Consider the following 121,896-nt stretch of genomic DNA (forward strand, 5'->3'; position numbering starts at 1 on the left):
GTGGTGCTCTGGAGAAACTGGGAGTTTGGCTCATTGCAGCTGGGAGCAGGGCAGGAGCTGGCGATGCAGCTTGTTTATACAAACTTTGCTCCTGGGATTGTCCCACGTTGCATCACAATGTTGATGAGAGCCCGATGACCCACATGAACTGCTACATCAAATCTCAAATACTGAGGTTTTCAAAGACCTTGAGTTTTTTGCAGATCAGCACAAGCCATTTTAAGGTATTTTTTGGTGCTCAACAGTTAGGCTTCATAGGGAGCATAGTCATTGTATTAGGAGGTGCAAACCCCACTCTACGTTGCACAGCCTGACCCAGCAGCAGGTCCACAGAGACACCTAAGACTAGCCAAAGCACAGAATAATTCTTGTTCTATGCTGCAAAGGATGGAGGTCTGCTGAGGGTCACTAGACCACTCGAGTTTGCTCTGTGGACTCTCATTAAAGCAAAAAGAAGTCTCTTCTTATTGCCTATTTCTAGTGCTAAAGACCATGAATTAAATCTTTGCCATTATTGTCACTGTGGCTGTTACCAATGTGCACTAGGAGCATCCCTTCTCAGGAGAAATGAGAAATGGAGTGAGAACCCATGCAGCAGGTCACCCATCCTTGTACTCATTACTTGACTATGATGAGGCCTTTTATGTTCCACAGGCAACGAACCATCCCATTATCACGAGCCACAAAGCACCTTGATCCAGCAACACGAACGCTGACCTGACGGTGTTTCTGGCATTGGATGCATTGAGGAGGGCAGATCATGCAAAGAAATGAATTAATGGTTAATGTTCAGAGGGGTGTTTTGTGTAAACAGCAATGTCAACAACTCTTTATTCTTGCAAAACATACCTACGGGTGTATCATGGCCAAATCTCTTCCACAGTGCCCTAAACCTGGCAGCAATACTTTGCTGAGATGTGCAGATGTGCATATGGAAGAAAACACACAGAGAAAATCACAGAACCATAACGCAACCAGAGACAGCCACATGTCCTGTGCCTTCCCATATCTCCAGGACTTTTCTTTGTTGTTCTACACAACACACTGTGCTTCACTCCACGAAGCTCAGCAGAAGGACAGCCTTGCTATCACCAGTGATGTGTTACAAAAGTTCAAAAAGTGGCAAGGCTCTTTGGGATCTGTCTAGAGGAACTCAAGAGACGGGCCAGAAGTGGGAGGTTGTTTACATGAGGAACAAATTCTGCTGAGAGATACTAGCCTTCATTCTCTGCTGTAGCAGATGTCTGCTCAGACACCAGCCAGACAAAATCCTCTTTTGTCTTCCCTGTTACAAAACAGCAGTCAGATCCACCTCAAGGTCTTGTGATGTCTGTGAAATACTGTGGGGTTTTGGCAAAAGACACAGTGAGATGCCTGGGATTTGCTTACTTGGTCCACACATCTGGTAGCTGAACTGCATTTTTCAAGTTAAAAGGAGAGGCTGGAGGGGAGGGTTTCAAGTGCACAAGGCCTGAAATGCCCAGTTCCCTTCATCATTTCTCTTTCTTTACCACTTTGGAAAAATCCTCCTCTGTGCTGATTCTTATTTCCACCTGAAAATCTTGGCTCTTGGATCCAGGTGTTGTGCTGTGCATCGGGTGCTGTCAAGGACTAAAAATCTGTTCCATTAAAAAAATGACAATGGGTCCCTTGCTTTTAAAACAAGACTCATTGCTATTGATACATTTGACAATAACGATATTACTGCCTGCTGGTCCCATCTCCCTTTAATCTGTCCCCTTTCCCACTGTCCTTCTGGACTCATAGACACTTCCAGATTGTAACGCTGCTTTCCCATCTCCTGACTAACCCTCCCGCAAACAGTTAGCTACCCACATACATCATCGCAAGGTATGTTTTCTGCCTGTGTCTCCAGGCCCTTCAGAAGTCCTCTGAAACATCTCTGCCTGGCCGAGCGCTCCCATCGCACCCTGGGACGTGAGGGGCTGCGCTGATACGCTGGTTCCCTAACAGATACAAAGGACATGTTGCTGAGCACCAGACCTTTTTCCTCAGCCTGTTTAGAAGAAAGGATGTCAGTGTCAGGCAGTCCTCACGCAGCTGGCCAGGCTACTCAGCACAGGGAAGATGCTGGTTTTGTGCCATTAGTCGTGTCGCTGCGTGTTTTTCCCCTGCAAAACCAATATGATCAGTTTTAATAATACCTGTAGGGTTTAAACCCCTGGTGCTACATCTCATGGAAACTTGGGGCCAGACTCTAAGCTGGTGTAAATGGGTATACCACCACCAAAGTTCTTTCTGTAAATCAGGAAGGATCTGGATCCTTTGCCTCTTGTGCATCCCTGCATGTGTTGTGACTTAATAATAGCTAAGAATAACATTCAGTCTCCCAGCCTGAGCGTTGAGCAGAGTGTCAAAGTATTTCACCAGGAGTGCAATAACATGACTTTCTCTGTCCTTTGCAATCATAAAAACGTCCTCACATCCACATCCAGGGAAACAGTGAAGTCACTTATCCCCTAAATAATACTGAAGTCAACAGAAGAGGCAGAGTCCTTGTTTTACCTGGTTTTCCACTTGAAAAGGAGCAACTCGAGAGCCTCCGTCATGGCAACTGCTCGCCCCTAGCAGACGAGCTGTCTCCAGGCCTCTCCGATTACATCTGTGCCGTTATAATTCACATCCTGCACTTATTAGCGATAAGGTCAATGGGAGCAAATACAATGGGAGCTGCTGAAAACTTTGTTGTTGCACATGCTCCTGATGACACTCACTGTGCTACAGAAACCAAAAATAACTTCCTGGTCTCCCAGAGCGGCATGGAAAATATTTCCCTGTATTTTCTGGGTTATGGATAACTTCCTTTCTTTAGGTTTATGGTGGCTAATTCTCCAGGAGAGCTGAACACAAATATCCCTCGGGGGCATGTGCCATTTTCCTCTGTGCTCTGCAGAAGTTCTCTCACCCTGAGATCTCCGTGCCCTCCTTACCAGGGCAGAAAATCACTCTCCCTCACTTTCTCTGACTCCTATTTATGCATACACAGCTTTAAATTAATATTTCTCTCTTTCTTTCTTTTTTCCAACATCCTCAGCCTTACCTTCTTACTACAGGGTTCCTACTACTTGTACAAGAGTGTGAGCTCTCAGTGTGTGATCATAGCAGAGAGCAGCAACTTTGCTTGTGTCCTCCGTTGTTCCTCTAAATCAAATACGCACAACTCCTGAAAGTCCCAGAGGCTTTTTCCTACTTGTTTTTAGGGCAAGAGAGAAGAAAGTGCTCCAGGAGCTCCATTTCTTCCCTGAGAACAAGCACATCTGCAGCTGCTAAACAGCATGACAGCAATGGACCAGGAAAAATACTTCTGCTCAAGCGATCTAGATTTTTTTGCTTCTTCCTACCACTTTTGGCATTTCTTTCCATGCTGTCTGTCACTGCCTTCGCCTGGCTCTGGCTCTGAGTGGTGAATGCAGCGACTGCCTCTCTGCACTGGCGAGGTCTGTTCTGCTTGAAAGCTCATGAATTATCTTTGATGGTCTGCAAACACTGTTTATTTGTGACATACAGTTGTAACCTCCAGAACCGCAATGAGTGTCAGAGGAGATAGGAATGGGATACGAGAATCCGGACGGGTTGAGAGTGAGCGAGAAGTGTACCCAGGGACCTTTGCGAAGGTCAAGTCCTGCAGATAAGCCACCATATCATAAAAACCATTAGCACAAATTGATTTTCTAGTGAGAATCCCAGTCCTTTTCCCTCCATGTATTTGAAAATATGACTCACACACACAAGGGGTGAACCTAGAACAGCTATTGTGTGACACCTGGAGACCTCAGCAGCCAGCAAGGTCCCACTGTGCTCTCACAGGAGACACATGGTAAGTTCCTGACCTCGGGTAGGATAAACAGGCAGGGCAGAGAGGGCAGAGCAGGGACAGGCAAAGTGTTCTCCTGTTGGGCAGGGTAAGAAGGGATTCAAAGCCCCTTCACTACAAATTTATTATTGCACTGGACACAGAGAGGGCTTCCTTTGCTGGGACTGATCGGTCTGGCTTCACGCAGTCTCCCAAAAAAGCACATGAACTTCGGTGGTTTTAAGTATGCTAAAGGCTTTGACTTTCCCCGATCCAGCTGCAAAAACCTCCAGCTTTCTTGACAGCTACAACTGTGGTAATGACTCATTGTCAGAGCAAACATCTGTGTCTCATCTAACATATGGTGCAGCACAAAAGGGGACCAAATTATTCTGTAAAGAAACCAACAATGACCTGCCGATCAGGCCAAGAAGAGGAAGGCTTCAAGCTGGTTTGCACTGCTCCGCAGTCTCTAGAGTACTATTAAAATGCACAAGGATATACAAGACCTGGAACGGGGATCACATGCCCTTCTCTGACCTCATATGCTGCACCCAAGTTAGAGATACTGAGCACCACAACTTGTGAGCAGCCAGCTGCTTGGTAAGCAAGCCTGGATTCAATAGGAAGCATTGAATCCTGCAGGGCAGGAGTAGGATCTCACCTGAGAGGTAAAAATCCCAACGATCACTGTACCAAGCCTTCAAGGAGTCCAGGAAGCTCTGCACACCTAATTCTGCCAACAAGAACATCTTCTACTTTTAACCTACCGGTAGAAATAGTAGTGACACTTTGGATGTGTGCAGAATGGTGTGCTTGCTCTCTCAGATGGAGAAAGCAGGATGAGCACGCAGACTTACCCTGGACTGCTGAGATCCTGTTCCATGTCCTTAGAGCTAAGTGACCGCATGGGTCACAGTAGGAAGAGCTGTCCTGACAAAGCCGCTGGTGGTAGTGAGGATTCCATCTGCTCTGGGACATGGTTTAACCAATTGCACTGTAGGGTGCAATTCAGAAGGACCCTGTACACAATCCAGCTGTCCTGTGTTGGCCATGAACCTCAAGCCTCCAGCATGGCTCCAGTCATACCAGCTTTTGGGGTGAGCCTGGAAACTGGGCTCAAGTTATGGCCCAGATAACTGCAAAATGCCACGCTGGGGGACAGCTGAGCCACTTTGGAGTCTGGGAGCCTGGATATCATGCTAAACATGGTTATTTAGCCTTTGGGTACCTCTGGTCAAGGCCCTGCCTTTGCAGCAGGCAAGGAGGGCAGCTGGCTTCAGGTCACCAATGTCACCAGGGTCAATGACTGCAATCATCAGGGAGAACTGAGCCCAGAAGCATCCTGCTGTATTGTCACCGTCATGGTACCTCTCAGGTCATGTCTGGCCCAACCTCCTGTTTAAGGCAAGTTATGCTATGGGACTCAGAGTAGGTTGCTCAGGACTTTACTCAGCCTGGTCTTACAAACCTCAAAGGACGGAGACTGCACAACCTTGCCCTGTCCAGTCCACCCAGGCAAAGAGCTGATCCGGGGGTCCCACTGAACAAACCCCCACCTCCTTCCCCCCATCAGCCCAGGTAATGAAGCCATGGGTAGCCCCACTCTGTTGAACATGGGAGCCATGTCGACTGCATCTGAGCCTGTAACACCTCCAGGACCATGCAAGGCTGACACATCCCTGGGCACGTAGGGAAAAGCTCTAGAGGCATCAAACCATGCACCATGCTAAAAGCTGAGTGTTCTACTTGCTGCCTCTGCTCATTTCCAGCCTGTCCGCTGCCTTTCCAAGAGCTCTAATACCCTGCTTGGCTCCCTGTTTTTACTAGCAGAGGATCTACCTGCTCTTTGAGTCAGCCAGAGCCACAACACTGCAGATGACATGAGAACTGTGATCCCAAATGATGTCATCTCTTGGTGTCTTGGCCTCACAGTCCAGGCCTTGAGGGAAGGATAATGCAGGAGCAGAAACTCCTGCTTCCAAAGGTGCCTCCACACTGGCAGCAGAAGAATCTTGGTGGAAGTGAATAGCCTCAGATTTTGAAGTGACCTGGGAAGCTGCCTCAGCTACTGTCCCTGGCAAAATGCAGCCTGGACTAAAGGGGAAACCACTGTCTGGTTGCAGTGTTGGAGTCTGTGTGTGGCTGGACACTTCTGCTTTCACACATGGGTGTCATATGGTGGCTTGTGTCCTTCACTTGCAGGTCAACATGGATTCGCACAGGAAAAACCAAAGGTCTCCCTCAGGCAGCTGGAAGGACACTGAGGGGGAAAGGAACACCATTCCAGTGAACTGCTTCACCAGCCCTAGCAAGGCCCCATTTATGTGGGTTGCTCCGAGTGAGACGTGCAGAAAGCTCCCCAGAGTGCTAGAGGTTGGGTTGGGTTTGGTATTGAGACTTGTGGCCCCAGGGAACCTAAGGGCTTCCAAAAACCCAGCAGAGCATTTCAGCCTCAACTCCCAGCTGCTGCTGCTGAAAATGCTGCTTTGGAAGCTTCAGCCTGGGATGTCCAACCACCTGTCCAGGTGTACTGAAAGTGTATTCTTAAAGTGGGAAAATGACCCAAGCATCTCAGATATCACTGCAAAATCCCTCATTCAGTTTCAGATCTATTGAGGAGGGAAAGAGTTCAGAAGAGTTAGTCTTTCATCTAAATCAAATTTGGATGTTCGAATGCTCCCCTGACATCAACACTAAGGTAAAAGAGCTTTAACAAAAATCAGGGACATTAAGAAGTCTCCTTCCCTCCCTCTCAGCCAGCCACACAACTCCTGCCCGAAGTCTCAGGCAGTCTTCTTGGACCTTGCACCACTGTCTCTCCCAACACGCACCCTCTCACCTGCATCACTAGAGACTTACACCCTTTGCCTCTTTAAGTCCAACCCGCTCTGCTGTCTAGACCAGACCCATAACAGGGCACACTGTCTATGGCCGCTTCTCACCCCCATGTGTTGCCCACCAATACTGAGATACAGCTAGCTTCACACCAAACTCCTCCTGTGGTCTTGTCCTCCATCTCAAGTCAGATCATCAAGCCTATGGCCTCCTACCTTCTTTTCCTTCCTACTCACCTCAAAGCAAGACTCCAACCCTCAGCTTCTGCTCTCCACCTCCTTGACCCTGTTGTCCCTGATTCCCTGTCTTCTTCAAGAGGAACCTTCCCTACATCCACCCCATAAACCTCACCTCCTCCTTTTTCTCTTCCATGCCTTCTACATCCTCCATGGCCCAAACCATGGATGTTTTTGAGACAGCCCATCCCAGTGTAGAGAACTAACCGGTTTATTCCTGCTCTCTTATGGGATCAGATGTGACAGCAATGAACACAACAGAAAAGCTCTCACTAGAGGCAATATACGGAGACTGGGCTTTAGATCTAATGACTGGGAACCATTTCAAGTGTTAATCATTCTTCTTTGTTGTTCTTTATCCAAGTTGAAGCTAAATCTTAATCTCCTTAATCCTACTATTTCCATGTGAAAGGTCTGCGGGCAAAGTGGGAGATAAACTCATTTATTTCTCTTAGAAGTTATGTCAAGGAGCACAACGGGAAGATCCGCCTAGGCAGAAATTTTTAGCTACAGTCCCCCAGGGTCCAAGACCCGTGTTCTTTTTTCAAACCTGATTAATTCTGCATCAGTCAGGCACATTATAGACACAATTTTCCTGAAGTCCACAGTGTACTCCCTGGGCCACAGCTGCTGCTTCTGCCACTGCTCGCTGTTTGTGGAGTGATTGCATCTGACAAACAGCAATGGGAGAGATTTCAGAAATGACTCAGAGGCAAAGGCATTTTCACATCCAATTTTACATCCAAGGACAGCTTTTCACTGGTACAGAAATATGAACGAATGAGGCTTATTCCCACTGCAGCACCCTCTTGGGATCTTGTTGAATGTCACATCTTACGCCACGGACAGTCCAGCTTTTCTCTGCTCTAGGCAAAATGGACATTTACCAACAAGCCCTCAGCGCATTTCTTGGGTTTCTGCCAGGTTGGTGACAGTGTGCTGGGTTTGGATGTACCCTTTTTACCCCCTGGAGGAACTGCTAGTGATGGGTCTCTCCATCCTGTCCCACCTTTGTAGGATTTACTCACTGGCTTTTGTCTCTCAGCCTGGGTGTCGTGAGACAGTGCAGGTAGATGTGCTGGGATCTTGCTAATTTGCTCACCTAGAGACCACTTACATCTGCCATTTGTGCAGCGCATCTGCTGTTGGTTCCTTCTGGTGTTTCTACACCAATCTTCATCCAATCTCCATTCTTACCAGTCTCAACATTTCCGTTATAACTCCCCAACACATGCAAAATCCCTTCTCCCACTGACAGCATAACATCATCTTCACCAACGGGAAAAGATGTTGCCACACGTGAATCTGCACATACAGACCACAGCTGAATCAACTTGGTCTGAACCTTGTTCCTTGTCTTCTCAGGCCCACAAAGAGCCAGTCTGGGACCAACACACACCCTTGTGCCTCCATCAACCAACTAAAATTTGGGAAAACACAGGAGAATGGCATTGCCTGGGAGTAGTGCTGTTCAGCTATTCGGGCAGGTGAAGATTTGCTGACTGCTTGATGGTAGCTTGGAAAGGCATGTCCGTATATGCCCAGCAGCAAAGTATTCTGAGACATTTCAAACCAAACACAGTCCCAAGCTCCTGTGGGAAATATCGCAGGATCAGCAGTTTCAGGCTACTGCTCTTCAAATCCCTTTGCTAGAAAAAGCTATAAAGTTTTTTTTGCTAGAAAAAGCTATAAAGTTTTAGCCACTGTGGTGATATCAGCCAAGCAGCTCATCCTGAGCCAGAGTTGTATGTTCACACCGAGCTGGCCCTAGGGGATCATTTCTCTTTGCTGGCAGTGCATTGGTGTGGGTTTATCTCAGAGAGGGCTAAGACAACAGCAACCCTCTCTTCCTCCCCTCCAGCACCATTCAGCAGAGCACAAGCTCTCTCTGCCCCATCCTGAGGAGGTCTGTAACATGCTCTCTCCTCCTGTCAGCCCTGCAGCCACATGCAGCCCTGGCGTCTTACTCCCTCTTCTGCTCCTCAAAAGCCCAACTAGCTTGGGTTCCCTTTGGAAACAAGTTTCTGTGTTTCATCATCAGAGATAGATTTTGGCCTCCTGTGTGCCACCTCGGAGGAGACAGCACTTCCACCAGTTTCACAGCTTGTGGCATTGCTGGTGCAACCTGCCAAGGTCAGGATGTGCAGAAGGGGCACGCTAAGAGCATCCTCAGGCTGGAGTGATAGCAACCAGCCAACCTGACAATAACAAGTGCTCAAGCACCATCAGGGGATTTGGAATTGAGACTGTTCCCCTCCACATCTAGTCCTTCTCGCAGTACTAGCCAAAGCCCATTCAGGAAATAAAGCAGCAAGCGGCAGATGTCAGCAGAGCAGCTTGCAAGCTGTAATGTTGAGTTTCTGATACTGTCCCAGAGCTGGCATAATCCCCACACAGTTAAAAACGGATCTTGAGTGCTCAGTTTCCAAAGCACCCAGGATATTAACTGCTGGTGACAGAACATCAAGCATGGTGGTATACAGCCACCGTAGTGACTTCCCTGCACTTGCAGGACCCACCTGCTAATGGAGACCTAGAGAGCCCTTGTCCTCCACTATGAGTAAAGTTGCTCCTGTTAGCACGTCCCTGCCAGCTCTCCACCTCTGTCTCTGCTTCTGCAAAGCAAGCAACATCATCCATACTGCATACCATGGGAACACAGAGACCTGGGCCAGACTGTGTCTGCCGTCTCAGAAAACCAAGTGGACAGGAGCTGCTGTTGCTCCCAAGTTTCAGTTTTCAGAATCTGGCTTTGTTCCACGTCACAACAATATTCCAAAAGATTTTGGATTTGGGTTTTCTTCAACAGAAGAAAATCACATGGAGGTAACTTAAAGGACAGAAAGACAATTGCTTTTTTCCTAACTGGGGTTTAGTTTTGATGTGCTAATTTTGTGTTAAAACTCCATTATTTCACAAGTTGGAAACAGTCTTCTCATAACACAGATTCCAAAAATATCATTCAGGAATACTAAAATTCAGCTGTTCTCTAATATTAGAAATTGGGCAAAATCCCCTCAGCTCCAGGAACCCCCCCCCCCCACTTTGCAGTGGAGGTACATTGACCTCTCCAGGGAACATCCTCCTACCCATACATCTATCACTGCAGAATCAGGATGATCTGTGGCTACAGGCAGCAATGCACACAAAGCTGTCGTCCACATACAGGGTTGGAAATTCAGGTGGAAATCCGTCAGGGTGAACATGACAAGTGTCGCCCTTGCAGTTCTGAGCAGCATCCCTCTGATGCACTGTCAGAAGCCAACCCTTGACCACCACCAGCTCCTCTGCAGTATAAATATTCCTTATGTTCCTGCTATAATTCCCGACCCTGGAAATTACAGATTTGTGCATCTCTTCCACTTCTAGAATCGGCCCATTCTGTGGGGTTTGTTGTCCTCTCGGGAACAGCCTTGAGCACCTTCACAGACACCTGTGCAGCAGGTCACTGTTACCTCTTTTTCTATGGTCTGACCCAGGCTGAGACTTTTCTCTGTGGCCTTTTGAAAGTAACGTCGCACAGTGCCAGATCCCTGCCCTTCAATTTCGGGAGGACTAATAGCAGAGATAATAATTAATATGATGGAGGAGTAACAGTAATTACCAGTAGATATTAATGCCTATTTTTATTGCCATCATTATTAATATTAATAATAGTAATTGTTGTGATTCCTCTGGCAGTTAGAAGAGTAATAGTGTTATTGCTGTTATTATATGCTGTTGTCATTGACCTGTAACCCTGAAGCACCTCAGAGTGCTGGTCATGGTGAGGACACCCCTGTTCTAGGCTTCCCATAAGCCAAGCCAGCCATGGTAGCCCGAGCCTCAAAGCACAAGCCAAGACGCAGCTTGGGGAGACGCTGAAATGGAGATGAAGGAAGTGGGGACACGAGATGTCGGTGTCAGCACCCTGCAACATCAAATGGGTTCTAGCATGCAGGTGGGGGAGTCAGGAGATCCAGAGGCGTTCCCCATCTCCAGCACAAGCTTCCCACATGACCTCCAAGCAGGCATTTGGAAAGCCACCAGGGACAGGAGGCAGCTGCAGGTTACAATGCTTAATTGTAGGTGTCTCCATGGGCGTTAAGTTCCTGATCTCACATTACAGCCACCAAGGAGCTAATCAGCACTGTCAGTGGAGACTAATAAGCAATTTAACTGACTGAATGTACAGCTAACCCCCTTGCCTAAACATAAGCACCACACATTACTTGAGATGCTTGGATGTACCTCTGACTGAAACGCACTCAGTCTCTTCATGCCGCAGTTCCCCCATCAGTTATATGGAGATATTATGGGTCATTCCTCTACAATGGCGTGTTTCAACATGTCATCCTCCATGATGAGAGGAGTCCAGCGCTCTTTGCTTGACTGACAGACATCAGTTATATCATTAACAACATAAGAGTTTTATTTTGTGGTTAAGCCACGATGCTGAGTGCCTCATTTAACTCACAGTGCTGGGCTCCTGTGTGAATCTCATGTCTGGGTGTAAGATCTCAAGATAAGCCAAACACCACATATATATATTTTGCATATATCTGCACACTTTGACCCATCCCAGAAGCCTATGACATCTATGGATAAGAAGACAGTCCAGCTCCATGTGCTGGCCACATCTCTAACAGTACCTCACCACCTATCAGTCATGAACTTTGCAGAAACCAGTGTTGGTCCTGCTGACCACCCTCTGCTCTCCAGGAGTGACACACAAGAAAAGGGAATCTCCTTGTCCCCCACCAGGTATGCAGCAGGTCGTACTGGAGACCTCCCAGAGTCCCCTTCAACCTGAATTATTCTGCAATCATAAGCTCCTGCAGCAAAGCATGGATGCCCCCATGTGAACATTGCACCCACCAGTGTGGCTTCATGTCAGGAAGGGCACTTTAAGGGGCTGGGTTTTGTTGATTCCAGAATAACAGCATTTGTGCCACTTGCCCTTCACTCACATCTCCTCTGTGCCAGAAGGCCTGGAGGGCTGTGCCCTGACAACAAAGTCCAGGTTGGCCTGGGCAGACCTGGCCACGGAAAGTTTCTCAAGACAGGGTGGCTGGAGCACACCACCACTTCTGTCCAACTCTGGGCAACAGCACAGCAGGGCGAGAGCATTGTCTTTGGCCCCTCTCCAGCAGGTGACTGACCTTCCTGCTTCTGAACAGGGCTTTTGCCAACAAAACACATGATCAGTATTTATTTGGGAGCCAGGCAGGTAACAGCAGCTAACACGCTGCTATTACAGTCGCCTTTCTTTATGTGCTTCGTGAGGATGCTGACTTTGAGCCCTGGACTATGGCTACACAACCAGTCCAGCTCCCCATCCCAGGATGCTTTGACTTTTTCAGCATCCAGGTCCTCCATTCACCATATCTCATGTGGCAACCTCCCTCTGCCCAGCCGGTCTGCCCGCACCACAGACAGACACGTCTTTCTACAGGACCATGACTGGTGCGTGAGAGGTATAAAAAACAAAGCTCCTCCCTGTTGATGTTGGTGATGCTTGTTAGATGGAGTTTGCGATGTCCTCTTGACCCAGGGCCACAGGAAAGACTGTTTGGCACTCTGTTTAATCATTTACACCAGGGCAAAGTCAAGGTGGGACAGACACCATGTTCCCAGGAGCTCAGTGCCTGGGGAGGTGTCACGCTGCCAGGACTCCCAGCCTGCACATCCTGCTTCTGCAACTCTACACCAGGCTAACTGGGGGACTCACCCTGCAGCAGAGTCCTCCTGGAAGGCTGGGTTAGTTGGAGGAGGTTTCAAACCGCTGTTGAGGGCAACATCCAGTCACAGATCTCCTGGGTAATGGCATTCCTGTGCTTCACACTACTTGCCTACTTGACCCACACCCAGTTCCTTGCCCTCCCCACCCAAGGAGAAATTAACTCCTTCCCATGCATGGTGAGACTCCCAGTCACACCCAGGGAGCCCCAATCATTACCTGTGGACCTGCTAACAAACACAATCTCCGTGCCACAACACTAACACTCCCTCAGAGCCCCAAAAGTTGCCAGAGAGCATCCTGGTCCCTCCCCTGGGGTCAGGAGCACATCTGCACTCCTCATCCCCAGTGAAGGCCTGGCGAGTATTCACATTTCTGGTGGGGGAGACCCTGGCCTTGTGCTCTTAGGAGAGCTTTGCAGGAGGAGAGATAGCACCTGGTATAACGACTTAGCACGGTGTGCAGAGGAAACACCTGATGTGAGAGCTGATACAACATTAACCCATCAAGAAGCATGAACCAGCAGTGGAGCTTGATCTGGGGATCTCTTTGCGACACTTACCATTGACACAGTTCAAGGAGTTCTGTGCATGTCGTTCACTGACTCATCGGCTCGCAGTCCCAGAGCCCCAGGCACTGTAAACACTGTGGGAACAAGAGCATCAGTAAGACATAAACAGGAAGACTAAGAGAAATTTGTGTGTCACCAATGGGAGGGCCTTGTTTCTAAAGTGACTGGGTGGATCTTCAAACCACTGAAAGCAGGATTGGAAAGGACATGAGGAGCTGACCTCGTCCTTCCCTATGCCCCAAGGCAAGATCAAGCGTGCCTGAACGAGTCCTGAGAGCTCTCAGTTTAACCTGTCCTTGGAACATCCAGGTCCACAACATCTGCTGCCCCACCTCTGCCAAGTCTCTGCCTCAGTTTCCCTACCTGTAAAAGAAGGAACGACCAGAACAAGTGGGTTCATTGCTGGGTTATTGAAGAGGAAGGAAGTGGGGAGGGGAACCATTGGCTGATGGTTGATGATTTGCAAACATTCAGTGAAAAACAAGAAATAAGCATGGAGTATTGTGTACATACAGGTGTTTACACCTGCTGATGTGAGTTTGACACAGCTACAAAGTGCTGTCGGTGTCTTATGCAAGAAGGTCCAAGTGTGCACACACGTGTATGTTTGGTTCTTCTTGGGCTCCTCCAAGCATAAGATTGGCCTTTGCCTTGCAGAGGAGTTCTCAGGGCAGGGACTGTGACCAGATGTCCAAGGGATACCAGGTATCTCCTTTTAACTGTAGTTTGTAGCAAGCTTTGCTTTTTTATTCTACTGGGCATGGAAAAGTGTGGGAATCACGGGGATAGACTTCCTAAAAAAGGTCAATGTTTGGCAGATTGGGCCAGAATCTTACTCCAGTAAGGAGAGTGGCAAGATCATTATTTGTGTCCAATATTGCATATATCTGATGCTCGTGTGAGCACATGATTGCAAGTACACTTAAAAGGGTGTTTTAAAAAGGGCAGCATTTTTGTGGCACTAATTCTTATACCCTCAAGCTTTGAACTCTACTGCTTTGAAAGACATCCTGAGCCTCCAAAGCTGGTTAATGTGGGTACAGGCCTCTGGCCAAGACCAAATCAACACTTCACCTAAATCAATAATTCTCACTCTTGCGCAAAATCATGCCACCAGTTTGGGCTTGAATATTCATATTGCATCAAGGCAGGCCTCAGGCTCTATGTGCAGCAGACATCTCAGAGAGCCTCATGGATGTCTACCAGCCCCTCCTGACCAATGCAGAGAGACATTGCAGGATCTGCCCGGGATCTACAGGTTCTCAGTGTGATTCTCCAGTGCCCTGTATTAAACATTAGGGCTTATCCCTGTGCAAGCAAGCACTTATCTTGCTTACTACAGGTGGCATTTCCTACCCAACCATGTGAGAGACAGGGAAGTGGACACCATCCCTCCAGTAGGACCTGTCAGCTTGGGCCAGTTCCTCAATGACTACGTTAGATGTAACTAAAAGCAAGACGAGAGCCTGTTTGGAGACAGAAGATGATGAAGGCTACAACACAGACTGCGGTTCATGGAGCCCTTTGGGTGCTGGGGCTCATTCAGAGGCACAACCCGATTTCAGCTGCCTGAAATCACTATCAGATGGGCTGCACCTCCACTGGAAAATGTGGGGACCCACAAAAAAAGCAAGGCCGAAAACCAAGCTTTTAAACCCAGGTGCTCTCCCACACTGTAAGCATCATTCAAACATACATCCCAGAAACCTCCAGTGACTCCAAGTTGCCAAAGGAGCAGGGAAAAAAAGCAAAGACAAGTAGGATTTTTTTCCCAAATTTGGACAACAGTTTTGGCACCTGCCAGAAGACCAGAGCAAACTTAGCTGAAGTTGGTTCAGTGTCCTATACCTTATTATGTTCCTAATTTAAGTCTGAAGTCACTGCTCCAGTCGCTGCTTAGAACACTAAAGCTGTGTCATTAAATCATCTCACAGCCCTCCTGGGAATGGTGAAGACTCAGGACAGCCTCTTGGCATTACTGTGCAATTTAGCTCTGTTTAATTCCTGTTGGCTGAGAAATATGATTAAAATGCATCTAGGAGACCAGTGATCAGCCCTACCGCTTCTATTCTTGACAGATGCACAAGCCCAACTTTCCATTGACAGTAATTGCTGAAAACTAGGACCTCATGATTTATCTAAGGCTTTTAAGAGCTTGATATCTGCTGTGCTTCCGGCACAGAAATGCAAAGTTTAAATATAAAACCTGCCTTGAAAAATTCTGTGCAATCCAATCAGCCAGTAAATTTCTTACAGATGATAGCACACTGATCGTGGCATAATCCAATGTTTCATAAATGTCTTAAAAGATTAAGGCATCATTTTCTGCCCAAATGACATTGGAGATTCACATCTCTGCAGAGTAAACACTGGCAACAGTCTTGCATAAGAGCCAGCAATATTGCTAAAATTCTCCTCTGTGCTTCCTTACAAGGGCAAATTACATAATCAGAAGCCTTCATCTATCAAAAGCAATCCTCTTCGTTAGACAAGACGCTCTGGCGTAAGTGCACAAGTGCACCTCGAATGGGAAGGCAGGGAAGGTAGCTGGATAGCGTCGCCTGGAAAGGGGATTTTAACCATTTAATGACTCATTCCTGCTTGCTATTTTCTTTTTTAAATTTTTTCCTCCAAGAGTATGTTTGAAGGAGTGCACCAAGACCCTTTGACTCATGAGTCATGGTCCCCAACATGCGAGGTACTGTGCTTACAGAGTCGCACATGCCTCATCCTTCTTTATAAAAGACAAGGGTTGTACCTGCAAAGGAGAAGGGGTCAGAGCAAGACTGGCTGAAAGACCTGCAGGTGCAGAAATGCCAGAGAAACTTCACCTGGTACTCGCCAAAACTTTGAAGAACTAAGACACTGTCCTGCTCAGCCAAGCTCCCTTAGGGACCGGTAGTTCTGCTGCTCCCTCTGCCAGAGGGTCCCTTACGTCCTAGTTTATCCTAAGCCACAATGAGATCTGCAAATTAGGGCAATTACTGATTGAATCTTCAGGTCAGAGCAGACCGGAGCGGGTATCTTCACAGAAGCTTGTCATCTAGAATCTGTAGCATCCATGGGGAGATGTCGCCTAGGAGCAGATGTCCTAGTCATGGCTGTTTCTCTCAACTGACTATAAAGGGTGAATCTGCTACAACCCGCAATACCCCAGCTACCTCTCTGGATCATTTCTGGGAAGTGACACTGGCACCATCTCCCGATCAGTAGAGAGCTACAGACTGCAACTGTCTCCGGAAAAATGACACCAATCACACAATATATGTGTCCTGAAGGACCACGTCGGGTTATAAAGCCATCAAATATGCTAACTAACTTGTTACAAAAGATCTCTGCTCTGTTTCTAGAAGAGCCCCTGGGAAAGCCTGGGTTCTGACACAGTTTGCTACCCTACAGGAAAGCCATGGGATCTCTTGCCCTCGCTGGGGCTTCCCCTTGAGTTGGTGGCTCAGATTAGGACACATATATTGTCCTCAAGGGAGATAAGGCCAAATCATATAGTGGCCTTGAGGATATCCATCTGTGTTCGGGATGGGTCTCACATCTCTGTTCTTCTTATCGCCTCTCATGGTACCTCTGCAAGGGGAAAATAAGGGACAGAAAGGACCGGATTTAACACACGCGATCTCCTCTAAGGCAGCTGAGTGAGGGATGTAACTCACTGAAGTGCCTTTCCTCAGCAGGAGAGACCTTCCTGACTGCTGCTAATGAAATAGCAGGAAACAGCATTTTTCCTGCTTAGACTTGGCAAGAAAACAGCACAAAGAGGGGATTTTTGGCAGAGTTCCTCTGAGAGAGAAGGAGGTAACATGATAATTGGATGAAGGCAAATAGGAAGCAAAGAGCAGGAGGCCACGACAGCAAGGTCGCTAGGGAAGAGGTCAGAGTCTGTGAGACAGCTCAGGACAGAGTCGTGAGCTGGGAAGGGAAGGGAAGCAAGCACAAGGAGAAAGAGATGGAGCAAGGAAGAAATGGGATAGGAATGGAGGGGCAGGAGGTTGGTCTCCCCAGAGAGTTCCCAAGAGGGGCAGAACTGGAAGAGTCCTGGGCCTCAAAAAAGGACCATCTCCCCTACAGAGCAAAATGTGAAACCAGATGGATTTTGTTCATATCTTTATTTCTGAAAAGATCCCACCTTATATTCAGGCTGATTCACTTGTGACCTAAAAGTGCCATCTTATCTTTCATTGCCATTTCTCTGGCTTCAATTCAGGTCCCTTAGGTTTCAAGACTAAAACAATGCAATGTCCCCTCGCCATGACCCACCCAACTTCAATACTTTCCTCCAGCAAATAAATTCCTGACCCTAAAGCTGCAGCTGCTTCTCATGGTGGCAAAAGGAGTTGACATAACGAGCAGAGAGACACATACCAAGACTGGAAGACACTGCTGTGGTCCTCCCTCCTGTCACCAGTGTGATCCAGGTCACAAAGCCATTCTCTTGCAATGGCACCATTTTGGTGCTATATCAGCTCATCCAAACCAGGACTTACAGAGTGGGGAACTACAAGCCCAAGAAGATACAGGAAAGAAGCTAGCAAATTTGAGGACCTAGCAAACAACTGCAAATCATTCAGTGCAATGGACAAGCTGTCCTTGGAGAAGCAGAACAATGAAACCTGTTTTTTTAGAGATCAGAGGGGTTTTTAGAGAGAGATTTTGAAGATTTTTTAGAGACTTCTGCTCTGGGGTGATATGTAGTGTACTCAAAGCATTGTATTTCCATTGGTGGAGGCACTGAAAGAGACCTTTCCTCTATCCAATAACCAATATTTGCAAAAGTAGTAGGAATTTTGATATCTATGATCGTGGATGTTTCACCTGACTTGGCTGAAATGGTAAAGGATTCAAAGGTATGGAAGAGTGAAGGGGAAAAAGCTCCTCAAGATAAAGCAAGGCAGTGTTAGCTTTTTATCTCTAGTATCTCAGAAATCAACATTCTTAGCAATCGACCGTGATATTCATTAGCTATTGCAGGATCTGGCCTTGAAAAGCTCTGAAAAAATGGCTCCGTTACTTCGGAGGCTCGTGATTTTGCCACTTCCAGTTAGTATTTTCAGGAAAAGCTGGGCACCCACTGAGAGGAGGAGAGTAAACACAGAGCGATTGTCTGACTTCTTTTCGACATACGTTCGCATTGTGCAGTGCCTGGGCCCATTGAAAGTGTGTTTCAAAGCCAGGCATCAGACTGGGTGCCGAAAACAAAGTTTTTTGTTGGAAAGCATTAGCACTGGAACTAAATACCTGTTGTGCTCTGCCCATGGGAAGGCTGCAGCTTATCTCTCCAGCAGCAAGAAAGCAACCCAACCCCACCAGCAAAACAGAAAACAGCAGCAGGATTAATCAATAGAGCTCAGAGAAGAGAAAGTGCGGGAACAAGCTGTTAGTGCTGTACTCAGAGGACAGACCTGCTCTAGGAAGCCACTTTTAAATAAGATGAAAAAAGGCTTCTACAATCAATTAGTGTTTGCAAACAATCCCCTGTGATCGAGTTTCCATGGGTCCGGGGAAGGTAACACTCAGGTTGTGGTGGGAACCAGGGGGACCTCTCCATCCTCTGAGTCTCAGCGGGGTAAACATGATGCTGGGAGAGCAGAAATGTCAGAGCCCGCACCATGCAGAAGAAAAAATACAAGCAAAACCGCTGATGTTGCAACCAAGGGGATTGAAAAGCTGAACTAACTTAGAGCAGGTCACTTCCACAGAGCTTGCAAACTGCCTTCAAATTATCCGGTCAAATGAGCGTTAGATAAGCAGAGAGTCTTTTTGGGCCTTCAGGGGAATTCAGACAAGAGGGTTATTCAGCAGCTGGGTGATGACTAAAACTTTCTGAGGCAGGTGGAGGATAAAAATCACTGCTGCAAACCAAAGACTCAGCTGGGGCTGCAGGGCAGGCTGGGAGGGCATCTGAGGAAATTTGGGTGGCTGAGCTGGGGCAGGGGCATGGTCCGTCCTGCCCAGCTACCACAGTCCTGAGCTCTTTGAGGAAGCTGATTTCAAGGTTGGGTTTGTTTTTCAGCCAGGTTCCCTAAGCGGCTAGGAAATCCCCTTACACAATCACTGTGCGTATCTGTAACTCTCCCCCTGCCCAGCAATTTTTACCACACCAAGCCAGAGCTTTCACAAGTCCAAAGAAAGGTTTTTCCTACACATGCTGTGAAAACGGGTGGGTAAGGAGAGCAAGACATTTGGGATCAAAGGGTTTGAGCAACATCATGGGGTTACAGTCCCTCTGTCCCCTCCATAACACCAGGGGAGAGGACCAGTCTCTGTAGAAAAGCTGGAGCATGCCCACCCTCCAAACCACATCAGACTGTGAAGATAGACAGGAGATGGAGAGCATTCCCACCTGGTGGGGACCATCTCTGCCCACCTGCAGCCAAGGCTGGACCTGTTCTGAGACCCTGGTGAACACACTGAGGCTGTGCGCAGAGGCGGGACCTGGAGAGCACCACATCTGTGGTCTGGCACAGGACTATCAGAGGAGATAGCATGGCTGGAGACAAAGAGGACTGGGAGACAGGAGTCTGGCTTCTGCCAGTGCGTCACTGCAGAGCTGGGCAAGCTGCCCGTTCTCTTGTGCCTCCAGTTCTGGCAAAAACTAGAATACAGATCTGTCTCCACATTGGGCTCTGCAATCCTCTGCAGAAGGCAGGGTGTGTGCATTAGCCATCACAAGCCTTTCCTTGTGACCCTGGAAAAGGAAAAACGCACGGTTTCTCCTGCAGCCAGCGGCCAGCAGTGCCACGTAAATCAGCTGCTGATGATTCAAAGCGTATCAGTAAGGTTAATGAAGGACACTGAAGTCATTGCATCCCCCTTCTCTTTCCTTTCCTCTCCTTGTTAAAACAAGGATCTTTTTCTCCTTCTTGTGCTATCTGAGAGCAGCAGAATAATTTAGGTCAGAAAGGGCCTCCGGGCATCTCCAATCTTCAAGTCTTCAAAGTTTGATCAGGACCTTACCCAGGTGACTTCTGAGTATCTCCAGGGGTGGAGACAGCACAGCCTCCCTGCACAGCTGTCCTAGCACTTACCCACTCTCGTAGTGAAAAAAGTTTCCTTTGCTGTGCAGGGCACAGAAATGTTCAGGCTGGTGTGAATGGGGATGTTTTGCTTGGACACACCAGAAGGAACAAACGGCAGGGGAAGGGCTACACAAATGGTGCATGCTGGTGGCACCTAGCAGAACAAGTCAGCAAGGTGCCAGCACATCTCCGTGCACCATCACAGGACATCCAGGCTGGGAGACAAAAGGCCAGTGAGTAAATCCTGGTGACTCACAGACATGGGACAGGATGGAGACATTCAACAGATGGCATCCCTTGTCCTCTGTGGCATTGCAGGGAATCCTGGACAGACAACTTGGACACAAGTGATTTGATGCCGAACTGGTCAGTACATGCTTCTTAGTGCTTATGGGTATGAAGGTCTGAGTGCAATGAGTGACAACATTTTTTCTTTCAGTTTTTTTTTTAGAATTAAATCGCCTTCTCCCCCTACAAGGTCTCACATCATGCATTACTACATTGTCACAACATCATATCCTGTCGCTGCAACTTGTGTTTATTGCCTCATCCTTTCACAGTAACCTCAGGGACGAGACTGACTGTCTTCTCTGTAGCCTCCCCTTAAGCAGTAGAAGACAGCAGTTGCATTCCCCTGAACATCTTCTTTGCCAGGCTGGTCAAACTCAAGTGCCGTAGCCTTTGCTCATATGTCTTGTGCTCTCCACTGGACCTGGTCCAGTTTGTCGGTCTTTCCCTTGTACTGGGGGACCCAAACTTGAACAGAGTGCTCCAAAAAGAGGGGAATCATCACTTTCCTCAACCTGCTGGCTATGCAAGGACTCTGCAAGGCACATACAGGAGGACACCAACTCCCACTAAATTCAGTGATGGGTGAATCAAAGTCATCTCAGAAGAGCCTGATAGTCCTGCTCTCCCTCCCTGCACCATGTCTTCAGAATTCTCATCTGAGAATGAGCCAACAGATACCTCTTGTTACTTGCCAAATATCTGGCTGCGTGAGCAGCAAGTACACACTCTTGCACCTTTGGCAGCAAATCTTTAAGTATTTGCTGATCTGAACTAACATTCCTCACTCCACTTCATGTGTCTACTCTGCTCTGCCTGATAAATTGGCTCCCACATCTTCACATCTGCTGAGCAAAGAGTGACTAGGAGTAAACCTAAGAGAAATGAACAATAGAAGGTTCCTGCTGGTTTGGGTATGAAAGGGTACTTTTAAATCATTATGAAAAGATTATTTTTTTTTTCTTGTTCCAAAGCAGGACCCCAGATTAGGTTTTAATTATTTCCTCACCCCTACAGCGTCCATTGGCAAGTTATTACCCTGGCTGATTGAGCTCGTCGTGGTCCAGAAGCAAGAATAGGAGGCTGCAAGACAGGATGTCTGGGTTCCCTTCTGAAGTCTGCCCCTGACCTGCTGTGGAAAACATATCTCAGTCCCACTCCTGATGGGCCCTGTTTGCAGATGTCAAGGCCAAGTCTGCCTGAGCGGTGGTTTTATGCAGCATGCGTCACTGCACCTGTGGTTTCCACTGCACTTACCATTAGGGCACTGTAATGCTTCCTCGTCTTCTGGAAGTGTCAGGAAGATTAGTTGATGTTTGCTCAGGGCTGGACAGATGTGAGGAGAGGGGAAAGGTCCCCTGCCAGCTCTTCCTTCTCACTGAGCAAATGTAATTCGCTCCATGATGTTTTCAAGCCCTTCCAGGATCCCTGTGCTTGCCTTTGCCTCATGCCCTCTGGTGGCCCTTGCACACCAAGGTCCCAGAGCACAGCCTCTTCACTCAGCAGAGCAGGAACCTTCTCGTGGGAAAAATCAGGGCTCTAAAAAAGCCCTTCTTTCTCACACCTTGCTTTTGTGTCCCTGAGCTCCACTCTGGACAAGCTGAGAAATAACCTTGTGACCAAAATTGACTTGGCCGTCAGCCCTGGGGCATGAAACATTAACATGAGCCAGCAGAGTGCCCGGGTGGCCAAGAAGGCCAACGGCATCCTGGCTTGTATCAGGAATAGTGTGGCCAGTGGGAGTAGGGAGGTGATCATGCCCATGTATTCAGCACTGGTGAGGCCGCACCTTGAGTATGGTGTTCAGTTTTGGGCCCCTCACTACAAGAAGGACATTGAGGTGCTGGAGTGTGTCCAAAGGGCAACGAAGCTGGTGAGAGGTCTGGAGAACAAGTCTTATGAGGAGCAGCTGAGGGAACTGGGATTGTTTAGTCTGGAGGAGACTGAGGGGAGACCATATTGCTCTCTACAACTACCTGAAAGGAGGTTGTAGTGAGGCGGGTGTTGGTCTCTTCTCCTAAGTAACAAGTGATAGGACAAGAGGAAATGGCCTCAAGTTGTGTCAGAGGAGGTTTAGATTGGATATTAGAAAAAATTTCTTTACTGAAATAGTTGTGAAGCATAGGAACAGGCTGTCCAGGGAGGTGGTGGAGTCACCATCCCTGGAGGTGTTCAAAACATGTGTAGATATGGCACTTCAGGACATGGTTTAGCAGGCATGGTGGTGTTGGGTTGCTGGTTGGATTTGATGATCTTAGAGGTCTTTTCCAAACTTAATGATTCACCTGCTCTAGGTGACCCTGCTTCGACAGGAGGGTTGGACTAGATGACCCACAGAAGTCACTTCCAATCCCTACCATTCTGTGATTCTGTGATTCTGTGATGATTCTATGAAAAGTGCCTCCTCCCTCCCAGATCTCACTGCCTCCTGCAGACTGCACTTGGGCTAAAACAAGCAGCACAATGCCCCTTTGTCTGAGACAGTGAGGGGTGAATTGAAAGTGGCATACCACCACAGAGGTGACACACACCACAGTGCCACCGCAACAGGGTGCAGTTCAGCCTGGCTGCCACTCGCTCTGTGCACTCTGCAATGCAGCTGCCTTTCTTCTGTGGGTGGCCAGCCAAGAGCCAGCCTAGTTCAAAAGCAGGAAGCCAAGCCAGGACCTGCCTCTGGCAGGGACATCCCATTCGTTTCAGCTCTGATCCCACTGGGTTTTTCGTTCTCCATGATGACGATTGCCTGCATTCATTGAGCATCTCCTGACGCCTCAAAGTCCAGTCCGAGCTGCTAGATGGTCCCACAGGTCCCTTCTTCTGACTGGGCACAGATCATGGTACAACACATGCACAGCTTGCAGGAAGCACCAGAGAGACCAGGTGTGGCCAAGCTGGTCACTCCTGCAGCCCCATGAGACTGGGTATGTCAGCAGGTCTGGTTTTGTGGCCATGTCCTGTGCTAGGTGGACCTTCACTTCTTCCCACCATGTCCTAATCTTCTCCCCAGCTGACACCGCTTCATGTTTCTCTCTGCTCTAACCATTTCTCCAGCCACAGCCTAAAGAGAGCACATGCTGCTCTACTCCACAATGCCTCTCAAGAGAGCTGTGGCCATTTTCCAAGCCAACACCACCACGGTGGCAAACACTGCAGTTTTAATGAGTCCCATGGGCAACAGCCACCTTGAATGCAGAAAAGCATCAGTCAAGCTGCATCACGGGTCTGCACAGCTGAACTACTCTTTGAGGAATGAAGAAAGGAATCCCATTTTATGTGACCCTGCATTTGCCCAGCTCCACTCCCTCTTCACTGCCTGGAGCACAGGCGTTGTGATGGGTTCGTACCCAGGAACAAGAGGCAGGTTAGTGCTGAACTAGCTCTACTCTCTCATACAGCTCAGTGCCTGCAAAAATCCACATTGCTACCAGCTGAAGCAGCTGATGCTGAGTGCTAAGCCTGTCTCTGAGGCTCTTCTGGGGGTGCCCCAAGTGCAGAGGGGCAGCAGCGATATGAAACCAGCAGCATCACTTCAGGAGAGCAACACACATCTGGCTACACTGGTGAAAAGGAGACAAATATACGCACTCACTTCCAGCTAAAGGCTGACTTCAGTGAACAGCATTTGCCTTGATGCCAACACCAGAACCAGCAGATGTTGAAGTAAAAGAAGCAACCCAACAACAAAAGCTCGACATGAAGCATTCCTATATGGGGGAAGTTTCATGAGGCCTTGTCCCACAGGAATTTTTTAAAACTTTTCCTTTAACATAACTAAGAAGAGGGCAGCCAGGAGACAGGAATCTCAGTGGCTGAGAGGACCTTCATCCTGCCAAGCTTTCAAGCAGTCCTGAAACTTCTCCCACGAGGCACCTGCTAGGCTGACCGAGCGGTGAACGGCCTCTCTCCATCCCGGAGCCTCTGCTGAGGCAAGGCTCCTGCTGTCGCCAAGCTTCCCAGCTTCGACAGAGGACGGCCGTATGAGGCATCAAGAATTTATGCAGTATGCGTCCACCTCTCACGAGCAGAAAGCTGCCTCTCAGCATCACGGCCCAAGCCCATCCACCAGGCACAGCAGCACAGCCTGGTCACACTACTGAGTCAAGCAGTAAATCGGGCTCCTGCTTTTAAGAGAAAAAGAGTTTCTGCCTGGCCACAGCTTGCTAGTTAGCACGGGAGCGGTTGCCATGGCACTGCAAAATAGGAAAAATTCTGGGCTGATTAGGATTAAGCATCGGCTTCTCGAAGACCGGGCTGCCCTTACCAAGCACCTCTCTGGCGTTTCTGCTGGGCCCTGCTCTGCTTTGCGTGTGCATGTCCAAGTGCAAAGGGAGCAGCTCGGGACGGGGTCCAGGAAACATGGGGGTGGCCTGAGCTCAGGGCCTCTGCAAGCTTTTCCTGCAGAGAAACAGGTGGGCTGCAGAGAGACACATTGCACGGCTACAGGTCTCCTTCCTTTCACGCATCTCTTTTGCTCAGTGGTTTGTGGCCAGATCAAAGTCAAGGCATAAGGATGGCCCCCTCATCTCAGTATCAAATTGTCCCCACATTTATTTGCATGGGAAGCAGAGATTTTTGTAAGCAATGCTGCAAAGCACCTCGCTCCCCATGTCATGGATCCACAAAGCTTCTCAAATTACTCTGGCTAAGAGGGACTGGTGACCAGCTGCTGTTTCACAGAGTCACGGGGTTTAAGGCACATGGGGTCTACAGTGCTATGCAACCTGCCCTCTTGCAAAATCGAGCACTGACTGCGTCTGCCAAGCACACAATTTCTCTCTGAGCATTAATTTTGCTGCGTTGATTTGGAGATTTCCAGCAATGGAGAACCTACTGTCCAGCAGCTACTGCAGGTGGACGGTCACAGCGGTTCACAGCCTCCACCAGCTAAAAACAGGAGGGCATCTGACTGAGTCTGAATGTATCTGGCCTCTGCTCCAGATCACTGGACATGGTTTGGTTTTCTCCGTGTGGCTGGAATGTTGTTCACACCTTGGCACCTCTTCATATCGACTTCACCCAGGTCAGCTCCTTCGCTTCTGCACTTCACCGCTGCTTAAGGCACAGCTGGGTCCGGTCATCCCCAGTCGCTAAGAAGAGCTGTGCTCTGTTCCCTGCTCCGATTCCCTTGATTTCCCTCAAGGCCATACGTTACACGAGATCATCTCAAATGCTCAAACAACAGAAGAGCCACCCCAGAGTTGGGAAAGGCCAGATCAGGATTCTGCCTCTGCCAGGCACGTTTCTTTAGAAGTCAAAGTGGGGGTGCAGGATGGACACACAGGTCCTGTGGATGCTAATATCCGGGTGTATTTTTGTTAGAACTCAACATCATGAGCTGTCAGAGTCTCCACTGACCCCCAGCACACACATTTTCGGTGATCCGTGTCCTGGGCTGCATCAGGAGAAGCGTGGCCAGCAGGTCGAGAGAGGTGATTCTGCCCCTCTACTCTGCTCTGGGGAGACCTCACCTGGAGTACTGCGTTCAGCTCTGGAGCCCTCAGCACAAGAAGGACATGGAACTGTTGGAGCGGGTCCAAAGGAGGGCTACAAAAATGATCCAAGGACTGGAGCACCTCTCTTATGAGGACAGGCTGGGAGAGTTGGGCTTGTTCAGCCTGGAGAAGAGAAGGCTGTGGGGAGACCTGATTGCAGCCTTTCAGTACTTAAAGGGAGCCTACAGGAAAGATGGGGACAATCTTTTTAGTAGAGACAGCAGTGACAGGATGAGGGGTAATGGTTTTAAACTAAAACAGGGTAGGTTTAGGCTGGATATAAGGAAGAAATTCTTTACAATGAGGGTTGTGAAACACTGGAACGGGTTGCCCAGAGAGGTAGTGGAGGCCCCATCCCTGGAAACGTTCAAGACCAGGTTGGACAGGGCTCTGAGCAACCTGATCTAGTTAGTGGTGTCCCTGCTCGCTGCAGGGGAGTTGGACTAGATGATCTCTAGGGGTCCCTTCCGACCCAAAACTTTCTATGATTCTATGATTCTATGATTCTATCCTGGTAGTGCCAGCAGCCTGGGACCTCAGTTCCAGCCGCCCTGCCTTCTTGCTGCCCCATGGGTAGGTAATCTGTCCCCAGAGCATCTCATCCTTCCAGCGAGAGACTGCTTTCAGCATGGAGACAGACATTTTCATTGCATTCAAGTCCAGTGTGCAGCTTGTTCTCCCCAGGAACATCAAAACCCTGGGGACACTCTGGGCATCTGCAGCTCCACATGCTGGAGATGCATGGGGTGGGGGAAGCCTGAGTCTACTTTGTCCAAACCCCAGGCAAGCAGGTTGTTGAGTCCCTGTGATAACTCCCCACAAGTGCCAATCAACCCAAACCCCATTAAGAGCCTTTCACATGACCTCAGTGACCTGTCAGGTGGAGACCTCACCCCCAGTTTCCATCCCACACCACTTCACCTCTGCTTTGGTTATCTCACCAATGCTGTTCTCTGATTTAAGTCAAACTTCCTACCCAGTGTTCAGTGCCATCAGAGAAGCGACTTTGCCTTTCAGCCACCAGTTTTTTGAACATCTTTGATATGCCAGCTCCTGCCAGGTGGGACACCGCAGGGTCCCTGAGCAATGGAAGAGCTTCAGGGATGATCCACGTAATGCCCGAGCTGCAGGCGGATCTTGAGAGGAGCAGCAAAGGGAAAGCTAGCGCGTGAGATCTGACAGGCTCATAACAAACCCAGCTGGCTGGCACTCACACCAAGCCCAAAACACCCCAGGCCACCCCCCTCCCACCCTCCTGATACCATCACACCCCTCTGCATTTAATTAAAAAAGGATTAAAGCAGGCTGTAAGGACGTGGGCGACGGCTGAGGTCAGGGGGTGCCTTACAAACCTACGCCAAGCCCCGCAGCTGGTGCTGGGATGCTGGGCTGTCTGCTGGTGATGCCAGCTTCTCCAAGACTAAGGCAGGTTTAATCTGCAACCCAGGCAACTTATCCAGGCTGCTTGTCTCTCGTAGTGCTGCTCTGTAAGGAGAGCTGCAGCAAAAAGTTGCTGGAGTGTGTCCAGAGAAGGGCAACGAGGCTGGTGAAGGGTCTAGAGAACAAGTGTTACGAGGAGCAGCTGAGGGAGCTGGGGCTGTTTAGTCTGGAGAAGAGGAAGCTGAGGGGGACATAATTGCTCTCTACAACTACCTGAAAGGAGGCTGTAGTGAGGTGGGTGTTGGTCACTTCTCCCAACTAACTAGCGATAGGATGAGAGGAAATGGCCTCAAGTTGTGTCAGGAGAGGTTTAGATTGGCTATTAGGAAAAATTCCATTACTGAAAGAGTGGTCAGGCATTGGAATAGGCTGCCCAGGGAGGTGGTGGAGTCCCCATCCCTAGAGATGTTAAAAAAACGTGTAGATGTGGCACTTTGTGATATGGTTTAGCAAGCATGGTGGTGTTGGGTTGACGGTTAGACTTGATGATCTTAGAGGTCTTTTCCAATCTATGATTCTACGATTCTATGAAAAGGATGGAATCAGGGATATAGGAGTCTGCACGGACACGTTCATGCTGCTGATAAGAAAACAAGCAATGGTTATGGCATTCTTCCAAGGCCTCCGCACTGTCCCACTGGCCCTTCCCAAGGTCTGCGTTTGGCTGTGCCTCTTTCCAGAGCTCACACCTTTATCGCATGCGGGCCACCTGCAACCATTCCAGCCCTGGCAGTGAGGTTCAGCTCCAGCAAGCAGCTCTGTCACAACAGTGCAGGCCATTCCAGCCCACTCCTCATTTCCCAAAATATGAATGTTTCACCAGAGCAGAGCTCAGAGGCTTTTTCCAGCCAGATAGGTGACAGGCAGGTAGGTCCTTCCCAGATTCAGTCTCATGGAAAGCCCTGGGAACGTGTCTGTGGATGAGGCACAGTGCCAAGGAGTCCTCTATCTTACCTGGCTGAAGGAGCCATAGTAATAAATGGCCACAAGTCACCTCCACTCAGGAGTTAACCCTGGGATTAAAGCCTCAGTATCAGTGAGTTTCACCTTCAAGGGGGACGCTTATACACAAGAAGGCGGAGAAAACCCTAGCTGACTCGGAGGCCATTCCTCCCCAGTGCAGAGGTCTCCAGGCGCAGAGTCAATGGCGTACATGGGTAGCTCCCACGTGGAGGGAAGCAGAGGACAAAGCTCAGCAGGAAGGGTATGGGCAAATGAGAGGCTGTGAAAGCTGGAATTTGCCAGCACAGAAACGAGGACGTGGGTCCGGGTCTGAAACCCACCCCTGAGTGATGGGATAGGCTGTGTGGTGGCAGGAGAAGAGATGTCTCAGGCTGGTGGATGGACCGTACTGCACCAATGCTCCTGTCGGGAGCCGATGGCCTCTTGGCCTGTATCGCTGCACAGAGAACTGACCTGCAGGATGCAGGTTCATCCCTCAGCAGCAGCTTGATGGCCCACCCAAGCCTATAATGTGGGGCCAGTCACTGCAGGGAGGCCACATGAGTCCCTGGCACGTACGTGCTCCCCATTTTACCCAAATCAGTCTCACATCCCCTAAAGCATTTCATTTCAGCCTGAAACCCACCTCTTTCAGAATGACTTGGCCATAACAAGCCTGAAGAGCTCAAAGAAGTTCCTCATGGCCTTTTTAGCGCTTTCTGCCAGGAATTCATTGCCTTCCCCTTCTCCTTTTACCTCCATAAGCCCAAGCGGTCCTTGCTCCCCTCAAGGGAGGATCTGGCACAGGATCTGACCTCTCTTTTTGGTGTTTCTAAATGCTCCGAGTCCCAGAGGCCTCAGTAATTGCTGCTGTTCCCTAACCAACCCATCGCCCTATCACCCAGCCTTGGAAATTTTTCTCACTCCTTACCTTGCACTTGCCAGAGACCAGCTGATTCATCCACTGTCTGCCTCAGGCAACCCACGCAGCCACTGATGATTGAGTCACTTAACAATTAGGCAGAGCCTTATATCTTTGCAGCACTTAACATGTATTGACTAATTAATCCAAGCGCCCATGTGAGGTAGGTTAGTTCAGTCTTGCGCGTAGCTTCCAAACATGCCCATGGCTGCCTCACGGGTCGAAGGCAGAGGCAGTTCTGCAGAGGCGACAGGAGGTCCACCATCCCCATTGCCCACACCTCCAAGGGACCCATGCAGCACTGCTCCTCTGCGTTGTAGGACCCACTGTGACTTCAGAGGTCACTGGGCCCAGGGAACCATGTCCCTAGCTCAGTGCTCTTGCAAACCTTGCTCTTGAATGGGCTTCTCTCCTGCCTCTTCTCTGGCTCTGCATGTTTGCTTCTTTCCCCGGCTCTTCCCCTCTCCCACCACCAGCGGGACACCCTGCACATCACAGAATCACAGAATCACAGAATAGTAGGGGTTGGAAGGGACCTCTGTGGGTCATCTAGTCCAACTTCCCTGCCGAAGCAGGGTCACCTACAACAGGCACCACAGGACCTCGTCCAGGCGGATCTTGAATATCTCTAGAGGAGACTCCACAACCTCCCTGGGCAGCCTGTTCCAGTGCTCTGTCACCCTCAGAGTGAAGAAGTTCTTCCTCATGTTCAGACGGATCTTCCTCTGCTTCAGGTTGTGCCCATTGCCCCTTGTCCTGTCACTGGGCACCACTGAAAAGAGTCTGGCCCCATCCTCCTGACACCCACCCTTAAGATATTTATAAGCATTTATAAGGTCCCCTCTCAGCCTTCTCTTCTTCAGGCTGAAGAAGCCCAGCTCCCTCAGCCTTTCCTCACAGGACAGATGCTCCAGTCCCCTCATCATCCTCGTAGCCCTCCGCTGGACTCTCTCCAGTAGTTCCTCATTTTCTTGAACTGGGGAGCCCAGAACTGGACAGAGTACTCCAGATGAGGCCTCACTAGGGCAGTGTAGAGGGGAAGGAGAACCTCCCTCGACCTGCTGGCCACTCTCTTCCTAATGCACCCCAGGATACCATTGGCCTTCTTGGCACCCAGGGCACACTGCTGGCTCATGGTCAACCTGTCGTCCACCAGCACTCCAGGTCCCTCTCCGCAGAGCTGCTCTCCAGCAGGTCTACCCCAAGCCTGTACTGGTGCATGGGGTTGTTCCTCCCCAGGTGCAGGACCCTGCACTTGCCCTTGTTGAACCTCATCAGGTTACTCTCTGCCCAACTTTCCAGCCTGTCCAGGTCACGCTGAATGGCAGCACAGCCTTCTGGTGTACCCACCACCCCTCCCAGTTTTGTGTCATCAGACCAAGGCAGACATTAAAACTCCTGGCCATGCCATGGTCCTCTTGCACTAAAGAGTACAGGATTCCCCCAGCACAAGGACTGAGACCCCAGAGGTTTGACCACCGAAAGGTTTCAGCCCATCTGAGTCCTCCGAGGACCTCGTCCTTTTCCCTGCCTCCCTGTCACCCCACGGCTTCAGCACAGTGACACCTCTCCTCCCCGACAGGCAGGTGATAAGGCTTGAGAAATGCTTGATGCGAAGGACCTGGCAGCAGAAAGGTGCTTTGTTGACCTGCAGAGTCGTGAAGCAGCCAGCTGGAAGAAAGCTTAATCTGAACATCCTTGCTCCGAAAAGCCAGGACCAGCAGGGTCAGGATCTGCTCAAACCATGTGGACTCTCTAACAGCAAGGTCCTGGCTTGAGTCAAAGAGCATCAACATGCACGTTACAAAGGCATCGCTGCTGCTCGTAATGGTACCCTTCCTGTGCCCTCCATCTCATGCTGCTGAGGACGGGGTTCCTGCCTACCCAGTGGATATACCATTTGCTTGCTTTTTAACACGAGTCTAACAACACCAAAGGCAGAAGAGAAACTTCCTCTCCCTGTGAAATTCCCTAGAAAATCCTGAGTTGTAAAGCAGAGGAACTTGTAGACCAACACTTTACCTCTGGGTCATAAACCATCACATATCCCAAGAGGGAACTTCTATTTTTTTTTTTCCTTGCCTGAATATGTGCTGATCTCATTCATCTTGGGAAGAGCACGGGGTGTTCTCATCCAGGCTATACCTGGCAAGCTGCATACACTGTGACAGAGAGAGCGAACTTCTGAGCAAGCTCTGCAGTGGCTGCTGCCGGGCTTCTTGTGGTTTATTTCTCGAGCGAGAGGCCGGCTTCTTCACCTGGCATTCTTGAGAGAGATGAAGGGTAAGTCAGCAAATCAGCTTCATGCACTGCAAACATCCTCTGCTTTCAGCCATGGCAGAATTAGCTCAGGTCGGGATTTGTTGGTAGCCTGGCGCGAAATGTCTGCAGGGCTTTCTCCCCCCAAACCTTCCCCGGAGGGAGAAAGCAAGCAAATCTTTTTAACGTGATGCGCGGAGGCAGGATGCAGGAGCTGTGGTACCCGGCATGGCTCAGCAAGCTCTGCCGGGGAAATCAACAGGGAACGTTCCTGATGCTATTTTAAACATCGGCAGAAAACGCCAGCTAGCAACACGGAATTCGACGGGGCTGCACAAAGCCAAGAGCAGCGGCAGGAACACGAGCCGCGTGCCCGTATAGCAGGGGTCCCGCACACCGCGGAGCGAGCTGCTCGCACCGCTGTGTGGGCTGCTCGCTCGCTCGCTCGGCTCGTTGCTATATTCGCTAACGCCGCCGTTGCTTCGACATCTCAGCTGGCAAGCCGGCGTCTGGATGCCTCGGTGTCACGCAGGCACCTCCGTTTCAGCCCTGGGGAGAGCAGCTTAGATCTGCTGGCCGGGGTTAAAAATGAATCGCAGCTAAGCTGTTCAGAGGGATCCACGCTGCCGCCGATGTGAGTTCTCCGCGCCCGTCGGTGCCGGTGGAAGTTGCATGCCTGTCTCCGAGGGGGGATGCAGCTCTTGCCGGGTGACTGCCGAAAACCCCCCCCTGCTCTGCCGGCTCCTGGAGCCTCTTGCCTTGCTTGCCTGGGAGAGGATGGAAAGAGGGCATGTCGCAGGATTGCTGCAGCCGGTCGGTGCTGCTAAAGGCAGTACGTGAGATTAAAGGCAGTATCTGAGAATAAAGATACCGCAGCAACCCTTCGCTTCAGAATAATGAATATTGCAGGTCTGGCTACTGCAGGAAAAGTCCCCTTTGTAAATCGTGTGTTTGGAGAGAGAAGAGCAATTATGCGGATTCTGCTGCAGCTCATTTTGGTCGGGTTAATTTGGGAAGAGGATGTTTGCTGGCAGCTAAAGGAGACAGCCTGGGAGACTGGGTAAAATGTTGAATTACCAGACCCGGCTGGTGTTTGGAAATGGTAAAATAATCTCAAGGCAGGGGAACACAGTTTGGTATGATTTACCTTCTGAGATAGTCAGGAGGGGAGAGACCTCAGCTTAGAGGGCTCCTCTTGTCTTATAAAAAAAAAAAAAAAAAAAGATTTTCGAAGACAGCGCTTGTTTTGCAAAGCCCAGACAGCACGGTGATGGGCATTGCTGAAACCAGCTGACTTGCCTGCGGTCTGAATGTCGGGCCTTTCCAGAAACGCTGTCTGTGCCAGCAGAATGGCTCTCAGAGAAAGCTCTCGGTCGCAGCGGAGCTTTTCGACACCCCGGGTTTGTGTGTGGGTGCGTGTGTGTGTGCGTTTGGGGGGAGATGGTGTGAACTGCTCGTTGTACCCCGAGTCGGACTCTGTAGCCGTGGTGTCACTGGAGCTGTGGCAATGGGTATCGCACAGGGCTGTGCTGTTAAAAGGAGAGCCCCAGCGGGGTTCAACGTGACAGTCACGCTCGGTGCTTTCGGTGCTCGCAGTCTCGGGCATCTCATAGCTAAACCTGGTGCCGCTTTCTCAAAAGCTGCTGTCGAATGCCCAGAGCTACCAGGGGACCTCCTGCGTGGATGCGGCAAGGACGCGAGGTCTGAGCTGAGGTGGTATAGTGGAAATGCCAAGGAGGGCGAGTTGGCCGTGTTGGTTTGGACAGACTGGAGATCGGAAAGGAGGGCAAATAGCAGCAAACCCTCCCGGAGAGGAGGCGACCGGGGATCGAAAGGGAGAGACGGCGTTTGCGTGTGCTGGGACGGTTCCTGGGGTGTGGAGGGGGCAAGGAGTACGTAAGCACACACACACGGGCCTGTGACAGCAGGGACTGCTCCCCACGCTAACTCATCGGCGTCCACGCTCACTGGTGAGCACACAAGGCCACAAATGAGAGATTTCCCGTGCTTGCAAGAAAAGGGACTTTTGCTCATTCCCTACTTCTCTATCAAAATTCACATTGCAAACTCTGCTTTAGCTTTTAGGGAAAAGAACAGTCACTGTGAAGGCTGATTTTTTAGAAGCGGTAGTACAACGAACCTAAAGGACAACCTTCCCCCTGCATAACTTTATTTTGTTCTAAATTCCCAGTGGATGCTTCAGGACTGATCGCAACCAAACAATTTAGCAATGTAAAGGCACTTCTTCTGCAGAAGTAGCAGTCTGCCATGGATTGCCACTCCATATTCTCTCGCTACAGTTTTCGCACTGAATTTATAGTCTGTATTATTTTGTTTAATGCTGTTGAGGACAAAGGGGCCTCTGTACAGAGCAACCATATTAAAACACGCCTATTAAACCTCACCCTGCGAAACCACGTGGGCTGACTGCTGCAGGCTTTGGTGGCGGTCGTGCTGAGGTTTCTAGTCTTGAAGATTACAGGAACCGAGCGTAGAACAACGTCGCTATTGTCAAAAAGGCTGGAGGTCTGGTGGTTGGAGACCAAGAACAGTGCCTGAGGGAAGGCCTGCAGGAGACCTTCCAGCTGTCTTTTACCTTCAGCCTTCACCTAAGGTAGAAAAGGAGATAGAGTGAGGGCTGTCCCTTCATGGCTTGTTGATAGTTTGTCAAGCAGGGGTTGGGAGGAGGCTTCAGTGGACAACTGGGTATTCCAGTCGTTTCTTTCCTCCAGCACCTGACACAGATTCATGATCTGGATCTCCAGGAGTCTCTTCATCCCCCTCTGAAGCACAGCCACTGCTTTGCTCGGTAGGGATCAGAAACCTAGTTACAGTCTGCTGTTGAAGCAGGTGTAGCATTTTAGCCCTCCCACCACGAAGGGACCAAGCACCACTAGCAAACTGAGCTTGGCTGAGCTGCTCTCCTGGACTGACACCCACAGGGTGCCTCTCTCTGCCATGAAGTCGCCTGTCAGCGCAAGCTGCTCTGAGAAGATGGATCCAGACCCAAAACTAGGTGAGGGCAAAGATCTCCATCATCCCAGAGCAAGGAGGATTAGACGACACGCAAAGCAAACACCTTGCTAGAGGCTGCACGCATACGCTGAAGCAACCACAGAGCCCGCAGCTCCAATACAAAAACACTGACCTGAATGGCAGCCAGATCGTTTTTTATGAGAATGCACCGTTCTTGAGCAATTTTTCCAGCACACCCCACACAAACAGGTATTCCTTGAACACGGCAGCATCTACCATCTCATGCCAGCTTTTTTTTTTTTTAACTGTAAGGGGTGGGAGGGCTCTCATGTATCACTTAGTGTCTCTATGCTAGTGAGTGCAAAGTCTGAGGAGCAAAATCCAGTAGGAAACCAGTGCAGATTTCACTGACCCCATTTCATGTCACCAGTTCTGCCAAAGTCAGACAAGATCCCACATTTCTGCAGAAGTGTGAGGCCTTCAGCTTGGCATCACAGAATCACAGAATCACAGAATAGTAGGGGTTGGAAGGGACCTCTGTGGGTCATCTAGTCCAACCCTCCTGCTGAAGCAGGGTCACCTACAGCAGGCTGCACAGGACCTTGTCCAGGCGGGTCTTGAATATCTCCAGAGAAGGAGACTCCACAACCTCCCTGGGAAGCCTGTTCCAGTGCTCCATCACCGTCAGAGGGAAGAAGTTCTTCCTCATGTTCAGCTGGAACTTCCTCTGCTTCTGTTTGTGCCCATTGCCCCTTGTCCTGTCACTGGGCACCACTGAAAAGAGCTTGGCCCCATCCTCCTGACACCCACCCTTCAGATATTTATAAGCATTTATTAGGTCCCCTCGCAACCTTCTCTTCTTCAGGCTGAACAAGCCCAGCTCCTCATAGGGGACATGTTCTAGTCCCCTCACCATCCTTGTAGCCCTCCGCTGGACTCTCTCCAGTAGCTCTTCATCTTTCTTGAACTGGGGAGCCCAGAACTGGACAGCGTACTCCAGATGAGGCCTCACTAGGGCAGTGTAGAGGGGAAGGAGAACCTCCCTCGTCCTGCTGGCCACACTCTTCTTGATGCACCTGGCATGTATACGCCAGACTAATAACATGTCCTTCTTCTTCTCGTCACAGCAACAGGCTTCCCAGGAAAGGCAGGCTGACTCTTCCCAGTGGATTTCACTGCAGAAGTGGCGTTGATCCTTCAACAGTGGTGCTAGCTAAATTAGCTAAATCCTTGGTGGTAAAAAATGGTCATGGAGGGAAAATGGGCAGTGTCTGTAAAGTTGCAGGCGTAGCAGACATCCCACTCACCTCCCAACTGGCCCAACGTACCCTGTGCCCACTCTGACCTGGAGTTTGTGCTACTGTGAAAACAGGGAGTTTTTAAGACTTTATTTGGCCCAATTTACAAACTTCCACAGCACGGTAGTACCTCGGGGGCAGCCAGGATGTATCACCAGATAAATTAATTGCACTCCTTGGGTAGCGGTGAGATAGACACAGGGTATAAGTTCCTAATTAAGGTAATAAAATGGCTGGAGTCTCCCTTGCCACGGGGGAGAGCTGGAGGCATGTTCCTAGGCGAGCAGCTCTGCTCCTCGGCAGAAACCCCTCTGATTCGAGCTTGCAGCCTCGTCGGGTCCCTTGTTTCTGCCTGCGGGAGGGAGGGGGAAGCGAAAGCAGAGCTGCTTCTTCTGCTAGTCTGCCTCTTGGGACACTGTACATTGGCCTGATTTGAAGAGCAGCGGAAAAATTGTATTTATTCCAGACAATCTAACAAAAGTTTCCCATGTTGTCTCATTCAGTAGAAAACTGATATTCTAGTTCTTCCTTGACTGGATTTGATCACCCTGAAAAGACCATTAATTTTAACCTGCCAAAAAAGAACTGAGTGATATAGAACTTGAGCCCCCCTCCAAATTGAGTAGAAATTGAGTATTTTCCTTTGTTTGCAATGTGATGCACTAAATAATGCACAGAAGTTGCCTAGGGAAAACTGTTTCATCACACAGGGAGAGAAGCAAATGCTGTAGTCATACAAAGGTGGATTGAGCCCTGTCCCTGTGCAATGCTGGAGGCAGATGGAGTAACCTTCTAGGTCTCCTGTACCTGTCCTGTCAGATCTATTTCCAGGTACTTTGCATAATTCTTAGCTAATTGTCAGGCACAGGAGCAGCTTCTGGCTGGGATCACCACTGTGTCATTAGCTGGGGACTCCTGTGTTCAATGCCTGCATTCACGAACGTCAAGCAAATACCTGTTAGGAAAGGGAGAGGATGAGCCAGGTTCTTCTCAGTTTGTGGTCCATGAGCCAGTCACCACTGCCAGAGGATTCACTGTGCTTTGGAAGGGAGGAGAGGGAGTTTCAAATAACAATTCTCACATGCACAAGCCAACAGAAAAAACAATGATAAACACACAAAGAAAAACACAGCTTAAATTTGCTTTAGCGACCTGCGAAAACCACAGCAGCGGTGCGGCGCAAGGGGGCTTGGCATGCTTACAACCAAAAATTAAGTGGCCCCAAAAGTGAAAAAACATTGACAACTCCTAACACACTACGCAGTTCTTGTTTGAACATCCTAAGCATCCGAATTTCCTCCTCAGCGAGCTGCATTAGGCTGCAGAGCAGCCTGCTGCCGGGAAGCTTTGGCAGTAACGGCAGAGAGGTTGGATGCTGTTGGCACCCATTTTGACAAGTCCATTGTGCGGATGGGTTCGCAGAGCTGCGCTGCGAGCCGAGGAGAACAGTGGCTTCTTCTGCGACTGGGCAAGAGCTGTGGCTCTCCACACGTTGTACAGTATCCACTTCGGCCTCCTGCACAAAGCCCTGTGAGCAACAGAGCCAGGACCACGTTGCCTCTTTGTATGAAGTCTGGGCAGACACTTCCAGGTCACTCGCTCCAGACAGCATTCATGACCTACGTTTTCGACGACTTCCAGTTCCCGGAGGGGAGCTCGGTGCCTTGGCAGCAGCCCTGCCGCTGTCCCCACGGTCCCTGGGCTGCACTGCCTGCTGGAGCATGGCCGGAGTGTGTGGCAGCTCAGGCACTTGGGAAGAGGCCACCACGTCCTGCTTGGATGTGATGTGCCTCACGCCACGGTGCCTTTTGGGTTCATTTAGGCACACAGCTCATTCTTCACTGGCTGAAGGGAGATCCAAGAACAGGATTTAGCTGTAGCTCACCCTCCCCTTTCTTCTCCTCCTTGATCCTCCAGCAGGAATAAATGCAAAAGAGAATGAAGGTCATCCACGGCCAAGGCAAGTCCACACTAACCTCTCGCTGGAGCCTTGGCAAAGTCCAGCATTCAAGCCCTGGGAATTATTGTGAAATGGATAATTGAGCAGGAAAGGCCAGATTTTGGTAGCTGTGAAACGGAGAGGGACACTTTACCCATGCCCAGGAGAGCAAGGTGAGGGTTCCACAGGGTTGGCACACTGGAAGACTGTGCCATGCTTCTTGTCTGGCTAACAGGAAAGAACTGCGCTGGAGGAAACACCAACGGCTTAAGGATGACTGCATGCACGGGAGAGTCCACTCATGTGTGTACCCCTCCCGTGGCATTTTTAGTAGACGTCCTTGTACACATTTGGGAGGGAAAGAAAATCTGTGACAGTCTGTTCTTCTAGCAGATCTTCCCCTTTGTTTCCAAGGCCAGATGTCAATCTCAAAAAAAAAGACTTTTCTCTGCCATCCTGGAGAAAACACCAAAAGTGCAGGATCAGCTGAAAAAGATGAACTTGCTGCAAGCAAACCCGACACCTTCTGCAACATCCAACAGACCGGAAACTTCGTTTGTTTTCTTTCCACACAACTGATCAATTGAAACCAATCAATGAAACATTGCGGGTTAGCACGTTCCTGCCTCCACCCCACAGGCTCCTGGTGCCACCTGATCTGAACAGCAGATCAGAGCTAACACACATGCTAACCCACATGCAAGCGCGCTGTCCTCCAGTGAGATCCCACGTCCTCCTGCGGGCTTGTTCTGGCTCTCAGTAAGGAAAGGCCAGTTCACACCAATCATCCCAGGTGATGGGACGTCCCATGGATGTCTAGTTATTATCTACAGCTCAGCCTGGATAAAACAGTTTTTGACATCCCTTCCCTCCTAAGCTTTCTCCCTAAATGTTCTAACAACACAGTGGGCAACACGATGTGTTATCTACCATGCAGACACGGCTCCTGAATGCCACCTCACACCTCTCTTTCGAGGTCCATGGATGTAGGCTGCAGCTAAATTTTGTGGCTTTTTTCAAGCCCAGCTTCTCCAGCCCTTCAGGTAAATCTCTTGCCTACCTCTTCCTTCCTCTGTTACTGAGGTACCTTCCACGGGCCCTGATCATGCTTCACTCTTACCCATTCAGGGTACTACAATGGAGATTTTTCTCCTAACCTCTCCCTTTTGTCTTGCTTCCCAGTCTGTATCCCTCCACTGGGTCCTTCCTTTCCATAACATCAAACTCAGGTCTTCACTCTCAAAGCCCTGTGACTCCTCTGACTGTGGCCATTCCCACCAACAACCAGACCACGATGGCAACCTCTGTGGCCAACCTCCTCATACATTTTATGATGTCTTTGGAAGGTCTCCTCAGAAACATCCAAAAATCAACCCCATGACAGTCCTCCCAGTCCCTGGTAGAAACCCATCTTTGCCCCCAGTAGGTGCACAAGGGTTAGGTCACCACCGGCAAGCATCACTTTCCTTCCCCATGTTCCCCTGTTTGTCTGAGCCCACCCATTTTCCTATGTCTCAATCTCAGAATAACAAACATAAGGGTTTGTTGTGTAGCACAGTTTAGCCCAGCTGCAGCTTCTTATCCTATGGCAACAGAAACCAGGAATAATAATAGCAAGGTGGTGACTCATTAAAACCAATAACCTCAATAATTAGGCTTACTTAACTTTTCCAATTGTATAAACAACTGAAAAAAAAAAAAAAATACCTAAAGCTTTTCCAGTATTTTTTACTTTTCCAGTTTCTCACACAGAAATTGTCAGTACTGGGCACTTCTTGCAGTCAAATTTCCTCTCCACACAACAGTAAATGCATAGAGTGAGACGAAACGTTTGCTTTGACCATATGCCCAGCGACAGGACAAGGGGCAACGGGCACAAACTTAAGCATACGAAGTTCCAGCTGAACATGAGGAAGAACTTCTTCCCTCTGAGGGTGATGGAGCACTGGAACAGGCTGCCCAGGGAGGTGGTGGAGTCTCCTTCTCTGGAGATATTCAAGACCCACCTGGACGCGGTCCTGTGCAGCCTGCTGTAGGTGACCCTGCTTCGGCAGGGGGGTTGGACTAGATGACCCACAGAGGTCCCTTCCAACCCCGAACATTCTGTGATTCTGTGATTCTGTGATTCTGTTCATGCTAAAGACTCTCCTGCACCTCTTTGCTTCTGACCAAGAAGGAGCCCAGCTGCAGCTCTGCCTTGGTGCTGACACTGTTCCAGCTGCAGCTGCCATAGGGGAAAAAAAAACAACAAAAAAAAAACCACCAAAGGCAAAACTGTCCAAGTTTCAAGTTCCTGAAAAAACCATTTAAATCAGCAGAGGTGGAGTCTGGGTGCAAATTTTCCTCTAGATCTGATGCTTGGTGGGTTCATCTCTGCCATCCACCACTGCCTGCAGCTGCTGCTGGTTGAAGTTGTACCCTGGGTACAGCCTCTTCTCTGCTGCCCCTGCCAATTGCCCCTCTCTAAATAACCCTTAGTGCCCCAGTGACTCTTGTCAGAGGCAGAGGAGGTGGCACGGACCAAGACAAAAGCTGCCCATGGGATTAGGAGAGGGTGTCTGTGGGACAAGGAGCCATCAGAAGTAGGAAAGCACCTGGGAGAAGGCACCTGAAGGACAGATGGACAGGTAGCAGTGGGGCAAAGAGGCTGGGACAAGGTGGCTGGTGAGCTAAGAAGCAATCCTGATGGCAGAGGGTGGAACAGAGAAGATAAGGAGCCAGGGAAGAAGATATGAGAGGACCGGGCTGAAAAGGGGATGAAAGGACCAAACTGGGAAGGGAGGTGGGCGTCAGATCCCTGAGCAGAGCCTCACACTCCACTCTTCTTTCTCAGTCCTTCTCCCTGCATTTCATGCACACCAGGACTTCATGTTCAACTTTGTCTTTTTTTAACTGCAAAAGATCTCAGCACCCTACAGCTCGCCGGCAGCCCAGCAGCAGGAGCGGCTACTGAACCAGTGCTGCCCTGGAAATGGCTGCTTAGACCCCAGCAGGGCAACTGCCCTGACGCCAGCACTGGGGAAGCCTTAGTGTAGATAAGACCTCAAGAACTTGACCTCCAGGCTGTCAGACCTGCCCCACAGCTCTCACCTCCCCCAAAAAAACCCCAATGAGTACAATAATGTGATGTTAAAAATGGAAAGTGCTCATGGAAAGAGATCAGCTGGCTTTGCTACGCAGTTTTATGTCCTGGAGTTCCTTTTGATGTAAATGTGTGAAATTACACATTTATTGGAAGATTCAAATGTAGCCATGGCAACATGATTATCAAACGGTTGCATATGGAAGTGTAAATCCATATAGGTTTCTGGCTGGCGAGATTAAACTGTCCAGGGACAGAACTCAATGTATGCCAAGCCCAGGCCCTCCATGTCCAAAAGGAATCAGCTCTGGCTTCTGTGCCTGGGAAAAATTCATTTCTTTGCATCCAAATTGTCTCCATTCAGCTGGGTTCACCATCAAGCAGATGCAGAAGGGCAGCTAAAGAAGCTGGTACCCTCAGCAGAGATGCAGTATCACGTCCCTCCCCGCACAGTGCTGCACAGGATAATGCTGCCTTCAAGGCTGGTTTAAACAAAGTCCTTTGAATCATAGAATTGTGGAGTGGTTCGGGTTGGAAGGGACATCATAGATCATCTCGTTCCAACCCCCCTGCCACAGGCAGGAACACCTTCCACCAGACCAGGGTGCCCAAAGCCCCGTCCAACCTGGCCTTGAACACTGCCAGGGAGCGGGCATCCACAGCTTCTGTGGGCAACCTGTGCCAGTGCCTCACCTCCCTCAAAGTAAATAATTTCTTCCTAATATCTAATCTAAATCTACACTCTTTCAGTTTAAAGCCCTTACTCCTTGTCCTATCACTACACACCCTTGTAAAAATTCCCTCTCCAGCTTTCTTGTAGTCTGCCTTTAAGTACTGAAAGGCTGTAAGAAGGTGTCCCCGCAGCCTTCTCTTCTCCAGGCTGAACAACCCCAACTCTCTCAGCCTTTCCTCACAGCAGAGGTGCTCCAGCCCTCGGACCATCTTTGTGGCCTCCTCTGGACCCGCTCCAACAGCTCCATGTCTTTCCTGTGCTGAGGGCTCCAGAGCCAGACGCAAGACTCCAGGTGGGAAGGGACAAGGAGAGTTCAGCCAGGAGCTGCGTCTCTGAAAAAAGAGCCCTGCGTAGGTTTAAGTTACCCCTCAAGCAATCATCAGGCTGTATTCATAGAGTCACCGTGCAAAGAAAACAGGCTGGGCAGCCAACGGCACCACGCTCAGAGCAGCCAGGGCATTTCCCCACCCACGGTGCGCTCATGTGACAGCGATCTGGTGACACCCGAAGAGGGGACAAGAAAAGCTGGCATGCGTACTGGCCGCACGTAGGAAAAGGCTGCGTCCTTACAGCCTCAAAACCGTGACCTTGCCGGTTATTCCTTGGAAACAGGGCCCATCAATTAATTTTCCACAGCTGCCAGCTGCAGGCTGAGCCACAGTGCCGCAGCCAAGGAAAATCTGTCGGAATCTTCTCCCTTCTCCCCTGGACACGAGGCTGGCTCCAAAGCCTCACATAAACTCTGCTCAGCTCAGTCCTGTTGTGTTCGGAGTGATGAGTAGATCATCAGGTGGGCTGTGAAAGAACCACAAAGCTGTTATTAACAGGGAAAAAAAAAAAAAGGAACGTGCATGCCAGCACGGAAACAGGCCCATGGAGAGGAAATAAAAGTTTTACACAGACATGCAAAGATTGGCTGAATTAGGCTGTAAATGAAAACAGAGTAGTGGAAGCGCATAAATTCATCCTTGGCTTACTTTTTTCCCAGAGATTTGAGGTGGCTCTTTCACTGAGAAACCCAAAAATAGGGCACCTGCGAGGTGTTCACAGCACTGAGGTTCGGGTACCTGAGGCAGGAGCCCTGGAAACCCTCTGTAATCAGCAGAAGAGCAGGTTATCTCCACGCGGAGTCTCCTTCTCTGGAGATATTCAAGACCCGCCTGGACAAGGTCCTGTGCAGCCTGCTGTAGGTGACCCTGCTTCAGCAGGGGCGTTGGACTGGATGACCCACAGAGGTCCCTTCCAACCCTGAACATTCTGTGATTCTGTGTGACAACATGGCGAGCAGCTTAGTGGGACACCTATAACACCTGATGGCAATGTCCCCGAGCTGTCACATAGCATTCACGGGATGGCTTCCTCGGTAGGATGTTCCTATGGTTAATTAACCTCTGATCCTTATTTCCAGCAGGAACATCTCTCGTTTCTGTCTCCAGCAAATAGCTCTTGTAGCACTCCACCTAATAGATGAGACAGCCTGCTCAAACCTGGCATCTTCTGCGGCTGCAGGTATTTCTTGGGACCGATCAAACCCCTTTTAACCTGCGCTCCTGCAAGGCAAACGTACCAGAGCTCCATCTCACTCTGGTTTCCAAACTTCCCCAGTATGTGAAGTCCCAGATCAGCCATCCTCCTCAGTTTCTTTCTCTGCATCATGAGGTTTTATAGCAGAATATCTTTACTTTTTCTCAGAGACAGTTTTAAATAGTAATGTTTCACAGGAAATTTTCGCCTTGGAAAAAAATATAGGCTCTCATCACTAAAGACAGCCCTTCCTCTGTAAACATGAGGCTTTTGATTTTAAAAGTGACAGATATTGTTTCTTAATTAAAAAAAAAGTTAAATTCCCCAAGCCATTTTAGAAAATTAATAAAAACTATTGCTGTGCTAATTGCTATGACCCAAACAATTTTCACAACAGCCCCTCTGTGGCCATGCAGATAAGGGTCATTCTTCATACGGACTTGCCATTCCATGCTGCAGCAGATTAAATATCTGATTTTTGGTAAGCTGTGAATTATCGTTAAAATAAAGCCATCACAGCCCTGCCGTTAACGCTGCCTGATGCAGTGCCTGGACTCCCATGATGTGGGATGCCGATGTGCTGGCGAACCCTCCAAGCCACACTGCCGTGCCATCCGGTCCCCAAACTCGGTCTCTGATGCTTGTGAATATGGACTGAACCCCTCCAAGAGGGGAGGCGAAGCTGTCGCCTGCATCTCCTCCTTCCCCTCGCCCCACCGCCCTTCGTGGTCCTTTGATCTCCGTACCCGGAGAATACGAATGGGAGCTCCAGAGTCTGAAGTGGCTTAAAGCCATTTGCTTTATTGCTGGATTAATGCTGGGAGGGTATGAAATCTGCCGGCGCTCGGCTCAGAGCACGTCAAGAGCTTTCCACTTCTCGCAGACGTGAGTGTGCTAAGCGTACCGGCCCGCCTCGCTGCAGCGCAGCTAACTGCTTTTATGAATGGAGTTAAAAACAACAGATGCTGTGAAGCTGTTGCTAAGAAGGTTTGTTTTTTTTTTTTTCCCCCTGGTGTCCTGACTGCTCCGGCCAACATAAGCCACAGCGCTCCCGAGCACCGCACAGCCCTGAAATCAAGGAAGCGGGCAGGAAAAGCAGAGCACGGGTTCCCTATCTGTTCTCAGCCTTTATTCAGCTGAGCAATTATGCAATTCCAGATCTGCGATTATTCCTGGCAAGGTTTATTCATCTCATGGGAGACTTTTGGAATAACACGGTGCTTTTGTAGGGAGTGTCAACCACCAGGCGAACGTGCCTTCCAGATCTGATTTTTTTTTTTTTTTTAAATATGTAAGTAATTGTTTCTTTACAGTTTGGTCTTTGCCTTTTGATGACTCACATTTCTACCTTGTCAGCTTTCAACACAGGCCCTGCCCTCCCTCCCAGTACTACAATCCTCCCAGATCTCACCCACTGTGCCGGGTCACCCAGGGTGAAATCGTGAATGATGAGAACCCATTTTATCAGCGTCCTCTCCAGATGTCCTGCTTTCGGGGGTGCTGCTTTCAGAGGGCTGCAAAAACTACGGGCACGGCAGTCAGAAGGCATAAAAAGCGAGGCACAATCCTGCCTCTAATACATTCAAACAGAGGTTTGCCTGTGGTTTATTATTTGGACAAACCCAGATGCATTTTCACGGAGACGGCGACAGACTCTGATCCCCAGCACTGCTGCTGTGCCAGGCGTCTCAGTCCTGTTCCAGCCTCCCGCAGTGCGAAAATGTTCTTCAAAATAAAGAGGCAGAAAGCTTAAACATTCATAAAACTAATTCTTCAGTCTTAATCTCAGTGAAGTATGACTGCACCCTTTTTAGAGGTTTTTTTGTGCATAACTTTTCCCCCTTCATTCCTCTCCGAAAAATGTATTCAACTTGAGGCAGGGAGCAATTATGGAAAATTTCAGGCTGAATGGTTAAAGCGTGGCCAACTTGTAAAGTAATTGGAAACATAGAAAGGAAAGTGTTTGGCAACATGGCATAAAAGGTGCTGTGTAAGTGGAGGATTCTTTTTTATTGCGAGCTCTCCTCTCTCTGATATGCTAATTGTGTTTTGCCCGATCTCTTGACAGTTCATTAATTTTTTGTCCAATTGCAGGCTGTTGAGTGCAGATAAATTTCAGGCTATTACAGGAACACCCTAGAAGTTTGTACAGAAAGGAAACTCTCTGTTTCCTGTATCATCCTTCTGGGGATCTTGAAAGAGTTCACAAAAGCCACTTAAGCAAACTTTCTTTGCTGGATAACGGAAGGAAAGGAAACTGTGAACAAGCAAACAACACTCAATTCCATGAGACAAGAGATACTCACAGGTCATTGGAGAGAAAGTAAAGTCAATGAATGCTACACACACACACACACACAGACACACAGAAACTTGTGCTCTGAAAATAATGGGAATTTCTGCACCTACGCACTATTTCTGGTCTATGAAAAGGTAAATCATGCAAACCGCCAGCGAGGCGGGTGGTGGAATATCCGTCCCTGCAACGCGTGAAATCTTTTTGAAGTTTTTTTGTGGTTCAAATAATATATCACCGGCGGAGTTGGAAATGGTCACGGATCAGCTGAACAGCTTCACTGTCTTCCTGTCATTAGCAGCACGGTTGCCAGAGGTCTGCTACAACCAGCTCTGTATTTTTCATCACATACAGATCGAAAGCAAAGGTCTGAACAGCTGTAAGTTTTCCAGGGGCTGGCCTCAAGGGCAGAATTCAGACAGAGCTCAGAGGTCTGGGGCAAAACACAGAGTCAGGTGCGCAGATGCAGCCTCTGCCTCCGAGCCCTGAAAATATTGGGGACTCCAATTTGTAGGCTTGTCCCTGTCTCTGTATTTTACGCCAGTTTTCTCAGGACATGAGGTTGGTCCAAGGGTATGGCCCCTTTCCTGACAACTTTTAAACCTCTTGGCTTCAGGTGCATTTCAGAGGGAGATCAAAACAACAGAGTGGATGAAATTCTGTGAGTTTGTTAAAATAAGTGCTTAGAGAAGGAGATCTGCAAGAGGCTCATCCGGAATATGGATTTTGTGGTATTTGATATGAGTAAATCCACGTGGTGGGGAGACCTTGTATCTGCTTAAACTAGAGGAAAAGAGGTTGAAGTTTGCAGTCAACAGCAAGGCACAGACCTGTAAGAAGAAATGGTTTTGGGGGATACTGGGTTAGCAGTGAGCAGAGCAGGGCAGGGGGAAGGCAGTAAAAGGGGAACAGTACAGCAGTACCTCTCGTTTCTGGGAAGTGAAGGTCAAAACAAGCCAGAAAGAATGATACAAAGCAGATATCCTCTACAAAACACACTCACCCCTCCCAATAGAGGAAGAGTTTCTGCAGCAGGGTGACTGAAGATCAACACGAAAGGACCAGGCCATCTGACAGATGATTTCCAGGACTATCTATTAGGAGAAAACTGAATAAATTTCAGCTCACTTTGGTGCCCCATGGTCCCTGAATACTCCTCTGAACTTCTCCAGCCACTCTTCAACCACAGCCTCACCAGACCACACTGGGAGGTTGTGGAGAACATGAGGGGTAGAAAAGTAAACCTCTAAAGACAACATCATGGGCTTGTTGGGCATCTCAGCAGGGAGGAGAAAGACCAAGCAAACTGTGGAGTCAGCACCAGCGGGTCTCCATTCCGGGTCTGATAGATGATAAGAAAAAACGGGAGGTGGTTGGTGTCTGCTCTGTACCTGTTGTATCCTTGAAGAGAGGATTTCTGTCTCCAAGGGCACTGACTGGCAATTTTTGAAAAGCATTTAAGATAATACCAATTGTGAAAACATTTTCTCTGGCAGATTCTGCAACATATGCCTCTGGTCTGACCAAAACCACTAGAAGGGAAAAAAAAAGAGTGAGGAAAATACATGAAACTTTTGCCAGCTGGAAAAAAATTACTTCGTTCAAACTTGGAGCAATCCATTCAGGCCAGTTCTTGTTTAATTAGGACTGGGGAAAGCTTTTTTTTTTTTTCAAAAATGCAACTGATTACTTGACAGGAAAAATCCAAACTCCTCAAAAACCTTTCTCCTGGTCTCTTCTCAAAGTTCTCCACAGCCACAGTGCTTCCCTGGGGAGCTTGTTAAACCTTCCAAGTAACCTCATTGCTAGGAACTCTCTCTGCTCTCAGTTTTATTAACTTCTTTATCTTAAGCTGTAACCTCTCAAGTCTGCTCTCGAGGTTGGAAATAATCTCCAGTCAAATGGTCGCCTTCTGAGCTTCTTTCTGTGCTCTGGCCCAGGTGAGCGCTAAGACGAGCTTACAGAGAGCATCTGTCTGCACCCAGCATAAATGCATTGCCAGTCCATAAAAACCGGCCAAAACCCATTTAAAGAGAAAGGATCTTTATTCCTATTCCGACATATTCAGAAAATATTCCCTGCTGCGTTTTATTCACTAATAACAGGAGAAAAAAAAAATCAGCTTTTTGGTCCTATCAAAGCAGCCCGGGGTCTTTGAGGTACTTCAGCTAGGAGCTTAGTCGCCAGGCTCTCCTTACAAATGAAGAAAGAAGCTGCTGAACTGATAGGTGCTACGAGGGCTACGAGGATGATGAGGGGACTGGAGCATCTCTCCTACGAGGAGAGGCTGAGGGAGCTGGGCTTGTTCAGCCTGAAGAAGAGAAGGCTGAGAGGGGACCTAATATATACTTACAAATATCTGAAGGGTGGGTGTCAGGAGGATGGGGCCAAACTCTTTTCAGTGGTGCCCAGTGACAGGACAAGGGGCAATGGGCACAAACTGAAGCAGAGGAAGTTCCAGGTGAACATCAGGAAGAACTTCTTCCCTCTGAGGGTGACGGAGCCCTGGAACAGGCTGCCCAGGGAGGTTGTGGAGTCTCCTTCTCTGGAGATATTCAAGACCTGCCTGGCCAAGGTCCTGTGCAGCCTGCTGTAGGTGACCCTGCTTCGGCAGGGGGGTTGGACTAGATGACCCACAGAGGTCCCTTCCAACCCCGAACATTCTGTGATTCTGTGTGATTCTGTGATAGGATTGCCCGAGGAAGAAGAGCAGCGGGAAAGTACGTCTCTGTTACCTTCCTGGTTTCTTTGCTGTTCACACAGTGTTCGCACAGGCACATCTACAAAAGAGCAGTGCCACCTCCGGGTCCCCCTCCAGCGGGCTGTGTGGTAGCTCTGGGAAGATCTGGGAAGTGTTTGAGGAAGACGATGAAATTGCTTGAGAAGACACTGGAAAGTGCAGCTGGTTTTATAGGAGTCAGAAATGAGAACTGGAGGGTGACTTATCCTGGGAGACACAATATCATGGGAAAGGGCCTGACCACTATCTGCGAGCCTCCGCAAGCTGAAACATGGTTTGGGACTGTCGCGTGAGTCAATGCACGTGGTTTATCCAGCAGAAAATTATTCCTTTTTTTAGGGTTTCCCACCACCAAATCAGCTACATGAACCGTCTCATCTTAAGCGTATACAATCAGCACAGGAAAAGGAAAAGCTTTTAAATCATTTTAGCTGAGAAGTGAAACTAGACCCCAAGAACAGCAGAGTGCATTACCCACTCTATGCTTCAGGTAGAGAGACTTCATCAACGACCTGGATGAAGAGTTAGAATGTACCCTCAGCAAGTTTGCTGACGACACCAAACTGGGAGGTGTGGTAGATACACCAGAAGGCTGTGCTGCCATTCAGCGTGACCTGGAGAGGCTGGAAAGTTGGGCAGAGAGGAACCTGATGAGGTTCAACAAGGGCAAGTGCAGGGTCCTGCACCTGGGGAGGAACAACCTCATGCATCAGTACAGGCTTGGGGTGGACCTGCTGGAGAGCAGCTCTGCGGAGAGGGACCTGGGTGTCCTAGTGGACGACAGGTTAACCATGAGCCAGCAGTGTGCCCTGGCTGCCAAGAAAGCCAATGGGATCCTGGGGTGCATCAAGAAGAGTGTGGCCAGTAGGACGAGGGAGGTTCTCCTTCCCCTCTACACTGCCCTGGTGAGGCCTCATCTGGAGTACTGTGTCCAGTTCTGGGCTCCCCAGTTCAAGAAAGCTGAAGAGCTACTGGAGAGAGTCCAGCGGAGGGCTACAAGGATGGTGAGGGGACTGGAGCATCTCCCCTACGAGGAGAGGTTGAGGGAACTGGGCTTGTTAAGCCTGAAGAAGAGAAGGCTGCGAGGGGACCTTATAAATGCCTACAAATATCTGAAGGGTGGGTGTCAGGAGGATGGGGCCAAGCTCTTTTCAGTGGTGCCCAGTGACAGGACAAGGGGCAATGGGCACAAACTGAGGCACAGGAAGTTCCGTCTGAACATGAGGAAGAACTTCTTCCCTCTGAGGGTGACAGAGCACTGGAACAGGCTGCCCAGGGAGGTTGTGGATTCTCCTTCTCTGGAGATATTCAAGACCCGCCTGGACAAGGTCCTGTGCAGCCTGCTGTAGGTGACCCTGCTTCGGCAGGGGGGTTGGACTAGATGACCCACAGAGGTCCCTTCCAACCCCTACTATTCTGTGATTCTGTGATTCTGTGATTCTGTGACTTCCCCAAATCAAACACTCCTTGAAAATTGATGACTGGGGTGATATCAAGTTCTAGGAAAAGAGAAAAAAATGTCGAACACAACTGTTTCAATTCCAAATACTGTGAATTTGTTAGTTTTCACTGAAGTTTTAGGCAGGGGAAGTGATTAAAACAACCTTAAAAAACTCTCAGTATTTTGCTGGGGATTTTAATTTCCGCTCCAAACAACTTCGGACTTTGCAAATGCATTTTATTTTTCCCTCAAAGTTTAAAATTACTTTCATATGAAACACTTCAGGGTCTGCAGTTGTTTGGTTGTGTTTGGAAATCCAAGCAATTAGAATAAAAAGTATTCACCCAATTCATTTCAGTTTCGCGGTCACAACTACAACAAGAGTCTGCTCGGGGTTATTCTTGAAACTTGGGTTGCTTAAGTCATTTAAATAAATTTCTATTTCAGAAACAAAACGAGAGCCAACAATTTCACAATTAAAGGCTCGAGGGCTACAAAACTTGGCTTCGCCTAAGACTCTTAACATTGTTTTTATTATCTCAATCACTAGGCTCTTTACATACTAATTTTCCATCCCATTGCCAACCAATGCCACTCCAACCTGCTCTTCCATCACCCAGGTGAGCGTTACTCATGTTTTCAGGGGAACGTAAAAAACTCTGAACACACTCAGCACAACAGCGTCCATTTTTGCGACTGCTCGTGGACCTCTGCTAACACTGAGTCATAGCTGCAGAAGTCAGTAGCTTAGGTGTAGCTCCTTCTCGCTTGTTTCCTAGGATTCTCCAAAAATACAGACAACGCGGCTGGTGTTTTGCAGACGCAGTTTTCATGACGCAGAGCTAAACAATTTGCAATCCTGTCTATGCTGGGACCCGGGATATTGCAAACACCAGTGAGGTGTGTGACCGATTAGGCAAGGGGAGAGATGAGATAAATCGCAACACGTGGTTGTAACAGGCCTTAGCAGAGCAAAGAGTAAAGCGAGTCCTCCAGCAAGGCTACAGAGGCTTCAGGTCCCTCCTGGGAAATCAAAACAGACGTGCTCAGTAACACCTGCATGGTTTGAATCCAGCTGTAGCTAAAAGGCTGCAAAACAAGAAGGCAGGGTGAATGGGGATAAATGCTCAGTTAACTAGAGGTCATGTTTTAATGTCTACAGCTATAGACAAAGCATTTGTGTTGTGACCGGATAAAATACAGTATTTTATTCTGCGCTGGACTAGCCCAACTGGCTATCATCCATAAATTAATCCATGGAAGGTTGTGTTAGGAGAAAGCATTAAGGAACCAAGATCCCTCAGGTGAAACTTCAGTAAAGTTGGCTTTCCGGCAGGCTGCAGGAGCCTGTGCAGCCAGAAAAGTAACTGGTCTTTTCTCTGTGTTCACCAGTGTAAACTGGCAATAATTCTGGCCAGCTGTCACGAGGGTAAGGCTAATGTGAATGAAGTCACTTGAAAATCCTCTCCGACTTCAACAGCCTCCTGTACTTCAGGCTTTGCTGCAGGGGTTTGGTTCTCTGCAAATCCAATAGGATGAAAATATATCTGTTTTTCAATTTGGCTTTGAGTAAAAATAGGGAGACCAAAGTACAAATATTCCTGTGCAGCAGTGGAAACCTCATAAACATCATAGTCATGGTTTAATATGAGGCAGCTCAGGAGGAAAACTGACGGATCTCAGCTCATTGCCCAAGTGGAGAGAAACAGAAAGAGTAAATAGCATTAAAAAAAGAGGTTCTGGTCTCCATTGCAAAGGAAGAAGTGACTGGGCTGAACAAGCCCTGCAGTTCTCAAAGGCCGTCTAGCAGCATTTTAACTGCTCTTGGTGCTGAAGTGGGAACTGAAAGCCACTGCTCTTGAAGGCCTGTCAAGTCATCCCTTGTCAACCATAAACAGCACTGGAGCTTAATTCCTCGCAGTTTTATTGTGAAGATAATTACAGACCGCGTAAATTCAAGAGGCGGGTTAATTTTTGCAGCCGTTAACAACACTTTTTAGCTGTGCAAACCAGGAAAATAAAGATAGGGAACTCCCATTCTTCTTGAACTCATGATGAGACCTCACAAGTGGCAGCAGCAGCAAACACACCTTATGAATCTGTATTAGCACCTTGCCAACATACCTGCTATCAGTTCCAGTCTCCACCACGAGCCGTTTATTTTCCATACCATCCATTATTTCCATACCACCCGTAGCCAAATTGAATTCTGAAAGCCAAATGACACGAGCCAACTGGCTCCAGATGGGTAAACTCTGGGCACGAGACAGGGCAAAGGGCTGGGTCACGCTCTACACCTGCAGGTCCCGTCTGCAGGCGTTTGGCTTTCAGAACTCAAAGCCAGTTTTGGCTACCAGAGGCAACCTAAACCGACCAGAAAATCTGCCTGTCTGGGTCCCAGTCACAGACTTCCACCAGTATCCTGCTGTCCACGAGACCTTCTCAAGACTTGTCTGCGTCCGGATGAAATGTCTTTGGTTGGCTTGCTGCAGGTCTGCAGCCCTCGTCTGATAGGCAGGAACCAGAAGCATCCCAATGGCTTTTTGGCAGGGGGGAAGCGTCAGGGGACACAGACCGTTTTACACAGCCATTAAAGTTGCAGCTTCATGACAGCATATGTTGGGGGAGGGTGGGAAGAGGGATAAACAGCAGCTTCAAGCCCAAAGCACTGGTTTCCCATCAGATATCTCACCCTTTGTGAGAGATACCCTGGGGATAAGTCACAAGCCAAACATGTAAAAGTTGAGATTGATTTTTCATGTCCTGTTTACAAGTGTCTTGGTTGGGAGACCTCACCTGGGCTTCTGGGTGCTCAGATGTGCTTCAAGCCTAGCCTCAGGCTTCCCAAACCCATGGCCACTCCCCATTAGGAGACATCTCTAAGAGTTGGCTGCGTCAAACGTCATTAAGTCTGCAAGCAAGTCAAAACAATCCCGCGGGCTTTTGTCCATCCAGATGAAGAATTACCGTTTTTTTCAAGTCACAACTTTCAAAGGATTTAGGAGCAGCAGCAGTTTCATGAGGTTTGGATAATCGAGGAATCCCCGCGTTTCATATAAAGCAATTCACACTAGATCTGAACACTGGCAAACAGTCAGCTAAATCCATTATCACATGATAATGCTCAAATATTTCATTAATTCCTAAGCAGCTGTCCTCTGCTCCCTTACCCCTTTCATCCTACACACATTTCTTTAACTGTCTGAAGGAGGGGAGAGGGAGGATCAGACGCAGGCTCGTAAAATTCCTTCACCCGCTTTGCCCGCGGCAAGTTATTTCTCTTGGCATGTGAAATCATATTGGGGGTGTTGTTTGTTTGGCTTGGCTGGATGGTAAATTTTCATAACAATTTTATAAGCCAAGTACCTGTGAAACAGAGTAGAGAGAACTCACGGCAGCTTGTTGATGATCCTGCCGTCTGGTTAATTGATGTAGCTCATTAAATAGGGAAGACCCCTTGCTCCAATTTCCAACGCCAAGAGAGAGGGCAAGGCTTTTAAAGCAGGATATTGCTCTCCAGTGTTCAGAGGTCCCGTAGACATTTTTTTCAAAAGCCCTTGTCCAGACAAACCAGTGGAAGCAAGGACAAGTGAGGGATCAGCACCTTGGGGGTTTCTCCAGCTACATGACTCACAAAACGGAGACATGCATAACAAGCATCATAGGGAGATTTTAAGGCGACTTCTGGAGGCTTTCTTCAGGGAAAGCTCTCGCTGAAGTGCCTCAACTCGCTACACATTGCCAAGGGATGCACGAGGAACACGACTTGCAAACACCACCGTGCTGAGCAGGCACCCGCTAAAGGTAGACCCTTACAAACGCCTGGAAGGAGAGCACGTCTCCAACCACGGTTTAGGGGATTTTCTCCCAGTTCCACAAACAGCAGCTCCTCTCCCGGGCAAACACAGCACACGTCTGGACAGCCCATCAGTCTCCTGACTGACACTCATTTCTCCCCTGCCAAGAGTTGAGGATGCGTTTATTTATTATAGATTAAATATTTGGAGTTGAGTAAGAACCTCAGAGGGAAAAGGTTGGTCTTCTTCCTTGGGGTTTTTTTTTTTTCCCACTCCCTCACTCTCGTTATAAAAAATTGGACTTTTCTAAACTAAAATGTTTGTTTTATGGAAAATTACCCTTTCTGACTCTTGGTTCAGCTAAGGGCTGACAGTTAACAACTCTCAAGTGAAAATAACACGAGGAAATACAATGGAGAAATACCTGGACACGTCTGGACATGTCTGGACGTTGCTGGAACAGGTCTGAAATGTTGGGGCAAGATGAGAACCACGCTTCGCCACAACAGCAGGCAAGAAAAGGACAAAAAATAAAGGGGGGTTTTCAGCTATTTTAAAGCCAGGTGTCAAACTACCAGGCAGCCCAGGCTGCCGCAAATTTGTGGGTAACAAGAAGGACATTTTAGAAGTTGTAACTACGCCCACATCTTGAAATCCCTTCTCGGTATTTTCAGTTGTGTTATGGTCTCATGCAATTTCCACTAAGGTCACTTAAGTCTTTTCTCTTACCATGAGTCATTAGACTTTTCTACTACTATAAATATATTTTGTTTCTTTTATGGAATAAACTTCAACGTTTTCTTAAGCTATACTACACACATTCAGCTGTGATACAATGGACGTTGTTTTACTGTCAAGAGTAGGTGTTACACTGGGCTGTCATCAGTATGGTTGCTTTATCTTCACCATTTGACTAATCAAGAGAATTATTTTACATTTTTTTTCCAAAAAGCTAGCAATGTTGGTACGGTATTTATAAACAGCAGTAGTATGTCAAAAAAATGATCCTTCTTTGAATAGACTTCCAGCATCCTCACCAGACAACGGTTATTTAGTGAGTTGTGCACGACTGTGGTCATGCCCACTTTTCAGTTTTTGCTCTGAATTAGCCTAAAAATAAATACATATTGATAACAGCATTCTAGAATAAAAGATTAATGTCAGTTCTTCTGTTTCTTTAGAGCTTGCAGTGGCAGCATTTTTGTTCCACTCAAGATTCATATTGCTTTTTAATAGTGCGTAGACATGTATAGTTCTTCCATTTTGCCTTCTGTGGTTTTCCTTTTTCTTAAGTCTGGTATGCTTCGTGGTTTATTTATTCATGAGCTGCAGAGAAAGAAGTTTACAATAAAAAAATTGTTTTGGAATGTACACTTAATGGCGTGTCAAGAAACACAAAACAATTATGCAAAGTAACGTGCGTTTTTACATGCCACTCGCACACTACTTTATGGATCCTCAGTTTATGTAAGTACTGAAAATTAAGTATTACGCTACCCTGCTCAATGCAGTCAGCACAATTAAGGCTAAGAGATTTTGGTAATTTGGAATAAAAAACCACATGCCTGTGCTAAAAAAAAGTAGTCTTTCATGGCAAGTTCGCAGGGGGTGCAATGCAGCAAGACGATGGCTGCAATCAGGACTGAAGAGTTTTCATTTCCTGGGGGTCGCTGTGCGTTGTATATTGAGCGCTGTATATCGTAGACATGATGAGGAATGCAGACGTGATGATGAATGCGAATTCACAGAATCACAGAATCACAGAATGGTAGGGTTGGAAGGGACCTCTATGCGTCATCTAGTCCAATCCCCCTGCCAAAGCAGGGTCACCTACAGCAGGCTGCACAGGACCGCGTCCAGGTGGGTCTTGAATATCTCCAGAGAAGGAGAATCCACAACCTCCCTGGGCAGCCTGTTCCAGTGCTCCGTCACCCTCAGAGTGAAGAAGTTCTTCCTTATGTTCAGCTGGAACTTCCTCTGCTTCAGGTTGTGCCCATTGCGCCTTGTCCTGTCACTGGGCACCACTGAAAAGAGTCTGGCCCCATCCTCCTGACACCCACCCTTCAGATATTTATAAGCATTTATAAGGTCCCCTCTCAGCCTTCTCTTCTTCAGTCCAAACAAGCCCAGCTCCCTCAGCCTTTTCTCATAGCAGAGATGCTCCAGTCCCCTCATCATCCTCATAGCCCTCCGCTGGACTCTCTCCAGTAGTTCCTCATCTTTCTTGAAGTGGGGAGCCCAGAACTGGACACAGTACTGCAGATGGGGCCTCACTAGGGCAGAGCAGAGGGGGAGGAGAACCTCCCTTGACCCACTGGCCACACTCCTCCTAATGCACCCCAGGATCCCGTTAGCTGGACTCGTGGAGAGGAGGCTCGCAGCCTTCAGCGGGCTTAGAGCAGCAGAGACAAGGTGGGGAGGCAAGATGGCACCTCACGTCTGGCCACAGCTGAGGAAAAAAACGTTGGTTTTCCTCACGATGAAGAAAAATTTCGACAATTTGGGGCTGAAGTGGTAGCAGTATCTCAGGTAGCGAAGGGCGTCCGCTCCTGCGCTTTCCAAGTTGCTCGTTTGGAGCTGCACTTGCCACAACTTTTTTCCGGCCAGGGGAGAGCGGCTCTGCGCCATGTCGCCACCGAGCTCCCGTGCAAAACGCTCGCTGTGTCGGAGGGGAGGATCAGGTGACAGCCTCCAACCGCCTCCAGGTTGCTTCTCGGCGACTCAGCGGGCTCCCTTCCCGGCCAGGAACCCCCCGCCCCGGGCAGCGGGACCGGCCGCTGCACCTGACCCGCCAGCGGCTCCCCTCAGGTGCCGGCGCCGCCCGCGCCCCCCGCCCCTGGCGCGATGCCCCGTCGCCCCCGTAGCCCGCCCGCCCGTCGCCCTAGCAACGCCCCCCCTGCGTCCCCCCCTCTGGCCACGCCCCCTCGCTGCATATTCATGACCCCCGGCGCGGGGAGGGGGCGGAAGCGGAAGCGGGAGACGGTTTCCGAGGAGCCCGGTATAAAGCGGCCGCCGGTGCCCGGTGTCCTCCGCCGCGCTCGTGCCGCCGTGAGTGACCTGTCCCCTCCCTCCTCCTTCCCCTCCCCCCACCCTCCCCGGCACCGCCGCCTCCCCCGCCGCACGGAGCAGGTCCCGGGTGCAGGGGGAGACCCGGGGGCAGGTAAGGGGGTCGGCGGGCGGGGGGTCTCCCGGGGTGGCTGGGTCTCTGGGGGGGGGGGGGGCGGCTGAGCTGTGAGGGGTGCATGGAGGGGGCGGGGGTCGGAGGTAAGGAGCGGTTGGGGGGCTGTGGGCTGAGGGGCTGGGAGAGGCGAGGAGGGGCCGGTGCAGGTGGGGAAGGGTCTAGGGGCGAGGGAGAGGTGCAGGTGGGACTGAAGGTGAGGAAGGGGCTGAGGAGCTTTGGGAGGGAAAGAGATGGGGGACCGGAGAAGAGAAAATGGGAAGGGGCTGAGGAGCTTTGGGGGGGAAGGAGATGGGGGGGCAGAGAGGAGAAAATGGGAAGGGGCTGAGGAGCTTTGGGGGGGAAGGAGATGGGGGGCCAGAGAGGAGAAAATGGGAAAGGGCTGAGAAGCTTTGGGGGGGAGGAGATGGGGGGCCGGAGAGGAGAAAATGGGAAAGGGCTGAGGAGCTTTGGGGGGGAAGGAGATGGGGGACCGGAGAGGAGGGGAAAGTGCTGAGGAATGAATGGTGAGCTGAGTAAGGTGGGCTTGGAGAGGCTAGGTTGGGGTGTCTGGGGTAGTGAGTCCTAATGAGGTGAAGGTGGTGTGAGAAGTAGGTGGCTGAGTGCCCCTTTGGGTTTCTGTTGGGTGGTGAGTTTGCTGGAAGACCACTGGACAAAGGGACCAAAGATGGAAATTGGTGTAGTTTTTCAGACTAGTAAACTTCAGTAGCCTGCCATTTGAATAATTCCACACTTAATCTGTAACCTGATCTTAATGTTTTACCATAAAACAGTTGAGTCTCACCATGCCTGCCCTGATATGGTGGGGGAGTACTGGGGGAAGACATTACTTGGCACTTAACTCTTAAATCTCACATGAAAGCTGCAGTTTTCCTTGAGGTCATGTTATGAGTGATTTGCCACTCTAAGATGCCCTAATTTAGCGCCTTTAGCAGGTTCTGAAACTGTTTGACCTTGAAAAATACTCTCCCTGGGGGGGCAATTTTATATTGTAGTGATTGGCCTCCAGTGTTCTCTATGTATAGAGGAAAGGAGGGGAGGAAAAGATCTAGCCAAGGCTCTGACTTGGCACTGGGTGAATCAGTGTTGCTACAGCTTGGCTAGTGCAACGAATTACAAATGGAAAAGGATAGGGAAGATATTGCAGCATGTTGAATGTTGGACAGAGGAGGTGATTTCTCCTTCAGGAAAGGAGAGATGTTACGAGAAGTGAGCCTACAGCGTTGTAAGCGCAGAGCACAGACAGGTAACTGCAGCATTATGAGCATTCATCAGAAGAAATTGCACTGTTCCATTATGTATCTTTACTGCTCTGTAAAAACGGCTCCAGTATGACCTGCGTCATCTTCCACTGCCTTGATCACAGTGCTACTAAAATATTTAATGAAATATGGCTTGACCAGGCACTTGAGCTCAAAGAAAGAGCTGGTGAATGCTTTTTGTTTCCTCCTAGAAGTCAGGCTTTTTTGTAAATATCTGGCAGAAGTGGTTGCTGATGCGATTGCACTGACATAGTTTGTGTGTGCCTTCTTCCCCTACACCAGTACTGCAAAAGATAATGTCTTCCTCGCTTGGTTTGTTTAATGATTATACTGGATTGATGAAATATTCAACAGGCCTAATTTTTTCCCTTCATATATAAGGAAAGGGGCTTCAGATAAGAGATTTCAAGGTGTTGAGCTGACACTCAGGCTATAAATGCTTCCAGAAGTGTTTTTACTGTAAGTTTGAAAGCTTACACTACCTTAAGCTTCTAAAACTGCATCCAGTAGTCTCTGAGGCATCAAAAAACATCTAGGAGTTCCCATGTCTGTCAAAGGTAGTGGCAGCTGCTCTCTTGGAAGTGAGAGCTTCATTCCTGTATTAATGAGATTAAATTGGGTATTTAAGGGAGTTTTCATGACAAACTAACAATTTCAGTGATGTAATGGATGGGATCAGTGGAACAACTTCTATTTTAGTCAGCTGTTTGTAATATCAGAGGCCAGTTTACATGTGTTGGCTTGTGTCATGCTGAGTAAATGATAGCAGTTCTTGCACTGACTTATGTATGACCAAGGCATCTTCAGTAAAACTGAAAACGTATGGTTCTGTAGATAACTCTTGTGTAATGTGTGATAGCTCCTGTGGGAACCTGTTGCTTTCTGGGAGTTTGCGAAAGGAATGAGCAGTATGTGCTGACATGATCTTGTTTGGATGCTTAAGGGACTTCTTGCAATCAAAAGCAGTCCTCTCCCTCAAAGCTGAAGTGTGTCTTAGCAATTCAGTCTGGTTTAAATACACATGTATTGCCCTAAGCTGACAAGGGAGAGGGTGTCTTCTGCTGGAGGTGTCCTTGGTTAGTGGTGAGAAGGTGGTTGGAAGACTGACCTAGCTGGTGAACTTGCTGCTCGTTCTGTGTCATGTTACAACAAAATTCGTGAAGTGTGACTTTGTTCATGTGCCTTTTTGGTGGGGCAGCACCAGTGGAATGTTTACATGGCTTCCAGTGAAGCATGGTGTAATTGTGGCTGAAATAATACATGTACTGATAGGTCTAAGTGTGTGATCTACACTTAAAACTGAAGCGAATGTGTAGCCAATTTGAGGAGCTTTCTGAAGCAACTGCCTTTATTCTGCCATGTGGAAATACAGGCTCTGAGGAGCTTAGAGCAGGCTGAATTTGGACCCATCTCACAAGGCTGTGACCTCAGAGGTTAATTACCCTTAAACTCAGTGCAGTCCTGGATTCACTGACAGCTAGAAAGTTAGATCATGGTAATTGAATATTGCTCTGCTTGTGTGCTAAGGCTGGAATGTGTGGACTCTGCCTCTGTCCCTGTATAAACTTGTTTTAAGTGGATTATTTCTAAAAGCTATGAGAACACCAACATTGGATGGTACCTGCAGAGTATTTCACCAGTGAAACCGCATCTATTGTTCAAAAACCTTCTTGAAGTCAAATTGTGTTGCCAACTGAGTAGCTTGGAAAAGATGCTTAAGCTTTGAGAGGCATCTTAGAAATGTCTAGGTGGGAAGCTGATGGCTGACATGACCTACTAGCTGCTAGGTGATGCCTGCAGTTGTAAATACAGTTGCATGTAAGAGTTCTGCACTTTCAACAGACACCAGTTTGAGAGATAAACAGTTTCTTTACACAGTAACACTTGATCCTGCCCAGCTTAATCGGCAAACTCTGCCTGTGATGTGCTTCTGTTGTTCTTAGTTGAACACCTCATGACCTCAAGCTTCAATTCCCTGTCGCAGCTGAACCCAGGACACCAGTTTTGCCCACAGTATGTGGGCACCTCTACATGTGTTAGACAAAAGCAGTGAAATCTTTTCACATAGCTCACAGCAAGAAGCTACAGCTGGCTATTCTTTTTGAGCTTAAGGAGCAGTCTGTCCCTCTACTGTTACTCCTAACAGTAGAAGCCACCCTGAGATTGTTGCATCAAGTGGTCAAGCAGTGTGTGTTGAGCAACAGCGCACATGCAGTGGTGTCATACTTGAGATAAAACCAGGCTTTGCTTGCACTTCAAACTGACTGGGAGGTGATGGTGAGGGTAAAACCGTGCTGAGCAGAGGCAAAGCTACTTGAGTTCAAATGGGGCTTTCCAGCTGATCTGCCAGGAGAGCTGCTGTGGAAGTGATGGGGCTGTCATGTGGTGGAGGGGGAAGCTTTAGCAGCTTGCAGAGTAACTGGTAATGTGAAGAACTGTTTGTGCTGTATTAGTTTTGCAAGGGTCACTCCATTGCCGTTACCTGTAGTAGCTGCAGAATCCCGTGCTGTGACCTATTCCAGCTGTAGGCATCAGATTCATCAAAACTGTGCTGACAATGGCATAGCCTTGTGCAGTTGTTCCCATTAGAGAAGGTTTAACTTGTCTGGGAAGTATTCTGTTAGAGCTGCTGGTCCTTCAGCTTGCAGCACCTTGTCAGCCTTTCTAAACAGCTTCCATTCAACAGTGTGGTTTACTTGGAATAGACTGCAATGATTGTCACTTGGCTCAATACACCAGTGCTAAACTGATATGAGTGTTTGAAACAATGCTTTTCCTAAGCAGAGCATTACTCCTGCCTAGTGACTGCTTTAACGAGTCCAATAAATGTTCTAGCAGACCTGTGTATTTAAGTTGCCATACAGAAGCAGAAAATGCAAATGATTCTGGCAAATTCTGTTGCCAGAGAGTTGAAGCAGAATGCCCGCTGTCAGGATGAGTGATGCCATGAGTGCAGCTTGACAGATAGCTTGTGTTTCAGTTGGAGAGTCACCTTCCAGATGGGAGATCCTGGACAGCCCAGAAACCAAGCCTGTAAGCAGACACTGTCAAGCTGCACATCTATGGGCTGTGAACTAAAGGCTTCACGTGTTGTTGGTAAGCTGCTGCTGGTCAGGTGACTGTTTTAGTCAGCAGCTTATCAGTTACCCACATGTCTTGCCTTTGGGTCACAGCCCTACTCAGAGTAACCGCCCAAAACTTCCACTGGTAAAGGATATTATGTCCTCCAGTTGGGACTGAGGATCCCTTCAACCCTAGCACCAAATAGTTACAGCTGTCTGGAATAAACTGGTTATTCTGTATCATAGTTCACTCCTCTGAGTGGAATAAGATAGTCAGTGTGAGAAAGAGCTGAGTTCATACTATTAAATCTACATGTCTGGTATTGTTGCTGGAGACCGAATTTGCCTCAAGTTAAAAGCTGAACTTTAGGCACCTCAGCAGTGGATTCACAGCACTGCAGTGTCCGAGTCAGTGGTTTGTGTGCTGTGAAGTGCCATCTTAGGGAAACTGGCGCACAGTAGCTTCACTAAAGCCCCTTAGCGCTGGCATTTCCCAGGAGTGCTGTAAAGTCCCTTGGGCTGCAGCTGGCATACTGCTTTAGAACAACTCGGGAGAATCAGCCAGGTTTTCTCATCAAACTTGCTCTGGGCGAGTGACTCTGGCAAGCATCAGGATGCAAAGCTTCCACTGGGTAATGATTTGGTTTGTCTTAGGAGCTGCTTCTGACCTTGGTTTGGTGCTTACTGGTGCATAGTCTGTTCAAATGTGAATCTCAATATATAGGTGGTGGGAAGTTGGTCTCCACAACATAGGCAACTAAAAACTCTTCCCCAGCTCTAACCAGGTTTTAAGACTTGCTTTCCAGGACTCATCTATGAAGGATGTAGGCTATTAAACTAGTCTTTTTAGCTTTAGGACACCTGACTGGCTTGACGCCTCAGACTTGACTAGCAGTCTCTTTTGCAGTGTTATATGGAGATGGACTAGTCTGGGGGTCTGAGGTGCTCTGGGAGTGGGCTGAGACTTACTTTCCTTGCAAGACTAAAATTGTCAGTCATTAGCTGCTACTCATGTAATAAGGCATAAAAAGGTAGGAGGTAAACAAAACTTAGCCCTCAGGAATACACTGAAGATGCTTAGCAGTGTTTAAACAGTGGCAGGAAAGCGTTATCCCTGAATTGTTTTGTTAAACTATATCTGGGGTGGATTTTATCAGTGTTCTGGGGAGAGCAAGACTGGTGCTCTTAGCAGAGCAGAGAGAGAACCTAGTTTCCTCATCTTGTTTTAAATGAGAGCTCTAATGTTTTTTTAACTGAAATTAAAACCGGTGTTATGCTGACCCTGCATATTTTCTGTCCTCTGCTGGCTGGCCTAGACTACTCTGTATGCAGGATAGTTAATTTATTTTGGAGACTTGAAAGCAAGCCATTATCACCCTTCAGTGTCAGATAAATAAATGATCTAACTGGAGGCTGAACCCAAAGCACTCTTTTACAAAAGCACAACGGCATGTCATGCTAATATTCAAGGACAGAATGAAGAAGCTATGATCAGTCTTCCTGGACCACATCCAGAAACCAGTGGCTTAACCCAACAAGCAATGGCTACAGAACAGTCACATTTCTATGCCACTTAATTTCCTATCATCACTTAGATGTGGCAAACGGTCTTCCAGATCTCACTTAATCTGAGCGCTGTTTAACCTGCAACTTGCTGATCAATCATATGGCAGTACAAATAGGAGGAACAGGAACTGCTGTTACGGTAGTGTCAGTGCTGGATCTTTGCTTCCAGGCAACAAGAGCTTCAGGGTTTGTTTTTGTGGGGAGGGAGAAGGCACATATGCAGGGTGAAAATACTCCTCCCATTTTTACAAAGTGAATATCTGAGCAAGTACGCTGGCCTGTGCAGTCTGGCGCTGGGTACTCCCAGAGGAGTGATTTCACAGTCTGAACTATTGCTCCTTAGAGTAGTGTGGCTGGCCAGCTAACTCCCAAGAGTTCAAAAAATAACACAAGACAAATGCACAGCTTGCTTTAACGCTAACACATCTAGTGCATGTGTCCTGTTTGCTGTCTCAAATGTGTCTGGGGGAATCAGCTTGTGATGTAGGTTTGTTCTTGGCTCTTGTTCTGCTTCTGACTTCGGTGTAGAGAGGGAAAAGGCTTACACTTCCCAGAGCAGCAGTTATCCTGATTGTTTCCAACATTATAGCACTTCTGTGGCTCCAACTGCTGTTCACATTGGTTGTCACAGCCTAAAAGTCAAAACATTTAGCTCCTTCAATGGGCTGGACAGAGGAGGGACTTGCCAGTTATCTATACCCTTCGTGTTCCTACAGTTATTGCTGGCCTTGCAGTTGGAGCTTTTTCTGATGCTTTGCTTTCGAATCACCTTTCCAATTTGTCATCTTCCAGGTGTGGTCTGTTCAAAACTCTCAATATGCAGCTGTACAATAGTAGATCTTTCTAGTGCAGAAATGGCGTTGAACCAGATGAGATGTGTCCTCTTCCAGATGGTTGCTCTGGGATAGTTTGCATGGCAATTCAGGATGATGTCTGAACATAAGTCATTTGACCCTATAGTACTAGTGGAATCTCTAATATTCTATGTATGCATATGAGCTGGACTGGAATGCTAGATAAAAGTATATCTGCCATGGCCTTTCAGTTGTGTAGTAGCCCCCAGTTAAGCTGTGTATAAAAGGGTTTGGGTTCCCATCCAGTGAATCTTGTGCTAGCATTTTCCATAGATGCCTCTTCACCTAGTAGGCTTGATATAAAACTGTTAATAATTCTTTTACTAGTTAGGAACAGTAGGATATACTTGTGGGCAAGTGTTTGATGTGACTTAAGATAAAACCTTACTACATTGTCTCAGAGTGTTCTTGGCTTGTTTGTGGCTAGATCTAATTAGTATCACTTTGTCTTATGTAAAACCTAATGTCTCAGGGATGTTCAGTATAAACTTGACTCTGTACTCCTTGAACAGATTTCCTTTTATCTTCCTACTTCTGCACGAGTCACTTCATGGAAAACTATGCTTACACAAAAAAAACCCAGTGCTCAGTAACTGCATACTACTAAACATGTATGTTCATCAGACTGCAAACTTCCAGCTCGTCCCAGCAGCCCAACGCTGCATGTTCTTTCCCTGAGCTGCACTTAGCAGCTTTCTCTTCCTCATTAACTATGCTCCCAAATTAACACTCTTTCCAAGAGATTGGCTCCAGTTCTGTGTTAAGGCTAGTTACTGAATAACTGGTTGTAATGAATGCCTAAATTTATCATTGGTGTAATAATAGCTACACTGTTCCCTTAACTTCAGCCTCTTTCAGCAGCTTTTGGTCAACAGACTCACTGTCTCAGTGGCTCTGTAAGGACTCTGTGTAGGTATCTCTAAAGATCTCATTTGCAGGATGCTTCAATGAGCTTGACAGCCAGTTGCCTTAATTGTGGATCACAACCTCATTCTGCATACTGAACATTTAGTAGTTGATGTATCCCTGATGTCCTTCGCTGGTATTTGAAGCTTTAGGGCCTTTCTCACTGACAAAGCCATGAGCTGGTAAGTGACCCATGGTCAAACATCCACACTAGAGAAAGCTTAAGTCCCTACACAGCAATTGCTGTATTAAGATGGAATGTACACCATAGCTTACAAAAGACAAATTCTTTAAGTAGAGAATAAGACTTCAGCATTACCTGCAGAACTTGCTGCAGTCCAAATGATTTGGGGATCTTGCCTCTAGGAAATGGGATAAGAAAGCTGCTGCAGTTCTGTGCTTCAGGCATTCTCAGTAAAATTGTTTCGCACTTGAAAAAAATGAATGTAAACAGGTGTTGGTAACAGCTCCCCAAGCTTTAATACTAAGGGTATATTGTCTAATAAGGGCAGAGTCTAATGCTAACTTCTCAGAGAGAAGTTCTTCCTCATGTTCAGCTGGAACTTCCTATGCTTCAGGTTTTGCCCATTGCCCCTTGTCCTGTCACTGGGCACCACTGAAAAGAGTCTGGCCCCATCCTCCTGATGCCCACATTTCTTAGATTCCCCTCTCAACCTTCTTCAGGCTGAACAAGCCCAGCTCCCTCAGCCTTTCCTTGTAGGAGAGATGCTCCAGTCCCCTCATCATCCTTGTAGCCCTCCGCTGGACTCTCTCCAGTAGTTCCTCATCTTTCTTGAACTGGGGAGCCCAGAACTGGACAGAGTACTCCAGATGGGGCCTCACTAGGGCAGTGTAGAGGGGAAGGAGAACCTCCATCGACAACCTGCTGGCCACACTCTTCTGAATAAACCCAAGATACCATTGGCCTTCTTGGCCACCAGGGCACACTGGCTCATCCACCAGCACACCCAGGTCCCTCTCCGCAGAGCTGCTCTCCAGCAGGTCTGCCCTGAGCCTGTGCTGGTGCATGGGGTTGTTCCTCCCCAGATGCAGGACCCTGCCCTTGCCCTTGTTGAACTTCATCAGGTTCCTCTCTGCCCAACTTTCCAGCCTGTCCAGGTCTCGCTGAATGGCAGCACAGCCTGCCAGTGTATCCACCACTCCTCCCAGTTTGTGTTGTCAGCAAACTTGCTAAGGGTACGCTCTAACTCTTCATCCAGGTCACTGATGAAGGCACTGAATAAGACTGGGCCAAGTACTGACCCCTGGGGGACACCACTAGTTACCGGCCTCCAACTAGACTCAGTGCTGCTGATGACAACCCTCTGAGCTCTGTCATTCAGCCATTTCTCAATCCACCTCACCTATGACTCATCCAGCCCACACTTCCTGAGCTTCCCTAGGAGGATGTTATGGGAGACAGTGTTGAAAGCCTCGCTGAAGTTAAGTTAGATGACATCCATGGCTCTCCCCTCATCTCCCCAGCCAGTCATGCCATCATAGAAAGCTATCATATTGGTCAAACATGGTTTCCCCTTGGTGAATCCATGCTGACCACTCCTGATAACCTTCTTTTTCTCCACTTGCTTGATGATGACCTCTAGAATGAGTTGCTCCATCTTTCCTGGGATGGAGGTGAGGCTGACCGGCCTGTAGTTCCCTGGATCCTCCTTCTTGCCCTTTTGGAAGATAAGTTAACTACTTATGTTTACAGCATCTCCACCATGCAATATACTGGTTTTTTACATCTAAATTAGTGTGGTCAGGGTGGAAGTACTGCACAAATGAAAGCAACACTTGTTTATCTCCAGTAGGAGCATTCAGTTCACTAACAGTTGCATCTACCTATAACCTGAAAAATGAGTGGAAGCCTGCCAGTGACAAGTATTAAATGAAAATGGGTTCCTGATTTTTGCTTCAATGACTGTCTCCAGCATCCTTTCTGACTGTTACCTGGTGCTGTTACGCTAGTGTTGTTATAATGCTTCATTTTCTTGCTCACTGACATAGGGATTAAATAACTTCCTTCTTAACTGTCTGAGTAATAGTGATATCATTTCAAGTAATAAGCATACTGGCCAATTGTTGGCTTTTGCAGAAGAAATTTTTAAAATATTATGATAGACTGAGAGCAAACCAGGAAGCTAAGGCTGGAAACTTCTTGGCTTCATTGTATCTTAGCAAGCAAGAGCCCAGAACTTTTCCTTAATTTGTTAGCCTGTCAGGACAAACTGTAGCTCTAAGTTTTTTGGTGTGAGCAGCTAAGACTGAAGCTACAGATGTTGTCTGTTTGCATCTAAAAGGGTTTAGGCTTGTAATAATACTGTCACCCTTCCAACCTTGCAGGAAAGAGTGAAAATACAGAAGGCTTACATGACCAATGAGTACATCTCCGATTGTTGCTGTCCGGGCTCGTGGTTTAATGTTGGATCTGCATTCCCCAGACTTCTATGTAGAAAGTTAAGCACAGACTTAAACTGCAGGTTGTGCAGGGAAAACCTGAAAAGTCTGGGTGGGTTTTTTTCTCATCAGTTAGGTGCCCAGTTTCACTCATCCTGCATGGGAGGATGTATCCAAAGTGACAGACATGTATCCCTGTTCATGATCTTGTGGGATTTGGAGGATAGCTTTCAGTGTGTAACTGCCAACACTTCTGAAATTGACTTAATGACAGCAAATGGTAGTCACATGTGCTCCTTATGGTAGGAAGTGTTTAATAGAAAGCATGTGAGAAGACACATACATGTGTTCAGTTTATTTTCTGTACAGCAAAGAAATCTGGGACTGGGTTGCACATGATCCTACCCAGATGGCTGGATATGTTACCCCATGTGTGACCTAAAGTCAACTGGAGTCTCAATTGCACTTTTTTGCCAGTAGGAATTAACATTTCATACTGAACCTGGGAAACTTGTGTCTGTGCTAATTTCAGTTCCATGTTTTAATGGCTTAACACTTTATTTGCAGAGTTTTGCACTCTGTGGCAGTGAAGGTTTAAGCCTGGTTGAAGCTATTGTTACAGGACAAGTATTCTTTCACGGGGGGAAAATACAGGATGCAGTTGCACATTTCATATTCATCCTATTTCCCCAGACTTCATGTAGGGTGAGTGGTGAGCATGGGCAAGTTAAGTCCTCAAAGGAAGGTGAGCTATGAAAGTTTTCCTAGCCAAAACTTTTTTGGATTGCTGCAGTTAATGCAAACTGCAGCGTGTGTAAGCAGGAAGAACTTTACAGACACCAAATGAATTCTTTCCCTGTAGGATTTTTTCCTAGTAAATCAGTAACTTGTTGTCCCTTAACTGTCTGTGCCAATTAAATTAGTGTAAACTCACTGCAATTTGACTGAGAACTGGAATGCAAGTGAAGGACAGTAATGTATCACATCATGGCTGTTTTAATGTGGAATTGCAGCTTAGAAATTGAAGTATTCTTTGACTTAAAAGTAAAGGTTTAAAACAAAATGGAAGTGACTGTTTGAACTATGGTTTACTGTATGGTGATCTATACTTCTCCAGAAAAGTTCATGGGTCAAAAGTCTGCCCATTTATTTTGGAGAACTGTTTTTATAGAGGAAATACTTTGAACTTAGATATTTTGCTACTGGAAGAACAAAAACTGAAAGTTGTTGCAGGACAACAATTGCATTTCACTTCAGTGTGATAACAGATGTTGTGCCCCTGTTTTGTCTACTAAATCTTGACTGTTACACAAAGCAACATTAAGATATTTCAAGTCTGTTTGGGCTCTTAAAACCTAAAACATTTAAGTATGTTATGCTTAACTGCTCATTACTTTAATCAAATTGTATTCCTCCCAAAAATCTGGCAGGTGACTGTTCAAACAGTAAACACATTAGTTTATTGCATAAGCTGGTACTGTAATTGCAAAAGTAAGATGACTAAGCACAGTATTCTCAGTAAAGCTGTCAAAAGAAAATACAGCCTAGAAGGGCAAGCTGCTTTTTTGAATAAAATAAGTTTCAATGACCAAGAAATTTTTTGCCTTAAGGGCTTCCTCACTCTGACAAGTGACGAAAATGTAAAATGTCAAGTACTTCCATGTGCTGACCAGTAACTTGCATCAACTTCAACATCTTGTTAGTCAAATACTAAATGTATTTTCTTGTTCACAAGCTACAAGAACTGAATGGTTTTCTTTCTCAGCTTCCTGTGTTGCCGCTGAAGGCACACAACTACATGTGTAAATGTCTGTGCCTTTGGAACCTGGTAGTTAGGCAATGATGTGCAGTGTGTGTGCTGACAAGATGTAAGAACTGCGAGGAGCAACCTCAGCTTGTAGAGCCATGAGAAAGTTATCAATGAGTGCGGCAAGGAAGGAGTGAACCTGCTTTTTGTCTCATGATGGGTCATAACACTTCTGTTGCTTGATAGCATGTAAAGAATATGCTATAATCCTAGTTACAACTTTGGCCAATCATTACTTCTCTGATGGAGAGATCACTTTGTCCTTTCAAAAGCTTTTACATTTGAAACCTACTGCCAAGCCTTTGTTTAAATAAGTAGAATAATCTCCTGCCCTTCAGACTTGTAGTCATGTCTTCTGGCTCTTGTCCTTTACATTTTCTCCCCCAGCTTTTTCTGGTTGGGTTGGTCTGTTTACACACAGCATGCTCTGCTCACTGAAGTGTTCGGGTTGAATGTTGTTGTGCTTGAGGAATCATTAGTCATGCGAGGTGATCCTCACCTCCAGTATAACACTGAGACAAAAGTAAGAATATCTCTTTCAACAGGATTCTGACTTGGGTTCTGCTTCTCTGCTGTAATCCCCAGGTCTTCCTGAAAAGTGTGTAACTTCTTCTCTAGTTAACCTGTTAGCAGGAGCAGTGTTTCAATAAATACTTGCTGGGCTTCTTGGTTTTCTCAGACTGTCTTTTGCAGTCCTTGCAAAAGTCTGTTCAGTAAGCCTGCTCTCAGTGCACGAGCTGATGTTACTTCTGGACCAACACCAGGAAGCTCCTGAAACCCTACTTAGAAGTACTATTTTGGAGTCAGCTACTCTACAACAGCTTCCACAACTTCTGCTATGAAATCTTCTCTAAGACCATCTGAGTGTCCTACCTGCTTCTGTGATGGTTCCATTTAAGGTTGCTAGAGCCTTAATATAGGGATGCATGGCACCTACTACTGCTTATTAAGACCTGTGAAATCCTGCATAACTGCTAATTTATTAAAATGTTCATGTGTTTCAGAGTAGGATTTTTCCTGGAAAACTTCTTGAGTGACCAAATTCCAGTTGTCTGGAATTGTTTCTAAAAGTCTATAACTGAAACCAGAGAAGACCTATGACAAGCTGTCCAATGTGCCAAAGTGATTGCAATAGGGTTTTTAGAAATTCTAGGCAAAATTAACAGCACCACAGTCTGACCTGGATAACTCTGCCACTTGTTTAAAGCCTCATTTACTTGATATTTACTGTTTACCTGCTTTTAACAGCCATATATTTTAAGCAGGTGTTACACGTCATATACTTAGGACTAATATGTACATCACTGTATCAAGGTAACAACTTTTTGTCTGCTCTTCAAGGGCCGAGTACATGGTAAAGCTGTTCCTTAACCTGCGTGACAAGTCTGTTAATGCTAACAAGCTGTTACCTATAAATAGCTTGCAAACAGTAAGGGAACTAGCCCAAAGCAGCAAAATAAATCATGGCAAATGTGCTATCCCATATCAATCTTGTGTGATAAATGGATTTAGCTAGTTCTGGTGTTATAGAAGGAATCCTGTAAGTGTTAACTGTCTTCATGGCAACTGGGTTGGAAGCCAAGCCACTATCTTGTACCAGAATAAACTGGTAAGAGAAAGTATTCAGTTAAAAGAGCAGTTGTATAAAGATAGTCTGAAGACCTAAAACTCATCTGAAAAGATGAGATTAGGTAACATTAGGCAGTATTCATTCAAGTACTTGACTTTGGTTTTGCAGCTTCAATTCATCCTGTTGTAGGAATTATGACTGTCCTCCTGTTTTCCCTACTCGGATACAAGCCTGCAGTTTCCTCTGTACCACAGAAATAAAGCATCTCTCTGAAAGTTACCCCATCAAGAACCCCTAGCAGCTTCCATTAGGTGCATGTATGCTCTCATTATACTTTATCTGACCTCTGCATGTGATTAGTGATGTTGCAGTGGGCAGTTGTCATCTCCTGGAAGATGGACATAGAATTGTAGGATGCTTTGGGTTGGAAGGGACCTTTAGAGGTCATCTAGCCCAATGCCACTGCAGTGAGCAGGGACATCTTCAACTAGACCAGGTTGCTCAGAGCCCCCTCCAACCTGGCCTGGAATGTTTCCAGGGATGGGGCCTCCAGTACCTCTGTGGGTAACCTGTGCCAGTGTTTCATCACCCTAATGGTGGAAAATTTCTTCCTTATGTCTAGACTAAATCTACCCTCTCTTAGTTTAAAGTCATTACTCCTTGTCCTATCACTACAGGCCTTGCTAAAAAGATTGTCCCCATCTTTCCTATAGGCCCCCTTCAGGCACTGGAAGGCTGCAGTAAGGTCTAACATCAGGCAACAGAAAGCAGTGAAAGCTTAAGGCAGAGATGAATGCCATAGCTTATGGTATGATTGTTTTCAACAGCTTCTGTTGAACCCCAAAGAAGTTTAAACCAAAGCAAAGAGTAGAGGCTAAAAATCTTGTACCATTATTTCCTCTACTGTACAAGCAGAGCAGCAGAGGTGAAGCCAGGCTGAATGTGAGTGGAGCAACATGAAGAAGAATCAGTGGTGCAACTGCAAGCTTTAAGAAGCATAACAAAGGTGTGTGGATGACAGAAGATGAATGGAGAGCTGTTTAGCAGTCTGCGTGAAGCCCATGTTATTGCTATGTGTTACTACTCAAGAGTGGTCTAATAGTTTAGAGAAGGCTCCTGTTAAATTGTTGAAATGGGTAAGCAGATAGCATCAGTGCTTTAAAGGCAGCATTTGTTGATCAGCTCTCAATTTGGTCAGTTCTTCCTCAGATGTTCTGTGAATAGCCATAAAGCCCCCGAGATCAGAGGTCCCTTAATGTTAGGTGCATGTTAGACTAATTTTAAAGTCGTCTTTGAGCAAGACATTGCTGTTCCTGTTAATCCTTCAAATCAACACGCAACAAATTTAGCTTGCTACTCTTCAAGCTGTAGTTAGTATGCGTTTTAATAAATGTAAAGGAAATACTTGAAGTCTTCATCTGTGCTCACTGGACTAGTTCTGGGTTCCTGAATTCAAGTTGTAGCTGTTGTTTATGTTGAAAGTATACTCCTATAGACTACGGAGTCCCTTTTATTTTCCTTGCTCTGAAGATGGCTTAAGCTAACTGTTTGTGAAATTTGGTGTCTCTTAAAACAGTAAAGGCACAAAACCAAACCTGTTTTGTAGGTGTTCAGGTTGCTACTTCTTTCTGTATCTCCCAACTGAATTTCCCACTTGGCTTGTGACTTCAGGATCTATCCAGGGTAATAGAAGAAGAAAACTTACTGCTTGTTCTCTGACTCTAGTAAATGCACTTCTGAGTAGAAGATCTGATGCCTTTCTGAGGATTAGATGTCTAGTAGGATAACTCAGCTTTTGCACTAAAGTGTTGTGCTATTCCGTGTACTGAAATTCTGGTGTTTCCCTTGTTCTCCTGCTCTTCTTAATGCTGCTTTCAGTGCCTGCAAGTATTAAAGCAGCTCTACCTACCTACAGAAATACCTGTGATACTATCTGACCACAAACTCATTCTGCCTCTGAGAATGATCTGGAAAGGTACTCTAGCTGGTATGCAATCAGTTGTGCATAAACAACCACTATATCAGCTTTGTTTTCTAAACAATCAATCATGCTTGTATAGGCTGAACTGCTCACTACCGTATTTTTTATGCCAGCAACCCTCCATCTAGAAAATGACTCAAGTGCAATCACTTTGAATCTTGCAACTAAATTAATGCTGGCTATGATTTGTTGACTTTAAATACCCTCTTTATGCAAAGAAACTCTCCTACTAGAAAAAGTCTGCCTAGTCCAGTAGAAACTACTGCAACAGTATTTTGTCCCTATGAACAGTCGAGAAAAAGATGCTTTAGTGTGTGTAAGATTGAATCACTGAGGGTGTTTTAGGTAACTTAAGGCTGCACCTCTGATAGTAGCCTCCAACAGATAATGCCTGTGAGAGACTATATGCTTTTCAAACAGCATTTGCTGGGTTTTCTTTTGAGGGGAGATAATAGTTCATAAGGCCAACCAATCTTCAAGCTAGTTGAATGTAGGTTAGCATCTCTCCTGCCTGCATGGCCTGCTTGTGGTAGTGCTGGCTGGTAGTAGTTACAGTGCAGCTGAGGCAATAGTTCCGCTGATTCTTCTTAACCACTGTGCCCGGGAAGATGCCTCTGCAGGGATTTAAAGGGCACAAGATCTATGCTCTAGATCGTACAATAATGCTTACAGTTGTGTGGGTGAGATCTGCCCCCATCTCACAGTGCAGCTTTGTCCCTAAAGGATTCCTGAGGTCAAATGTAATGCTTCTCTGAAGGAGGACAGTTGTATATTTTGCAGCCTGCATACAGGAAGAGGTTGATGGACTGACGGAGCATGATCAAATTGTCTGAACGTCACAGGACGAAACCTAGACTGGGAGATGTTTACTTTCATTTTCACCTGCTGAAGGTGACTGGCTGTCAGAACTGCTGTGGTGATGGCACTGATACGACAGCAGACCATAAAAGCATGTCAGCTTCGGCACAGAGCTGCTGTGAGCCTCATCCCGTAGTGGTCCAGATGTGTGCTGTTAAAGTGGCATGGATGCTGGAGCTTGTGCATCCTGTAAGAGGAGAGTGGCTGACAGTCATACCCAAATTAGGCAAAAATACCAAATTGTGACAACCTTTTGCCCAGTGTTTCATAGTTCTACAAAATCACAAATGGAAGAGGTCTGTGTCCTCTAAATATTTTTCTGCTAGCAGGTCTTTATGTATTATGTCCAACTGCCAAGCACTTGTAGCCTCTTATTATTTTAGTGTGCGTGTCAGTAAATATCTTATCCTGCCAGTTCTAGCAGGGTTACAGCTTGGCAAAACACATTACTAAAATAGCATTTCTTCATAGTCCAAAATCAAAATATGTCCTGATCAGGCTGCTCTTAAATGTGGCCGCCAGCTTTCTACAGGGCTGCTTATAAACCAGCTGTCCATGTTACTTGCACTAAAATTTTCAAAAACAGATGGCTTGTAAATACACTGTTGGCCAAAGTGTCTGTTCCTTACCTGTGTGTGTTTCTTCTGGAAGGTGTAGCTCTTAAATGGTGTGTTTGACCTACTTTGCTTAAAGCACTGTTTGTGGAAGTTCTTACTGTCTTGTTCCTAAATGCTGTAGGTATGGTCTGAAATCAGTGTGGTGATGCAACTCTTCTAAGCAGATTTGTATTATCGGACAGACTGTATTCCTCTGGTATTCTTAAGATTTAATAATTTTAGGAATTATTGGTGTTAGAAGTTCCTTATTCTTTTTTTTTTCTCTTACACCTTACTTAAAATGTACAGGCTATGCATCACTGCTAGGTCAGTTTGAGTGTTTATTGAAGTAATTGAGAAACTAAATCAAATAGCTATACTTCATGGTAATGAACATAAACACATCTGTCATGCCGGTATTTGGGACAGTCTGAAAAACTGGAGGAGGGATCTGCTCAAGTGCTTCAGCTATACTTTTTATGGCGTGTGCTTTCTCAATGCTTGTTTGTAATCTCCTGCTTTAAAAGGGAGGTGTGGAAGATGTTTACCAAAGGTGCTGCACTGTTAAAAAAAAAAGATAAAACTGCTGCTCTAACCTACAGCTGTTTCCTATATTAGCCCTACCTAATGCGTCGCAGGCTTGAGGTCATGCAGCTGAGAAGCTGCTATTTTACATCACCCTTTGCAGTGTGGTTGCATTAGAAGGAGGCAGGGCTCCTTGGGTGCCAGTGAGGAAGTAAGAAAGAAATAAAAAATTATCTCAACACCTTTATTTCTATCTTTGATACTAGAGCAGTCAACCCCATTTAACACCTTATCAGGGGATGTTAGAATATTTTACTTGGCCCAGGCAGAGGGAAGCTATGCGAAGCTTGGGTGGGGAAGAGGTGGAAGGGAAGGAATCTCTCTCCTTTATGCTGACAAGAGGCAGTTTCCAGCAATCATGCTGAATCAGTGTGGGCTTCAACTCCAGGTTAGGCTGTAAACAGTTGCTTATTACCAAGCTGTCACAGTGATGTACTGCCTGATCTGAGTCCAATCAGAGAAGCCAGAATGAGACTATTTAGTGCCAGATGACATAACCAGTTATAGTTGTTTACAAACCCTTCAGAGAATCTGAAATGTGAGAAACCCTCTTTTGCCTTGTTTTGGTTTTCATATGAGGGAGTAATTATTTCCTCAAGAGTTTGTAAAATCCGGCCCAAACCAAACTGCTCCATCTTTGTTAGAGGGTGAACAAAATTCTAAAAATGCTTTCAAAAGCTTACTTTCACAGTTTTCCGAGATTGAATGATAGTAGTGTGGTTAGGGACTAGTAACTGGAGATAATTCCAATGAATTAGACTTTGCAGATGTTAATGATATGCTAGAGGAAATCAGCTTATGAAGATCTATGCTGTGCTCTTTTTTTGTCTTGATCTATTGAATAGCTTCTGTAATTTTCTAATACATATTCTGGCAGAACTTGGGTTTCTTAAGCGTTTACAGCCTGAAGAAACCAGCCTGCAGATTTCGGAGCAGTGAGTATAATTAGTTCAAATGCCAGTATGTGAAAATGAAGTATTGCTCTCTTCGTTGTAGATACAGTAACATCTGCAAGATCTAACTTTGCATATACAGACTAAGCATACAGACTAAGCAGTTGGTCCTGCCTTGATTTTTTTTTATGGATGAATATTCATGCAGAACACTAGTCTCTGCCTCTTGTAGAAAGTATTGCTTGTTCTGGAGAGCAATTTGTGAATGGTTGCGTTGATATACTTCATTTCCCACACTGAGCAATCAGGAGGACAGCCTTGGTGAAAGAACTTGCAAAAAAAAATGCTAGTGGCAATGATGTATGAATAGTTAGGATTAAGGTTGCACCACCAGCCCCACAGGGTTAGACCTTGTTCTGCTTTCTGCAGGAAGGTAAGATTGCTCTGGTTGATCCACTTGGTAATGTATTAAGATGATCCCTGATGACAGCCTTAATTTTGTTTTCCTCTGTCCTGCCTCACTGAGACAGAGGGAATGAATCAATTGAATTCTGATGGGAGATAATTCTCATGTTCAGTGTGTTTTAAAAACTTGAGGATCTCTTCATAGGGCATGCCTAAACTGGGCCAGATTTAGCTTGTGCCAGACTGAAGTTTGCCTGTGCCTATCTGAGCAAATTAGTGGATTTTCTAAGTGAAAGTTATTTGTGGCAGTGTCAGACTGTAACAGCGGATTTGCACGCTGGCCTGAATGATCTTAATCCCCATGTTTGAGTTCTTTATGCTTATGTGATTACTTTTTTGGTTTTCAGAGTGCTTAGCTGTTAGTGCTTGCTGTCTTGCCCTTAACCTGTATCTAATTTTGGGTGGTGATCCAGCTGTCACGAATAAGGCATGCCTGTGCCTTTGCTGTAGTGTGGGACTGCATTTCAGTACCTGTTTTACCAGTATCACCAGTCCCAGCTGTTACATTTTCTGCTATCTGGGAAGGCTTTTCTGTTGCTATCTATACTGTTCACTTGCTTAATGTCTCTGTATTAATAATCATGAGGGTAAAGGAAGCATATATGAAGTTTTTTTACCTAGTAGTAAAGCAAAAAATAAGTTTAATCAGATAATGCTACCTCCCCAGTTAAGAAAATGAAGTGTTTCCTACTGAAAACAGCAGAAGCAGTGATTTAACAATGTAATCTGATCTAATATTAGTAACAGCCTGCGCCTTTAGGGAGCAGTGTAATATCCAATCCACTGAATAAAGTCTGTCTCACACTAAATTCTGGATCCCTTTTAAAAAGACGGCTTCCAAGAATTGTTTCAGTAATTTCATAAAGACACATGGCTTCCTACTTGTCCTTCCCAGTAATATAATCAGGCTGGGGAAATGACATTGGCCCCCAAAATATGAAGAATGAGGGAACAGTGCTGTGTTATAAAGATGTTTTTCCTGATGTCAGGACAACCTTCATCTCTCCACCTTACATCTTAAGCTTTCTACTCCTACCTGTGTGTCTGGACAGGAGAAAGCCCATCAGGGGAGTTTCATGTGCAGCTTGCCATCTGTGACTGCATCCCCACGTCTTCCAGCATGAGCCAAAATCTTATTCTTGATCACTTGCCAAGTAAGCTGGAAGAGGTGGAAGATGATCCCAAGAAAGCAAGGGGGCTTCTAGTCAAGGCCATGCTTCATGGAAAGAAGTAGGCAGGAAGCCCTATGGAAGACTTAATACTGGCAAGGCTGGAGTTGGAAGCCGATTTATGTCAGGCTGTGATTTCTGGAATCTTGTATATGTACCGAGGAAAGAATGCAACAAGTCTTCACTAATTGTTTCCAAATGAAGCGGCACACACCCTTGCTCTTAAATTTTTGGGGAGGATTGTTTGGATATTTATGGATTTATTGGGGGAGTCAAGGATGTCAGAAGTTCAGCCTTAATAGCAGGAGAGCTGTCAGAATCATTTGCTTCTCTTAGATGAGTATATTTTTCAAAAGTTATGCCCTAGCTTAAACAGCAGGGCAGAAGCTGTAAAAGGCAACAACTGGATTATGGTGTGTGAAGAGTCCCGAGGGCAGGCAAAAGTTTGAATTGCAAGAAGTGCAAAAAAATGCTGCTTCTCCATGTCAGGTGGATTGCTCCATATGGCCTTCATTTGTGATGTACTGTGCAATGATTTCCCCCCTCCCAGACCTTGCTTCAGTGGCCTAAATTGTGTGGTAGCCTGAAAAGTAGGTCATGATGCAAAAGCACTGTGCTAGTTCCAGTGGTGCTTTTTATTTTTTGTAAAAAAACAAGTTCATTTTGAAACCTGGGGTTTTTTTAAAATTTCATTTAAGTCTTCATGCGGTGTCAGTCATAGGGTTGCTTAGACGTGGTATCCTTGTAGAACAAGCTGGTTTATGCCGTTGTTTCAATGCCTTTGATTACCTGAATGATGAATTAAATGTTAGGACATGTCAGATGTGGTTCTTTATTGCACCCAGTTAGCCTTAACCTTTTTCCTTTGGCAGGCCTTTAGTGATTCAGAACAGGTTAGTCCAGTTTAATGCAAGACTATTTTAAAATTAGAGGTTAACTTTCATCTCAGGATCTGGAGTAATGTCGCTCACCTATAGGACTGTTAAGTAATATGTGGTATAATTGCATTTTTTAAAAGTTATTCCTGAACAAATACAGTCTTCTCTCTCTGATAAAGTTAATACAGTTCTGGCTTTAGAAAGCAGTAGCTAAAAATCTTCCTGTGTTTGCCTTTAACTACGTGAGAAGTCTTAATGGGAATTTAAATAACTACCTGCCTGTACGTGCTACCTTTTTGAACCAAAGGCCTCAGAACTTGCTTATTTGATGGTGCTTCTAGAAAGTCAGAGGATTTTGAGTCTGAACTTTTATGCAGGAACAACTGAATTGGACCATGGAAGGATACAGCCCCTTTGCTCAACTTCAGGTAAAGCAGTTGCATTTGTCCAGCTGGGCCAAAAACTCCAGGTGTGTTTTCTAGATGCTTTTCTTCCTACTGCAGTGGCTGAATGCTTGAGTCTTGACATAGGCCAAAGAAGCTTCCCCTGTGGCCAGTTCTGTTGCTGTAAATGGCTGCTAATAATTAGCAACAGAGCTGCAAAACCACCAGGGAGAACATAGCTGCCTGTTGGCTAAGAGAGCGGAATTCTGCCTTGCATCTGGCAAATACGAGGAGGCAGAATACAGTATAGCTCTCCCAGCATGACTGGAGATCCTTCGTCTGCTTGAGCAGGGCAGGTGAGTCTGCTTTTTGACCTTGTAGCTGCAGGGATCCACTGACAAACTCTGTTCTGTGAGCTGCAATTTTACCCTGGCTTTGGGTGTTGCTACCTGAAGTAATTCTTCTAGCTGCCCCTGTTCCTCCCTTCCTCCATTACGTTGGTATGGATCCATGTGGCCATGCAATCAGATAAAACTAACCTGACTTTATAAAGTCTTTTTTTATAGGTTTTGTCAGCTTAATTTTCAATGTAAATCAGTTACGCTGTGTAGTTCCCTACTTAGCTGCTTGTGTGGCTGTGCCGGAAGGGGTGGGAGTGAGGAACCTGGGGCAAAGAAAAGGATGAACAGACTGCATTGAGACGTAGTCCTTGTTTATGCCACCTGAAAATGATTGAGAAACTTCTAGTCTAAGCAGCATAATAAGCTGGTAATGTATTTTATGTGATATTCCTATGCAAACAGCTGACTGTAAACCAAATCTAGCCTTGCTAGCAAAACAGGCTGTCCTAGAAAAAGTGTAGTTTGCTGTTCTAATTTGAAGCTGCAGTCAGCTTTGTAATGCAAGGGAGTATCTGCCTGGTTTCAGCTGCTGCTACCTCTGTAGTGGAAGCTACTGTTTCTATGGCAGATCTGTAGAACCAATTTAATCATAGTGGAGTCATCTGTACAAAATCTGTTGGATCAGCATCTTACAGAATCGTTTTTCACGTATTTTGAGGATTGACACATTTTTGTGAGGTGGTGTAGCCACACTTGCAGAGGGACGAAGGTCAGCCCTGCCTTTAAGGGCTGCTCTTTCACAGCAATGTACTATTGCGCTGGCATGGTGGAGCACCAGAGGATTTGATCTCAAAACATTAGTAATTATCCTTGGACAAATGCCATTTTACTCTCGAAAAAGCACAAATCCAAGCGATGTATCATTTTGCAAGCCAGTCAGATGCTGAAGCAGAACCCAGTGTCCATTCTGCATTTAATCGTGGGAGGAACAGTAAGTGATGTTTCTGTGCAACGTGGGGGTAGGAATGTTCAGCCAAACATTTAGTCTGTGGAAGAGCCAGATAAACTCAGACTGCATTTCTTTCCAATGCTAATATTAAAGCTATACTTAAATCAGTCTAGATAATTTTTGAAGAGATTGCCAGATTATTTGAAAACCTGAGCATAAATGGATTTGGCAAGTATTTGACAAATGGAATGACTGGGCAATCATAGGCTTGCCAGCCTAACATGAGTCACAGGTGAAATGGTATGGTTACTAGTGTGTGTGTCTCTGGGATGTACTCACTGAGGAACTGAAGGAAGGTTAAGGTCTAAGACTCAGAGGAAAAAAAAAATCTTGTCCTATTAGATTGGCAGCTTCTGGACTCCTATACTTTTTTCCAGTCAAACATTTGGATATTTTGTGAATTAAAGTACACCTACCTTGTTTTTTTGTTTATGGTTTTCTCGATGTGTCATGCAGAAGGTTACATTAGGATCTGTTAGAGATCCCATGACAACTGTGACTAGAATCATTAAAGCCTGGTTAAATTCTGGAAGAACTGGTTCCTAGCTATTTTCCCTTCTGAAGTTAGTGGTAAACAATGAAAAGACATTGATGTATTGAGGCAGTGATGGCTCAAGATGTCTCTTCATTCTTCTTTTCAGTGTCAAGAAGGAAGAATTCTTTTAAACTGTAGAATCTTTGTTTGAGCTAGAGCATTTCCTACATTGCTAGGAAACAATTCCTATGGGGCAAAACTGAATGCAGCTCTTCAGTATGATTTGAGGAGCCTTTGAAGAATCTGTATACTTGTGTGTAAAAGAAAGTAATGATAATGGCAGAGGCAGATCTTGAAGAGATGGCTAGATAAGAGATTGGAAGTTGATGCAATTAACTCTAAAGAGAAGGGGTAGTTTGCCTCTGGGTCCCCTCCTTGCTCCCTTAAATATTCAGTGGTGTTTGGACAGAACTGTTTCCATCCTTTTCAGTTTATTTCATTCCAGTTTTTAACAGGCTGTGCTTATTTTTACCTTCAGGACTTAGGATTTTGTAACTAGTGCACACCTATTCTGTTGAAATTAATTAATTGTTTCTTACACCAATAAATACCTTAAGGATTGCCTAATGGCTTCAGAGGAAGAAAGCCCTCCTGAAGAGTTTAAGTTTTCTCATGGTATTCAGTTGGGCCTATTCAACTATCTATTTACTAGGCTGTGTTACTGCTGAGTAAAGTATGTGTGTGATTACCTGAAACTTGCTGTGTATTCCATAGCTTAATTAGTCATATGCTTTGGCACTGGTTCAGAAAATCTAGTTGTTTGTCAAACAGTACATTCCTGTTCCTTGTTAGCAAGAGATATCTGGAAGCATGCATTAAAAAATACTTCAGTCTGAACAGATTTGGGGAGAATCAGTTAACCCTGTTTATTTTGGGATTGATGGGAGTACTACCAATCATCTGACCTCTAGATGATGGTATCACAAATGCAAAAACACTGCTCGTCAACCTTTAAGTCCTAAAATTACAAAATGCACTGAGAAGTGTGCTAGAAGTCATTTGCCCGAGGCATTCTGTTGCAAAATTGTCTAGCGTGAGCTTTCTGTGCATCTCTAGCATTAGAGTCCTTGCTAGGGAAAAGAAAACCACTGAATTTTGTGGGCCACAAATATGCCCTCTATAACTCTTCCTCTTTGGAAAACACTGAAGAAAGGCAATAATTTTCCTCTGGTTCTTTGATAGATCACGTGCTTTGTGAACTCTGCCTATTGGAGTCACAGGATTATTGTGATACAGCCTTGTCAAGCCTGTAACATGGTGGCTTGTGCTTCACGTAGTCATCTTATGGCTTATGCCTAGATGGAAGATGGATGATAAAGTATAACACATAAGATTACAAGCGATTTGAGCAGCTTTTATAAAATTCCGCTTACAGATTAGTTTTCAGAATATATTACTTGCCTGTTTTGTTGAAATATTAACTACTGCTTTATAGGTTTTGTCATTGTCACAATGTGGCCAAAGGTCAAAGTAAAACATGTGCCGTTATGTTGAAGAGCTAGTGTAATCAGTCACCTCCTCCCATATATGCTTTGCAAGACCAGGAATATTTCTGTATGTAAACTTCTCTTCGTACCCAACCTCTATACAATGCCCAGCATGAACCCCTTTCCATGGCTGAAATCCTTCATTCTACTTATTCTTTTGTTAGTCATGAAGATGCCTTTTGAAACTTTTTTGAAAGTATAGTGAGAGTGCATGGCAGAATGGGGGCATGGTCTTAGCTTCCTGAGATAAATGCTGTCCCATATGCCGGTTTACATTTTTAAATTATTTTCTTTAGCTGCTCTGCGGCTGGATGGTCAGAAAGGCACAGATGGAAGGGAAGCTGTCTTTCTGAAACCTTTTGCCACCATGCCTCTCGACATTGTTTGAGGAAGGGATGCTTGCTCTCTTAGTACCTAGTCTGCTTGAATGACAGGTAAAATATGATTCTAATTCATCACTTCTTTCAAAAATATAATAATGCTGGCATGCTTCTTAAGTGGACTGCTCATGCCATGAAGCCTTTGAATCACATCAGTAAAGGGAATGTATTAGAAATTACCCTGGGTATTCAATAATTAAAAATTGACAATTAAGGTTTCATTTTACTAGCCACCAACACGAAAACGAAAAAATTGTGCTAGATGCAGGCATGGGAACATGCCTCTTGCTATTTTAATCCAACTCCTCTTTAGATGCCATTTGCTTTGGAGTTCTTTGCTGCATAAAAGCTCCTGTAATATTTACTTCCAGCAGGTAAATGAATTTGTATCCCTTTTCGATAAAGAATGCCACTGTTCGAACTTGCCAAATTCAAAACGAACTTGGAAAAAGCACAAGCAAAATCTGGATTGGTCTAAAATGAGTATGAACACAATCTAGCAGGACTTAGGAAAGAACTGGAAGACCTTTCTGAAAGGCTCTTGTTGTTCTCTGGCTCTTGTGTTAGACATGCACTTGGAGTGAGATAAAAGCACTGCAGGAAGACTAGCGTTACGCTTACCGCAAAATTGGCATAATGGAAAAGTAATTCTCTGTTCCTTTAGATAAAAACCTGCCCATTATGCCTCTTGCTATTGCACTTGAATACTGTAACTGCTTTTTCTGGCGTGTTTAAAATATACTGTTCTTATCTGTGCCAATTACAGCTTCAAAGTCTGCCTCCATCTATCATCTGTTATTCCTGTCTCTTATCTGATCATTCCCCATCATCTTCCACTTCAAGAGTAACTTTTCCAGTCATTCCTTAAGAGCCTTGCTCAAATGGGCTAAATCTCAGAATATCCTCTTTTCTCCTGCCTCTTTATCCTTCCCAGTGACAAATGCTCCTGGCCTGGTGTCATCCTGCTTGCGCATGGAGCCTGCCCCAGTGCATCATAAAACATTCTGGTGTGACGAACTGCCTTCCTCTTGGTGCCTCATTCTGCTACTGTGTAACTGCGTATTAAATTGTTTAGGGAAATTAAGTTAAATCCTTCATAGATGGTGACAGGAGTGGAAATTAAGCATAGGAAAACACTAGAGACTTTAAAGCCATCTTGTACAGTAGTGTTATCCATAACCCTTAGTCTGTAATACAGCACACGTGTTCTGAGTGATTTCTGAATAATGAGAGCTGGTATGTAAACTTTTAAATTCTACTGAATGTCATTTTGCATGAGTCTGCCAGTAATTAAACATTTTACGGCTAGTCTGTAATTAAAATAATTGCTCCATCTCTGGAGCCTGTATTTTGTAGGTTTTACTCACCCAGAAATTGTGTTATGAGAAGTGGATGTGTGTTTTTCTAATACATGCAGTACTTCATATTTATGAGAAATGAATAGCTCTTCAAGGAGTGAGTTGAAAGCTCAAACACTGGGAAGAGAATCGCATCCCTTCCTCTCCTGATGCGAGCTCAGTGCTGTGCGAACTGCTGGAAGGAGGCAAACGAACTCTGCCTCATGCAGGCACTTGGTAAATCCAAACCCCGACTAGTGAAAAGAGGAACCTTCATAAAAACAAGGTGCTGATGAAAAACTTGCATAAGTTCCTGTCTGTGCCATAATTCAGTAACCCTAGGCAATACATCTCAACTCCTGTTAATTCTGAGTGGGTGGAGAAATGCTTTCTTGAGTCTCTTTTTGTTCTGAGCTATTTCATGCTTATAGATTAAAACTTGGAACTTAAAAGTTGGCTTATAGCACTTGTGTTCAGTAAGTTATGTTAAATTCTCTCATGTGAGTTAAAGGTTTGACTACCTCAAAAGCAAATTATAGTATTAAGTTGTTACTGAGGTGATCCAGTCTGAGAACTCTGGGGAATCTTGGGGAGCCTGAGAGGAGAAAGCCCAGACCAAAAAAGTTGCTTTTAACTGGGAGAACAAAATACATGCAGTAAACCCGCTGGGGGTACAGCTCGAAGGAGGGTATGGGCAGGAGGGAGTGCTCCAGAAGATATTTCCATGCTGCACTTTTAGTAGAACAGTGTGTGGGGTCACACTGAAACAGTTGCTGTTGTGATGTGCTTTAAACCTCAAACATGTCTTTTTGCTAAAGGCTCGTTTTTAAGTTCAGCGCTTAATGATCCAGTTTATGCTGTAGCCCACAAAGAGGTTTTGTTGCCACAACTGAAGGGGCAGTGAACTGCGGCGTGGGGATGTCTTAAGGCCAGCTTTGCTGCCAAAGCTGGCATCCCGTGGAAGTGTTCCCTCGGAGTTTTGTCCTGGGATACGAGCTCAGTCACACCATGGATAAATGTTAATACGCATCCTTCTAGTACAAACATAATGTAGTCTGCCTTTTTCTAAAAATGCTTTTTTTTCTTTCCTAAGTGCTTATGTTTTGACGTGGTACAGTATGTACATCTGCTTAGACTTTGTGTCACAAAGGAGGGGGAAATACAGAAGAAGTTTCACCTGGTTGGAATATTTTAGTAATTTTAATGTATGATGGAAGATATTGTACCAGTCTACTTTTATGGACTTCAGAAGCCTCATAGGATGTGGGAGTAAGATGCTTTTGTGCAGAAACTGAAGATGGATTCATATGCTGTATATGTTTGCATTAAAACTTCAAATATTTAAGTATCGATCCTCAAAGTTATATTCCTGATTGTTTATTTTTGCTCATGTTTGCTTGAGAAATATCTTTGTTATAAGATGGTGTGATGGTTACTGCAAAGTAACTAGCAACTTCCAAAAGTCTAAATGTAGATGTCTGTGTGGCCAGTGAGTAAATGGCAATTGATGAATCATCTTCCTGGTATAGTACTGGAATATCCTATGCTGTTTCTGAAATGGAACCTGCATTAAATTTCCCAGAATTTTAGTCTTGTGCTCAGGATTCTGAGGATCTTGAGCAAATAAGCTGATATATTCTTCTGTGGCTTTGTGTAGAACCACAAACCGGAGGAACTTATGAGTGCAGTTAAGCATCACTTAAATATGAGGAGTAACTGTAGTTCGGTGGAAAGTCCAGGAGTAGGAGGGAATGTGGAATAAAAGACCCTACAGTAGGCAAGGACAATGGAAAGCATGAAGCAGGAAATGGGGTATATGGTTAAGGAGGGGGGGCACAATATCCTGAAAAATGCCATTGAAATTTTTAAATGCTTGCTTTTTGTTGCAGATTAATCAGCCACTCGATGGGGTTTAACAGTGGAGCACCTCTTTGTGTCGCCTTTCCACCTCTCTGTAGCAAGAACAACAACTTCAGCACTTCTTCAATAATAATTATGAAACTGGTATTAACTGAATGGCAATTATGGATTTTTAACTCTAACTCTCAGTAAACCAGCAAGCCATATGTTGAAATTCCTACCAAATAGCTTTTCGGTCTTAATGTCTCAGATCTATACAAGAAATTGCAAGATACCTGTTTATACAAGAGGAATATAAGCATTACTTGCCTGAGGAACAGAAGCTGAAAGAGAAGACACCCTAATTTGATTGTGGAGTTATGGTAGTATTATTTATATAGATATAACAGATATATATATTTTATGGTAATGAAAATGGCTCCCCAGAATGCTGACTCGGAATCTATGCAAGTTCAAGATCTACCTGTTGCACAGCTTCAGAAACCAGAAAACAAGGAGAATGAAAGTAGGGAGGAGACCATTAGTGAAGGATCCATAGACCGGATACCAGTGCGCCTGTGGGTGATGCATGGTGCAGTAATGTTTGGCAGGGAGTTTTGTTATGCCATGGAGACAGCTTTGGTAACACCTGTATTGTTACAGATTGGTAAGTAATTCTCATTTCTGTTAACTGAAACTTTGTCTTTTTCCATTGATTGAAGTCATAGGGTGAGGGAAGTGGGATCTGCCAACTAGAAATACACAAGGTAAAAAGGATTTTTGGGTTTTGTTGTTGGCTGTGCCACAGATTCAATTGTATGACCATGTTTAGGTGCAAAGGTTTTCTGTATGCTTTTCTCTTCTGTCTAATACTGCTTCCCTTTAAGAATTTTAACCTGATTTAAGTTTTGGGTTGCCTTATAAAACTAGAAACCTCAGAAGCTTCTAAAATTCTTTATTAAAAGGTAAGTGCCCTAGGAACTAGAAACAACATTAACCTATCAAGGATTGCAAGGAAGTTGTTTTCATTTCTGGAGAGATGCTTCAGGTTACAGTACTTTACAATAAACAATTAGATAAATTGGCTTTTCCAGCTACTAGTGTGACACTGCATTTATTTCAAACCACTAGTGAGTCTTGTTTTATGTGATTAATCTGTCTAGTTCATAACATATGAATATGTGTGAATAAACTGTGATACCAATAGCTTTAGATAATGGGGATTAGAATAGGAGTAGACAGTGTTAAATTTCGTGGTGAGTACTGTGATTAGGTTTCTAATAAACTGCTTATAGAATGAACAGTATCTGGTATTATCTTTATTAAATCTAGAAAATCATGTTCTCTATCAGATATCAGAAAATATTACATGGAATTGAGTGGAAGTACTGGGCTGAGCATGCTTCCATGAGTAGATAGATCAGCAATGTGTGTGCACTGTATAAATCTGTCTATAATACATGCATATTATGGTTGGTCATGTTTGCTGTGGCTTCTACATGCAGTTGCACCTTACAGCATGCGCAGTTGTAGCCAAACAGTAGTAGTGAACCAAATCTCCAAAATAATGTTCATTGAGTACTATTTACAATGTTGTTGAAAAATTTCAAGGTTAGCATCTCAAAACATCTGTGGCTTTGTTTGATATGACAGAAGGGCAGAAGAGATTGAGCTTGTGAGTGTGCAATGTACAAATTCTTTCATGCAGTCTTCCTTCAGTTGAAAATGTGTTTTGATACGAAATTACTAGTCGGTTTATTTTTAATCAGAAGGGTCAATAGACAGTGCATTTAGTGCTGTGAGAGATGCTGATGGGTTACGCCTCCAAGTTTTCCTGAAAATTTTAATTTTCAGAGCTCATCAAATGTCCATTTTGGATCTATTGGTGACATAGCTCAAATGGATTGTGAGTGTTCCCCAAGCAGGGGCTTTCCGATCAACCTGACTTGTTGACTAAAACACATGCAACTGGATCTAGCAATGTTTATGATGTCCACAACTTGTTCTGAGATTTTGTCTTTTGGGTAAGCTGAGATTTGGAGACTAAATTAATTTGTACTAGCAGCATTGGTTCAATTCCTGTCTACTGTGAATGCAAAATGCTTGCATCCTGCTTTGCCTGGAGAAGACCCCCATTTTTGTAAGTGACCTGTACTTTTTTGTTAGCTTTCTTGTTTGTGCTGGCACTTGGATGTTTAAAATGTATAGCTGGCTAAACTGACTTTGCCTTACCATAGAGTGAGGTCAGACAGTATAAACAAACCATCCTCTTAATTACTGACAAGTCTACTAATTTACATTTCTTTTGTGAGCTCTTCTAGCAGATCTGTTTCCTCCAGATAATTGGGAAATATCTCTTCCCTTCCTTCCCTAACCCCAGCGATCAAAATAACATTGGGATTTGGGGGAAGGGAAGAAAAGAGCGCTTGCTTCTAGAAAAGCTGGCAAATGGACAAAGCAGTGTATGAGATTGTGGGGATGCAATGGGGATGCAATGATGAAATTTCATGCTGTGTGGGTAAGAAATGGAGGTAGCTGGTTATGAATGTTAGCACTCTAGGAGCTAACTGAATTGTTACTGCTCCAGCTCATGTTCCCTCATGGGGGGAATAAACAACGTTGTGTTCACTGAAGGGTTAAGTTATTCACGGGTCACTTATCTAGCCTGTTTGGTAATTACCTCTTACATGGTTCTGTTTACCTTTATCAACCTCAACATCTGTCTGCCTCAACATCAGCTATATTTATCCCTCACTGGAGGGGGTTGCATATAGCTGTTGAACTGCTGTAATATTCCCTTTGCTTCTTGCATTGGTAAAAGCAACATTCAGTTGCTTTGTGAGATTAAATTGGCTTGAGAAGCTATTTTTGAGAAGTGGCATCTGGAGAAGTGTGGTGACTCAACCAACTAACTTTGCTTGTAATAAATTGAAGAACCAGAAGCCTTTTGGGTATGCAAAAAAGACTCTACCTTACAGATCTATGTTGAATATTAACAATTAAGCTTTATGGTGTGTGCTTATGTTCTGTATCTGAGGGAAAACGTTGTTCACTCAGATAATCTGAGATTCTTATCTGATACCGCCATTAAAACCTTAGGCATGTTAGGATGGTGTTACACACTTTCTGCTTGCAGGTATTTGGTTTTCCTAGCTGTTTGTGTACCTTGGATCAGAGGTGTAGTTATGATTTGGCAAATCAACGATGTGTCCTACTTGTTCTGTAAGCCACAAGATTTCAGCAGCTGAAGGAGATAGTTCTTTGGATAGTCCCTTTCCAATTCAACAGTGGATGAATTCTTGATATTTTTAAGTTTCCTAAAGTTTTGAATTCTTAACAAAAGACTACAGGCAGCAGTGAGAGCTGTTTGGATTAATGGATATTGTGAATTGGAAATGTCTGGAAGTGCCTGAGTTGCTGTACCCCTACTGAAATAAGGTCTGATTTGTGACTTCAATCTCTGTCTTTATTGCTGTGCTTAGATTGATGTTACATTGCCATGTCAGAAATGCAGCTACAAATCTATAACAGCCTTCTAGTCATAACTGGGCTTTAGTAGCTTAGCAACAAGAACAGGCCAAATATATATTACATGTCTTTTTATTCTAGCTTGCTCTTTGATTTCTTGCTATCTGCAGCTTAAGAATTTAACATGAAATAGCTAATTTCAGAAGAATTTGAGAATGTAAAAATTTTCAAAAGAGAAGTGGCAGGCTGACCCCAGATGAAATTATATTAGTTGCACTTTCTAAGAGTCAAAACTTGAGACCTTCATTAACCTTTTTGAGACCCATTCAATCAGCAGTTCCAGACAGCCAGCAGTAAAACTTCATTAGAAAATAAACTCAGTGCCTTCCGCACTGTAGGCTTACTTGTTCACCAGTCAGAGATTTTTCAGAAAGTGATGTCTTCTTACTATTGAGTATGTTCTGTGTGTTAATGCTACTGTTTGCTTCCCCCGTCACATTTCAGCCACATCATATAAACTCCAGAGGAGCAGGATGAGGCCTTTGTCTTCCAAAACATCTGGTCCTTAATGCTGCTTATCTGAGGGAATTCAAATCCCTGCTACTGTTCATAAATGACAATGTATTTTCTTCCATCATTAAACATGGTTTCTGAGGATTCAATCTGTAAAACTATTTCCAGTTCATAACAGTTCATGGAAAATCTGGATACTTTTTAAAGATAACTTTGCAAACTATTTTGAGTGAATGAAAGCGAGGGGAAACTCATGACTGGTATGGCATAAACTTAGAGAAACTGTTAGCTTTTTGAAGAAACCTGTTCGGTGAAATCACAGTACATGGCTTCTCTTTATGCTTTAAACCATTAATTAATAGCATAATTTGGTAATTTCCTGCTTCAGTTGCAATGCAAGCACAATTTTGGTTGAAATGCAACCAGTAAATTGATTTTTAGTTCTGAAAGGTGGGATCCATGTGCCTGTTTCATTAGGACTGCGGAAGAAAAATATTGGTATTCTGTGATTTGGGGGGGGGGGGGCGGGCTGCTGCTTTCAGCATGAAAAACTTGCTGTCTGACTAATGGGTAGTGGTAGCTGTAAACATGAAGCTTCATGGTTTATATTTAATATGATAAAAGCTTTGCCAAGCCTTTACTGTTGCTTCAAAGGCTCTTTTCAATGCTATTGAGTGTTTTATGAATAGTTAATAGGCACAGAAGTGACTGTCAGCACCAGAACTGTTCCTCATTCTCCTGCATAAATTAAATATATTACACTGGTGCTTTTAAAAGGAAACTGTATGTTTACATAAGGAAAAATATGAATAGTTTATGTATGCTGCCTACCTTTATAATGTCACTTGAATTTAGGGATATTTCTCTGTTACCTTATAGATTTTTGTTTCATATCTGGATACCTATCTATGATTGCACTACTTTGTTTTGCTGTGAGAGTTAATGGGCTTTTGTAGTAAACATTAGCTAGTCTAGCATTAAATACTGAAGTTGGTTGTTTTAAGTTTAACCCTGAGCATGGTGTTCTTTTTGGGCAATAATACTAAGGCATAGCATTTCTGGAATCTGAGTATTTCAGTATGAATTAATAGATTTTAATAAAGAGAAAGGCTGAGTTTAGAGCAGAACTCCGTAGGTTATTTTTGTTTGGAACAGAAAATTTCTCATTATGTGCTTTTGAATTGGTCAAATACTGCAGTTGCTCATGTCTCACATGAAGCAGGAGACACGTTTCCTACATGTCTCATACATGCAGAAAAGCCGTTCAGGGGTTTGGGCTGTCATTTCTCAGTTAAAGCATTTAAACATAATACAGCTCAGAAAAAAAAAATCTTGCACTCAAAACTCTTCCAGCCTAAAGCTTAGCAAACCGTGCTTAAAGGGTCTTGAAATCTATTTCATGTGAAATTGCCAGTGTGGAAAAAGTGTGTTAAGCAATAATTCAAACTGCTGATTCTGAGATCTCAAAGTGGTAGCTGAGAAGTAATTATCCTGATGAAATTTAATATTGCAGAGTGAACTTTTAGTATGAAGTGGTGAGTCTCCCCCTTGAATTTTAGTGTTCATACCTATCTGAGAAGAATGCATGTAGGTAAAGAGGAGATTATGGAGATGTATTTAGAAGCCAAGCATGAAATGTTACAGATAAGTTAGCTCTTAGGTATATTTCTTCAAAGGAATTAAGGTATCAGTTGCTGTCTCAATTCAGCTAGAAAGGGGTAGTCTTCCTGAGGGTAAGCCTGAGATCAAAGGAAATCTAAAAACCTGAAAGATCTGGTGGGGGAGAAAGGAACAAAGGGACTGGATAGGCTTTGAGAGGCTGCCTATAATTCAAGTGAAAAAAGGCTGACTGGCTGGAAAAACACTCGCCGATGGAGGAAGCTCCTCAATGTAAAGCAGCACTGACTATTTCAGCTCAACTCAAGTAGTAGAGTTTACTCTTCATCTCTGCTAGAGGTTTCATTTATGTTAATGTTACATTTATTTATAAATGTCTTCCCAGAAAGCTGAATCTTACTATTTGAGCTGTGCTTTACCTTACCTTGTCTTACCAGCTTGAGTTGCTGTAACCTGCTCTTTGACTCTCAAAATTGAATTCTTACACGGCCCAGCTGCATCTGGGCTCCCAGGGGTAGCTCCATTTGATGCTGAGAGTGAATTGCAGGGTCTGAGTTTCTCCTTGGAAGAATTAATGACAAGAGCTGAGGTGTCCAAAGAAGGGACACTAACACAGCTGACCTAAGGACAAAAATTGAATTTACAGTGGATCCAGAAAACCTAGAGTAATAAAGACTTAACTAAATACGTTTTTCAGCTTTGTTAGCTTTCATGTTAGTCTTTAAGATGATGTAAAATTTGTATTCAGATCTCAAGTGATGGAATGTATAAAACTGCAGATATTGTGCCTGAGGCACATGATAGTTGCCGTATAAAACCTCCCCACCTATCAATTTTTACTTACTGACTAATTTTATGCCCACTAAGGGATTGTGTAAGTCTAATTTAACTGCACTTTTTTAACCAACAAGCAAGTCAGTAAGGCTTTCGTATCATGTATTGCTGTTCTCTCACACAAAATGTCTTGACCTCAAATGGCAGCACAGTTTTTGAACATGTGTAGTCCTTAGTGGAAGTTTTGCTTAAAGATATGTTTAAGGCACCTTTAAAAGAAAGGTGCTATCTATGAAGCTATCAAGATTTTTAATCTGAGGGGCTGTGAGAGCACATACTTTATTTGCCGATCAAGGCAAATGCCACGCAGTCTGGCAGTTGTGCAATAATTGTTATTTACAGAGCTTTTTATATATCAGTGTTCTGTTTTTCTTTAAGTAACACCGAATCTGGCCTTCAGAGGCACAGCTGATAACACATGGCACATTTTCAGCTGGGGTAACATGAGGATTCGTACTGGCTTTGGGATCGTGCAAACTGTGTGACTTTGGATGAATAGCCTTACTGGGAAAGGGGAGTTGAGTGTGAAGGAATTCAGAGGCTTCTCCCTCTTTAGCATGAAATATGTTTCATATTACTTAGCAGTAGGTAACTTTTTGTTCCCTTGTTTTTGGCTGAATAAGGTCTGCCAAAGAAGCTGCTTCTAAAATAAGTCTCATAATTGCTCTGATGCTGTTTTCTCACATTCCAAATCTTTAACAAACGTCCTTGATCTTTTAATTATGTACTGCAGGAATGTTAATACTTTTTCCTAGCATAAAGAATGTTCACAGTAAAAATTGCGTGTGAGAACACTTCTTTGAATCCTCAGAAGCTTTCCTTTGGAGAGCTTGTGATCCAAGGTTAGTGTGAGTGACCATATATGACACGAAAGAAACACTAACAGGTCTGAGAGCTGTGGACGGACAGAAAAAGCACACTGCAAGACAAAGCAAACTGTATAAAAATGCAGAATGGCAGCTCTTACATAAGGATGGAGATTTAAAAGCAGTTTTTAATTTTGTTGTCATCTCTGGTCTTCAAATCCATTTTGTCCTGCAGTGATAGACCTTTTAGTATGTGATTTGTGGGAAGAGCTTGAGGCCTCCAAAAGTAATCACTCCCTAAGAAGGAAATGGACATCTCTACCCTTACGTAGATGCTTCTTTCCACCAGTAAATCTTTTCTGTCCAGCACGCTGCCTCCTTTTTATCTTGTAGCCAAGGTTTAAGAGAGGATAAACTTTTTGGAGTGACTTGGGAGTACTTTGACATCTGTGCTCCCCTTCTTTCCCAAATCTCTTGTTCTCTCCGGCCTCAAGGCGATCTAGTACAGCAGCAGAAATAAGGACCAGTAAACCCTGCTACGTATTATTAATGCTGAACTGGTTATGGGACTATATTGTATCATAAGATTTTTTTGGTTTTAATTTGCATATCAGCAAATAGCTTTTAAATTTTCTTCCAGTCTATTAAGTTTTACTTTTTACACTGGGTCACTTAATTGTCTTGCAATATTTCTCTCCCACGCATACCGACACACCTTGTTGCTATAGCCAAGACAAGCCTACAGCTTTTCTTCTGCTTTCAAGGGCAGCTCTGGAGTAGAAAGGGGCACAGATAGGACTAAAGGAACTGCAGGATCCCTTTATCTTTAGCGTTCCCTTAGTAAGATTTCCTGTGAGTAATGTGGGGGGAAAGGATGGGAAAAGTAAGGACAGACTTTGGCCTTCTGAATATGTGCTAAAATTGAGTGGTTTTAAACATGCAGCTTTATGCAACCTCTTTCCTAGCCTAAACCTTCCTCTTAATCTGTTTTCCACCCACATATGCTCTCAGCCAAATTTACAAAGCCCACATCTTTTTATACTTCTGTCTAAACAGTCTGTTGGGGAGCAAGGCACTAGGTGAACCTGTGAATGCCTGTGTGCCTACAACAACTGAGTTTCAGTTTTCTCTTCAGAATTGGAGTTTGACCTTACCTCTTGGTCTCACCTCTGACCAAGAGGTAATTTTGCTATAGCAGTAACAGATGAAATATGATGATGCTTCCATGCTCTTTGTTACAAAGTAATTGTCACTAGGGCAATTTTTCAGCAGGCAATTGACTGTTCTTTACTGTAAAAATAAACCTTTCAGCTCTTTGGATGGGGTTCTGGTGGGGGAGACATGCAGATGCAGAACTGAAGTTTGGGCACCCAGCTTTTCAAAATTGGAATGTCAAGACTCAAATCACAGGATGGTAGGGGTTGGAAGGGACCTCTGTGGGTCTAGTCCAACCCTCCTGCCAAAGCAGGGTCACCTACAGCAGGCTGCACAGGACCTCGTCCAGGTGGGTCTTGAATATCTCCAGAGAAGGAGACTCCACAGCCTCCCTGGGCAGCCTCTTCCAGTGCTCTGTCACCCTCAGAGTGAAGAATTTCTTCCTCATGTTCAGACGGAACTTCCTGTGCCTCAGTTTGTGCCCATTGCCCCTTGTCCTGTCACTGGGCACCACTGAAAAGAGTCTGGCCCCATCCTCCTGATGCCCACATTTCTAAGATTGTCCTCTCAGCCTTCTTCAGGCTGAACAAGCCCAGCTCCCTCAGCCTTTCCTCATAGGAGAGATGCTCCAGTCTCCTCATCATCCTTGTAGCCCTCCGCTGGACTCTCTCCAGTAGCTCCTCATCTTTCTTGAACTGGGGAGCTCGGAACTGGACACAGTACTCCAGATGGGGCCTCACTAGGGCAGAGTAGAGGGGGAGGAGATACTCCCTCGCCCTGCTGGCCACACTCTTAATGTACCCCAGGATCCCATTGGCCTTCTTGGCAGCCAGGGCACACTGCTGGCTCATGGTTAACCTGTTGTCCACCAGGACACCCAGGTCCCTCTCCACAGAGCTGCTCTCCAGCAGGTCCACCCCAAGCCTGTACTGGTGCATGCTTGCAAGGGGCAACGGTTGTTCCTCCCCAGGTGCAGGACCCTGCACTTGCCCTTGTTGAACAACGGTTTTCTATTGAATGTGGATTGTCAAACAGGTCATGAAAAGGGAATGGCTGAGAACTCCTTAATGAACAAGAGTCTTACTTTTCAAGGGAATAAAATTAAGGCCACTTTTGAAATGTAAAGAATGTCAACAGGCTGTTGCCAAATCACGTAATGCTTTAATAAAGCTTGCTTCAAGAGGATTGTCGAAGCTGCGGCCCCTTAAGCTCTATTCTCCTCTGAGTCTCCTGTGTGCTTGTTGCAACAGTATTTCTGCTGCAATGCACCCTTTGGGACTCCATTTTAATCACCCTCTTAACCAAACAACAGTTGAGAAGGTTTCAGATATGCTTCCTGCAGGCTATTTTGCAAGAAATTATTGGAAAAGTTTTGACCTGCTGTTGCAGTTTGACAGATTTTAATAGAAGTCCATTTAACTAAACAGGGAAAAACCAGGTCATAGATTTTGTTTATGTTGGTTTGGATTAATCTCCATAGCTCGTGTCACTCCATAAACACATCCCTCTCTCTGAAGTCTTGAGTAATGGTGGGTACAAAGCAGCTGAGATGCAGATTTTTCCATAAGTAGGTAAACCCAATGATATACCGTATTAACATTTGGCCATCTTCAGCTGCAGCCTCACGGTGGGTTTTTACAGTGTAGTAGATGCAGAGATGCACTGGATAGGACCTGTTTTTCTACAGAAATAAATTGGATTTAAAAGGACTGCATCAGACAAGCAAGCATTGTTTCCCCGCGATCAGAATGACCTGGAAGCCTGAAGTCTGCAGAGGAGAGTAGGATGAGCAGGTAGCAAAGAGGAGGGAAAGACCTTTGATGGGGTACTGATGGGCAGGTAGTGGATGGCAAAAGCACTGAAGTGCTTAGCAAGCACTGCTAGACCTTGTAGGTGGTTCTGCTTGTGCTTTGAAACTCCAAAAAGATTCAAGTCCTTTATTTATTGTCACTGTTGGTTGGGAGACAAGCACGTAAGGCATGTTCCCACTGCTGCAGAGGATGTCTAGCAAACAAGGCTTCCACCTTCCAGTGTCAGTGTTTGGAAAGTGCTCCACTTCGTGTAAAATAGCATCAAAGTTCATGAAAGCGGGTCTTCTAAATAACTGTCCTGTCACTGTAGCATCTGTCTCAGCTGTCCCTATTTATATTGAATACCTTTGTAAAGTAGGTGCTTTATGAAGTTGTTTCAACCTCAAAATGCCCTGTGTCCATGTGGCATTCTGAAAAGTAAACATTCAGATGCAAGTACGTTCTTGGGATTGGGTGAATAGAAGGATTGGAGTCTGAATTTCTGTTTATATATAGGAAATGGTGACTGTGGTGTTCCACTGGGCTGTGAAGGGCTACGAAGATGATCAGGGGACTGGAGCATCTCTCCTACAAGGAGAGGCTGAGGGAGCTGGGCTTGTTTAGCCTGAAGGAGGGAAGGCTCAGAGGGGACTTTGTAAATGCTTGTAAATACCTTCAGGGTGGCTGTCAGGAGGATTGGGCCAGACTCTTTTCAGTGGTGCCCAGGGACAAGACAAGGGGCAACGGGCACAAACTGAAGCACAGGAAGTTCCAGCTGAAGACGAGGAAGAACTTCTTCACTCGGAAGGTGACGGAGCCCTGGAACAGGCTGCCCAGGCAGGTTGTGGAGTCTCCTTCTCTGGATCAAGACCCACCTGGGCAACATCCTGTGGTGCCTGCTGTAGGTGACCCTGCTTCAGCAGGGGGGTTGGACTAGATGACCCACAGAGGTCCCTTCCAACTCCCACCATTCTGTGATTCTGTTTAGAGCAAGGCTAGATGCCATCTTACCAGACTGTGAGGAGTCTTTCATGTGAGGACAGAGCTGATGGTTTGCGCAGACTCAGGCTCTGAGCAGTTGAATGACTCTGCTGCTCCTGCATGTGACCCCACCAACATTTTGTGTAACGGATGGAAGAAGACTTTGGAGAAAATCAGATGAGCTTAATCTTCAGAGGTAGAGCTGGAGACACACTGAAATCACAACTTCATCATCGACTTCCAGATTACAAAGTAAAATGTATTCTGCAAAGAGAGGCTGAATTACCTGGAAACCATAATTGCAGCCATAAAGTAGTGTCAAAACATGGACCTTACTGGGACACGCAGTCTTCAGAAACAGCTTCCTCACTCAGCTCAAGAAGCAGTAGCACACTTCCAGAACAAGACTACTTTTGCCCACGGAAGTGCTGATACGGAGAACGGTGAATAGAAAAGATCAGTCCCTACAGTGGCCTGGTTCTGTCTTTGGTATTGGTTTTGTCTTTGGCAAGTGTCCCACCATGAGGCAGGGCAATCACACTTAATACACCGATAAATTTTGTATAGCTCACTGTTCAGATCATCTTAGCCTTGAATTTCTGTCCTCCTCTGGATCCTAATTTATGTTCTCTCTGGTTCAAGTGATAAACTGAGCTGGATCATTTTCTCTGTGTTCTCATGTATAGACTGCGTAAAAACATGAATTTCCTCCTTTTCTCGGTTGTGCTGCTCTGTGAACAATGGTCTTTCAGTCATTCAGTCTGTCAGAATTGAGGCCCCGCCCAGGATAATTTGCAAATCCCCAAAATATCCTTTTGACTTTAAATGAGCTTTTGAGCGGGAGGTGTTGAATACCTCTTACAAATGTTATATCTGGATGCTTCTGGAAATAAAAGCATTGCTTTGCAGACAGAGCTTAAGTTCACACACTTCAGAGTTCATGTTGGTAGCGGGAAAATTAGTATTAAATTACATATTGTAAAATTAGTGTTAAATTTTTGATCCTCTAGGAGAAATCTCCACGAATCTAAACCCAACAAAATGCCTCAGGTATTCAGATAAATGATTGTTTACCAGGGCAGGTTGGTTGTAGTGGATACGGTTGCAGCATTGGCTGTGTTTTCCTTGCCAGATTTGGAAAGCCGGGCAGAGCGTCCTACCGAGCCAGACATTTTCTGGCAAGGAAGAGTCATTACAGGCATACCTGCTGTCTTACATGGGCTACGTCAGGTGACTTTAAAATGATTGTTTGTCATACTCGGATGCAAATTAGACAATTTACGTAGCGATGGGATGCCTCTGCAGCCTGGGAAACATCTGATCTGGTGTTTTGTTCCAAGCTACAGCAGAAATGAAGAACAGATGCACTGCGCTCTGCTCCTCCTTTCTCCCCTCGAGTCGTTATTCCGTACAAAAGCAGGTTTCTGGTCGCTAGACTTCGGTGTCAGTTGATCAGCTCTGTAGTGGTTCTGCACTATATCTGCCTTTTTAGAAAAACTGCTTATTCGAAGGGTTTGGGTTTTTTCCACTGAGGAACATATTCCTAATATTAATGCCCTTGCAACATAAATCAAGTGGTGCTTACTTTATATTGATTTTAAATGAGAGCAGAAGGAAACTTTGTTATAGGTCTGAAACGAAAATCAAGTTTAACATTTTTTCTTTCCTTTTTGGTTCAATAAATAGCAGTACACAAGAAGCACAGTTTACAAACCTGGACTGGCTGGCATCTCAGAGGTCATCGCTAGCAATCCGCGGTGAGAGGCAGCATTGACCCCCCCTTCCCTAGGAACCTGCTGGGTCCCTCCAGAGACAGACACGCTGTGTAACGCTGGAGAAGCTGAAGAAGTGCATGGGGGAGCTTTCAGGATATTTGGGGATGGAATGAGAAAACAAGATGATGTAATCAGTTAAAAAGCTGAGGGTGGCTCTTTCTCTGTAATTTCATTAAGGAGTAGTCTTAACAAGTGCTCCCTCCTTCTCTGAGTAGTCAAAGACATGGGTCATAGATGTTGTGCCAGGGACTCCACCGGTTTGGATAGCAGTCAGCGTCTGCGAGAGGTTACGGAGATAAATGAAAGGGAAGGTTATTTTTCTGCACTATGGATTCCTACCCCCTTGATGTAGTAAATGTGTTTAAAATAAGTTTTCAAATGTTTTTAAGTCTCTCCTTCAGGAGTGGGGTTTGGTACAACTTTGTCTCTGTCAGATATGAAAGGATTGTGAAATTCTATCTTGAAAACTACTTAGGTTTCAATCTTAAAAATTATTTAGGTTTCCTTTGTTGGGTGACTGAATAATGCTGTGTTGCTGATTACACTGTGGCTCATATATAAACTCGTTCCATTCTTTTATAAGTTCAAATGACAAGAAAAAGGTTACAAGCAGAGTGATGTAAAATAAAACTGCTTTTCACAACATGATAAAATACCTGTCTGGCTGTTTGGGAAAGAGTTCTGTTCTACTTTGTCCTTGTTAGGGCCTAATTCTCATAATTTGCACATTTGGAAAGGAGATGTTTGCTGTCTTATTTGCTGGTGTGCTCTGCTTGTTTAACTTCTGATTTTATTGGTAAATTTATCCTTCCATGCATAGCCTCACTGATTGTGAAACATAACACGTGCGAGTAAGGATTGCTCATAAGAGAGTCTGCGGTAAGAAGTCTTTTTCATCTTGTGTGATTACACTTTATTCCAAGCTATCAATTCCAGTTACTTGGTGCAAAGTGACCCTGTGGATATCATTATCCTTCATGTAGAAATGCAAGTGGTGTAATTTTTAAACGGCTCAGTGAGGGTGGGGGAGCCACTCCTCCAGGCCACAGTAAGCTTGTTATTTGGCGTGCTGGCTGAGACTTGGGGGTGAAGTTCTGCTCTAGTTACCAAAATTTCCCCTGTGTGCAACTTTGTAGTATGACCCTGCAAGCGCATAACACTTAAGATCAAGATTTTTATATAGCTAGAGTTTAGAAGACTTCAGTATGAAAGCAGCTCTGCTTTTAAATCTCTCCGGTACGCGTGTTTCATGTAAGTTAATGTTCAAGCCAAAACATACAAGTTTTATAGAAGGCAGAGTGAAGGAAAGTTTGAAAGTTTGAGGCAGGCTACATAAACACTGTCTTTTTAATCAGCCCCCAAAATTTTATCCAAGAGGATGGTTTTCTGTAATGCTTTACCCACAAGGCAGGCAGTTGGTGGCATGAAGAGCTATAGAGGAAGACCACTTTTGGGGGGTGGAGTGGAACGCCTCAGCTGTTTAAAATTCTCTGTATGATAGTCCTGTTACCAGCATTCGTATGGCTACAGATTGTTAAACCCACTGGTGAACTGCAGTGTTTATCCTGGAGCAGTAGTCGGTGTGAAAACCATGCCTGCAGACTACACCCTGCAGTTCATTTATTGAAGCAAATAGGAAAAGCACTAATAGGATTTATGTTTTGCTCGATAGAGCCACATGAGGAACTAACCTCAATAAAGGCAACTGCGTAGAGGAATGCAGCTTCTCTTTAGGAGTTTAGTATGGGTTATTTTCAAAATTCCTCTTTTTTAAGTATATGATAAGTAATGAGTTAGAATCAGTGTGTTTAGTTATATATAATTCAGCAACAGTTTTAAAATAGCAAATAATTTGAAAGTGGATGCAGTGTTACTGTTCATTGCTGACTTTCAGCTGGTAGGGCTTCCCAGCAGCACAGTCATGACAAAAATGGTCACAGGCAGAGTGTTTATTCCTATCATAAACAAACTTACAGTCCTAAAGACTTTAGAAATGACAGGAGGTTGATTTTGCAGTGTAGCAACAATTAACAACATGCTTTTTGTAAGCCTGTTACAGAAATGGTGGCTTTTGGGGAGGCTTTGAGTATTGAAAAGGGGAGTAAAGCATTTAGAGACTGCGTGACGCAGTCATGACGCAACAGTGCATTTTGAGACTGATTTACGAGGAAAGGCTAAGAGAGTTGGGGCTGTTCAGCCTGGAGAAGAGAAGGCTCCAGGGTGACCTTAGAACAGCCTGCCAGTACCTGGAGGGGCCGACAGGAAGGATGGAGAGGGACTTTCCACAAGGATGTGTAGTGATAGGACAAGGGGGAATGGCTCTAAACTAAAAGAAGGCAGATTTAGATTAGATATTGGGAAGAAATTCTTCACCATGAGGGTGGTGAAACACTGGCACAGGTTGCCCAGAGAAGCTGTGGCTGCCCCCTCCCTGGCAGTGTTCAAGGCCAGGCTGGATGGAGCTCTGAGCAGCCTGGTCTGGTGGAAGATGTCCCTGCTCATGCCAGGGGGGTTGGAACCAGATGATCTCTAAGGTCCCTTCCAACCCAAACCATTCTATGATTCTATCATGTGAATGGCCAAAGGAGTGTAGGTAGGATCAAATCAGTTTTTTTCCCCTCTGACTAGTTTGGGCCTTTCTAGCTGGGAAAATGGCTTGTAGAATATGATGTTTATACGAGGTACCTGTAATGTTTATTAGCCATTATATTTGTTTTGCTTTGGATCAGTTAGGGTAATTATAGAAGGAGTTCTCTGCACCGGTTACTGACCGTTTAAAGAACTATGCAAATATGATCCCGGCTGAAATTTAAAGATCAACTGTCTTGTCAATAATCCCTGGGAAGATGAAGGTTCTCAGATGGTGTCTGCAGGGGTACACAGGCCAAAAAACACCTTCTTGAGTCACTGTTTTCACGTGGCCTCCGAGCTTGTAGTCAGACCTAAAAATTAGGGAAGAGGAGGATGATTTTTTTATCAATGCGCAAAGACGAGCTCCTTGCGTTTTACTCTGCTGTGCACTTACTGTGTTTTCTAATACACGCAACTTGAGGCTGGAAGTGAACTCTTTTCTTTGCTACTTGCAATTCAAGGGCGCAAATGTTGTGCTGACTGTACTCTGCCTGACTGCCTGCTCGACAAGAAAATACTTTTCTGGCTACCTTCAAGTCTGTTTGCCTTCCTTTTTCCAGTTCTGTTCCCGGATACACTGACCTGATGCCATGCTGGGCTAAGTACCCGCCAGTCATTTGTTTGGCAGCGTGAACCGGATCCTTGATGGTTTTCCTGGGGTTTGGGGGTGAGTGGGGCAGAACGGACACATCAGGAGTAAACTTCTGCTGCAGTGAATGGGAATTTAAGATCTAGGTGATGCCTGCTAGCCTAGTGTTTCCTCTGCTAGAATGGTACTTTACAAGTCTTAACCCTGAGTGAGTCTCGTGAAATTTGGGATGTCCTAGCCATTCCCTTCGTCTTGCCCTTGGTTAGTTTTGTTAATCGTGCTTCTCCCTCCCCTTGAGGTCTGGTTAGAGCAGTGCAGAAGGGTAGTCAGAGCTTCGCTTAGACACGAAATCCTCCCGCCGCGGAGCAGCACAGGACCAGAGCACGCAAACAAGGGCTCAGGCTGCACCTACTGCTGCCTGGTGATGCTGCTGGGCAGCCTCCTCCCAACCACCAGCAACCCCGTGTTGAACTGGTCTCCATTAAGCAAGGCTGGTTTTAATTGAAAAGTTGTTCTTAACCAGAACAGAAAAGTTGCTCGTTAACCAGACGTTTTTAGGGGGTGGGAGAGGGTCAGTTCAGTCTGCCTTGAATATGGATTTCACAGTTAACACTTCAGGTTTGGCTCTCCTTGGAGGAGAAAATAGGTGTTAACACCAGTTTTTTGGTTAGGATTTGGTTCAGCTGTGTAGCTAGATGGTCATCTTTCAGAATATTAATGAGTTAATCGCTGCAACAAAAGCTCTGCTGTTGATGAACAGGCTTGTGAGTTGGTGCTGAAAGATTTTCTGTTGTATATGTAAGAGTCTCTTGAGTCTGAGAATTTTAAGGCGCGTTTGAGCCGAAGTGCCTTTGTTTATAAATTTGCCAATATCGTAGAAGTGGTGACAAAAAACCCTGTTGAGCTTTGGATAAACTGGGATGCTGCATACCTCCAGGCGACGCATGTCAGTGTAATTGATGTCTGATCTTGCAGTGAGACGGAGCGGTGGAGCGCTGCAGCGTTACGTAAGGCTCCGGGAGTCAAACTGGGGCATCACATACAGCTGATGCATTTTAATTACATCCCGTAAAGGCGAGGGAAGGATTAGTGTGGCAAAACACCTTATCGATTGCTGCATTCACAGATGTGTCTGCATCCATTTAGACCCTTGCGAGTGATGGGAAATGGATGCTCGCGTAGTTGCGTGTGACCTTTGAGTCCTCCTGTATCTGCAGCTTGGTTAACTGGGCAGCAAAAGGAGACAGCGTTTGCAGCCTGGAAATAAATACACAGACATTGTGAAGTTAGCCTCGAGTGCTTATACTGATAGATAGATATCTACTGATACATATATATAGCTGACTACAATTGGCATTTTTCTGGGACTATGAAGAAAGTTCTCAGCTTTCTATTTGATGTAAACACTTTTGTTATGCCCTAAAACTGCTCTTAAGTGGAGGTTAAAAGGATTTTTTTTATTATTATTATTACTGCTGATTCAGCACACTGGAAGTTGCATCAGATTTAATCTGTATTCAATTTCAGCTCGTTAAGCACTGTGGTGCAAATTTCTTATTAGTGTCAAAGTGATAGATTTATAAATATTGGTTAATAAGTGAGAGAGGAAGAAAAGTTCAAAACAAGTTTCCCAAGAGCCAAAAAGGGCAGCACATACGGTCTAGAGAACTCCGGTGAATCAGTTTCAGCCGTCGATAGGAGCTCTTGGCAATGTTGCGTTTCCTTGCCCTCTCCGGAGCTTAATTACCTGCTGCAGCATGGAGAAAGCTTGTTTGGCACTCTTGGTGTTTGAGTAGAAAAGGTTCAGCTTCTGGCTTAAGTAAACCTGGCACTTTTCTCTGGTCTGAATGTACCCTGGCAAAAATAAATACTGTAGGTTTTGGGAAGCATAGAATTCTGTGCAACTTATAGGAATTGCTAAGAATTTTTACTGTAGTAAAGTGTCTACAACAGTAGTTGATTCTTTGGCCTTTCCTTGAGCAGGGTATGTCATACGTGTTGCCGTAGATTCCTCCTCTTCAGCAGCAGCAGGAGTAGCTAATATTGGCATATGTGTCTGTTAGCAATTGCTTGATGTATTGGATAAGAAAGTAGAAAACTGGGTTTGTGATCAGGGCAGTAAACTAGCAATAATCTGCCTGCATCACTACAGGTTACTCCTGTGGAAGTAGGTTAGTAGGAGGGTTAGAAACTTTAAATAATTAAAGCTTTACAAGCTTTGCTTGACAGTATTTGTGAATACGCTGAAAAGAAAACCGTATCTGCGTGCCTGCAGATCAGTGCGTGTGTTCTTTCTCCGATGCCTCAGACCTCAGCTGTTCTCAGGCTTGTGCTTCCCCTCTCCCCCTCCCATACATACCTTTGGCTCCTTTCTCTTAACATATGCTTCTCTTTCCTGACACAGCAGCATAAAACTGGGTTATAAAGTGGAAATTGTCAGGGAAGCCACATAAACCTTTCTACAACTTTGGCAGAATGGCAGCGTAGCAGCAGAGCTTAATGAAACCCTGATGACTCCCACGGTTGCCAAATATGAGAAGGGAGGACAGTTGTAGGAGGTTGAGAAGCAATAATTGAGCCGAGACAGAAAATGGGAAAACTGGATGATGAAATCCTTTAAGAGGCCTGTCACTTATTTCCATAATTCCATTTTTCACTAGCGTTGTTCAACCCAACATGGTTGCTGCTGGCATGCTATTGCATGGGTAATTTCAAAAGCTATTGCTCTACTGAAAGGCAGAACAGCCTTGCCAGAAGGCAATATTGCTCTTCTGCAGCTTAAAAACACCTCCAGGACTCTGTCCGTGAAACACTGCACTAATATTTCTGTACTGAAGCTGTTGGGGAGCCAGAGTGTTGTTTTATTACCACTTTAGTTGTTGTTCTTTCAAAATGGGTTGCTCTAGTCTAGTTGTAGGCATGGCATGTAATAGTTGTAATAGTTTCCAAATTTTTGGAGTTTGTTTCTGCTGTAAAAGTGTGAATTGTTTGCATCCAACTAGGAAGGAAATTTAAAATTTGAAATACAAGTTTTAAGGAAATGTTGGACAGATTTTCCACCATGTCTAACCTAATTTCATTCTTTTAATATTCCTGTTAGTTATTTGTTCATGTATCTCAAATCTAGACCCAGCTTTCATCTATAATCTTGTCCTGATGACTGCGAGTGGTTAAAGCAGAAGCGTAGGTGCATTTTAAAGGTGTGAATCTGCCATAGAAGTTTTGGATGTCGCTGCGATGCAGACAGGGGATCCCCGGCCTAGAAGAGGAAGACAGGCAGTGCTCCAGCCCTCTCCCCCGCAAGGTGTCCTCTTGGTCCTCTGGATTTTTCCCGATGCATTCAGGGTGGGCTGCAGCTGACTTTTGCTGGTAGCTTTGGAAAGAATTTTCTACATTCTGCCCTTGGATGTCAGTCCGTTGATGTATCGTGCTTTTTATGTCCTCGTAATATTCCTATTAATTATTTGTTCTCTTGATTATCGCTTCCCTCAATGCTGATAACCCCATCCAAATGGAGGAATCGTGCTTTATCCCTCCACTCTCGTGTCCCACCACTGGTCCCTTTTTGCAGCAAGGAGGCAGCCCTATCCTCGCTTCGTCTCATCCGGAGCCGTAACAGACGAGCCGAGGGAGGCCGAGAGCCCAGCCGTTGTGCAGACGTCCCTGCTGACAAGAGCTAAACAGGAGGAGGAAGGAGAGGATAGACTTCTCGCAACTGAGTGATAGTTTGTGTTCCAGAAAAGTATGTTCAGATTGCAGAGTGCACGTACTCCTGTGCACGAGATGTATATAATGTGCTGACAGCTTGTGAATGTTGCAGGCTAAGCAGAAGAGCTCTTATTTGACAGGCACAAGAAGAATTTCAGGATGTGTCTTCCAGTGGGAAGATTTAAGCTGTAGTTTTGATACTGCTCCTATTTCATGTGGTGTTTATTGCAATAGGTAATTTCTGAGACACTGAGGGAATAAAAATGCCTGACAGCTTGATAGGCTATCATTTTTATGCAGAAAGCTAGCAGCAATTAAAAGCCTCATGGTAATGAATTGTGTTCTGAGTTCTTCCACCTGCACACTTGCAACCGAAATGAGCACACGTACTGGTCAGGATAATTTTCCTCCAGTATTGTGCAGTTTGCATCTTGTTAAGAGTGGTTTCTGAACTTGGCTTGAGTGAGTGTCGCCTTATCAGACAGGCTGGGCAAGCGTAGTCTGATGAAGAGCGAAGTTTTCACATGACAGTGAAGTCCAGTGCTGGGCTTCATTTCTTCTCACCCCAGGAGCTGTAAGATGTTGTAGCATTAGGGGTGCAAATTAGAGGCTCCATCGTCTCATATGATATCAGACTCTGATTTCAAGTAGTACTTAAAATTATTTCCTTCTTAAAATCGTGTACTCCCACGTTTGGAAGCTGCTTGTGTCATGTTAATGGGCACCAGGAGAAATTACTGCACTTTTTCACATCCCTTCCTTGTTGGTCAGAGTTCCTGTTCCAATCCAGAAGTTAGGAGGTGGTTTCTCAGGGGTGCAATAAACTCCGTACGAGTGCTGACTGTACTGCAATATAGTGCTCAGATCACCAGTCAAGCCTGTTCCAGTGCATTGGGTCAACATATATTGGCTCAGGTTTGGGTTTTTTTGGCAGCTCGGAGTCTCCCACGAGCTCGAAGGCCTGAAATCTGAGGGGACAGCAAGAAGCAAAAGGATTTGTGGATGAAGTTTCATGGCGATGCAGTTGTCAAAATAGGCGTGCAGCTTGTTCGCAGCTTCTCTCGGGGACCCGAATGAGTGGCAACTCGGTATCTTTATTTTAAATATGAGGGAGTGGATATCGGGGTGCATTTATGAAATGATTGTAGCCACATTCTGACATCCGTATTCCTCATAGAGACGTTCCAAAGCTGAAGTGCTTGGATTTGTGGTGGTTTCTATATTTCTGTTGTAACAAGATGAAGACCCAGATACTGGGCTTCTGACTGTTTCACAGCTTTTTGACAAGCATTGACTTTGCTTGCTACACTCTGTAAAAATACAGTCTAAACAGAGCAGCTTGCATAAGCAGTGCATTTTTAAACAGATCAATGTAAAGTCTTTTTAGCAACGCGCAGTATTTTATACAGAGATGAAATAGTGGCATACAAAGTATTTGCAGGGCATGACAGCTTCGTAGATTAGTTCAGAAATTTGTATGGGGTTTACTTTAAAAGCATAAACAAGTCTCTAGGTGATGATTTTCTGACAAATGAAAATAGGAGCCTAGCATCCTATTCCCATATCAGATCTTATTGTTAAGCTTATAAAGAACTATTTTTCCCCCAATAGAACTTATCAAAAAGAGGTTTTGAATAGAAACTGCTGCATGTGACTTAATCTTTCTTCCATGTAGCTCGTGACCTCACGCAGCCCTTCGGCTGATGGTGACACAGTGAGCATTTCCTGTGAACCGTGAGCAGTGCTGGTCCCACTATTGTTGGGCACTTTTTTTTGTCTGGGAAAAAACAAACCCTTATTTACTAGAAGCCAGTGTCCTGTTTGTTTGTAGCTGGCTGGGAAATGCCATATTACAAGGGTCTCAGTGGCAGTCATCGCTGCTAACAGAAGCTGTTGTTGTGTTTTGCTCTTTTTCTCACTGATTTGTATGAGACTTCTGAGCCTGCCTTGTGACCTGCTCCAAATTCAGTTCACGGCACAAATACTAACCTTGTTTATCCAATATGGTTTTTTCCTCCTCGGTGTTTCCTCAGATTAGCTGTCAGTAAAAGGCTAAATAATAATTCTCCAGTTATTATTCCTCCCCCACGAGGCCACCAGGTTACTTTTCCAAGTTGGCGGATGATGGTTTGCTGTTAGAGCTGCTACCTGGCAAGGCAAGCACGGTGGTGGAAAATTACAGACAAAAGAAAGGAACAGCATTAAACTGGTAATGGGACACAGCTGCTTTGGCCCTCGAGTCTGCATATGAGTCTCAGCAGCCTTTGGTCAAGGCATTTGCTGCATGATGCTTCTCTTGGCCGTATGAAATCAGTCCCAGCCTAGTTATAGCCTGTTCCAGGTGGGTGTAGCAGCTCTCAGTGGTTGGGACATTTCACATTTGGCTGTAAGAGGTTGTGGCAAGGCAGTCATATGGATGGCAAGCTTGCTGTGCCGCACTGCCTTGAAATCTAGTCAAAGCCAGCATCCGTACATCTGTTCTGCACATCAGAGCCTGGATACTGCAGGGCTGCTGAGCGGGCGCATCACTGCAGCCAAGCTTAAAATATGTGCTGCATCTGAGCCCTTGCCACGAGATGGGGGTGTCAGAAGGAACTTCTTGGTGTCAAAATATTCACTTTATCTCTTCGGTTTTGCTCTTGTCTTCTTGTCCTGGCTTGGATGTCTTTTTAACTGTCTTCCCATTTTAAAAGTTGTGTAGGTATAGCAGCATATGTATACAGGGAAAGGAACCATTAGGCTACGTAATTATCTTCCTTGACTGCCTGGTGCCCTTTGCAGACAGAATGTCTGTAAAGTTTTATTGTTGGAGCTCTTGCTTGTTGTGAGGCAGCAAACTTTTAGAAGACTTGTATTTTTCTTTTATATATATATATCTACACACACACGTACACAGACTATCTCTTAAGTATTTCAATTTTCAGTGTTGTTTATTTTGCTTCTACTGCCAAATCATGCACGCCAACGTAAATATGCGTATCATGTATGCAGACATTCAAGATACTAAAACCAGAGCAGCGTCTTTTAAGGGAAAAAAGTATTTTGGAATTGGAGTTCCCGTCATCTGTCTAGATCTTTCTCATTTATATGAAAATGTCTATCACTAAAGCAAACCTACGGTTGAAATGATGAAGGTGCTGTAGACTCTGCCAGTACGAAGGATGAATTTGAAGAAGAACATCTGCAAGGTATATTTTGAAGTCTTGCTTCATGGGACAGCAGAGGTGTAGTGCTCAGTGCCTCGGAAAGCTCTTTCCTGGAAGACCCATGGTAGAACATGGCTGTGAGCTTTACAGAAGTCTGACTTGCCAGCGACAGAGGTGACAACTAAATCTATACAGAGAGAGAAGGCTCTTCTAGGCACCAGAACTGTTGTCTCGCAGAGTTTTGGTTCGCTGGGTGGACTATGGCTTGTCAATAACACATCTCAACTTTAAGATAAAGAAAACAAATTCAAAAGCAAGCTTTGGGTAATTAACTTTACTACCCATTGCTAAAACGATTGCTCTGTTTGCCTGCCCATACATTGTTCAGGTGAGGAGTCTGCTGTTGGTCAGGCAGGTTCAAGAGGGAATTCTCCCACCAGCACATGAATTTTTCCTGTGCTGTTTTATTTTAGGTTGCACGTGCACCAGTGTCCCACCAGGAATCTTCTCTAACCCCACTCAGTAGTTTTCCACTTGAGTAAGCAATGAAGTTCTAATGTGATGATATGATTGCTTGCATTCTTATGATAAAGAAAAGTTATATACTTCACTTGATAAATGTTTTGAATTCTGCATGACTGTATATAAAACACATGTGATGATTTTGTAAACTGCTAGCTTATACTTGGAATGCAATTTATGAGAGCCCTGCCACTTAGGAAGTAGTCCTACAGCATGACTTCTCCAGCAAGAGAAAAAGCAGGTTGTGCTCGTGTTGATGGTTCCTACCATTATAGAAGCTGTGGGAATTGCTCCTGTTTCACTTGAAAGTTATCCCTTTCCTGTTTACTTGGAAGAGCACTGAAAGCTTTTTAGAAATTCTTCCATTTTTCTTGGCGTGGGGCTATTAATTCTTGTATAGATTTTTATCGTGGCCTCTTCTTCTAAAGATAGATATTTTGGCTGCTAAAGAGTTCAATAAAAAAAAAAAAAAACACAAACCAAAAACAACAACAAACCACAAAAGCAAAGTGGTTTGTCTAAAGAAGGATCTCCAAACATAGTGTTCTTGGTTTTGTAAGTGTCCTTTTTACCCTTCCATAAAAGCTACATCCCTAGCTCTGCTCTGAAATCATTGAGATTCATGTCTTCTGCAAAGTAAGCCATTTTCCATGTGAATATTTGGATTTAGCCTTTTATTTATAATACTTGGATGTTACAAGATACCCTTTTCAATCAGCGCAGATGAAGCCTGCTCAAGAAAGCATTTCACTCTCTGTCCTCTGACTCGTACATGGAAAGATAAGATTCCCTAATTGTAGGCATGTAACAGAGGTTGGGTAAAACCCCTTTTTTCCATTCCAATCAGAATGCAGGCCTTAATCTGATTTTTGAGTTATTACCTCCAAAGTTGACCTTGAAAGTACTGAAGTCCAATTAGTAATGCTGGCAGTAAAAATCACTGTGTTTTTGAATAATCTCAGGATATTTTTGTGCCAGTTGGGTAACTGTGGCTATTAAGCATAAAAGAAACCACTATCTTTCCTGATTAGAAATATACGGTTTTTACATTTGTAAATGGGTTTTAAGTCTCTGCAGAAGTCATCATTTCAAATGGATTAAGTGTTTCTGGAACTTTTTTTGTTACAATTTGTATACGCCACAGAGAAGTGCCATTGTAGACTGGAGACAAAGTGTTGGCCACAAGGATGGAGGGACAGTGAGCTGTGCTCCGTTGAAAGGAGTTGGTTGTTGCGATGGATGTTGGAATATTAAAAGAGTCTCTCAATCGTATCCATTTTATTCCTATCATCTATTTAAGGTTGTTTATTCATGTAAGATAGGATGATGCTTGTAATGCTAGTAACGGAGCTCTTGCCAGCCTTCATCCGCTGTGTTTATTTAAAGCAACTGTTATGATTTACTGCAAAGCCTTCCCTACGTCTCTCAAGTGTTTACTGATGGATGAGCTCAACTGAGATGTCCCAGCTCATAATTCACAAGTCACAACATAATTCAGAAAATAAATTTCTGTTCTTGATAGCCCTTTTGCAGTGATATGATATCAAGTCATTTCAGATGTTGGTGATCACCACAATAAAGATCAGTGATGTTGGTTTAGCTCTAGGTTCTAACTGTTTAAACCTGACTTGCTGCAGGGAGCTGGCATCACACAGTAGCAACCTCTGGTGCAGAACTGCTGCTCAACGGGGTGGCTCAGTGGAGGCAAAATGGGACGAGTGTTTACACATTGCCATTTCTTCCGTGTCCTGCAGAAAAAAATCATTCACCCGAACTCACTCGTGACCTGCCTACTTTAGTTTTGCTGGCCTTGAACTAAATGTTTCCTTTTTCCCCATCATTAAAGTTTTTTGAAGCAGACCCCCTGCATCCATATGCCAGCTCAGGCGTTGATAAGTGTCTGGAGCAGGTGAGGTGCCGGTGAAACACACAGTGCCCAGACCTGTTTGCTTGGGAAGGCTGTGGAAGTCAGTGAATGTTTTCTCTGCACTTTTATTTGGATTACTGCCTTGCTGACTTGCACCTATGATTAGGACAGCACTCATTAAGAGAGCTGGGTGGTACAACTGCAGGTTGGCATCCAGAGGAACAGTAGTTTCCTAAACAAGAGCTTGAAACCCAATATGCTCTCCCCAGTCCTAATGTTCACAGAATCACAGGGTGGTAGGAGTTGGAAGGGACCTCTGGGGATCATTTAGTCAATCACCCCTGCCAAAGAGGGTCACCTACAGCAGGCTGCACAGGACCGCATCCAGGTGGGGTTTGAATATCTCCAGAGGAGACTTCACAACTCCTCTGGGCAGCCTGTTCCAGTGCTCCGTCACCCTCAGAGTGAAGAAGTTCTTCCTCATGTTCAGAGGGAACTTCCTCTGCTTCAGTTTGTGCCCATTGCCCCTTGTCCTGTCCCTGGACACCACTGGTCTGTCCCCATCCTCCTGACACCCACCCTTGAGATATTTATAAGCATTTATTAGGTCCCCTTGCAGCCCAAGACCCTCCTGGACAAGGTCCTGTGAAGCCTGCTGTAGGTGACCCTGCTTCAGCAGGGGGGTTGGACTAGATGACCCACAGAGGTCCATTCCAACCCCTACCAGTCTGTGATTCTATGCGGGTTCAGAAGAGGCAAGTCTCTTCCAGTAACTCTGTACTCATCAAGGTGGCTGTCGCTATTAGCTTGTTTGTTAGCCAGAGTGAAATCACACAGACCTTGGTTTCAGACCTGGATTTTGAATCCTGATGGTGAATTTGCTTATTTACGGTAAGTTGTGGGCGAAAAATGTCTTATTTTCCTACAATATTTCTGCATCATTGCGGAACGCACCAGTCTCGGGGAAAATGGGATTTATCTTGTGGAAGAAGTCAGCATCGTTAGTCAGGATTTGATGGCACTTTAAACAGCGGGAGATTAGACTTCCAAATTTGCAGCATAGGCTATTGTGGGCAGGGATTGGTATAATCCTGCTCGATAACGGATGCTTCAGCGCGCGGCAGAGGGAGCATCAGGTGCAGCAAAAGTCGAATACTGCTCGCACTCACGATACGTGGGTTTGAATAATAAATGGTTTTCCTTCCTAGGGTAAAGACACTTGAGTTTTTCAGTCTTTGCATCAGCTGGACTGCAAGAAATTGATTGTTTTGTTTTTAATGTTTTGCGAAGAAACATGTCCAAGTGGTTATCTGACTTGTGCTGATAAATTGAGACAGAGATGGATCTCGAAGGACCCGAGTGGAGCTGCTCTTCTGGGCCAGCCTGCCATCTGCAGGCCATTGCTCTCCATGCTGGAGAGGTCCAAAGCAGGGCTTTGGGGGGTGCTTTCCTTCTCCAGAAATTGTTATTTGTAACAAGTGGGTTTTTTCTCAGTAAATATTGCATAATAAATCCAATTTGTTTCCATCTGATCCTGTGAATAGTCACCACGGTTCTCAAAAAAAGCAAGGATAGTAGAGATAAGCAAGCCTCCTTAGATTTCTCTAGAGGTTAATGAATAACTGCCTTTTCTTCTATTGTTCAATTTTATAAGTAAACATTTTTGTGCTTAGAAATGGGATATTTCATATGACAGTCAAATTCTGCCCATCATTCTTAGTCCATTAAATTTTTTAATAAGTCTTCATGGTGGTAATCTTAGATGAACAGTACTGCTATTATGTTCACTTCATGTTTAATGTTAAAGTTTCACCAAGAAGGGGATATGCCTGTATGACAACCAGGTAGCTTTCCAAGCATCCCGAAGATCTTTGTAGTCCGCAGATGGATAGAGGATGCAACAAGGCTATCGGGCTTCTGCGCAGCCGACCCACAGAGGCTGGCCGCACCAACCCCTGTCTGAAAACATTCGGCGCACTCAGCAGAAGTGTGATTTTTTTCAGACAGCAGTAACTAATCCACACTAGTGGTTCTGTTGATAGATGTATCTTTTTAAAAAAAAAAAAAAAAAAAAACACATTTATTTCCGTGGCTTAAAAATACCTAATGTTACCCTCTTATTGCCCAGGTATTTGTGCTTTCCTTAGGTGTTGTTTTTAACCATTAATAAAAGATCTGAGTTTCTTGTTTGGGAAAGAATTTAGGTAAATTACTGATCAATTTACAGTGTCTGAAGGTATAACAAAGTGTCATGTATAAAGTGGAACATTTGGTGTGTACCACATAACCTTTAAATCATTTTTGTCTTTGTTTTAGGTCTTCCTGAGCAATACTACAGCCTCACCTGGTTCCTCAGCCCTATCCTGGGCTTGATCTTCACTCCGCTGATAGGTTCGGCTAGCGACCGCTGCACGCTGAGCTGGGGCCGCCGGCGGCCTTTTATTCTTGCTCTCTGCATTGGTGTCCTCTTTGGAGTTGCACTTTTCCTTAATGGCTCTGTTATAGGTAAGTAATGAGTAAATCACCTGCAGATGTCTCCTGCTAACATACCTTCTTGAAGATTTTTACGTAGGAAGTAAAGATACTGATACGCAGTTGATTTATGTTAGGTGTTAAAATCATGAGAAATCTCTGTAACGCTGCGTTTGAGTACCCACCTTGCGTGGGTTTGTTCCGATTCGAAAGTCAGAGCGCTGTGCGGAGCACTGTGCCGTCGTAGCTGTGACTGGCGATGCAGTGTTATTAATACAAAGGTTGCCAGCAGAATGTTTGCAGTCACCGAGACGAACTGGGTCGATCCTTGACATGGGAAAATTGTAGCAACCTGTTCACAGGGAAATGTTTCCTGTTGTGATCCATTTTCCCTTTAATGCATATCTGGCAACACATCCTGTTTCCAGCATTATTTCAAAAATTATCTTTTCACTTTTTCGTGTGCTTTTCTTAGACCTGGTATTGAAAAAGTCCAGAACACAGTTAATATTTGTTTATCAAAAACTATGTGGGAAAATAATTTTTCCTGAGCCCCCATCAAAGCTGGTAAAAATAGTTTCCCTTGAACATAGTTTACTACAGAACTTAATCTACCATCTACAATCTCTTTGTAAATTTAGTGCAGGAGAGGTGACAGCAAGTACGTTTGGGGAAATGTTTACATCATGGTTGGACTGATGGAAATGAAAGGAACTTAGCACCTAATAATATCCTCTTGGCTCTCCTTTTTTTGTGTTAGATGCAGCTCTATTGTGAAAAAGTTTTACTAATTGAGGGAAATGAGTGGAACATTACCTTGGCTCAGCACGTTAGCTTCTTAAAGCCAGATTGGGATGCCATATGATGATTTTCAGTTTTCTGCAAACTGCGGTGGACGAACTGTTTAGATGAATGACATTTAGCGTATGGTTTTTTAATTTACCCAAGCAATAAATATTAATTATTTGAATTGCTATCATATGGTATCAATTGTACTTTGTTGCTGTGTCTCCAAGACCTACTCCTCCTCCTCCATATCCATGCAAGATGTTAGACTGCAGCCCTCTTAAAGATTTTAATTGATAGGAAGCGGTTACTTCCACGCAGTAGTTTAGGTCAGTAGCCATTGATATTAGCAAGCAAAACTCATACGTGGTTTATACACTTATTTTGAAGTATCTCACCTTCTAATAAATCAGCACAAAGTATTGTCTTTGTTTTTTCTCTGATTCTTTGTTGCACAGTAACACAGTCTGTTGCATAGCTTTCTAGAAAACCTGGGCTTTCCAGATACTCCAGTGGTACTTTTGTGCAGTGAAGCTTCTTTAAAACACAGGGCTTGTTGCAGTGCACCACGAAAGTGAGCTGTATGCTTTATGCATCCGTTCCTGGGACGTGATTGTGGTAGATTTTGAATGAAAGCCTTCTTCTAAGAAGTGCCTCAAACAATGCTGTGCCTCTCCCCAAGGGAGCCTGAGTGAACTGAAGTGAGAGCAGTTCCATGGTCTTCTCTAGACCTGTTCCATACTAGAAGATAGAGGTTTGCCACTAACACTCAATTTACATCAGCGTAAGGCAGCACTTGAGCTACTGTTTAGGACAGATGCTCAATATGACAAACCAATATTAGTGTCTCTTCAAGGGAACTTTTTGAAATGGTGGCTTGTGTTGCTTTTCAGAGAGAAAAGGCATTGCTTACCAGTCTCTTGCCAAAAGGGGTGTCTAGCAGTTTGCAGGAAAAAGCCTCATTTGTAACCAGATTTTCTTCTAGATGGACCCTGTATGCTTTCATTGTCTGTATTCTTCGCATTTTGTGTTCACAATTTCCTATCCTTAGTCTCCAGTTACTTGCAATCCTAATTTCAATTTGGGGCTACAGGAGATGCTGCAAAAACTGAGGTATCCCCTTTTTCATATGTGGCCCCTGACAATAGGAGTCATCGAGAGGGGAACAAGGAGCACAAGGGCATGCTAAAAAAGGAGTTTGCTAATCCTAGTAGTAATACTACCACGTCCTGGGAGGACAGCTGCGTATAGATCTTATTCAACTCTTGCTCTCTCTCTGTGCGCTGTTCAGGTTTCCAACTAATCTAAAGCACTGATGCCACTGGTGTTTTCTGCTGTAAGATTCAGCTGAGCGTGGAGCACGTATAAACTTCGTTAGCATTCAGAGGACTTGGTGTAAATGAGGATTGAATATGCAGGAATCATAGCACTTGAGATGTAGATATTTTTGGTGGCTTAGCCAGTTCATCCCTTTCCACAGTCATTTTCATCAGTTACGCTAATGGTTTTATCAGTCTTGCATGTGGAACATTTAAATCTCTCTGATTCAAGTAATTCATGCTTTTGTCTATGATTCATTTCATGAAACATTCTCCAGCTATGTCCTAATGCTGCCTTTCTGCTCTGTAGAGAAAAAGCATTTCATCCCATGCTGTCAACAGAAGCTGACTGATGTTTTTTGCAATGCAAAATCCTTTCATGTTGCTTCATCCTTATAAGTTTTCCGTATAAAAGTGATCTAGAAAACATGAATGTTTAAGAAAAGCAAAGAGAGAGGTGAGGCAGTTCAATTTCACTTTATCCTGTTCTGCTGCGACCATTACATGTTAGAGACTGTGTCAGCGATGCTGTCAGCAGGGCAGTTACCTGTGTTTGTAACCGATAGATGAGGTATCGCAGTTTGCTTTTGGATGCTCTCCTCCCTCACCATGGCTGTCTCCTATAAAACAGCCTTCGACATTTGAAGGAAAATACACGCGAGGAACATGAAATAATGTCCAGTGCTCTCAAAGGTTTACGAGATACCTTAAAAATAACATTTTGGAAAACAAATGTCGGTCTTACAAATGTAAAAATATAATCTTTGTCGCAGACCTTCCATGAAGCTGTGCCAAAGAGTTGAACTTGCCATTTTGCTCTGCAAAGGAATGTTTCGAATAAGTGTGTTGGCCACCTTACTCTTGAGGAGTTAGGCTTGTTCTTAGTAGTTTTCCCTTTTTGAATGCTCAGATTCCTCTTCCATTTTTCCTCAGGTCTGGCTATCGGCGATGTCCCGGACAAGCAGCCCATTGGTATAGTTCTCACAGTGCTCGGTGTTGTGGTGCTGGACTTTTGTGCTGACGCAACAGAAGGGCCAATTCGGGCCTACTTGTTGGATGTAGTGGACAGTGAAGAGCAAGACATGGCCCTTAACATCCATGCGTTTTCAGCCGGTATGGAGTTAGTTGATATGTTTTTGGCAGCTGTGAAGTCTTCCTGATGGACCGAGTTGTGACCGCATTGATTTTTCCTGAATTCAGTTCTCGTTTTCTCTCTTCCACAGGTCTTGGAGGAGCAATCGGTTATATGTTAGGAGGGCTGGACTGGACACAGACCTTCTTGGGTGGTATTTTTAAATCTCAAGAGCAAGTCCTTTTCTTCTTTGCAGCCATTATTTTCTCTGTCTCCGTTGCTCTCCACCTCTTTAGCATTGAAGAAGAGCAATACAACCCTCAGCAGGACAGGATTGATGACGAAGGAGACACACTTTCCAGTGTCAAATTCAGTGGTAGTCTCCCACCTCTGAATCGACTGAATGTAATTAGTGAGGAAGAGCCGTATGGGGCCTCTATGTTCCACGATGAGGTTCAGTCAGAGCATGATCTCAATATGGAGTTCCTTGAAGTGAACATTGTAAGAAGTAAGAGTGACTCGGTTCTGCACATGCCCGATGCTACATTGGAGATTGAATCGGAGCTGCTTTTTCTGCATGACATCGAACCCTCCATTTTTCAGGATGCTTCATATCCAAACACTCCCCACAACACAAGCCAAGAGATCATGAAGTCCAAACTCAACCACCTGTCTGCTTTCCTCAGGGACAATGAGAAAGAGGAGGAAATGTTGCTTGATAATCACTTAAACGAAGATAAAGTCCCAAACATGAATGGCTCCCTACCAAAAGAGTTCCTCAATGGACACGCTAGAATAGGCATGAAGCAATCTAGTACTTCGAACTCCATGCGAAGGCGGAGGCACATGTTCTATCGTCAGCCATCTTACACCTTCTCCTACTATGGCAAAATAGGCTCTCACCGCTATCGCTTTCGTCGGGCCAACGCCATCGTCTTGATAAAGTCCTCACGCAGCATGAATGATATCTACGACATGCAGAAGCGGCAGCGACAGAGATACAGACACAGGAATCAGAGCGGCACGACGAATTCAAGTGGAGACACAGAGAGCGAGGAGGGGGAAACTGAAACCACCGTCAGACTCTTGTGGTTGTCGATGCTAAAGATGCCAAAGGAGCTGCTGAGACTGTGCGTCTGTCACCTCTTAACTTGGTTTTCGATCATTGCTGAAGCTGTGTTCTATACAGATTTCATGGGCCAGGTCATCTTTCAGGGCGATCCAAAGGTAAGAGAGCAGTTACCGTTGGCCAACCTGCTTGTCGTTGCTCACTTCTGAGATGAGCTCATTACGAGAAAGCAGCTTTGCATTTGTGTTTGTTGCAGGCCCCTTCTAACTCCACTGAGTTACACGCCTATAACGCTGGAGTTCAGATGGGATGCTGGGGACTGGTAATTTATGCTGCTACTGCTGCCGTTTGTTCAGGTAAGAGACTCTGCGCAGTCAGACAGGGGAATGCACCTCGTGTATGTATTTTCAAGGTAAAAATAGTTTTGCTTCAGCTAGCATCTGCCTCCTTATTGGGGGTGAAGGATGTTTTGGAAAAGCATTTCATGTGCTTACATGGGGAGAGGTTTCTTGAAGAATCAATATTAAAAAATTCCTCCACATCGAATCCCAGAATGTTCGGGGTTGGAAGGGACCTCTGTGGGTCATCCGGTCCAACCCCCCTGCCGAAGCAGCGTCGCCTACAGCAGGCTGCACAGGACCTGCACCCACCTCGTTCAGCAGCAGCCCCACGTTATCCCTAGTCTTCCATTCGCTGCTGATGTACTTTAAGAAGCCCTTCTTGTCGTCCTTGACATCCGTTGCCAGATTCAGTTCCAGGTTGACCCTGCTTCGGCAGGAGGGTTGGACTAGATGACCCACAGAGGTCCCTTCCAACCCCTACTATTCTGTGATTCTGTGATTCCTCATTGCATCCCTCCATGCTTTGACAACACTCCTGTACTCCTGCCAAGTGGCCTGTCCCTCTTTCCACATTCCATAGACCTTTCTCTTCCATCTGAGCTCCGCTAGAAGCTCCTTGCTCATCCATGCTGGTCTCCTGCCTCCTTTGCTAGACTTCTTGTTCAGGGGGATGCACCTATCCTGAGCATGGAGGAAGTGATATTTAAACAGCGACCAGCTCTCTTGGACCCCCCTGCCTTCTAGAGCCCTCACCCACGGGATTCCTCCAGGTAGCTCCTGGAAGAAGCCAAAGTTAGCTCTCGTGAAGTCCAAAAACACTGCTAGGGACTACAAAGTCCCTACCACATGTAGGGGTGGAAATATGAACAGATCAGTTAAATGACATAAAGCACAAAATAATACCAAAAGATACTGGATGGCATTTAGCTAGTCAACGGGAAACTAAATTATGCTTGTTAGAAGATTCAAGTGTATGTAAGGAAGTTTCTGCAAAGACTGTTTTTAAAATCAAAATTAGAAATATATATTTCTGGAAGTCTCTTTCTTGCTCTCTTATAACAGATGAGCCAGCTACAGACAATGTAGGCTTGGAATACAGACTTAAAGTGAAGGCTTTTGCCAAACTTAAATTCTGCCTGTTGCAGCACGTGCGCAGGCAAGTCTGCACAGATCAGTATGGTGGGGACTGCCTCTTTGCTGAGACATGTCACACTGAAGTTCAGGTGGGCAGCTCGTTGCTGAACACAAACTGAAATGTGGCTATAAACACCAACTATCTGATCACTGCGTTTAGCGAACAGGCTTGCATTAGAAACAGAATCTCCTCTGTGCTCAGAGTGTACTGCATCGATAAAGTTAATCAATAGGTAAAATTAATGAATGGACTGAGTGGACCGTGATATGCTTGAGTTTCAGAGCACTTTGTTCTGCCTCAGACTCGTAGCATGGTTTGGGCAAGCCTCAGAGCTCATTTTTGCCCCGGTTTCTGAGGTGGCAATACATCCTTCTCCCAGTGAGGGCTGAGCTATGCTGCTAGGACAAACCAAATACGCAGCCAGCATCCAATTCTTGGGCAGCATATCAAGCTGTCATGGCCACATCAATACCATAAAACTTCACCGAGTAAACTAATATTTATGTTTTATTCTTCATCTCCACAGCCTTGTTGCAGAAATACTTGGACAACTATGACCTTAGTATAAAAGTGATCTACATCCTGGGCACGCTGGGTTTTTCTCTTGGCACTGCGGTGATGGCCATGTTCCCCAACGTGTACGTCACCATGATCATGATCAGCACTATGGGAATAGTCTCTATGAGTATCTCCTACTGCCCCTATGCGCTTTTGGGACAATACCATGATATTAAACAGGTACGTGGAATATTGGGAGTATTTTCATCAAGGCAGAGCGTTCGCATTGCTCTGAAGGTCACAGTGGCAACATGGATTTATGAAATCCCGTTATTTGAGATACCTGCTTTGCTGGGGTGTGTGCCAAAGCACAGATCTGTCCTGGATAGTAAACAGCAAGAGCTGCTGCTCAGATGGTATTAGCATCAAGTTGGCTCAGTGGGGTCACGGTTGCTTTACCCTGTGCTGAGGTATAAAAGGATTTGGGTGCCTATGGTAGATGAAGAGACACGAAATAATTATTGGAGTGTTTATTACTATTACCTAGTTGTTACTGCTGTTTCTGACGTGTTATATTAGCATTGCTCAGGTTCTTTGCAGCCTTAGATATTGAGGTGAGTCTGGAAATGCAGCTGTAAGTTTGGGGAGAAACAAGGCAAACTGATTCTGCTGGAAACAAGGACAGATTTACTTCCCACTTTGTAGCACTGTTATGTTTGGATTAGAAATTACGGGAGGATCATTTATTTTAACCTGTTCCTGCACTGGGATTGGGAGGGGGTTCCTTTTTAGAATCGTAAAAAATAATTTCCACCAACTGTGGATAGTTAGGGCCTGGCGGTCGGAAGATGTCGTGCTGTACGGAAAGGTAGGCCCCCCCTCCTCTCCTGATAACCAGTAGCGTTTAGCCCATAGGTGTAAGCAGACGGAAGTGACGCTGTAAACCTAAGCTATATAATACTGTGCTACCCGTCAATAAACGCCATTTGCCGTCCACCACATTGGTGTCTGCGAGCTGATGGCCCGAGCGGCCTGGGGTTGGTCGCCGTGCCGTTCCTGAACCAGGTCGCCACGCCAACAAAGGCAACAACCAACTATTTTGTGTAATTTGTTTTACAAAACTTAATCTTGGAGCCAATTCATGCTGGGAGTGCCCCAGTAAATATCTGCCTCTTGGTGTAGGATGAGGATGCCGCTGAGAAGTAGATAAGGAGGCTGTTGCTCTGGACTGGTGTAGTCTTCACGATGCAGAAGGATGGCGTAAAGTTGACCACGTGACTGAGAAATTAGAGGAAGATACTGGTGTTTAAATATTTGATTTCCTCCATTGCTCTACCTCCTAACACGTTTCTTCTCTTTTTCCAGTACATTCACCATAGCCCTGGGAACTCGAAGCGAGGGTTTGGCATAGACTGCGCTATTCTGTCGTGTCAGGTTTACATCTCCCAGATCCTCGTCGCCTCTGCGCTTGGTGGCGTGGTGGATGCCGTTGGCACAGTCAGAGTCATTCCCATGGTGGCTTCGGTGGGATCCTTCCTGGGTTTTTTGACAGCTACCTTCTTGGTGATTTACCCCGAAGTCAACGAAGAGCCAAAGGAAGAACAGAAAGGACTGGGTCCTCCAGAGACAACTGAGGGCAACGGCACGAGCGCAGAGAAGCCAACAGTGCTGAAGCTCACGCGCAAAGGAGCTGCCGCGTTGGAGCTGGAGGGCGAGTCAGCCGTGTGAGGCCATGGCTTCTTGGTCACCCACATTCCAGGGGGGGCAGGTGCAGGATCAAGAACTGTTTTTTTTTCCCCAGGAAAACAAATTAGGGTCTTCACTACTTGTAGCTAAAATTGCAGAAGAAAAGGCAGTTTCGTGCAAAAGTGTATATGAAATTCTGTAGTCCTTAATATAGGTTTGAACAGGTAGCTATGATGCTAATTGCTTTCTCTACAACTTAGAAATGTCATTTCTGAACACTTTTTTATTAAGAATACATTTAGATTTCGAGTAAGTTTTATTAATCTGCATGAGACTCAGTGTATACAATTAGCAGTTAGAAAAATTAAGTTCTCGGCTGTTTTTAAACTAACTGAAAATGGAAGCTATCTTGACTTATAGTCTCTTGCTGTTTTTTTGCCTGAACATTTCAGATTTCACTGGTGTAATAGCTGAATCGAACGCTTAGGCACCTTGATCGGTTGTTTTCATAAGCATGATATTGGTCTGACAGCCACAGCTCTTTAACGTTCATTTCGGACTTCATCTTTTTGTTAGTGCAGTTACTGCAGAATAGTTTCATTTGCGATTACTTTCGAGAAAAACAAAAGCAATTCCAGCGGTTTCTAAGAAACTGCCGTGAATCCTTTCGGTCGTACGGCTCAACAGCTGCTCCCAAGTCTGCTGCTTCTCAGGAGAGGCTGGCGCTGGCTGCGCCATGGGAGCTGCCGACGGACGGAGCAGCAGCCGGGAGGGGCGACCGGCGCTGACAGGTCTTTCCTCACAAGTGCTGAATTTTATGAATGTCGTTGGAATACGCTGTGATGATTTTTAGCTGGGAGTTTTGCGTGCTGGTGAATTCAGGGGGGAGGGTTCTTGGCATTTAAACCTGATCATCTCTGGGTGAAGCTGCCGTGGAGAAAGGGCGTCTCCGGGGTCAGCTTCGTGGGAGGGGGCGTGCGGATTCTCTCTCACAGGGCAAGGAGGTTGTTGATTAATTGCACTTTTTATGATCCTTTAACCTCCCAGCTGGGAACACAGCAGCCAAGATAAAGGCACAGTGTCAGTAAGGCGAAGCAAACCGAAGGCCTGCCTCCATCACTTCGTGGCATAGTCTGGGTGTACAAAAATGTATCGGAAACAGGTTTTAGGCCTTAAAATTGAATCCACTAGCATGTGTTGCTGTTCCAGTCCTTGCATGGGAGGAATTGTAGGCTGGAGCTCTGCGGAGCTGCTGTACCAATGTCATCAGCACAACCTCCATGCCCCCTTCCTTCATTCAGGACATAGCTGCAGTGCAAAGACATTTTTCTGTGAAGAGCTTGAAAAAGTTGTGCTAAACAGATTTTAAAATAGCGTTTGGATCGCTAGCGGTGCGCCCG

General features: G+C 45.5%; 1 protein-coding gene across 4 annotated transcripts; it reads left to right on the top strand.

The window, feature by feature from the left end:
* The first annotated feature begins 31,438 nt into the window (after positions 1–31,438).
* SLC45A4 (solute carrier family 45 member 4) lies at positions 31,439–121,119 on the top strand. Of its 4 annotated transcripts, none has more exons than XM_075415491.1 (8): positions 31,439–31,573; positions 84,767–85,383; positions 112,435–112,623; positions 115,629–115,808; positions 115,919–116,994; positions 117,093–117,192; positions 118,839–119,050; positions 120,176–121,119. In XM_075415491.1, the coding sequence occupies exons 2-8, from the start codon at positions 85,140–85,142 to the stop codon at positions 120,536–120,538; spliced, it is 2,364 nt and encodes a 787-aa protein (XP_075271606.1). In that variant the 5' UTR covers positions 31,439–31,573; positions 84,767–85,139; the 3' UTR covers positions 120,539–121,119. The 4 variants fall into 4 exon arrangements, with proteins under 4 accessions (XP_075271606.1, XP_075271604.1, XP_075271607.1 ...); XM_075415489.1 differs by lacking the exon at positions 31,439–31,573 and adding an exon at positions 31,770–32,183; XM_075415492.1 differs by lacking the exon at positions 31,439–31,573 and adding an exon at positions 56,357–56,423.
* The last annotated feature ends 777 nt before the right edge of the window (positions 121,120–121,896 follow it).

The sequence above is a fragment of the Opisthocomus hoazin genome, chromosome 3, assembly GCF_030867145.1.
Source record: "Opisthocomus hoazin isolate bOpiHoa1 chromosome 3, bOpiHoa1.hap1, whole genome shotgun sequence".
Taxonomy (NCBI): Eukaryota; Metazoa; Chordata; class Aves; order Opisthocomiformes; family Opisthocomidae; genus Opisthocomus; species Opisthocomus hoazin.

Excerpts from the sequence above, each read along its gene's own strand:
- SLC45A4 (XM_075415491.1), top strand. The coding sequence starts at position 85,140 with ATGGTAATGAAAATGGCTCCCCAGAATGCTGACTCGGAATCTATGCAA. Across the intron at positions 85,384-112,434 it reads ACCTGTATTGTTACAGATTG|GTCTTCCTGAGCAATACTAC; the intron begins GTAAGTAATTCT and ends TCTTTGTTTTAG. Across the intron at positions 117,193-118,838 it reads TACTGCTGCCGTTTGTTCAG|CCTTGTTGCAGAAATACTTG; the intron begins GTAAGAGACTCT and ends TCATCTCCACAG.